Source organism: Trematomus bernacchii, unplaced genomic scaffold (genome assembly GCF_902827165.1).
Source record: "Trematomus bernacchii unplaced genomic scaffold, fTreBer1.1, whole genome shotgun sequence".
Classification (NCBI taxonomy): domain Eukaryota; kingdom Metazoa; phylum Chordata; class Actinopteri; order Perciformes; family Nototheniidae; genus Trematomus; species Trematomus bernacchii.
In genome coordinates, this window is record NW_022987828.1 from 768,297 (window position 1) to 900,467 (window position 132,171).

The 132,171-nt window shown below is 41.1% G+C and overlaps 7 protein-coding genes and 1 long non-coding RNA gene across 14 annotated transcripts in view; 3 read left to right on the forward strand and 5 right to left on the reverse strand.

Moving 5' to 3' along the window:
* Nucleotides 1-624, forward strand: part of LOC117499559 (cytochrome c oxidase subunit 5B, mitochondrial) — a 1,673-nt gene extending 1,049 nt beyond the window's left edge. The window contains exons 3-4 of the mRNA XM_034152012.1: nucleotides 21-120; nucleotides 392-624. Of these exons, the coding sequence (XP_034007903.1) occupies nucleotides 21-120; nucleotides 392-504 (213 nt within the window). The 3' untranslated portion in view covers nucleotides 505-624. The remainder of the gene's footprint in view (nucleotides 1-20; nucleotides 121-391) is intronic.
* Nucleotides 625-639: 15 nt separating this feature from the next.
* On the reverse strand, nucleotides 640-19,706 carry herc4 (HECT and RLD domain containing E3 ubiquitin protein ligase 4). Of its 2 annotated transcripts, none has more exons than XM_034152010.1 (24): nucleotides 19,530-19,706; nucleotides 18,336-18,606; nucleotides 18,086-18,245; nucleotides 17,098-17,174; nucleotides 16,778-16,999; nucleotides 16,599-16,690; nucleotides 14,951-15,081; nucleotides 14,629-14,783; nucleotides 14,316-14,392; nucleotides 13,755-13,870; nucleotides 13,541-13,600; nucleotides 13,158-13,269; nucleotides 12,355-12,544; nucleotides 12,087-12,259; nucleotides 11,422-11,541; nucleotides 11,223-11,321; nucleotides 10,976-11,143; nucleotides 10,739-10,882; nucleotides 6,133-6,299; nucleotides 5,904-5,970; nucleotides 5,124-5,206; nucleotides 3,359-3,542; nucleotides 2,712-2,814; nucleotides 640-1,766 (listed from the first exon to the last, which is right to left on the reverse strand). In XM_034152010.1, the coding sequence occupies exons 2-24, from the start codon at nucleotides 18,559-18,561 to the stop codon at nucleotides 1,558-1,560; spliced, it is 3,135 nt and encodes a 1,044-aa protein (XP_034007901.1). In that variant the 5' UTR covers nucleotides 18,562-18,606; nucleotides 19,530-19,706; the 3' UTR covers nucleotides 640-1,557. The 2 variants fall into 2 exon arrangements, with proteins under 2 accessions (XP_034007901.1, XP_034007902.1); XM_034152011.1 differs by having other exon boundaries at nucleotides 19,609-19,691.
* Nucleotides 19,707-21,960: 2,254 nt separating this feature from the next.
* LOC117499936 lies at nucleotides 21,961-24,708 on the forward strand. Its single transcript, XR_004557741.1, has 4 exons — nucleotides 21,961-22,090; nucleotides 22,202-22,255; nucleotides 23,498-23,551; nucleotides 23,627-24,708. It is a non-coding gene; the product is annotated as an uncharacterized LOC117499936 (long non-coding RNA).
* LOC117499935 (androgen-dependent TFPI-regulating protein) lies at nucleotides 23,679-28,180 on the reverse strand. Its single transcript, XM_034152631.1, has 6 exons — nucleotides 27,905-28,180; nucleotides 27,691-27,816; nucleotides 27,499-27,600; nucleotides 27,279-27,394; nucleotides 26,668-26,819; nucleotides 23,679-26,577 (listed from the first exon to the last, which is right to left on the reverse strand). The coding sequence occupies exons 1-6, from the start codon at nucleotides 28,055-28,057 to the stop codon at nucleotides 26,549-26,551; spliced, it is 678 nt and encodes a 225-aa protein (XP_034008522.1). The 5' UTR covers nucleotides 28,058-28,180; the 3' UTR covers nucleotides 23,679-26,548.
* A 687-nt stretch (nucleotides 28,181-28,867) lies between these two features.
* fam83ha (family with sequence similarity 83 member Ha) lies at nucleotides 28,868-42,407 on the reverse strand. Of its 3 annotated transcripts, none has more exons than XM_034152133.1 (6): nucleotides 42,069-42,407; nucleotides 36,540-36,991; nucleotides 36,270-36,434; nucleotides 35,145-35,269; nucleotides 30,613-34,963; nucleotides 28,868-30,470 (listed from the first exon to the last, which is right to left on the reverse strand). In XM_034152133.1, the coding sequence occupies exons 2-6, from the start codon at nucleotides 36,981-36,983 to the stop codon at nucleotides 30,459-30,461; spliced, it is 5,097 nt and encodes a 1,698-aa protein (XP_034008024.1). In that variant the 5' UTR covers nucleotides 36,984-36,991; nucleotides 42,069-42,407; the 3' UTR covers nucleotides 28,868-30,458. The 3 variants fall into 3 exon arrangements, with proteins under 3 accessions (XP_034008024.1, XP_034008022.1, XP_034008021.1); XM_034152131.1 differs by having other exon boundaries at nucleotides 28,868-30,482; nucleotides 42,069-42,406; XM_034152130.1 differs by having other exon boundaries at nucleotides 30,459-30,518.
* A 10,963-nt stretch (nucleotides 42,408-53,370) lies between these two features.
* Nucleotides 53,371-63,006, forward strand: mlh1 (mutL homolog 1, colon cancer, nonpolyposis type 2 (E. coli)). The gene is made up of 19 exons (XM_034152697.1): nucleotides 53,371-53,637; nucleotides 53,900-53,990; nucleotides 55,349-55,447; nucleotides 55,537-55,610; nucleotides 56,382-56,454; nucleotides 56,543-56,634; nucleotides 56,728-56,770; nucleotides 56,937-57,025; nucleotides 57,112-57,224; nucleotides 57,317-57,410; nucleotides 57,496-57,649; nucleotides 58,197-58,525; nucleotides 59,496-59,638; nucleotides 59,800-59,908; nucleotides 60,917-60,980; nucleotides 61,065-61,229; nucleotides 61,714-61,806; nucleotides 61,888-61,998; nucleotides 62,773-63,006. The coding sequence occupies exons 1-19, from the start codon at nucleotides 53,531-53,533 to the stop codon at nucleotides 62,926-62,928; spliced, it is 2,199 nt and encodes a 732-aa protein (XP_034008588.1). The 5' UTR covers nucleotides 53,371-53,530; the 3' UTR covers nucleotides 62,929-63,006.
* Nucleotides 63,007-64,294: 1,288 nt separating this feature from the next.
* On the reverse strand, nucleotides 64,295-86,385 carry lrrfip2 (leucine rich repeat (in FLII) interacting protein 2). 4 transcript variants are annotated; one of them, XM_034152281.1, is made up of 27 exons: nucleotides 86,123-86,385; nucleotides 84,681-84,839; nucleotides 79,197-79,283; nucleotides 78,746-78,808; nucleotides 78,056-78,115; nucleotides 77,872-77,910; nucleotides 77,590-77,658; nucleotides 76,779-76,826; nucleotides 76,598-76,666; nucleotides 76,257-76,352; nucleotides 75,706-75,762; nucleotides 75,285-75,338; nucleotides 75,130-75,186; nucleotides 74,090-74,161; nucleotides 73,708-73,821; nucleotides 73,286-73,327; nucleotides 72,391-72,522; nucleotides 71,909-71,980; nucleotides 70,942-71,112; nucleotides 70,766-70,858; nucleotides 69,483-69,575; nucleotides 68,745-68,846; nucleotides 66,273-66,405; nucleotides 65,563-65,733; nucleotides 65,400-65,479; nucleotides 65,196-65,300; nucleotides 64,295-65,115 (listed from the first exon to the last, which is right to left on the reverse strand). In XM_034152281.1, exons 2-27 carry the CDS (start codon nucleotides 84,768-84,770, stop codon nucleotides 65,005-65,007), a joined length of 2,280 nt encoding a protein of 759 aa, XP_034008172.1. In that variant the 5' UTR covers nucleotides 84,771-84,839; nucleotides 86,123-86,385; the 3' UTR covers nucleotides 64,295-65,004. The 4 variants fall into 4 exon arrangements, with proteins under 4 accessions (XP_034008172.1, XP_034008168.1, XP_034008169.1 ...); XM_034152277.1 differs by lacking the exons at nucleotides 68,745-68,846; nucleotides 69,483-69,575; nucleotides 73,708-73,821; ... (9 more) ...; nucleotides 78,056-78,115; nucleotides 78,746-78,808 and having other exon boundaries at nucleotides 86,123-86,384; XM_034152278.1 differs by lacking the exons at nucleotides 68,745-68,846; nucleotides 69,483-69,575; nucleotides 73,708-73,821; ... (10 more) ...; nucleotides 78,746-78,808; nucleotides 86,123-86,385 and adding an exon at nucleotides 85,851-86,024 and having other exon boundaries at nucleotides 64,752-65,115.
* Nucleotides 86,386-105,109: 18,724 nt separating this feature from the next.
* On the reverse strand, nucleotides 105,110-109,762 carry dact2 (dishevelled-binding antagonist of beta-catenin 2). The gene is made up of 4 exons (XM_034152696.1): nucleotides 109,366-109,762; nucleotides 107,917-108,049; nucleotides 107,478-107,759; nucleotides 105,110-107,250 (listed from the first exon to the last, which is right to left on the reverse strand). The coding sequence occupies exons 1-4, from the start codon at nucleotides 109,636-109,638 to the stop codon at nucleotides 105,377-105,379; spliced, it is 2,562 nt and encodes an 853-aa protein (XP_034008587.1). The 5' UTR covers nucleotides 109,639-109,762; the 3' UTR covers nucleotides 105,110-105,376.
* Nucleotides 109,763-132,171: the final 22,409 nt, after the last annotated feature.

Below are 132,171 nucleotides of genomic sequence, written 5' to 3' on the forward strand. Positions count from 1 at the left end.
GCATATGAATACACATACAGGATCCCTACAGTATGCTGAAGCCCAAGGAGTATGCTGGTACCAAAGCGGACCCTCACATTGTGCCAAGCATTGGAAACCAGAGGATGGTGGGCTGCGTTTGTAAGTGATGTATATTAAAGAAACACCCCCAACATTTTCATTTTTATATCAATTTAGTAATTAGTGAGAATGCGACTGGGTGGGCTAACTTGGATTATACTGCACAAGTTGTGTGAGTTTTTTCTTGTGATGAAGTTTTGCAGTTCTGACCAATTTTCTACATTTTTGGGATTCTTTGTTCAGTCATAGTTTGCCCTTTAAAGCAAAGTACAATGATCTGTATGAATGTGCACATTACAAACCAGGGTAATCCAAATATAATCCTCTGCAGGTGAGGAAGACAACACTGCTATCGTGTGGTTCTGGCTTCACAAGGGAGACGCCCAGCGCTGTCCTTCCTGTGGTTCCCACTACCAGCTGGTCCACCATGAACTGCCCCACTGAAACTAAAATTACAAGCTCTGTACAAACAGGACAACACAGATATCCATATTTGCCTCCTTTATGGCAATATATTGCAATGTGTGCGCATGAATTATCATTAAAATGTAAACCTGAACTCAATTTTCTTGATAGGAATCTTTTTTTAGTTTTTTTAATAAGGGAGCAAATCAACATCACTCATGCTGTGGCAAACAGCAAATTAGAGCCAAACTGTGCTAATTTGAGTGGTATTAAACTCATTAACATGTCATACAATGAATTGTGGAAAATGCATGAATTGATTCATTAACTTTCAGCAATAATACCAAAAGGCCAAAAATAAGTTGAAATTATCAAATGATCCAGATGATTAAAAAAGCCTTGAACAACAGGACAGCATTTTATCCCCAAAGTAACACACATTTATTTCAGTGGCTGTACTATTATGTGTGGATTGTTTAAGGCTGACAGCCAATCAAATCCACTCAGGATCTAAAGCAAAAGCCTCGTACTCTCAAACAATTGTCACATTAGAACTTAAGTCAAACATAAAGAGTTAGTGTACATTGTCCTACTGCACAGGGGGTGTACACAACATCAGCGTCTCCTGTAAAATACTATATGAATCACTGCAGTAGTCATGCAGCAACTACTACCACAGTGGAGCTTAAAATGTTACTTTCTTTTGCGACTACTGCATTTTATTATATTTTACAGGTTTTTTTGTTGCTGTATGCATTCCCTGTAGTCCATACCAGTAGTTTTCTTCATCCCACTTGCCATATCCAAACATGAATTAAATTATATCTAATAGATCAATATAAAATGTAAATCGACTTGTAATAAGAGCATAAAATACTGTAATGCAATGAGAAAAAGATAGCTGGAGAATCAAAGTCAAGATTACCTGTGAGAGTCTAGACATCCAACTCTTAATTACTCCTATTGCCATGTGGCCTCCTCCTCTTTCCACCCAGTGTTCAATTTCTTACAGCAGAAGTCAGACTGCGAAACAAAACATTTGGGAATGTGGTTGCAGTCTGGACATGGAGTTCGAGGCATTTCTGTGTGCCATCAGGCGAGATTAAAGCCTTGATTGTGATCTATAGCCTGGAGAAGTTTATCACGGAGGTTTTCCAGACTCCTGTACTTGGGTAGGTCCAGCAGGTTGAAGCAGGTGTGTGCCACAGGTAGGTACTGCTCTCCTCCACCTGTGGGCTGGATCACCAGCTTCAGACTCTTCATGCCCAGAATGGGTATGCGGTCACTTCCTGTGAGGAACACTGTTGGGGAAAGAGATACATATTTAATTTAAATCTGTCCAGGCACTACAGATGAAAAATAGCCTCTTGGCACATTTACAGGAATGTAAATTAATGTGCACTGTCCCTGTTAAATACAAAATAACTAATGGCGCTTTTCCACTGCAGGACCTAGCACGGCTTAGTACGGTATGGTTAGGCCTTGGTAGGCCAGGCTCACTTTATGCTGCGTTTCCATTACAGTTTAGGAACTGGGGTAGTAACTATAGTAACGCAGTGTAGGCGGGGCGATCGGCTGTTCGGCGGGCGGAGCGACGCTACGTAAAACTGCCGTGACGTCATCTTCAATGCGAACCACAAAACCAAAACATCAGCCGTTAGCTGTTAGCCCTCAGAGCTCACAGCTCCTCATATCTGTTCAGAAACTAGACAAAAGTTAAACAAGTACAAACCACAGACTGTCTGTGTCATGGCGAATACAGTCGCTGGTTTATTTATGTCTGTAGGCCGTTGTTGTGAGTGTGGACGGAGCATATACAACGTTAGCTTAGCCTGATCGATCCGATCTCCATTCAGAAAACACGCATTTTAAAAGGTTTTTCGCCTGCCGTCTTGTCTGCAGATATCAGTATGTTGTTACTTCGGCATCATTTTGAAACGTGTATTACAAATTACAAACGTGTAAAATATGTGCATTTTGTTGTAGTTATAGCCCCCTTGCCAGCGATTCTCTCTGACCATTCAGCAGTCGAGAGTGTTTACGTCACTAGTTTAGCATATTCAGCCCGGTTGTTGGCCCGGTAAGAACCTCGATTTTGGAGGGCCAGAAAAAAGGTGAAAAAGTAGCCCTGAGCCGGAACTACCCCTAGTGGAAAAGCAAAAAAAAGCGGACCTGGTTTGGCCCGGCCCGCTTAAACCGTGCTACGTGCTGCAGTGGAAAAGCGCCATTAGGTAGGTATCACTTACAAAGGAACTGCTTTTTCTTCTCTATAGGTAGACTGTGGAACACCTCCCAGAAGAGCCTGATGGTGGGGTGGTCCGCCCAGTACTCCCCTTTGTACTCAGTACTCTGAAGGGGGAAGACATAAGTTATTGGTAATATTTCAAATGGGATACTCAATATCAGTTTAGTTTGCATGTAAAACAATTTTTAAGTTTAAGGTTATCAAACATTTTGGGAAAATAACTTTACAACAGGTAAGAGGAAACATTCAATTGAGTTATAGAAACTTAATTTGTTCTTAAATGTTGGTGTCATACAACACCCATAAATATGCCCTCTTTTACAAGGGTAGTTTGGAATCCCTGAGGCAAGAAAAAAAAAAAAAAACTGGATCCATTTCTTAAGTCTGATTTTTATTTTTCAGGTCAGTTTACATTTGTTTCAGTTATGTATTAAGAGAATTAAGATATATTTAAAATACTCAAATCTATTTCAAGAGAAAAAAAGGTTAAATCTAGAGACCTGTTTTTTAGTCCCCCACAGAAGAGAAAGCAATTTAGATCAGACTTAGAATTGTGTTTTCCTCTCTTGCCCCTCTGAGCATCTGAAGTTTCACAAGTCCAAAAATAAAGAGCTGAAATATTTTCATTGATAATATATAAAAGAAGACCTTTTCGAGCTCCGTCCAGTCATAGTTGGTGTTCCCAATCACCATGGCTTGCAGTTCATTCGGCTGGAACAGCTCGAGAACTTTTCCACCGCACACCTTGTGGAAGCCCGCGTGGAAGCACTCAAACAGCGGGGCCACTGATGTGTTGAACACATAGTCTACGTACGCATTGACAAAGTCCTGCCTAGAAGAAGAAGAAAGGGATTTTTAAAAGTGAAATGCAATAGTTAAACATCAATATGAGCAGAGATGGGGTCGTTACTAAATAAAAGTAATATATTACATATTACTTTAAAAAAAAAAAAGTAATATATTACACTACTTCGTTACTCTCTACATAAAGTAACTCGTTACTTTACTCGTTACTTTACTCGCAGGGCCGGCCCGCCCCTCCCTACAGGCAGATCACGCAGACTGCGGCGCACCTACAGTGTAAGCGCGCCACAGTTTTGCCTCTGTGAGACTCCACTTGCACCCCCAATTACTATTGCAATAAGGAAGACATAACACAAGTCTTTCTTTTTATATGCTCTTTAATAAAATAGGCTACCAGCCTACCACAACAAGCTTGCAAGACAGCTTAGCATGTGTTCTTTGCAGGTGTTTGTTGAGGTTTGACGTGGTGTTTACAGCAGTGGATAACAGCTTCTGGCCTGGACACAGTTTGCACCTCACCGTCACATTCCTGTCTATTCTTCGGACGAACTCAAAATAATGGGCATACCTCCACCCCTCGAAAGTTATCGCTGACTCAGCCATGTTTATGCAGCACTGCACGTGGAGATGTGGACGCGCAAGTCGCGCAGATTACGTACATATAAACCTGCGGCGGAAACCCCTCTTGTCTGTCAGTGTGATTATGACTGATTTTAAGTAACGAAGTAACGCGTGTCGGGGCATTGTTAGTAACTGTAGTGTGATTACTGAATTATAAAAGTAACGCGTTACACTACTCCGTTACCGACAAAAGTAATATTATTACCCAACTCTGAATATGAGCAGATTCTTTTTTACAATTAAAATGATTAAGCTGATTCCACCAAGATAACACATATGTCTATATCTACGCCGGGATCCGGAGTCGAGGCTGATCCTCTTGCTGTGGTCCTGTGCCCTGTATCCTCTATCCTGAGTTCTGGATTAAGTCGTGGACTTCGGGTCATGGCTGGGCCTGTCTCTGCGGTCCTGCCTTGGTCTCGTCATGCTGCTTCCCTGATGGCTCCCACAGGATTGTTCTTGACATCTTCGTGGATTCATCTTCTTATTATAGACACATGCATTTCCAAACATTCGGTCTACCTACGCTGAAAAATGTATTATCTCTTACACACGGCATCTATTGCACGTCTGTCCGTCCTGGGAGAGGGATCCCTCCTCTGTTGCTCTCCCCGAGGTTTCTCCCATTTTCCCCTTTAAACTGTGGGTTTTTTCTCCGGAAGTTTTTCCTTGTACGATGTGAGGGTCTAAGGACAGAGGGTGTCGTTTTCTCATACTGATATTCTGCACAAACTGTGCTGTTATATTTGCTGTAAAGTGTTCTTACTGTAAGGTAATTATTATATGTACAGCACTTTGGCTCGACCAAAAATCGTTTTAAAAATGTGCTATATAAATAAAACTTGATTTGATTTGATTTGACATAAGGAGATTTACAAAACACATGGTATAATCGTTGTTTACTGCATCACCTACATATTGTGTATGATGTATGACCTGTGAGTGGTATTGTTCCTGTGATCTAAATATTACCGGGTCAACAATTTACCTGTTTGATTTATTGACATTGATGTCTTCGCCATTGGGTATTAATTCCAGGACCTCTGTAGCACCATAGTTCTCCTCTGTGATCTGTAAAAACAAAGGTAATGTGTTCAGAGTTTGCCAGAGGTGGGAAGTAGTGGAGTACAAATACTTTGTTACTGTACTTGAGTACATTTTTCTGGTACCAGTACTTTACTCCACTACTTATTTCTCTGACGACTTTTTTATTTTTACTTGCATTTTTAACACAAATACCTGTACTTTCTAATTCTTACATTTTCAAAACAGGCTCGTTATTTTAATTTTAATCTGCGTTTGGTGGCATGATCATTATTATTTAGAGTCATTGCATGCCTATTGATTTGAACACGATCCGTGTATCCATCATTTCCTGGTCTTCTCTAAAGAAGAGGGACCAATGAAAACTGTCTTTTTTTTATTCAGCTTCGAAACATTCATTAGCTAACAATGACATTATTGTTCTATTAATATAAAGGGAGGTCAGTTACTCTTTAAAACAGCTGGTAGTTATGGGTACTTTTTACTCAAGTACATTTCGAAGCCCATATTTCTTTACTTTTACTTGAGTAAAGAAGGTTAGTCAGTACTTCTACTTTTACCAGAGTATTTTTTAAACACGAGTATCTGTACTTCTACTTGAGTAAAGGATGTGTGTACTTTTGCCATCTCTGGAGTTTGCTGATATGGTATAGACCAACTATTTATTTTAAACTTCATCCACCAAAGAGAGTATTTTTTTCTTTTCTTTTTAAGGACACCTTACTGTAAAGTTCAAGCAGAAAGTGTCCTCAAGGTCGTCTTCTGTGTAGTCCAGTAAGTGCTGCAGACTCCTAGATAAAGAGACAGAAATGTTATACATTATTTTCTTCATTGGACATTTGGTGAGTCTTTTAATTAACACGCTCTGTGGTAATTAATTGCAGCATCTAAAGACTTTTAGACGCAGTTAGGAAAATACCATGGCACACTGACATTCATAAACATGATCTGACCTTCCCACATCTGGCATGAGCTCCTTCAGATCCTCCAGTGTTGGCTTCTTCTTCAGGAGCTTCTTGTAAAGGGCCACGGGGAAATTGAGCTCCACTATAGTGAGGTTGTAGATGGCCAGACCACAGATGATCCCGATGAGGTTGAACAGGTCGATGTCCTCAAAGGTCTGCAAGGGACGGTCAAAGGGTTAGTTAGAGCGCAGAGTCAAGGTGTTTACATTCATCTAAATACAGGCAAACAAAAAGGGAAATTGAGGAATGTATGCTGTGTGTGGTAATCATCATGTTTTATTGTTTTATTTACCTCAATTATTTTAACTTGGCTTTATTTTTTTCACTTTTTTATTACGGTTTATTTTCTTCCTTCATTTGAGGGGAGATATTTGGGGGATTTTTTGGATTGTATGCAGTCTTGTGAGTGTGCAAATATAATAAAATACTGGGTAGCTCCAAATATTTAATCAATCCTCCTGCAAATTCAGATTATACAGTATAAAACTAAAATACTGTAAAAAATGCAAACAGGATATGTCATTACCTATTTTCCATTACTTATACTTTGCGGAGGGATGTTTAAGAGTCCACTTAACTACAGCCAGAGATATTATAGCTGCATGAGCATGCTAAAGGTGAACTAGAAAATGCATTTCCTGCTGAAAATGCATGCGAATGCTGTAAACTGTGTACATTTGTTGCTGAATTTAGCTGACAATGCAGAAAAAGCTGAATATGTTATTAGTTGAATGGTCTCTGTAGCTGCTTTTAGCTACAAAAACCAAGTAAGTGTGTTGCTGAACTTAGCGGAGAAATGCAGAAAAGTGAAATGATTTGAATTAAAATTGTTACAGCTCAAATGCATTGCAATGACTTTGTTGAAAACTTGAAAGTGAAATGTTAAACTGGAAGAGTAGGAAAAATAGTGAAGAAGCTTAATATTTAAAAGAAAAGGTTTAAAAAAGGTATAAACAACAACATGTATAGCCTCAATGTCCTGAAGTAGCTGAATAATTGAATAGTTGAATGGTTTCTGTAGCTGAAAGTAGGCTGAAGGAGTTAGATATTAAATGTAAGTAGTAGTGAATGAATGTGTATTAAGAAGAGAAAAGAAAGTAAAAACGCTTTGAGAAGCATCAGAATATTTTAACTGCAAACTTTTGAACTAAAACCATACGTCACCAATAATGTATAAAATATGTGGAACGTGTTGAAGTCAGTATGAGGTCTCCATCAGACAGAAAAGAATAGGCTGAGACAGTCTGTTAAACTCCAGTCTGTGGGTGTTTCTCAATCGCGAGTACGCTTGCTTGGTAGCACATGTCTGCCGAGTCAAGAATACTTCCTGGCATTTGGAAAACAAAGAATGGAACAGGCTAGCAAGTGTGCAGGTGTGCGTCATATGAGAGGCCCCGCCTTACATCTTCCGCCACAGATTTTGGAAATTGGTCCGTGCGCAAAGCATTGTGGGGATTTTAAGACCGCGGAGTCTACTCATGTGCAGCCTCGATATTTCTCCAAACGGAGTACGCCGGGCTCGGTAGATTTCCAAGTATGCTGGAGATTGGAACAGTACTTCGGCGGCACTCGATGACGTAGTATGCTTGAAATAGTGGCTCTGCAGCAGCTTTACTCGCGATTGAGAAACACCCTGTGTGTTTGTGTTTGAGGTGACGACGTTATCAAACACCTGTGTGTGAGCCCAGAGATCAAAGGTTACCATGGTGATGTGCAGTGAAAGGAGAGCCTTTCCATTGTTCTGAATGAGAAATAAACCTCTTGTTTCACACATACACCCACCCTGCAAAAGAGTCCCCTAATACATTACACAATCAAATAAATAAATAAACAGATTTTCATGACTACCAAATAAATATCCACACGATCAAACGCCTTCTCCTGGTCAATAGAAATAATACCAACATTTATATTATACAGTTTGCAAACATCAAAAGTGTCTCTCATCAAAAACAAATTGTCCACAATTGATCTGCCAGGGATGCAATATGTCTGATCAGTACCAATAAGAAGTTCGATAAAACACTTCAGTCTGTTAGCTAAAACCTTTGACAGTATCTTATAGTCCGTACATAAGAGAGCCACAGGTCTCCAATTCTTCAACAGGGTTAAATCTCCTTTCTTAGGCAACAGTGAAATCACTGCACGCCTACAGGAAGCTGGAAGAGTCCCTTTCCCAAAGGACTCCATCAATACGTCTAGCAAGTCATTTCCTAAAATACTCCAGAAATGTTTAAAAAAGTCTGCAGGTAAACCGTCTATGCCCGGAGCCTTGCCGGAGGCCATCTGTGTCACCGCAGAGGTCAGTTCCTCCAGCGTAATGTCAGAGCCCAGGGTGTCACTTTCGGCTGGACTCAGCTGTGGAAGACCCTGAAGAAGTTCATCAGCAGCTTCCACGTCACAACCTTCGGCTCGTGTAGAAGGACACTGCTTGCCTCCTCATCTCAGCAGGTTCAGAGGTTACCTGTCCATCGGGGAGACGCAGACATACCATCTGCTTCCTTTGGCCCACAGACCTCTCCAGGTTGAAGAAAAAGGTGGTTGGCGCATCAATGTCTCTCATGGAAGTAAAACGGGCTCTGATCAGAGCTCCCTTGGCTTTCTCCTGAAGAAAACAGTTAAGCTGTTGTTGTTTTAGGAGGGACTGTTCTATATTTCGAGCAGACACACTCTCTAACTCTCTGATCTCCCTCTCTAAGTGCTCTATAGCTCTCCTAATGTTTGCAGTGGAGTAGGCTGTATACTGTTGGCAGAACACTCTAATCTGAGCCTTTCCTACCTCCCACCACTGACTCAGGGAGGGAAAAGACTCTTTCTTTGATTTCCAGTTGATCCAAAACAATTTAAAATTCTCACAGAAAATCAAATCTTGTAAAATGTGAACATTAAACTGCCAGAACGATCTAGGTTTCTCTGTGTTGGATAAAACCAAATCTAAAGAAACTAGCTGATGATCTGTAAAACCAACAGGTTGGATGTGACAGCTCACTGCACGGCGGAGCGGCGTGCCGTCTCTGTGGACATGCAACACGTTTATGACCCGACTCCCCACACTCAAAACACTTTACGTTCCCTGAGCTCGCATAAACCATAAAAACCCTCTTCGTGCCTCACCCGGAAGGACACATCTAGTGTCTGAGTGGGACAATTCAGAAACATGAAAACCTGTCTCCGCAGAGATTGGACATGTTTTCATCCTTAAGGCCCTGACACACCAGGCAGTCACCAGAGAACTCGCCGACATCCAACACCGACAGATCCATCGACGAGTTTACTACAGCCGAGCACGTACGAACTGCGCATGCGTGAGTGGCAATAACTCTCCTTACCAGCAGGCGGCGGTAGTGTGTATTCGTCATTCAAAATAGGCAACAACCGGAAGACAGAGAAGAAGAACAGACTGATATACAAACAAATAGCGGGTGCCGTTCGAAACATGTTTTAGAATATAAAAATACATGCATGATGAAATGAGCACATAAAGTGCAGACATACTATAAAATCACAGTTAATAGACCTGCATCTGATGATCGCAGTGTTCTGGCGGGTGTGTAGTTTATTGAGTCAGCAATGTAATAATGGCCACTTCTTGCTAAATTTACGATGAGATGAAAAACCGGACTTGACCAAACAAATCACGGAGCTCTCAGCAGAGGACAGCCGGGGACGCTCCCGCCGATATCAGAGATGTCCCTGCTATGTGTGGGAGGTAAGAGAGGACATTTAAATCGTTTGTTTACGTCCCTCACTTCCGTTTCGCTTCTCATTTGCTAGCTGAACAGCTGATCAGAGTGGTTTCTTGGCCCGATAGCTTGTGTCCGACACCCGGCCGATTCAACATGTTGAATCGGCCGGGTGTCGATCGTGAAAGGCCAAATAAGGCGTGTCACGGCCGAGGGTTCGGGACACACCAAATTAACTTTGGGCGACAAGGAACCCGTTTTCGCCCAACAACGCAAGACGGCCGATATCGGCCTGGTGTGTAGGGGCCTTTACAGCAACAGTGCGGAGATTACTGGCAAACTTACCGAAACGCTTCAGCTCCCGTTCCAGCGCCTCATTCGGGATGAACGGAGGAACGCCAGACACAGTGATCCGCGTGGACGGTGTCGCCAGCGGTGAAACTTGAATATATTCCTCGTTTAGCATTAATCCGCTCTCGATAAGTTCCGTCACATATTTCTGGTCTTTCAAAAAGACCACGACCGCTTTGTTCATGCGGGAAGCATAGGAGATGTTTACATGACCGACCTGATCCCCCACAGCCAGCAACACCTGCTCCACTGTGCTTGCGGCCTGAGCCACCAACCGCACTCCGTGTCTCAGAGACACCGGCGGCGCCCCGAAGGACGCCATCCCCGCCGCGAGGCACGGAAAAACACTAACGAAAAAGTATTAACAGTACTCGCAAAGAGTACAAATATCCCAACGAAAGATCATACAGTTAAAGAAACGATTTAAACAGAAACAAACGAAATAAAAGTGAAAATCCCTCTTCCCTCTTCAAACACACCACCACCACCGAAGAAGAAGAAGAAGAAGAAGAAGAGTGGAATGCTGTAAACAGCATTCGCCCTAATTACACAGTAAGTACCTTGTTTGAAAACCAGATGAGCCTGGACTCCTCATGGTAACGAAACATCCCATATTTTGGATCCAGCAGCTCTTTCATGATCAGGAGGAAGAACTCCTTTCTGACGCCTCCAGCATCGACGGCCTCTTCTCCCACGAAGATCACCTGCCGTGAACATCGCATACATTAGAGCATTGGCAGCACATTTGATGTTTCAATTGAAATGGCGACAACAATATCAATTATAACAGCTTTGACCTTGAGGGGTCTCTTGTAGTCGACATTCTTGGACTTCCTGAGGACCTCCATGGTGTCTCCAACAATATTCTCCCTCCGAACGATGAGGATGAGGCACGGGTTGACTGATTCCACCGCTGGCATGAACATGGAGCTGAAGTTTTGCATCTGTGCCTGGTCCACTGCCATCTATAAAGAAAGAAAGGGGGATGATGAATGATTGACACATTAATATGTTTCAACCATTCAGATACAGGCTCCTTATCACCTGCATCTGTATGACAGCGTCAGTCTGGAGCAGCGTGGTCTTTGCTTGGGCATCAAACACGAAGGGATACCTGCACAGAGTCACCACGCCATCTTGACCCTGAGGATACAGAGGCATAAATAAATGGTTCAAACTGGGGAATTAACCTAGACAAATGTAATTAAGTGAATTGTGGATCTGACATCAACAGTGGACTCACCAGTGGGTACATCTGCCTCTGAATCCATGTGACGTAGTCATTTCTGATGTCTATCAGGTCATCCAACTCATGGATGTAGAACTTATCGTACTCAATGATGTGTCCTGCTCTCTCACTCACCTGAAACAACAGAAGAACTAGAAGTTATCGACACTCTATTTTTTGGACCTTAGGTCAGAAAGTAGAAATTAGAATCTGCAGACTTATTCAATAATAATGTTCAAAAAGCTCTTTATTTTTCTCATACTGCCTGTGCTGCAGCACCTCTTTTCACCCTCTGTCTGAAACCAGAGCCCAGTCTGCTCTGATTGGTTAGCTGGCCGGCTCTGTTGTGACCACTTAGAAATGTCCCGCCCCTTAGCCTATCATGTATGATTGCGCTAGCCAATTGAAGTGGGGGTGTTACATAGTGATGTCATTATGTTGAAGATGTAGACAAAGGAGTCCAATGGAGGCGTGTCAGGCAGGGGGGGAGTATGTGGGAGAGAAACTCCCTCTGGAGGGAACTTGGGGATTTTAGCCTTTGCAGAACATTTACATGCACTAAAACCTATACAGTATAACACACTACAGGAAAGGGAAAACCCACAAAAGCATAATAGGGCCTCTTTAACATTGTACTGTCTGCAGAACACATGCTTGGATTAGTTTTTTTTATTCCTCACCGTGTGCAGGATCTCCAGGAGCCGGAGGGACGTGTCCAGGAAACAGGTGAAGATTCTCTGCTCCACCGAGGGAATGCCCATCTTGTGCATCTGGAGCAGATAAACCACCACCCCCTTGTACAACTCAACCATCCGCTGGAAGACAGGGGGCTCGAACGTAGACCACCAGTTTCCTGAAGCAAATACAAGACCAAACAGAGAGTGTGAAAAGCAGAAAGCGGCAGAGAAATGGTTGCACCGTGTGTGGGGTAAACAATCCTCATCCTACCTAGCACCTTCAGCGGAGTCTCTTTCAGACTGAGGAGTGATTTGGCAAATGGGATAGCGATGGTCACGTAATTGTTTCTGTCGCTGAAGAGAGGACATTCAGGGAGAGTGAGGTAGAGTCTCAGGGCTTCAATGTCTGGAGGAGAGTTGCTTAGTCTGGGAATTAGGTTCTTCTCCAGACTGGCAGCAATCTGAGGGGGCAGAGGAAAAGATAAAAGGTGTGTTATTATTGATTTCATAATTAGTAATAAATGTTTCTCTTGTGTTTGTTTGATAAACACTGTGTTGAGAAGGTGGTGGGGCAAAGCGCAATAATTACATACTCAGGCGGAGTTAAGAAAATAATAACCATGGGCCCCAACAAGGGAGGTACCCAAAAAAAGCCTTGGTATAAAAGTTAATTAAAGGCACAATAATCTATGTTTTGTATTAGGTGTATCACGATATAACAGTATTGATGATAACTGTGATATTTAAACGAAAAAATGAAATAAATATACCATGTTAATTATACACACAAGATAACTTTATGTACATGTATAAGAAGGGGAAATGGACCTACTGATGCTACTTATGTACAGGGCCTGACAGTTACACTATCCTCATCTCAACTAAATCCAACTATTTCCAGGCACAAAATAAAAATGATATGAGAATTTTAAAGTCGGGACAATCCCAGTTCAACAAATCTGAGAAATATTGTTACAGTCTTATATAAACGTACATGGACAATTATTATGTAATTGTTGCAATAAACTAGTGCATAAGGTGCCCCAACTACAGGATATGTTTGTGATCACTGACCTGCTGAGCGATCTCATGGTGATCTTGTTGGACCACTCTGTGCAACAGGAGGCGAGCCATGCTCAGATCCACCCCCGAACATTTACTGCTGGTGCTGTAGTGATCTGGATTACTGTGGGAAAGAAACAGTCAGTTAATATGAGACTGACTCAATCAAAAAAGTAAAATGAACCCCACTAATTAAAAAGGAAATGTAAATCTGACATGAATATAACCTTGAATAAAAACCACGAAGAGGGTCGAGATAAAACATCCATACAGCATAATCTCTGTAGTATGTCTAACACTTTCAGTTAACCACCGGTAATCCTCAATTAAGACATACTGTATATCAGACATTGAATTAAAAAGATAATAACTTTAGATGAGAATGGTTCTGTCACCTCGTTGAGAGAAATGATCCGTTGAGGCAGCTTGCTGAGGAGAACACGAGTTCAATCTCACTGAAGGAATCATGAAAGGCAAGTTATTAGTGTTAATGAGAAGATCTCCACAAGGTTCCTGAATCATGAAAAAGTGTCCAACTGTAAATGTCCACAATGAACTAAAAATAAGAATAACATGTTAGACGGGGTTTGAGGGAGGAGAGGACTTTACTTGGAGATTTCTATTGGGAGTCGTCCTGGGGAGTAGTTGCACCACTTGTGTATGATCTCCTGATTCAAGGTGCAGATTCTCCTGTGGGGGTCTGGTATCCTCACATCGTCTTTGTCCTGGAGTTTCAACAACATTAAGTCTGAGAAAATTAAATTAACTTGCAAAAGAGATTTTAATCAAATCAGAAATCATGTGCAAAATCGAAAAGGTTTTCAATTAAAACCAGGTTGCATCTTGAGAGATTTCGACTGTTTAAAACAATATAGAAGACGCTCTACTTGAACCCATCAACAGATAAGCTCATGCTCCTCTATAGGCCTTTATAAACATGGCTAAATTATTAAAAAACAAACATGTAATGCAATCCCAATTCATTTAAACAAATAATTATTTTGACATTACATTTTTTTTCATTATTTAAATAGTCCCATTCACCCTTTTTTCACCAAATCACAGGCTGCAAATTAATTGTATTGCATGTTAAAAGTAATGCAAATCTTGCAATTCTTTGGTGTGTAAGCAGCTCTTAGAATCCTCAAAATATAACTCCTGAACACTTACATTGGCCGTGCAATAGTGAGCAAAGCTCTGGTCTCCTCCTGCATAAATCCTCTTGACACAGTAGCCCGACTCCGATTCTGCAATGTTATGTAATGACAGCAAGAATAAACGTGTGAATAGATGAGGAGGTAGGGATGGATCTACACAGTACAAGTACAACGTGGCATCTTAGAGATCCACCAAATATTTATAATAACATTACATCAAATGTTTCCTTAAATTTAAGATTTGTGATCTGCGAGTTTGTTTTTTTAAATACTGCTGTTTTACTTCTTAGAAAATACTCCATGCAGCTTTATTTAAAGTGTCTCACCTGTATCCATTGAAGAATTGGAGGCTCCCCAGGGGCCTTTGACAGGGGCCGGGTTTTTTCTGTTGCAAGTGGAGCGGGTACCAAGCTGCCCGTTACCAGCAAGCCCGAAAGCATCCATCTTTCCACAGGAGGGCGTGAAGGCCATCGTGTGCTGCCTAATAATTGTACAATTGTTTTAAAAATTGTAAAAAAATCCATTATAGCCATCTACCTTTCACGCTGGTTATTTATATTACATTATGCGCATTGACATCAATACACAAATGTAGTAAGTACTCCATATTTGGAATAAAATGTGTTAAAAAATACACGGTCGATTTACCTTCCACATGAAATCTGCGTGACTACGTTTCCCATGAGCTCAAACACTTTCCTCGGGTTGATTTCATGGTTTGTAGAGTTGTGTCCGAGTTGTCCGTATCCTCCCGCTCCAAATGTAAACACACCTCCTTCCTGTAAAAGCAGAAACACCAGTTTTAACTGAACTTCCCGAGAACAAGACGACTGTCAGGGCAAAGTGTTTACAAACACCACAGCATACAGGGCTGGAACTGAGTGAGAAGCATACAGGATGTAATCATGTTAGTGACTTCATCTGGTTATTCATTAATAGGAAACAGCTAAAGAACGCTACATGGCGTCACAGGATATGTTATAATCTGCAAGTCTTAGATACAGAAATATTCAGCTGGTAAACATAATGGAGGTTAAGGTCTTTATAGCCAAATTCTAATTATTTTCTTCATTCATATTAATTATGATAGCATTTCTTACCTGTTTAATTGATAGAATACGGGGAGAGACTTTTTTAGCTCCATGTTAAAATGATTGCCCAATTGTAGACAATTACAATCTATTAGGTTTTAAAGGACTACTTCCTCATATTACTGTTTTACAGCTGTTCACTGTAGATGTATACTTATCATAATGCTACATTCCTTGTTTCATTCAGTTTTTTCATTTGCAATTACTTTCTAGTTTATAACAATGTATTTAATAATTTATTTACGGTATATTCTATCATACATTATTTGAACATGCACTGCTTTATTTTGACATTTTGTGTGCACTTGCATAGTATTCTTTTTATTTTTAATTGATATGAAATTGGCATTGTTGTTATGATTCTGAGACTTTAGATTTCTATTTCCTGCTTCTTTGTCATTTTTGTGCATTTAAGAAAACATACCTTGAACTTTGACCTACTGCACTTCGCCTAATTATGCCATTCAATGTTATAACTAATGAGACATTAGCCCTTACTTACTTGTTCAGGTTAACCTTCATTTCAAAATGAGTGGTTAACAATATGACTACAATTTTAATTGTTTAAAATATGTCAGATTGGCCTTACCCTATTGTAAAGCTATAGGCTACGCTAAGTGGAGTACCTGTGAACCCATATCTCAGCAATTAAAGGTAGGGTAGGTAATTCACTTCAGAAAAACGTTTTGTTATATTCCATGGAATGCTCCTGATAGCAATGAATATATTAAATGCTTTGACAATAAATACATTAAAAAATGTAATCTGTGGAAGCCGTAGCGCTGTAAAAAGCACGACCAATCATCTGAGCCGGCCTGGCAAAAATAACTGGATGGCCTACCTGCCTGTCAGCCTTCCATCTCGTGCACAAACTTATCTCGTGCCCTCATTGGTCATGTGCGCGTTCGTGTGTGTTGGAGGAGGGGCTCTGTAAGGAAGTCTGAAGGAAGGGGCAGATTTTTTTCGGCTGCGTACTTTCAAATTCTAGCGCACTCGAGCTGGTTTCTCCATTCTTACCTACCCTACCTTTAAGCTTTATAAGAAAGATCATCTTTACAATCGGGACTGATGGTTGGAAAAATAATAACACTTATTTGTTTTAAGTATATATTAAAAGAATAAGGCAAAGGCTGTGAAAAAATATGAACTCATTGACACACATAACACTTCAGGTTTATCAAATAATCAAAAACGATATAACTTAACTTGGTCAGTGCTGCGGTGTGATCTTCTCCACAGGAGACATAAATCACTCTCTGCGATCTGAGGGACTTCAGCAGGGTTGGGTAAGAGCGATCTGAAAAAGACAATCTGACAATGAGTCTGACTTTATGGCCTAAGTGCTCACAGGTAGAAGTTTTCATTTAGGGGTGTGACCACCCACCGTTGCAGTCATTGAGACCCAGCTGACCGAACTTGTTGCGCCCCCAACCGAACACGGCTCCTGAGAGAGTGAGGGCGAAGCTGTGAGCCCCGCCTGCTGATATCTGAGTAAAAGGAACGCCCTGCAGAGACTGAATGATTTGGGGCGTTGAGATGCTCTGTCCGTTTATGCCTAGCCCAAGTTGTCCATATCGATTGTGGCCCCAGGAGAAGACTTGGCCCCCTACGAGGAGAATTAGACATAAAGTAGAATGTCTTTACATGTGGGAAACATAATAAGCTGAATTAATTGTGCATTATGTTGGTACAAACCATCCTCACCTCTTGAAAGTGCATGGGAGTGCCAATACCCACAGGCTACCTGAGCTATTTGTATATCTGACAAACTCTTGATATTTCTGAAGAAGAAAGAAATAAGCATTGTTTGTTACAAACATTTTGTGATCTCATCATGTGTAGCACAATGGTATTAATAAAGTGAGTTTGATATCTAGATGAACATGTTGATACATTTCGGTAATCGCTTTGATCATGACCAAAATCCCTGGATAAGATATATTTTAAACAGTATAAACTATCTGCCAAAATGTGTCATTGAGTATTTTACACTGGAATTATAATTCATTTGTTATTCTAAATACATTTGCACAAGGTTGTACTTTAAATGTCCTTTTTTGAATGGTGAAAATTGCTTGTCAAAAAGGGAAAACGCCTAAATAAAAAGGAGACTTATAGCATTACCAAGTCATGTTGTGGATTTGTATTTTCTTTAGAGTAGAATAATTATTTGACGGTTTTCTTTAGCAAAGTGCCTCCATACAGATATATCATTAGAATATTCCTCGTAAGTGTAAACCTACCTGGTAATAGAGAACCTAAATCTATCGATCATAAATCTATCGATTTGATTTATGATTAGAAAATTATAAAAGTAGGGTAGACATGTGGAGATTATCCGGCTGAACAAAACGTGATCCGTCTCTTAAATGTGTGTCAACCACAGACCTTATTTCGAGCTATTTTCCAAAATCCTATGGAGAAATTGCATTGCATTTTTGTTGAAGGAACCGGAAGAAGTTTACTTCCGGGTTTTAGGACGCGTCACTGCGGTTCTCTATAAACCTGTTTCTGATTCTGATTCTGATATTATGTAAGGGGAAAATATTTAATCAACTAGTATTGATGTGGTCAGATAATAAAAGTTGGGGTATCAGTATCGGACATGAAAAAATGCTATGTAGCCATCACTAGTTTTAATTAAGTCTTAACGCAAAACAATCAAATCAGTAAATCTTAAAAATGAGCCCACCTAGGCACACGGACACATTCTTCAAAGTTATTTAGGCCCAGCTGCCCATCTGAGCCCTGGCCCCAAGAGAACACCTGCCCTTTGTCATTCAAGGCGAGTGTATGGGACTCTCCACAGGACACCGCCAGTATGATCTGTGCATCCAGGGCCACTACCTGTTCTAATAGGACACAAAGAGAAATGAGATTAATTATTTCCCCAAGTGGTATCATACAAAAATACAAATAATGATAAGATGTATATCACCAACCTGGTTTCTTCCTGCACTTCTCATGGCCCAGCTGCCCCAGGTCATTGCAGCCACAGGTGTACACTGTCCCATCCTCCAGCAGGAAGGCTGTGTGTCTGAGGCCACACCCCACATCGCACACTTTCTTCCCGTGGAAGAATTCACATTTTCGTGGCTCAACCACAATCTCTTCATCAATCCCACCCAAGCCTAGCTGTCCGTAGGAAGCATTTCCCCAGCACAGCATTGTAGTTTCCCCCTTTGGCTATGCAGGCCTGCAGGATCCCGGTCTCTGTGAAAACGAGAGAGACACCTCTGCTAATATAACGTTACAGAGCACATTCAGACACTTCAGGGTGCAGGGTGCACTTCATCTGGTTTCACCTAGCAAGGTAGCCACTTAACGTTATGGCTATTAACATTATGGTACGCGTACTTGTTAATAGCTTATTTGATACCTTCAGGATGTAATAATATAAATATTACAAATATAATGAACCCAGAGCAGGTAAGTCATATGTAAACAGATTAGCCAAGTAAGCTACAGTTGAATTAACGGTTAAATTAGTTAAGCTTAAATCACCGAACCACACAACTTCCGTCTGGGGCGTCTGGATTTCTAAATTAAAGCAAACGGCTAAACATGTCTTGAAAATGTACTGCTAAAATGTTGTACTTAAACAGATTAACAATAGATCCAGAAGAGTTCATATTTATGACGGCTGTCATAAAAAACAGTAACTGCCATGTTTCTCCTGAGAAATGTTTTTAATATTCTAACCGGAAGTAGTATTCTTGTTCTGACAGGCGCACCGCGGAGACAGACAGCTAGCATGCCTCTTGACGTTGGTTTACCCATGGTTTACCCTGATGATCAGTCATAATGACTGAGGCAACTTTACTTAGTATAATTAGCTTTAGTTAACAGTATAGTTTAACAGTTATGAATGGCAGTTACAAATAATTTCAATAAAAGCGTATAACACGTGGTAACATTGATAGAGTAGCTTTACTCCAACAGTGTTGTAATGTTAGCAAGCTAACGACAGTCACATCCCATCTAAATTAGCCTTATTAAGGTGGTTGCACAGCTATGTAAAATAACTTAAATATATGTTATTAATGTACGTCTTGTGAAGCAGTAACGTTGATCAAGTACATGGTGGTCCTTACGTTCAGTTTACTATGACATTAAAGGAAAATAGTAAATCTTACCAAACCCTCCAGATTTGACAATGTTATTGTCTTCCAGGGTTTGCTCACTAGTTGGTCCGACTTTTAAAAACGCACATACCTGCACACTTTGAGTAATTAATATTAAAAGCCAACTGCTAGCTTGTTGTAAGAAAATCCTCCCCAATCCCTCCACTCCGGTGTCTGTCAACAACTACTGTACAGGACTGGTGAAGACAGCTGTCAAGTTAGCTGCACTAAGACTTTGAATATCCGGTTTTTACCTTAGAAACAAAACTCACATTGTAGTAGCGTAGCGGTGAGGCGTACAGGACCGTGAAACGAATGTGTTTTCCAGTTTCACTAGCTACTGAGAGTACTCTCTGGGTAATATGAACCCTTTTTAAATAATAGTTCAAGAATAAGTGTGTTGACTTTTACTTTGAAAGTGCAGAAATGTAACCGGAGATGCTCCTGCTTTCACATACACTTGACTTTATTTTACTGAGAAATGTCGCGATGCAGCCACAATGTTCTAGATGGGCACACGCGCATGCGCCCCTCTGCAGCTGTGTGTACACACACTTTAATTTAAGCACACAAAATAGACATACACGCATATACACTGCAAAATAACTTACTACTTTGTATTATTTGAGTACTGAAAATAATGCTAAAGGTAACATAAGAATATTTTTCAAATATAAAAAGGTACAATGGAGTAGTGAAGTTAAACATCTACACTGTAAACACTATAGTTCTAGTGTTTAAACTGTACTATAATATACATATTTGTCTAACAATGTTTGTTGACCTTATGCCATTTTCTACTGAAAGGATTCATCTGCTGTATCTAATTTGCTTTTCAAAGACACGATTCAATCTTAAAAATGTCCAATAAGAATAAGGTAATGTGTTCTTTGAGACATTTGTCTCCCTCTAGTGGACGTTTAAAAAATATCACTCATATAATATATCCCTATACCCTGTATGTTTTCATTCAATACTAGCTGCTAGTAACCCAAAGAATATCAAAAGACCAAGTGTTTGATTTGACCATAGCACAACACTAAAATCATATTTGCTTCTAACTGGGGAGATTGGAACTATCTGTTATTGTAGTAATTAACAATTAATAAATACAATATTAAGTATAATATAAGTAAACATCTTCAAATACTTTCTTTAATAAAGGTACATGAATCACTGAAATATGGTGCGAGTATCCTCTATTAAGTATCCTCAATAGATTCTGGATTGTTTAGGCTGATGTATTTACATGTTAAGATATATATATTTTTGGATCAGGTCCAGGTGGAGCTTAATTGAAAGATCTCATACTGTTTGACACACCAACGTATTGTATTTTATATTTTCAATTGAAATTAAAGTAACTAGAACAGTAGGATAAATGCATTGTCAAAAGTAAAAACTACAATGTTCCATCTTAAATTTGGAGTAAATGTATAAAGTGAAATTAAATATAAGTAGGCCACTCAAATACATTACAAGTACTTTAAAACTGTCACATGACTAAATTGCTTTACTACACTTACAATTAAAATTAAGGTTGACTATTGTTGGTTAAACAGTGTTTTACAGAACATCTTATTATTATCTCATATTATTTAAATAACGGTCTATAGTACACTCATATTTATTCTGATGATAGTGTCTGAATTATAATGTATATTTTTATACTTGATCCATAGTGTATTTTCAAAAAAATGTTCTATACCGCTGTTAATAATGTTTATACCTCCTTATAATGTTCATTGTGTAAATACATCAGCATCTTTCTGTCACATGTATATATATTTATATTTATATAATACTTGAATAACTCACACTTTCTGCTTGTTTTGCACTTCTGGTTAGATGCAAACTGCATTTCGTTGTCTCAGTACTTGTACTCTGTGCAATGACAATAGAGTTAAATCTAATCCAATACATTTTTACTTTCAATCAATACACTTCTAAATAAGGTCAGGTATAAAGTGAAATTAAATACGTAGGCCACTCAAGTACAATACAAGTACCTCAAAACTGTACTCACAAGTAAATTGCTTAACTACACTTACTATTAAAAGTTAGGTAGACTATTTTAAGTTAAAGAGTGTGTTTACAGAACATCTTAACCCCAATACATTATTTCCTTTAATCAATACACTTCTAAAACAGGTCAGGTAGATGGAATTGAAATGGACGGGTGGTGATTCAACTCGTGTTTTTTCCAATGTTTCTCAATGCTGCATTGCAATCTGAGATCATAGATCATGCGCCAGTCGTAACTCTTTTCTTTTGTTGCTATTTTCAGGTGACAGACATCCCACGGCGTTAACACTGACAGGCAATGATAGCCCTCTATTCACAATAACATCCCATGTGCCTGATGATTAACATCTTTCAGGTGTAACAACAGGTGCTTGTTAAAATCCTGTGTTTCCTGTATTGCTGGTTTTTCATGGGTTTCTCCCTTTGGACCTACGCACTACGCAGTGTAATATCTCAGAGCAGGAGGAACTTTTTCACTCATATAAGATACAAATCAACGCAGAAGCAGGAAAGAACCAAGAGAAATAAAAATGTTGCAATTGCTGGGAGTAAGTAAAAACCTCTTTTACATGATCTTTATTCCTTTTATGTCAACTAATTGTCCAAAGAGGACTGTCATTTATGTAATATTGAAATATATTTTCTTTTAACATGTTCAGACGGTTGTTGGCCTCCTCTTCATCATAATGTGCTTTTCCAAAGGACTCAAAGAGGTGAGTAACATTAACAGAAGTACATTCTCCTTGTACATTGTTTTATGTTTTTTTAATTTTATTTAGAAAAATAATTAGACATACATAGACATTTAAAGACTGCACCCAGCTGCTAGCCGTATACGGCCCGCGAGACCATTTGATACGGCCCTCGAGGTCATTTATAAACACACGCAAAAAATTAAAGAAATCTAGACCGCAAAAGAATTAAACGAGTGCCTGTTTTTCCTGGCTAAGGACAGGGTCCTTGAACACAACACGAGCCTAACGTGTCATCACGTTGTATATGTCTCGTCTGACAGGGGTACAGTTCTGCCGGAAAGCACCGGAACGCCACTCCGGGACTTCAACAATTGCAGTACCCATAAGGAGCCGTACACATGCCGCAATTTTTGCGTGGCTGTGTCTTTAGTTGAAAGCCCAGTGGCGATCTGTTCATCTGTCATACTGATCATACAGTCAATAACTTTGTTGTTATTAGCATCTGGTTAGCTAGCTATGCTAACGAATATAAGAAGCTTTTTCTACAACCAGTGAGGTAAAGGCACATCTTTATATGATCATTATAGTTATACAAGAATAAGAGAATAAAGGAAAAACTGGTATAAAATACTATATGACAGTAAAAAAAAGTTGTTATTAATAAACAAGAATACAGTTTGAAAAGGGAGTGATTTGTAAAATATCCATAAAGAAAAATAAAATCTGCTTACAGTTCTGTTTCATATGGGTGTTGAGAGATGTATCCATAGATCTCTTAATGTTGCTCTCAAAGTGCACCAGATTGATGCTTTTAACTTCAACATTTAAAAAAAAATCTTCCCGGGGGAGCATGCCCCCGGAACGCCCTAGAGGAGGTTAGGTCCCCCCCCACTTAAATCATGTCCACATGGATAGGAAACGAAATACATTTGCACACATCTTGTGTCCATATCTTTCTGTTTTGGTGGTCATGCCACAAACGTGCACGTGCATGCATACGCGAGTCATGGTAAAATATCTGGATTAAGAGGTTGCTTTTTCTTTGCACAGCATGAAAGAAAGGCCAAATGAATGGGCTGTGATTTTAGTTTTTTTATGCAGAGGTCAATAATTTGTACGGCCCTCGGAGAATGTTGTAAAAATTGAAATGGCCCTTGAGAGGAAAAAGGTTCCCCACCCCTGTGCTAGACGATTGACAAGTTTAAGGAAGTAGGAAATAAGGTGTGTTGCTCAGAAATAAAACTTATTTTTCGTTGACAGGGAATTAAACCTCAAAGAATACAACTATCTGAATCCCTTCCCAACAACAAGAAAGTAAGTAACCAAACTAAGTTAAATGATTGTTGTTTACAATAACTGAGAGGACATATTTAACATTCCTTTCTTCAGCAGAAGGATCTGAGCGAAGAAGACTTGCAATTATTGGCAAGGATCCTTTCAGTTGGATTGGTCGATGCAGATCCAAACTATCTCCACCATCTTAAATGCTACAGAGACTTGCGTGGTCCCTGATCTTCTTTAAAATAAAAAAACAAGACCAAATACCGCAATATATTGACAGCATACTGCTATTCCTGGATTTATCCTTGGAGTTTTTACAGTGGCGTATCCACCATAGCGCCAGGGTGGGCCCAGGTCCACCCAGTTTACTCATTGGCCCACCCTGAGAAAGCTTCGGTGTCATTTTTAATTTTTTTATTATTATTATAAAAAAATGTATTCACCCATTGAGAATATCCAAGCATTCAAAGTGAAATTCAAGTGAACAAATATCGAGTTGAATTAATGTTGTATGTGTTTTATCCTCTGAACCGAACTCATTTATGTTAAAAACTGGTTGTTGGTTCCGGCGCGCGCCATAGTAACGTGAGAGAGGCAGAGAGCTGCCTGCAAATGATAGCTCAAAGTTCACTAATGAACTTTGGTTTTTAAAAAAAAAGCCAGACTCCAGGGCCAGGCTCTCCGACTAGTCCGGAGACTGTTACGGCCGCTTGCTCCACGGCGCTAGCAGTGCTCCCTCCCGCTCCCGGTCGTCAGCATGAAGCAGGTGTGGGCCTACCCGCTGGTCTGTCTGCAATTGATGAACCGCCTTCACAGCCACAATTCAAGAAGTTCCCTTACACTCTAAATCATGGGAAAGCAAGGTGCTTCTCATCAAGGTGGTATGGAGATTTTCCCTGGGTGGAATACAGCGCAAGTAGGGACGCGCTTTTCTGCAAAATGTGCAGACATTTCCCCAGCCCAGGAGCTGAAGGTGCATTTACGAGGGATGGATATTTAGACTGGAAGCACAGCGTAACTCGTTGGAGAGACATAAAAAAAGCGAGGACCACTGCAAGTCCATGAGCAGGTTTGAATGCCACAACCTATTGTTGCTGTTAGTGCAATACAAGAGTAAATAACCCAATTTGTGTTCTGTGAAACTGAAAAGGATATTACATTGTTTTTGTTACTTTCGTTGCAGTTGTAAATATGTCTTAAATGTAATTTAGGTTAACTTCCTGTGTTATTTAGATGCTTTTATTTTGAAGGCGAGTTTACGCTGTTGACAGGAAGTTGTTGTTGCTATGGAAACAATGTGACGGAGAAAAGGAGCGGAGATTAATCTACATATAAAGACGGAGAAAGTAAAGGACAAAGTTTATGTTTAAGTTTAGCACCCCCCAAAGAGGAACAAAGTTGGTATTAACTATAATATAAAAATGTAGGTTGTGTCCTAATTCGTTTGTATGCTGTTTTGAAGCTTTGCTGTCTGTTTACAGTTAACATTTGATTTGGAAGTATGCTAACGTGATTATAATACGAATGGAGCCTAAATGTATTTGTTATTTTATTTTGTGTCTTTATATCTCTTACGTTGATATTGAAGATTTCAATAAATTCATATCATCAGTCAAGTCTAAGACCATTATTCGGAGGGAAATGCTACAACGATGCTTGGCAATGGGCATCATTATATGTTATTATTATAGGCCAGGCCTACCTTTCCCCTTGGAAAAAGCTGGCCCACCCTATTTTATACAGGCCCGCCCTAAAGTACATTTTTGCCTACAATGGCACCAAATCAAGGCTACTCTGCATTTTGTTTTGGATACCACAAGTCAAGCAATTCCTGCCTCCAGATGTTCCATGATAATGGAAAACATGCACTTTTTTCAGGTCAAACGTGACATTGAAAAACGATTATGGAATGTCCTCCCCTTTGTGTGGAGGAGAACTGAATGGCGCCTATAATGTTTTTTTTTAAAATATATATCTGTTGTAATTTATTGTCTTTTATTGTGTTTGTAGTAATGTGTTTTTATTACATGTACAGCACTTTGGCTCGACCAAAAATCGCTTTTAAATGTGCTTTATAAATAAAACTTGATTTGATTTGATTATAATGGATGTGATGATGCTGATGGTGAATACTGACTGTTTCCTTTTGCCTCATTGTATACTTTGTGAAAAACAGCCACTGATATCATACATTCAACATTCATCTCTTTTCATATGATAATGAACATATAGAAAAAGGCATAACTTGTGAAGTTGCTTTTAAGTGGAACTTGCTTTACTATGCTTGCTTTAAATTGCTTTACTCAAGTGTACCATGCCGTTTGTTGAGCTGTAAAATGTAATTTGACCTTAAAACGTGATGTGTAATTTAGCTGTTGTACAGTTTCAGCCCATAATATTTTAAGTGAGACTGTAACTTTCCTAAACAGCAGCTGAGGCCACACTTGAATCAGATGGACAATTGCTAATTAGGTTTTAAGCTAAATGCTAAACAGTTGTTTACTGCTTGCTAGACAGTAGCACTAAGCTAAACGGTAGCATTTAGCTAGACAATGTAGCGTTTAGCTAAATGTTTTGAATAGAAAGTAAAGAACAAGCATCAAATAACACAAAGTACCATAAGTAAAAGCATTCATTTAGTATTAGTATATACTTTATTATTTAAATATCATTATTGATACATAGTACATACTGTGTTCATCACTTCGATGTTGCAGCTGGTAAAGAAGGGGCTTATTTTTGAAGTACTTATACTGCCTGGTAGCTTTTGCGAAGGGATCAATTATGTTATAGTAATATGATACATTTTAGTTTTGTCATTATATTTTGTATTCTTATTCTGGATCTTCAAAATAACTTAAGTTATCAGATATATGTCGTTGAGTAAAAAGTGCAATATTTTCAGCTGAGATGTATTTGAGCAGAAGTAGCAGGATATGGAAATACTCTAGCAAAGTACAAGTATGACAAAATTGAACTGAAGAACATAACTTGATATCATGTTGAGTAACTGTACATAGTAATGTAAAGTTAGTGTCCACCACTGGTCACCTCCTTACCTAGAGTAAAGGAGACAAAAGGGAGAGATTAAACACAAATGAACTTGTAGACCTATGTTTTTGTCCATTTATAAACTTAATGTGTCTTACTCCAGAAGTGGCTGTTGAGCTTGTTTCCTAGCAGGTAGAGCAACACCACCACAGACATGTTGAAAAAGAAGAGGCCCACCAGACCAGGTGTGCTGAAGTGTGCAAGAAGGGGATACACCCAAATCCCCACTGACAAGTATACCCATATAATCCTGCAGAACATGTTAAGAGACAGAAAAAAATGAAACTGCATTACTGTATCTGTCAGAACAACTTGTACAGTCTTGTCTCTTGAACTATTTTTCTTGTGGAAACATTTAGTCACATAGCTTCCCACCCACTAAAACTGACAACACTGATTGTAAGATTGTAACGGCACAAAAAATTACATTAAAAAGGTAGCATTAAGGTATGTGAGCCAACTGAAGGTTCAAAGTTACCCCTCAAGGTTCTGCATTGGACTAGTCCAGACAAGTAAGAGTAAGAAATTAGACACATTTAGACACTGATTTACTTTTAGCTGCATTAAAACAATAATAAGACTGCGTCATGTTTAAAATGAAAGATGTTAAATCAAGAAGGATTCCGCTATGATATATGTGTGTTCACTATATGCCTAATAAAAGTTTTTTTTGTCATGATTGTGCAGAATGTGCTGACTCAACACTTACCAAAATAAGTAGGCCGCACCCACACCTCCTAATGCTTGCAGTGCATGCTTTGTCTGTGGGTAGATGTGAGGCTGCACCACCACTTCTCCGAGTAAAAAAGGAAGGACAAGTGTGTGCTGAGAAAACAATGTGGGGATAATTCATTAGTAAGAGTGATGGATTATGACAAGAGAATGAGGATTTTTTTACATAAGTTTGTTAAAAATACAGTTTAACGCACCATAGCGTGGTTCATCCAGGGAGGAAAGAAAGTGTCAATGGTTGCTGGGTAGACTAATTCTCTGTCATAGGCAAAGATCGTCCAGAAAAATATAACAACAAACTAAAGGAAAAACACAGAACAGGGAGTTAATGTGTAGCACAATTCTTTTTTTATGGTTAACAATGTATGGAAGTGTTTTGTGTTTCTCACCGTGCCAACAGGGAATGCAAAGACAGAGAAGAGAAGGTCTTTACATCTGTTCAGAGTACTCTCTGCCTTGTTACCAGCTTGTAGATCACTCAGTGCCGCCAGTCCAAAGAATAACATTTGTAATAACTGGAATATTGAAAGCAAACTTATCGTTTACCATTAACTTAATGTTGAAAATGTCTAACAAATGTGCTTTAGATGTTATTGTACTCACCAAATTCAAAAAAGTAAGGTACTTCCAAGGTCCCCCATACACAAAGATTCCTGGTGGTAACTGCTCTCCATCCTTAGCAGCGAGATTCTTCACAACAAAAGCATACCAGCTGAATATTGCGATGTGGTAAACTCTCCTCATGGTTAAAGTCATTCTAATATAAACGTATACTGAGCCCTGACAAGCAACAAGAATAAATTAAACACTGACAGAATAACTAGTCTTTAAAGCATCCCTTCAAACTGTTGTTTCTTTGGGCAGAGAATGTTCTTTAAAGATTAGTGTAATGCAGCACAAGCTTATCAAGACGTTTGTAAGCAGCGGAGACAAGAGGACCACTGTTTCAAATGAAGCATAGGAGTCCTTCTTTCATAACCAATGCCATAGCATGTGACCGTGCACAATTTCTATTACAGAAAGAGCTTAAAGGGTTACTTACAGTGTTTTGCGAGAAAAGCCCCCACCCAGCACCAAGAGTGTTGTTTAGTAGTTGAATTGTGACTTCATGGAGGGGTACACATTTTGTTGTCAATTGAACTGAAATAAAAAAGATATACACTGCCTCATTAAGTTCTTTGTAAATAAGATCACAAGGCATGATACATCTCAAGTGATGTTTGGCAGATTTAAAATAGACACACGTTTGCTCTCTTAGGTTGAATAAAGGCAACATTGTTAAGCATTTTTTAATGAAGTGTTCTCGCGAGTATTAACGTGTTCAGAGATTTGCATGCTGCTAGTTATGGATAATCTTGTCCTGAGGGTGGTGGTAGAGGAAAGGTCATTTGGTTGAAAGATTCATGAGATTAAGGGATGCCTTGTGTAGGCGAGGAAATCAAAGTAAGTCATGCTTCGATAACCTCATAACATGTTATCTAAATTGTTCTAGTACAGATGATTGTTTGCAGTTCCATGGATCCTCTCATTAAGCCGAAGAAGAGAAAAGATACGCTATTTAATCCATATTTGACAACTGACCTTTTAATCATGTCTTAAACCAATAAGATCTTTTAAAATTTCATTAGTTTCTAAGATTACATTACATTTAGCTGACGCTTTTATCCAAAGCGACTTACAATAAGTGCATTCGACCAAGAAGATACAAACTTGAAGAAAACAGAATCATATAAGTACATCAGGTTTCATAGAGCCAAAACATTTCAAGATTAATACTTGATACTCACACACTGTCAACACAGGTTATAACAACTTATTCATTCTTTAGAGACAAGTAAAAAAAGAGTAGGTATTTTTGACAGAACCCATTTTGATCTATCCCATTAGAAAAATTACAGGAGTAAATAATGAATGATGTTTAAGTTCCATATACGTTTCAGGGTGTTATTGTTTATTCTGGCTAAATGGGACATTTTACTATAATGGAGTCATAGTTAATGTTATAATTAAGACCTGTGATTTCCCTATTATGTAAGATCTGAAAAAGATCTATACAGCACATGATAAATGTGAATTACTCCATTTAGCCACATTTTATCAACAAAACCAGCGCTGCTTCTCATAGTACCTTCTTTTGGCAATTTCATGACAGGATAACACCACCATTTGATTTACAAAGGGCAAGTGCTGCTGAAGACAGACTCAATAAATCTAGTATTTCAAGGCACAATTTTACATACTGTCGTGTAGTCTTTGCAGCCTCAGATTTTCTTGTTTCAGTGTACAGTACAGGTATGACATGTTTTCATTGAAAAAAAGCACATTTCCAGAGACAAAATAGGGTTATTACATAAGATAACACCATATATAGTCACTTACCCCAGTGGAATCTAGCCATGCATGTAGCTTTGGTTTTAAACATAAAAAATGACATAAAAAAAAAACGAGACATATTTTTTACTTTTTGTTTGTTTGATAAACAATTCATCAAAATACCACAATATGGTTGACACTGTTGCTTATATTAAAATTAAGCGCCAACGTACTTTCACTGAAACAAGAGTCCTGCGTGGATATGAATGTATTTATTTACTAGTTTCACAAACCCTCGTAATAATCAGCATCTTTGTTTAACATGCTTGTGAAAAACTACAATATCAAATACAGTATATTACAGACTCTGACTATAAAGATTATCTATTACACTTTTAAAACCAACATACTTTAATGTAATGGCTGTCAGTGCCGTTAAAAAAATAAAGGACAGACGTCATCACAGAGATCCTGTTGCAAACATTGCACTTCACCCATGCAGTCAGTAAAAACACATCATTCATCATCATCAGATCACACACACGTAGTCTATGTTCATATCTTGGTAAACCCTTTGTTGGTCATTGTAATACAATTGGAAAATCAGGTTTCTATTAATTTTTTGAACTGCTAGTTTTACCATTTAAAGCCAGCTCGAGGTCCCCTTCCTGTTTGCATAATATCCTTTTTTTGTTGTTGCAGAAAACAAACTAAAGGTCTTTGGTCAGAAAATGTCATTGGTCAGAAACATTTCTTGGTCATCATTTCATCTTTAAATTGAATCTTTTTCTTTCTAGACACACTTTATGCTCAGTTCATTCTTACACATTTCTTACGATTCCATTTAAGATTCCATTTAAGATTCCATTTAAGATTCCATTTAAGATTCCATTTAAGGTGCCATCTGTGGAAGTAATAGAGAAACAAAATGAGTAACAACTTAGGCAACACAACTTACATTTAAACAGGTGTTAGTAAAAATTGTGTTGTGTTTATACCTCAAATCGGCTGTAAACTTTCCTCTCCTTCCTCATATGTGTAATCTTCTCCAACAGCTTGTCACGCTCCTCAATTGACTTAGGCTGCCCTCTGCTAAGGGACCTGATACCTATTTCTTTCTCCCTTTTGGCATTTTTGTCAGCTTTGTCTTCTTTCTCATCATCAGTGACAGGAGCCTCTTTGGCAGCCTCGTTCCTGCTTTGGCTATTGGCAGAGATCTGCCCTAGAAGCAGCTTTGTATCGTCTCTGAGGTTGCTGCTTGAGATCACGTTGGCTGTTGATGATTGGAAGCGAGACTGGCTAGATTTTGGCTGCTTGGACTGTGGTGACGAAGGAACATCTGGTGTGATCTCTGGTGTGATCTCTGGTGTGATCTCTGGTGTGATCTCTGGTGTGATCTCTGGTGTGATCTCTGGTGTGATCTCTGGTGTGATCTCTGGTGTGATCTCTGGCGTTCCGGAGCAGTTGTTCTGGCTTACTCGTTCATTCGTTTTTTCATTACCAACCGACTCCCGTGTACTAGTCTTATTGACCTTATTTGTTGCCTTGGTATCACCAGTTTTCTTCGCAACAGGGTCAGTCTTTTCAGTCTCTTTCCTTGCTTCATTCTGACTGTCCATATTCATATTTTTAGCAGGTACAGGTGGCTCTGAAGGATTGCTTTTTAGATCTGATACATGACATGTTTCAGGCAATGAAGGGCTAGGGCTAGCAAGCTTGCCATCAGCTTTGACATCCTCTGATGATCCAAGAACCTTAGATTCCTTTCCAACACCCTTTGTTGTTTCAGTCTCAGGTGACAGAGAAGAAGGAGTTGAAGATGATTCTGTTTCAGGAGGAGTGGGAGTGACAGAACTTGTCACGTTGAGTTTGGAGGGAGGGGTCGCTTGTCTTTCTGATTGGGAAGCATTAGTAGTAGAGTCTGGGTTGACAGGAGAGCTGGTTTCTACTGGATAATGGTTGGGTAGAGCGACTGCTTGGGTGGGGGAAGCAGTATTAGTCACATTTTGAACAGATTTGGATTTACTCTCTAGGTCAGATACATTAGGTAGACATGTTTCAGGCAATGAAGGGCTAAGGCTAGCAAGTTTGTTATCAGCTCTGACATTGTTTGATGATCCAAGAACCTTAGATTCCTTTTCAACACCCTTTGTTTGTTCAGCCTTAGGTGAAAGAGAAGAAGGAGTTGAAGAGGATTCTGTTTCAGGAGGAGTGACAGAACATTTCAGGTTAAGTTTTGAGGGAGGGGTTGCTTGTCTTTCTGACTTCGAAGCGTTGGTAGTAGAGTCTGTTTTGACACGAGAGCTTGGTTCTGCTGGACAATGTTTGGGTGGAGGGTCTGCTGGGGAAGGGGAAGGAGTATTTGTCTCATTTGTAGCAGATTTGGATTTGCTTTCTAGGTTAGATACATTAGGTAAACAAGATTTCGGCAATGAGGGGCTAAGGCTAGGAGGTGTGCTATCGGCTTTGACATTCTCGGATGATTCAAGAACCTCAGATTTCTTTCCAACACCCTTAGGAACAGAGTTGTTTTCTGATTCCGGGACATCTTTTTCGGAAGGTGTAGGAGCACTTGATTCTTCAGAGTCTGTCTTTGTATGGGACTGTAGTGAAGGTTTGTTTGGCTCTGAACCAGCAGCACATGTGTCAGGAGAAATGTCAGATTCCACATGTGCAGAGTCAGTTGCTGAAATGGTATCAGGTGACGTCAGTTGGGAGTGTGCTGGCAGGGAGGGGCTGACAGATTCCTGTGCATTAGGGGACAATATGCTGGGAGTTACTGTTGAGCTTGAGTCTTTCTGGGTAACACTAGACGATATGGATTCTGATGAAGTGGAAGAAATAGCACGGGTAGACGAAGAAGGACTTGGACTGATCTGTGAACCAGTGACTGGCAGAATTTGTTCAGAGGATGAGCTTTGGCCTGATGGGTCAGAAGAAATGCTGGTTTCTAACTGAAGGGATTCATGGTTTGGAGTGTTTGAATCCAATACAGCTAATTCAGAAGATGGTGGGACCTTCTCTGAACTGGGAGTGAGTGAACTAGACCCTTTTGAGGTAGAATCAAGGCATGGGCTTTTACTTTTATCTGTACCTTGTGCAAGGGATTGCACGCTAGCTGGAGTGGCATTTGTTGGTGTAGGGGGATGGCTGGAGCTACTTGTTTTTACAGCAGGATTTGACAGCTTTGGCTCTTCTGGTGATTGGCTCTGAGGTTTCGATGTTTCTGCAGAAACAGGCAGAGTTGCTTTTGTTTGGTTGTTACTAAGCTCTATCCTCTCCGAATCAGTCGCAACTCTGGTTTGTTCTTGTTTACAGCTTTTGGAGGCATCCAAAGATAGACTGGCTGCTTTGCATGCTTCTGTAGATACTGGTTTCCCTGCATCCTTGGCATTAGCATTTTTATCTAACGAACCCTTAGATATAGAAGCATCAGCCGTCTTTTCTGATGTTTCTTTTGGTACAGGCTTCCCCTTTTCAACAGCTGTGTTGCTTTTCAGCTCCATTGGTGTTTTCATTGGAGCCTTCTCTTTGCTCTTTTCAGCCTCTGCAGAATTAGCAGCTTTGCGTTTTGCTGCCAGTTCTTTGAAAAACATGAGCCTATTATCAGGATCAGACATGTCTACATACAATGGAGCGGTGAGCAAAGGTTTGGGTGGCTCTACTGGTTGATCAGCTTTGGATTGGGGCACTGATGGTGAAGAATCTGCTTGCTCTACACTTGGCTGTTTGAATGTTTTTTGTGCCTCTGAAAGATCCTCTGAATTTGTATCCTTTGGTGAATCTTTATTATCTGGCTTACTGTTACCATCATCTGGTTTGGATTGGTCTGTGGCAGAGTTTTCTAAGGTGGCTGACTTCATGTAACGACTCCACTCAAAAGGTTCTCTTGCAGTCCTCCTTTGTCCCATAACTTGAGAAACAAAAGGCAGTTTTGTCTGTTCTGCCTCATCTTTGTCTCCTTCCTCATCCTGTTGGTCACCTGGAGCAGTATTCTTCTGGTCCAGAGAGCTGAATATCATAGAGGATCTTAGCCTAGAGCTCCTCGGTAGAGCTGCATTGTATTTTCGACGGAACGACTCCTCCCTTCGAAGGCCAGACATTTTTGGTTCCTTTTGTTCCACGTCCTCTAGTTTCTCCACTTCAGTTGTGGATGATGAGGATTCTGAAGGGGTTGGTGTTGTTTCCGCTGCTACTGCAGTGTTTTCATCAGGCAATTTCCTTGGCTGTCTTGTGGTGACAAAACTTGGCATCTGACTTGCCCTTGATATTGCAGGAACCCTAAATTCTCTGAACTTAGGCATTTTTGGGAGTGCTAAATCTATGCCTGCTGTTTGCTGTATGGGGTTAGAGGGCACTTCAAATGGATCCTGTGCATTTAGTGGTGCTGATGGCAGGCCTTCCTCTTCTGGATTATCATGTGCACTTAGAAATGAGCTAATCCTCCAGTTTCTTAGCCCCCGTTTCACCAAAGGATCCTTGCGGTCATTGATAGGCTCCTGGAAAGACTGCTTCTGATCAGTTGGATTTGATGGGGTGGGAGACGCTTGAAAGGCTTGTTGGTTGCCTAGACTCGATCTTCTAGGGTGAGATGAACCAAACGGAAAATCTGCTACGTGTTGCAATTCCTCTGAGCCTTTGTCAAATTCGGCAATCCTGGTAGATGTTAAATAGTTGAGCACAGGGTCAAAGTTATCACCTGGTTCGACGTCTGGTGGTAAACCAGGCTCAATATTAGGATCTGCCGAATAAAAGTCTTGGTTCCAGAACTTCTCATTGGCACCGGTATCTGCCTCTCTTCCTGGGGCTGGTCCAGGCTGCTGCCCCCTGTAGAACTGCCTTCCCAGGTTCTCAGATTCTGGCATTCCCTGTTGCTGCAGGAATGGCAAAGAGTATCTACCATGACCGCCTTCAGCATAACTGTGACGTTTGAAGGCAGGATTTTCCATCATGGGCATCCTGGAAGGGCCCTGATCAAAAGATGGATCCATGCGAGGATGCTGGGGTGTAAATCTACTGTGCATGTCTGCAGGGCCTTGCAAGGATTCCTGCTTTTTAAGGGCCATCATTCTCAAATCCATGCGTTCACCGTAAGGATGCCTTAGCCCCTCATCTGGATGACCGGTGTCCAGTGACTGAAATTTCTTTGTCTCCCTGTACATTGTTCTTTCACTTGGATATTGCCTCTTTTGTGAAAGGCTTAACTCTTCCATTGGAGCAAGGTTTTCAATGATCAGTGGTTGGGACTGAGCAAAAAGAATCCTAAACTCTTCATCAAAGGTCGTAACGAGCTGTCCAAGAAAAAGGTGTGCCATACAGCGGTGGAGCTTCTCAAAAGACCACATGAAGCTAGACAGAGACATGACAATAAGTATGAATTAACAGAAGCACTTCATTCATGACATACACATTTTATACAAAAAGAAACTAACTAAATGTATTCATAAAAACATATATCAATCACTCAAATTCTTGTGTGGTATGCAAGTGTAGAGGCGTGGCTTTCTGTGGCAGTTTTAAATGTGTTCACCTGTAGTTTCCACTCAGCACAGCCCTGCAGTCTGTCAACAAGAAGCGGTCCATCATCTGACCTGTGAAGGTGCTCCCTGAGCGGCAGTGGTACTTGATGCCTGACACTGTTCTCACGCGTAAAAGCTGCCAGACACACATAACCCAAAAATAAATATCAAGACACATGTTTACATATAGTGGTGTTAATGTTTAATTGCAGTCCAAGCTAGGTGGCAGCATTGTTTTAGCTAAACGAAAGGGCTCCATCTCAAGTTGCTTTACATAGTAGTATGCTGTTACTGTGATTTCTATCAATAAAAAAAACTGTCTATTCTTAAGTATATTTTTGTTTGCTCAATTTCTTTTGGAAAGAGTACAATTCAGTTTGAATAAGAGTAATCTCAATTCAGTTAAAAGGGCACTAGCCACATAATGTTGGCAAAGGAAAGGCTGATAAGTTGTCTTTGTTTGTATGAGGGAGTCACCTCTAGCAACAGCTGTGGTGTACCCACTGTACTTCTGCTTTTTTCAACAAGTTCCGTTAAATGGGCAGAGAATGACTATTTAAGGATATGTCTATTCTATATTTTTGCCAACTTATCCTGTGACTCATTACTATGTGACTTTCCTACTCTGTCTGTGGCTCTCAGCCTCAAGACCATTTTTTTTTTTTTTAAATTGAGGATTAGTCTTTGAAAATGAATGACATATATAAGCACAGATATAGCATGTCACTGTTGTTTTGAGCAAATTACTCTCAATCAGAAGTAAATAGTAAACTTGATGGGGACTTTATTTCAGCTCTGTTTGGTGCTCAAGTGGGTTAGTAACTGCAGCAACACAGTGACTCAAAGTCAACTACAGATCATCGGACAAAGGCCAGTGCAGCATTGTGCAACAATAATGTGTTTTCATAATTAGTTTGTTAGTCAGTCTAAACTAATTAAGTTTTGAAAACACATTATTGTTGCCCAATGCAGTCAGTAAGTTAGTTAGTGAGTTAGTTTCAGTTAAATTAGTTATTTACTTCTACTTTCCAGGTTCGCACATTTGAAGAAAAGGGAAACATGAATAGAATTTAAATGTGTAATCAACCTTTTCTGTTTGTTATTTTAACAGATTTTTTGAAGGAAAATGTGCTCACTTGAATGCTTTGTAGATCAACTCTACAGTTAGAAACCATGTTGACGAAGTGATGTGCGTTCTGCTTGTCTAAAAGGACGTAGACAGCAACATTTCTCATAGCAGCATTGAGAATATCCGCAAGTATGTCAACATCAGTAAACATGTCCATCACTATGGCAATCACCTGAGGAGATAGAAGCAAACAAACACATTGTAAAACACACTGTCAGGAGAATGACACTGTACTGGCAACTTAAGCAGGAAGTCTCATAGAAAGTGAAAGATCTACCTGCCGAGCATTCTTGATAAGTCGTCGGGCCTGCTCCTTGATACTCGGCATGTCAGGCTCAGGGGGGTTGACCAGAGTGGTGACCTCTGTGGGCCCGATGAAGTGGTGCATCTGAGGCCAGCCGAGGTCCAAGCCTGGGACGTCCAGGTCAGAGTGAATCGGCCAGTAAGTGTCTGAGGAGCCATCTCCTTCATCCTCTTGATAATATTGTTCAGGGTTGTTGCTCTGCTGAGGCACCTGAACAGAGCTCGAGATATACTCAATCTCAGATGAGGCCAAGAAGTCCACCACATCTGCTTTTTGGAGAAACTGGTAGTATCCCTCCAATTCTTCCTCAATGAGAGCGTCAATAGCCAAGCGATACTCTTCCCGATAGTGAGGGGGGAGGTAGTTGGGGTCCAGGGGGTTATCCCCGGCAGAGGAACACTGAGAACGATGTGCCATACTGAAGTCTAAAGAGAAGGTTAGAGCAAAAAGAGTCATGTGATAAATTCATTGTATTAATCATTTTAAAACCACAAATATGTTTCAGTTTCTCTAGATATCACAACAAGAACACCAGCAATATAGTTCTGAATGATACCTTAACTAGATCTAAAACAATTTTGATAATTTGACTGTTAAAAAACACTTTTTAAACAAAAATGGCCACATTTCTCTGGTTCCTGTGTCTCAGAAGAACAGGTATAACATAATACCCCACCCACCCTCTCCACCTGCAGCTGGACAGACATCGGAGCTCCTTCTCCAACAGACTGCTGCAGCTCCGCTGTCACAAGGACCGATACAGGAAAACATTCCTTCCCACTGCAATAACTGTACAACAAATCACCTCTGGCTGGCAGAGAACTCTCTGATCCATAGCTTCTCTTAATAACTGGACTTAAAATCCCAAATCACCCTGTACATTTTACTTTTATATTCAATTTAATATTTAATATTCCATTCCTTACACACTTATGGCGCATTTCCACTACAGCGCGGAGCTCGCTTTAAGCGTGCCGTGTCGTGCCGTGCCCGTTTTTGGTTGCGCTTCCACTAGGCCTAGTCACGGCCCGGCCCGGGGCCACTTTTTCACCTCTTTTCTGGCCCGACAAAATTGTGGTTCTATCGGGGCCAACAAACAGGGCTGAGTCGGGCTGAGTATGCTAAACTAGTGAGAGAATTGCTGGCAACTACAACAAAATGAACATATTTGACCGTGATTTAATTGTAATACACGTTTCAAAATGATGCCGAAGTAACAACATACTGATACCGGTTAGTAAAAACCATGAATTAATGCTTTGTCAAGTCTGCAGACAGACGGCAGGCGAAAAACCTTTTAAAATGCGTGTTTTTCGAGATGGAGATTGGCTAAGCTAACGCAGTATATGCTCCGACCGTCCACACTCACAACAACGGCCTATACAGACATAAATAAAGCGGCGACTGTATTCACCATGACACAGGCAGTCTGTGGTGTGTACTTGTTTAACTTTTGTCGAGTTTCTGAACATATATAAGGAGCTGTGAGTTCTGAGTGCTAACAGCTAACGGCTGTGTTGTTTTTCTGGAGTTCTCATTGAAGATGACGTCACGGCTCCGCCTACACTGCGTTACTATAGTAACTACCCCAGTTCCTAAACTGTAATGGAAGCGCAGCATGAAGTGAGTCGGCCCTGTTAAGGCCCAACGCGGCCAAGCCGTACCGAGCGTGGCCGAGGCCGACCGTGTAGTGGAAATGCGCCATTAAAGGGCCCATGTCATGGCCATTTCCACTGATCATAATTCCATTGTTGAGGTCTACTAGAATAGATTCATATTGTGCAATTTTCCAAACTCACATTGGTTTCTCATACAGCATCTCTGTAAACTACGTGTATTCACTGAATTTCACTCTCTGCCTTTAACGGCTCGTTGTAGCTCCAATAGCTCCAGCCCCCACCCTCCCTGTGAGCACAGTGTGCTCTGATTGGTCGGGACGTTGTGAATCGCGCTGAGCTCCGTGGAGGTGTGGTTTCCTTGTTTAGGATACATAGCGAAACACAGCCAAACTCATCCTGAGTACACACGAACTCACAGCCGAAGTAAAAACAATAAGTGTGGCTTGATATTGAGTAAGAAAAAGGTTGATAAACGCTGTGAGAATGGGTCTGCAGAGAGAATTTCGCCGCGATCCCAACTGTCTGTTATCAGCCTGCAGCCAGGGAGGAGAAATCAGCAGAGCTGCCTGCACTGAGTGTGTGTGTGAGGAAGTCCGTGGATTGGTCAATTTGGACCAATCAGCGGGGGCTTAACGTAACGGCTCCGCGGACGTAACGTAACGGCTCCACGGATTGGTCCATTTGGTTCCGGGTACCGCATGACCGTATCGCGTCATAGCTCTGGGCGTGGCTACTGGGTGTCCAGACGTCACGATGCCCAGGAAGAACATGAGAAATCTCCAACGAGGCGTTTTGGGGAGGTCTTTTCTGTGTTAGAGTTTTACTCCCTACAGGGTGTACTTTGAGGGTTTTTGACTCTGCAGACCGTTTACATGCATAAAAACCTTCATAACACACAAGGGGACGGGTAATAACCGGAAAAGCATGACATGGGCCCTTTAAAGGACACCTATCATGCTATATTTAAATGATATATTGTAGGGCCATACCTATATAAGGTATATTTATTAGGGCTGTCAAGTTAACGCGTTAATAATGCGTAAAAGCAAAAAAAAATTAACGCCACTAATTATTTTAACGCGATTAACGCATGTGTATTTTTTGTCCTCGGCCGCCGTAGTTTCAGAGCGCATCGAGTGTAAAATACCATCTACAAGCTGATGCTGACAGCCCTGCTCCTGCCGCCCGCTTGTGGCAGACCACACTTCCACGCTCACTGGCAGGCCCGGACTGGCCATCGGGAGGACCGGGAGGGAGTGTGTATGTGTGGCGCGACTCGCGCGAGCGAGGCACACCTTACGTGTTGTTGTTGTTGTTAGCATCTGGTGCTAGCTAGCTGCGCTAACGGATATAAGGAGATGTTTCAATGACATTTCGCCGACAACTGCGCCGAGCACTTGACTTTATGCAGGTAGCCAGACAGTGGGACATTGTACAAAAAGTCAGCACACTCAGCACGGACAGCAACATGATTGCAGCGTCCAGGCAGCTCCCATTCGAGCATATATGCCTTGAGCTGCACATAGCTCCAACGATCCATCACAGTGTCCACACACACACACACACACACACACACACACACACACACACACACACACACACACACACACACACACACACACACACACACACACACACTTATTGTATGAGGTTCCAGGTTGAATTGAGGCGAATATTTGTAATGTTCAGAGGTTGTTGTGTTTAATATTCATGAGAATATTTGTCATTGTTCAAATGATAAAACAAACATATAAAGCATATTTGTCCACTCTGTCCATATGTTGATAAGAGTATTAAAAACGTGAAAGATATCCCTCTAAGGTACATTTAGAACAGATCAAAAATGTGCGATTAATTTGCGATTAATCGCGATTAACTATGGACTATCATGCGATTAATCGCGATTAAATATTTTAATCGACTGACAGCCCTAATATTTATACGTTTCTGTTTTCAAAATACTAAACAGATCATGCATTTTAGCCATGCCTCATTTCGCTCTATGTGCCGTTTGCTGTCTACGGGGCTGATTCTGTGAGCTGCAGCTGACCACGCCCCCCTGCAGGAGAGGGGAGCCGTGCTCTGATCAAGTCAAGAGGGGGAGAAAAAAAGATCTCCGTCGTCCGTGTTTTATTATATTATTATAGGCCTATAGAGTCGTTATTCATTTGTTTTAAAGCTCAATAAATAACAAAGAAGACCTTTGACCGGCACTTTTCTAATTTTGTCCGGAAGATTTCAACTTTAACGGACATCTTGACCGGCGAAACAAACTGAAACTGAAACTCTGCCGCACGGTCCCCTCGTTCCTTGGAAGAGGCGGAGAGGTGGGTGTTTGTCATCTGCTGGTGGACTAACCGGAGAGAATTACAGTGCTTGCCTCGACGGGGAGGGATTGCATTGAATTAAAGCAGCGGGAGCAAACGCTTGCCTCGAGGCGGGAGAAAAAAAGCCACAGCGGAGAATAAACAGAAGCGTAACCATGGTAACTATGGGCGGGAAGTCTTCTTCGCTGCTTTTGTGGCAGACTACAGCGCCACTTACAGGCCTGGCATATGTACTACAGCGTCTCCAGCGCTTTCGAGCGGCAATGGCCGGCCGTGGCCCAACCCCACATTCCCCTGATAGGTGGAGAGTTGGCCCAATAGCCGTAGCGCCACTTTACTGACGTCAGTGAAGTGTTCAAATCTGGATCAGTTTTTATCAGATCCGTTGCAGCCCCTTTTTTAGAGACACTTGGTGAGTTCCCTGGAACACCGGGGACACATATTAATGTATAAAAGACGTACAAAAGTGCATTTTGCATGATAGGTCCCCTTTAATGTATATATAATATCCTGCTTTATATTTTGTTACTGTAAGTTTGTATTGCAACATGTATATGTTCTACTTTTTAATGCTATTTTATTTTTATTTGAGATGTTAACATTTTGGATTGTTAATTTCTAGTCTTTTCGTTTCTCTAATGTACAATGCCTTGTCTTTTTATGCTGCTGCAACGCAAACATTTCCCAAATTGGAATCAATAAAGTACTTCTAATCTTATCATATACAAGTGAAAAATCTCCATATGAAAGACATAAATCATAAGATTGACATCTCAAGGGAACATTGACCAACTTATTGGATCGAGAAAGAATGATCAGCTGCACCCCATCAATTCCTTTTAATCGTGTTTTTTCTAGGAATCAAGTTATGACATGATCACATCCTGTCATTTTACATAATTCTGTTGTCCATAAAACTGGAAACTGTAGTTTTGTGTTAACTTGTGTAAAATGTCAGATGTAACACAAGTGTTTTATTTGATTAAGCATCATGTTATGTTTGCATTAATTTGCCATACTGTGATGTATATTAAGAACAGATATTGATCTTATTTATATTATGACATGCATTTCTACCATACCACACAGACCTATAGCTAAATAATGCTCATTATTTTTCAGATCTGTATCTTCCATACAATAGATGCAGCCTAGAGGATTCCTATCAGTTAAAATAACTAAAGTAGTTTCAGCACAATGAATAAGCAGGAATCTAACCACAGGATTGATGGGTTTTTGGGTGTGGCTCCTCCCTCTGGCCAAAAGCACAAGTCTCCATTTGCAAGTTCATGTAAAGCCACTAATATGAGAAGTGCCGAGAGGAAACGTAACAACCCGAACAAAAAAACCCAAACAAACACGAATGACATAACTTTAAAATAGAACAAATGAGGCGACACACTTAGCCAACGGAAGGTTTGAAAGTCCAATGTTTTATCGACAAACACTTTTTCCACTGAGCAAGATGACAAATCGGAATTCAAATAAACGTAACACATATAAAACTTTCTATCCTAAACCGCGTAAATAATATGGTAGTTATTTAGTGAACTTACCACACTGTTATTGGCTCTTTACGCTTCTCCTTGGTTAAACGTTAAGTCCGTCATCTTGCCTTCTTCACCATGTTTTGCTCTGCCGCTGCGCCGTGCTTCTGGTCCAGGTGGGACTCGTCGAAAGTTTTCTGTTACATTACTTTTCCCCCGTCACCCAGCGAAACCCGTTTATTGTCATGCTTGAGGCATGTTGGCGAGAATGTTGGAGATAGCAAACAGAGAGTGAGAAAGACTTGCCGTCGATAAATGTCGCCCCGCCTCGACTTTAGCTCCACACAGACAGTTGACTCCTGCTCTTCACAGCTCTGTGTTCATGCCTGTCTCAGGCAGCTGAGCAGGCTGCACTCTGCTCATGTGTAATCTGTCCACTGGATCTCCAGCTGGCTGCTGCTACATCTGCGATACTGCTAAGTGGATCATTAAGGTGATATGAGGCCTATACTACTGTATACCTGCTCATATTCATTAATGTGTAAAACCTTTGTCATAACTCCTTATTAAACCATCCCTAATTGTACCACACATTCTTCACATTCATTTAAATATGAAACCAAATATGAAACCAAATGTTTATTTTTGTAATATCTGGAAAACAGATGTAATTTATAAATTGAAAATATATATAGAGAGAGCTATAACATAGAGCTGACATACCAAAGGACTAAAAGGAGATTACTTGCTTTTAAAATAATTAATAAGGTGTTATTATTAAGCAGATGTGGAAGAAGTACTCAGATCTTGTACTTGAGTAAAAGTAAAAAGACCAGAGTGTAGAAATATTCTGTTACAAGTAAAAGTCCCGTATTCAAAAGGTTAAAAGGTAAATGTAGTGGAGTAAAAGTACATAGCATAATGGAAATACTCAAGTAAAGTACAAGTTTCTCATAATTGTACTTAACTACTTGAGTATAATGTACTTAGTTACTTAGTTATTAAGTAAGACTTGCGTTGCAAGGTTATGGAAAAACATTAACATATCCATTACTGGATTACAAGGGATTATAACAGGCATTGTCCCGGGTCCCCAGACCCTTGGGGGGCCAAAGGCTCAAAGTTGGGGTTGTGCATCATTCTTTTAAGTTAATTTAGTAAGAAAGAGCAGCTTGCAGTACATAACCCGCTTATTACATTGCTCCTTACTAAATATACCTACTAAACCTTACTCAACCAACATATTGATCACTTATTGAAAAATTATGATTTTTTGCTTATTTATTTCTCATCCAATGATTCATGACACCAAAGAGCCCAGGGACCCTGCCCAATTGACCTAAACAAGGATATATATAATTGCACTCAGGCATGGCTAGCCAAAAATGATCAGACCTTTCAAAAGCAAAACCTTATCAGATGCCCAGAAGTGGCAAGGGAACAGAACCACATTTAAAGTTGTAAATCAAACAACCAATCTCTCAAGTAAAGAGTGAAGTTAGGCATTTTGTGTGGCAACAACGTTAACTTCTGAATGTGAACAACTCGCACCCCTTTCTGCAGGAAAACAATCTTCAGCCATGCGTGCCTAGCCTTGAAGTTGGAGGAAGGCCGTCAGTATATCCAAGATAGGAGCTTGAGCCACACATTTTGTTAAAACCTGAAAGGAGAGAGAAAATGAATGACCAAATAAAGTAATTTTCCTTAACTTGTTGCACCACACTAAGACCTCAAATAGCCTCGGCAGGATAAAATCTGATGACTAAAGAAAAGGAAGTGATGCAATGTTGCTGCTCGAGTGAAGACTTGAAGACAATCCCTCATTGTTGCCTTCAGGCACCACCCAAGGCACACATAGGAGCAGTAAGAATATAAACATGACAATAAAGTGTAACTGAGTTCATAGATATTTGCTAAACTACATACTGAGTGCAGCAATTACAACTGTCTTTAGTCTTTTAACTATGTGGCTCTGAAAAATGGCAAAAAATAAAATGTATTAGCATTAGTGCCCTTCCTTCTAGTGTTTTGACTGACAGGTTTGATTATGAAACATGATCTTGGCCAACTATGATTCATAGCTGGATCCCTTCCCGTTCAAAAAACATCTCCATATCAATCAAACGCATAAAGGGTAACTGATATGATTTGTGTGATAACATAATCTCCATCGAAATGAACTGTTATTGTTGAAGGTGAACAAAGATACAAAGTATTGCTTGGAATAAATAGTAGATTATACTGTATCATATATAACTGTGTACACATTGAGGCCTTGTGGATTAGGTCTAGTTTATTCAAAGGATTAATATATAACATTTCTACTGTGTCGGACACTCTCTAAGGTCAACAGATTGTTCGCCAGTTTATCACCAGTTCACCTCCTGGGCACTGTGTGGTTGATGTGACAATTAAAAGAGGATTTTATTCAAATCCTCCATTTTCACATCTACCTCATCAAACTGAGGGCTGTGCTTTTACATGTAATGTGGAAAAAAGGAGAAACTGTTGACATCTTTCACATGCAGATGTGACAGAAGCCAACCTGAGAGGTTTGGGCTTCTATGACCATCCACTGTATAAACTCAAAGCAAAACAACACTTGATTACCTCTCCCCTTCCCAAGGAAATGCCTTTTCTCGCACTGTTAACAAAAGTAAAAATTATTTGGCCATCTGCCATGTGATGGATCCACTCCAAAATGTGTTATTTTTTGGCCTATGCTACTCTGAAAAACTAACCTTATGGGTGGAGGTATATATGAAACTCCCATGTATTAATGCTAAAGAGGACATTAGAAATCCCACTTTTAGTAAAACAATAAAACTGCTTGATTGTAGGTTAATTTAATCTTTAGACTTTTGGTTCAGGGGAACTAATGGTAATGGGTATTAAACTCATAGCAGGAGAAGAAATAAGGATAACTGCATCAAAGCGAAAACTTACCACACACTGTTTTTTATTTGGAAAATTAAAAGCCTCATTAAAAGGGTGAGGTTTGACACGTGTCGGCAGGTTGCCTTTTAATGTGGGCACCCGCATGTCTGCACAGGTGTCAAAAGGGATAGTTTTTAGCCATGGGAGCCGCAAGGGGTGGAAATATCAATCAACAGGTTTTTGATGCTGAAAGATATCTCAACTTTATTGGATAGATTTCGATGACATTTTGCACAGAACACTTCCAGGATAAAAAAAATGTAAGCGACTTTGGGGATCCATTTACCTAACATTTGGTATTTCAAATGTAATGTCTCAACAACAACTGGATGGATTGCAAATACATTTGGTTCACATATTCATGTCTCCCTAATGTAGGGTTGATCCCCTGACCTTTCACCCTGGGCCATCATCAGGTTGTCCAAAACTTTGGATGATGACTAAATACATGCCAAGCTGATCATTTCCCCATCAACCTCAGTTAGAGTTAGCATGCTAACAGGCTAAAACTAAGATGATCAACATGGTACGTTATAACTGCTATCTACATATAAGCACTGCCTTTGTGAACATATTAACATATTGATGTTAGCATTTAGGACAGCCTACCATAGAGCTGACTCCCTCTACAAATGATTAATGAGCACGTTTTGATAAGTTGTATCTTTGGTCAGTAGAAGTATCTTAACAGCCGTTGTTCAAGTACTTTTACTTTGGTGGCCAACCACCGCTTCTTTTTTCAACTGGGAAACTGTGTGCTCATCTTTTATAATGTCTTAAGACTCTAATGATTAGGAGAGCAGGAGGAGGAAGATTGTCATGGGAGAAGGAAGAGGATGAGAAAGCAATGGGAAAAGGAAGAGCAGCAGCTGCAGAATCGCTTTTGTCGATGCATCATTCTATGGAGCAAACAGGAAGTCTTGGAAGTTTGCAAAGAGGTGAGATAATACTTAGAAGGCCCTCATAGAGATGAGGATGATGAATGAACACCAATAAGCACAAGTGGAAACACTTGGACTAGACTATTACTTGTAGTGTGGGGACGATTAGCCATGATACAAAGTCCATAAATACACACCTACCAAACCTGTCTTACAGTGATTCAGCTGAGATCACAACATTATTTTACGTGATTTAAAAAGAGGCCAAAGGAGAATTTGGTTTGAGATTAGTCAATGTGTGAGGATCCACCCTTATCATTAGAGGAAAGACAGGCTCTATATTTGTCCCTTAGAGAGGCCATGACAAATTCCAAAGATGTTTCCCCATCTTGTGTCGCTAAGAGATATTGTACACCTTTCAGTTCCTCTGTCATTGAGGCCACTGGCAGTGACTTCTCTACAGCTTTGACAGAGGAGAGTGGGGGTGTTCGACTAGACATAAACACACATGTGATACAAAACCAAAGCAGTGGAAACAACAGGCTCTTGTCAGTGCGGTATGTATAGACACACATCAGCATGGAGGTGTGGAATGGTTCCTGCCTGGTTGTGTTTAAGCTAAGATGCATTTGGGTTAGTACAGAGTCAGAGTCACTCACCCAAATGCACTTTACTCGAGTCACTTAAACAACTCCCTTATGTGAGTGACTCATACAAACTCACAAAGTTAGTCAACCAAAGCTGAGTTATTAACATGATCCATTTCCACACATATTGTTTATAAAAGAGTTGCACAATAGTGTGAGTGACACGTGGTATCGCCTTTATCGACAGTTTGCACAAGCTACTGAATTTTGAAACAAATCCAGTAGCTTTTTATATTTATCTGTTTATAAAAATTATTATATATATATTTTATATTATAATAAAATATTATTAAATTATTTCTATTTTCAAATAATATAATGATTAAATTATATTATTTACTGTTATTCATTTTGAGTTATTATAATTATGTCTACTATACCATTTTAATTTAATTTATTTCAATTAATTTATTATAAAAATATAATATGTTTTTTGATGATTTAAAATGATTAACCCAACCCAGTTAATAATTTTAAGGCCTACATTGTCCAGGTACTGACATACACATACACATACACATACACATACACATACACATACACCATACACGCACACAAGCGCACTCACACACACACAATTGTTGTATTACATTCATGCAAGTATTGATGAGGATTTGTGATTTCAGTCATTAACACCATTTGTTCATTTCAAACACTACCCCACACAATGGGCGTAGTACTGAGCAGCATGTTTGCATTTGTATCTGATTTGCATGTCATTTTGCATGTTGGCAGTGTTTGTGTATTATGGAGTGCATTCTCCTCTGTGTGTCTGTGGGTTATAAAAGGGTGTGATGAAAGATTTATACTCTCATTTTAAGAATCCTCTTCGGTCACATTAAGGATTTTCTTTTCTGCTTATTGTGCATGCATGTACCTGTGCATGCTTGTGCGCACCTGCACGTTTGAGTGTAATTACATTAGTGTGTCTGTGTGTGTGTGTGTCATTGCGTGTGGCAGGTCGATACAGGCTGCTTTAGTTGCCATTTGAGTTTCAGTGGAAGGCGACACAAAAAGGCTAAGAGTAGAGTATAGGAGCCAAAAAGGAGGCCTTTACTGACCTATGAGATACACAATCAGTTTTGACCCCACCCAGGCACTCTGTTGAAGACATTGTTTACAGTTTCATCCTATCAAAGAGTACATTTACACAGGGCCGCCCCTCCCTACAGGCAGATCATGCAGACTGCGTGGGGCCTCACCTCGCGGAGGGGGCCTCATCTCGCACTTATGCGGCTCCACTAGCACCCCCCCCGTCATCGTCGACGCTCGCGACAGAGAGGGCCTCATCATATAACTTTGCGTGGGGCCACAAGTTGGCCAGGGGCGGCCCTGCATTTACACAAGAGAATAGCTGCCTATAAATTGACGTCATAATTGCTGCCTGACAACACAGTAAATGAAGAACCTGGAACAGCAACTGTGCTTTACATTTACAGTGTATCCTTCCTTCCAATACTTTGTTTGCTTCCAGTTCTATTGTACTGTATCCTGTGTCACATCCTGCAGCTACAGCACAAACTGGAATGTCCCACATAGAGTCAGGGACACGTCTCAGGATGAAATTATATCCCTGCAATATGTAAGCAAAGATAACACAATGGCCGATAATTTCCCTCGGCCTAGAGGAGAGGTGGAGGAACTTAAACCAGAACAGCGTCGATGCACACATCTGGATTGAATTAAAGTCCATGAACTGAAATATGCGTGACATCATAGTGATGTCACTCGTATCTCTGTGGGTGCACCTCCGTTACATGAAGAGGCTGCACAGAGCAGAATGAGCAGATCATCTGATGCAACAAAGTAGGACATGGATTGATCAGAGTCCCATTTCTGTCATTGTAGACCAGTTCCAAAGTGATTTTTTTCTTACATACTCCAGTGACATTTCAGGCTGCGTTCTTTGCTGTTATCGCGTCTCATCTGTCTGAGTCTGACTGTGGTTAGCTGGTTTATGGTACGGAATTCATGTTGGCAAAGGCCCAAGGAGCAGCATAACAAGCAGCTGAGCTACTTAACTGTGCCAAATTAGCTCTCAAGGCTGGTTGCTACAAGCCTATGCTTTTATACAAAATGTGGAATAGGTTACACAGAAACACCCAGATTTATAGCTGAGTTTCCTTTGTTCAGATGCTCTCCTGGGACACCGTGGGATTAGCAAAATCCAAAAATAATAACAGGTCAGAAGTATGATGTTACTGTATGAGATGGTAAGGTTAGTTGGTTTCTCACCTTGAGTTTCACAAAACTAAATAAGCTTTCCTAACTTTAAATTGAAATGGTTCTTACTATGGACATGGAGTCTTAAATAATTATTTCTAAGGGGCTATCGGGTTGGAGAGTATTATCACAGCACCATTTCCCCCTAACAATCTCTGTCCCTTCACATCTTAAAAAAGGGTTGTAAAATCAACTTAAACAAAATGTCCAAGTTTTTTCATATAGATACATGTGCATATTTCTTTCTGTGTCATTTTTTTAATCCAACACATACATTACATTTATTTTCTTTTAAGATTCAGTTAGACTGGTAGAAGCTTAACCCAGATGTGTTACTCACTTCCTTCCTCATTTGATATGTTCTGCATGCAGGTATTTGAGGATAGTGCGTTCAGGTTGGACTGCATTGAGACACTCTCCCCAGTCATGACATCTAAACAGCGCCACACCCCGGACGGCTTACTCACAGAATGTTATCCTGCTGAGGTCATCCTGCCTGAGGCCGAAGTTTTGCAGCCTAGCAACATAATTTCGAAAGCTTCTGTAACATTCACAGAGACTAAGTGGAGCATAGATTAGTGTTCATTTTAAGAAATATTCTCAGAAAGATACCTCTGTGACCACTTGTATTTTTGTGGATTTTGGACCACCGTTCTGCTGATCAAAAAGACATTTGGCTCTGTGAGGAATGCAGACATACTTGGTCAGGCCAACTACGTGCACAGTGGAAGATTACAGTGAATCCCTTTGAAGTATATGTGCAATGCAGTAAAGTGTAAACCATTTTTCGCTTTTGATATTTTGTTCTTGCACATACTTAAAGGTGGGGTAGGTAAGTTTGAGAAACCGGCTCGAGATACACTTTGTGTTATATTCCATGGAATGCTCTTAACATCCCGATAGCAATGAATATCTTAAGTACTTTGACAAAAAATCCATACAAAAATGTCATCTGTGGAAGCCGTAATACTGTAAAAAGTACGACCAATCATTTTAGCCGGCCCGGCTAAAATAACTGGATGGCCTACCTGCCTGTCAGCCTTCCATCTGTGCACAAATGTATCTCGTGCCCTCATTCTAGCTCGAGTGCGCTAGAATTTGAAAATACACAACCGGAAAAAATCTCCCACTTCCTTACAGAGCCCCTCCTCCAACACACACGAACGCGCACATGACCAATGAGGGCACGAGCTAAGTTTGTGCACAGATGGAAGGCTGACAGGCAGGTAGGCCATCCAGTTATTTTAGCCGGGCCGGCTAAAATGATTGGTCGTGCTTTTTACAGATCTACGGCTTCCACAGATGACATTTTTTTATGGATTTTTTGTCAAAGCACTTAAGATATTCATTGCTATCGGGATGTTAAGAGCATTCCATGGAATATAACAAAAAGTGTATCTCGAGCCGGTTTCTCAAACTTACCTACCCCACCTTTAAGATAATAAATAAAAATGGCTTTGCCTAAACAGGTTATAGTAACTGGTGGGTTGGAAACCAAGGGATTTGGAAGAAGAGTTTTACATACAGATTTACGGACATGGAACTTGAACTTTTCATTGTGTTATTGCTATACACCAACATCTTCAGTAGTTAACAATTGAAAGATAAAGTCAGTCATTGGTGATAAGTTGAAAAATATCCATTTTGTGATGAACTGCTCACTACATTTGGCAAGCATACTTGTTATGACAGGTATTGATCTTTGATTGATTCCAAACTCAGACCTTTATTGTGACAAGCTAAAGATATCTTCCCCAGGGACAATTGACTTGATCTTATTATTGATTTGAAAGCGCTTTTAATAATTTACAAGGCTTTACATGACCTTAGATATACCAGTGACTGTGTTTAATTTTACAAACCAGCACATTCAGATCATCCAATGTCTTTCTTTTAGAGGTACCTAGAGTATTTTACTCTGGGGAGGCTGCTTTCTGTTTGTATGGCCCCAAACTGTGGAACTGCCTCCCATTGGATCTTAAAACAGCAAACTCCATTGGAATTTTGAATAGTAAATTAGGGACCTATCCCTTTGTCTTTAGATTTTGGGGTAATTATAGTGGTATCACTGTTGATGTTTTATTGTTTTATGGGTCTGTGATATGACTCTTTCTGTTTGTTTATAACTTGTTTTTAATTATGTTCCTTACTCTTTATAGAGAGGCGAAGTCCCGCCCATCTACTTCCGACCCATGGGACCTTATTTCGGAAAAATTATGCATTGAAGTCAATGGGGAGAGAAAGATTATCTTTCGATCCCGTTTGAATTGTGCCACGAATTACACATATGATGTTTGTCAATCTTAACAAATTATTTCCATGTCAAAAAAGTCACAGTTTGTCGTAAAACTGTTGAAATATAAGACTATGAAAAATACGCAACTAGAAAGACTACAAATCCCAGAATCCCGGTCCCGCATGCTGGCTCTTACGAACCGACTAACTCCCCTTGTGTGTATGTACAGCTCTCAACATGCCCAGACTTGTAGTGATTTTCACCTCTTTTAATATTTTTCGCCTCATTCTGAAAGAAAGAAGTTAAATGTGCCAACGTGACGGCCGTCTTGGTGTGTGGTGCGAGACGGGAGATGTAGTTCATTGAGCGGTTTCACACAAAAAAAAGTGTTACTTCACAGTTTTACGACACATTTTAATTTTTTTGACTTGCAAAATTATCTTTTAAATTGACAAACATCATATGTATAATTCGTGGCACAATTCAAACGGGATCGAAAGATAATCTTTCTCTCTCCATTGACTTCAATGCATAACTTTTCCGAAATAAGGTCCCATGGAGGTCCCCCGGAAAGGGAGGGACTTCGCCTCTCTATACTCTATCTTGTCTTACTCTGTAAAGCACTTTGGGCTGCATCTTGCATGAAAGGTGCTATATAAATAAAGTGTATTATTATTATTATTTATTTTTGTATTTAGCCTTTATTTATACAAGTGAAAAACTCATTGAGACACAGGGTCTCATTCTCAAGAGAGACCTGTTCAGTGGTAACACTACCACACAAAGTTACAGACAGACAGACAGGACACTAAACACAGAGGCAACAATAAAATAAAACATCGTAAAAAGTAGTCATTGAAAATTCATATAGTCAGATATTGCAGGTGCAAACACCCACAGATGATTTATCCAGCTTTTTTTAAATTAGTTTAAAATCTCTGATGGGTATCAAACTGGTCAGCTTAAGTTCCTGCTGAAGTGTGTTCCAGGTTGAGGGGGCAGAGTATGATATGGCTTTTTTCCCAAACTCTGTGCGTACTGAGGGGACGGACAGAGTGATGTCATTTTGAGATCGTAGTCTGTACTGTTTGTGTGATATGTAAGTAGATATGTAGAGGGGCAGCAGTCCAAGCATAGAGGTATAGATGAATTTGTACCAGTGCAGAGATCTGCGCATTGATAGTGATGTCCAGTTAACTAAAGAGTACAGCGTGCAATGGTGTGTGAGGGGTTTACAGTTGGTTATGAACCTCAGAGCCCCATGGTAAACAGTGTCCAGCAGATGAAGGGAGTGAGCTGAGGCGTTCATGTACACAACATCCCCGTAGTCCAAGAGCGGCAAAAATGTGGCAGCTACAAGCCGTTTCTTAGCACTTGTGGAGAAGCAGGCATTGTTTCTAAAAAAAGAATCCCAGTTTTTATTTCAGTTTCCTTAAAAGATTGTCAATATGAGGTTTAAAGCAGAGGTTTTCATCTATAGTGATGCCTAAGTGGCCCCTTGGCCCCCCTGCTTCCGGTGCCCCTGCTAAGTATCTGTAGGTAACAGCTTCAATTGGGTTATGCTGTGCAGGCATGATGCAGGGAAGAACAGTTGGTAACTTTTTCTTATTGGAAAACAACATGACTTTTGTCTTGTCTGAATTTAACACCAACCTGAGGTGGAACAGGTGACTGAAAAGTGTCAAAAGCAGACTGCAGACGTTCAAATGCAAGGGCAACAGTGCTAGCACAACAGTATCATCTGCATATAGATGTATTAATAGTAGCCACTTCATTCCAGAGTTGGACATGCCAGAGACACAAACACATATCTGTGTGATCAGTGTTTTATCAGTTTAAAGAGATCAATAAGAAAAGAAAACTACGTGGTAAACAAACCAGAAACAAAACAAAAAAACGTAATTTGTGATACTACAGCAGAAATGACAAGCTTATGCTTGAAATGTAATGTATTGTATATTAAATTGTGTACACAGAAATATTTTTAAAGAGACTATATTGAGGAAAATCTAATCTTTTTTTCTGTAGGCAAACGACTTACTTTAGATGTGTCTAAGAAGACAAAAAACATTATTGTTATTAACCATCATCCGGCGCTGTGAAAATGTCAAAGCTTAAAAGTTCCAAAAATATCTACCAGAGAAGAAGACTTTTAACCGGCCCCGCCCACATGCTGCCTCCCCGCGCAGAATCATCAAAGATCATATATAATTAAGAAGATAACTCACTTGAACACCAAAGAGTGGTAGCTGAAACATCTTTGTTAATCAACAGCCACGCATTACATAAATGAATACACTTAGTTTTATTTCACCTTTTTTTAAGGGTAAATTACTCAATTTAACCTTTTCCATAACGCTACAATTTGTGTTATAATTCGGAAAGTTAAGCGTTTACATGATGACTTTCACTGTTTCACTGATGTTTGGAGCAGAGTAAGACCTCCTCCTATTTTCACCTCTCTGATCTCATGCATGCTATTTTTCTTACAGAGATGAAATTCTACATTTAAGCCTAAATATATACATTTGTATGCACATGTAAAGTTATTCCCAGCGTTTACCTGTTGTTTAACTCACCCTGAAGTTAGTCGGCAGCACTGTGAACATGGCAGGTGTTATCCGGAGGCTCGACGAGGCTGTTGTCAACCGGATAGCAGCCGGAGAAGTTATCCAGCGTCCTGCCAACGCCGTCAAAGAACTGATTGAGAACTGGTAACTGACTATCTAACAGTTAACCTAAATTATACAATTATTTTTGATAAAGTGCCTAATGTTAGCCTTTTGACTTGTGGGGAAAAGAAAGGGACAAAATATGGCAGAAGCCACCATTGTTTACATCACGTTTTTAGCAAATCTGCTTATCAACACACCTGTAACATAGCGACAGCCACGTGAACCTGCTGACTAGATAATTCCACGGAACATGTTAGATATCTGTTTATTTAATAACACTCTTTTATTTTGCATGTTAAAGTTTGGATGCCAAGTCCACCAACATTCAGGTGACAGTGAAAGACGGCGGCATGAAGCTCCTTCAGATTCAGGACAACGGAACTGGCATCAGGGTGGGTGAAGAAGAAACACCTCTGCTTGTGTGGTGGCAAAAAATGTTTTGCAAATTGAAAGTACAAGTGGTAGATTTTTATGAAAAGTGTGATCTTTTAAGATGAGAGCAGACAACTGGCTCAGTATTAAACAGAGATGGAAAACCATGAAGTTAACACTGCGCAAATATCAACCTATGAAATAAAACCACTTAAAAAAAAAGGATCCTCTTAGTTATATCAAAGGCAGTGAATAGTATGAAATATGCTATTTAAAATTTCTTTTTTTTTGAAAATGTAAAGAATAATAGCACTTCCTCGTTTCAAAGAATTCCCCAAATTTGTTTCACACACACCTTAAATATCTTTAAGTCTTTTAACTTCGGAAGATTATTTAGCAATGTCTGTGGCACTCGATTATTAATGCATTTCCGATTTTTTTTTTGATAGCTTTACTTATTATGCCACATATTATAAATGTAGTTGTAAGAAAGAGAAAAAAAAACTAGTGTAAATAATATTTTTTAATTGAAAAATTACTTTTTAATGTAAAGAAAATATGTTTTATTAATTTAAAGGTGGGGTAGGTAAGTTTGAGAAACCGGTTCGAGATACACTTTTTGTTATATTCCATAGAATGCTCTTAACATCCCGATAGCAATGAATATCTTAAGTGCTTTGACAAAAAATCCATAAAAAAATGTCATCTGTGGAAGCCGTAATACTGTAAAAAGCACGACCAATCATTTTAGCCGGCCCGGCTAAAGTAACTGGATGGCCTACCTGCCTGTCAGCCTTCCATCTGTGCACAAACTTATCTCGTGCCCTCATTGGTCATGTGCGCGTTTGTGTGTGTTGGAGGAGGGGCTCTGTAAGGAAGTGGCAGATTTTTTCCGGTTGTGTATTTTCAAATTCTAGCGCTCTCGAGCTGGTTTCTCCAAAATTACCTACCCCACCTTTAAGTACTGTCAATACTCAGCAACACATATTTACATGAACACCTGTTTCAGATTATCCCTAGGGTTTCATGGATGTTCCGTACAACTAATCAAATCGGGTGAAAAATAAGAAATTGGTGAGGCTTGGAATACAAAAACCTCCAAAACTTCACAACTAAAAAGTGTATGGAGTGCAGCTTTATGATTTTGCAAGGTCCCATGAATTTAATAGAAATATTTCACACACATTATTTTTGAGAAAATCCACCACATGACCTGTGAGGTCTTGGTGAGTCAGTGTTGAATGACCCCCGTCAGTTTGGATTTGGATTCAGTGTCTTGTTTTCCCTCGCCCACTGTGTGAGTTCTGTAAAACTGTGCCCCTGACTTTTTATCCTGTAGTTTCCTCTTACCGAGCTGTTTTTTTTATTTCCGATGCAGAGAGAAGATATGGAAATCGTTTGTGAGAGGTTTACCACCAGCAAGCTGCAGACATTTGAGGACCTCTCAGCTATAGCCACCTATGGATTCAGAGGAGAGGTAAAGCTGCAGCAGAACCCCCCTTAAGGCTGTAAGATATTTATAAATTCAGTATGTATCAATGTTTTGTTGTCTGTTTTGTTTTGCAGGCCCTTGCTAGTGTGAGCCATGTTGCCCATGTGACCATAACAACGAAGACAGCTGATGCCAAGTGTGCCTACAGGTATGCTTATTTTAAATGGTTCATAACAGACATAAACAGTGGTGTAGTGGGGATTTTTTTACTGGGTGGACGCTATTTGAATTAGGTCATCCCAAACAATGCCACAAGTGCGCACACGCGCAGTGCACTCACAAAACGGGACAGTTCTACAGAAACTACCGGTATGCTTAGTCCTACTTTAGTTACTGTACTGCAAAAAGCAGACGGCGCTGCGCTCAACACACACACAGACTCAAAACCATGGACACACTGGCACATAAGTTACATAAACAATTTATAGGCCTAAGTTGCAGTAGGCGGCTCTTGATGATGTATTACTAGTAGCAGCTTCACTTGTAGCTTCGGTGCTGCTAGCCTCTTTCTTCTCGTGAATGATATTCTTTTTAGAAAAGAAGTCAAGTAATGTTTTTTTGCCTGCCATTATAGAGCTGTTTCGTTTGCGTTCTTGAGGGAAAGAGCTGCTGCAAAATCGGCGGGCGGCGAGCTGGTGGTGTCACCCTGGGGTCACGAGCGTGATGACGAATCATAATTTTTTAAGGAAATTTTCATTTCATTTAATCGTTTATTTGAAGAGGGACAATGCACATTGATGAACATTTAAAACAAATAATGCTTTAAAACGCAAACATGCCGGATTTTAGCTTTGAGCTCATTTCCATCCGTAGTCCCTCACATACAACATGTGAACGGCGATCCCCCGCGTCCAACGACCACTACACCACTGGACATAAAGGATTTCAGACTTCTCTTGATGTATGGATTTCTTTGCAGAGCCAACTACAGCGATGGCAAACTGAAAGGCCCTCCCAAACCATGTGCTGGAAACCAGGGCACACAGATTCTTGTGAGTCCATGGAGCTCTTAAACTAACAGAATGTAGTATGTGGATGTTTCATGACCTTCAATAATGTGCCCCCCCCCCCTGCCTGCAGTTGGAGGACCTCTTCTATAACGTGTCCACCCGGAGGAAAGCTTTAAAAAGCCCCGGAGATGAGTACTCACGGATTGTGGAGGTGGTCAGCAGGTCTGCCATCTAACTCTTTGTTTCTTGTGATTCATGCTGTTTTTATGTTTTTCGTTGTGCTTTGATCATTCTCATATCAAATCTTTTGTACAGGTACGCCATACACAATTCAGGGAAGAGTTTTTCCGTCAAAAAGGTGAGATTTCTTTATTTTTGTAACAATTCCTGAGCAAAAAACTCAAAATAAATTCTGTATTAGTATATTCCTGTGGATGCTGCACTTGTGTTTTTATGTCTGTAAATACACTGACTAATTAGACAAAAAATAAATATTCAATAATTGTTATGTTATGTTTTTCCAGCAAGGAGAGACGGTGGCGGATGTGAGGACCCTACCCAACGCCTCTGTAGTGGATAATATTCGAGGAGTTTTTGGCAATGCAGTCAGCAGGTATTTATTTGAAAATGCTTCGATGCTCTCTGTAGTTACATGACGTTCTTATTCGCCTTAACGCTGGCTGTGTGGCATGTTCCCAGGGAGCTGATCGAAGTCGGCTGCGAGGATCAGAAGCTCGCCTATGAGATGAAAGGACACATCTCTAACGCAAATTACTCCATGAAGAAATGCATCCTGGTCCTGTTCATCAACCGTACGTATCCCTGGAAAAGTGTCTCGCCTGCAAAGATGATTTAAACTTATGACGAATGTGTTGAATGGAGATTGTGATCTGTGACGTAACAGATCGCCTGGTGGAGTCCGCTGCTTTGAAGAAGGCCATCGAGACAGTTTATGCTGCTTACCTTCCCAAGAACACACACCCCTTCCTTTACCTCAGGTGACCTCAGGTGTTTGCTTTCTGCAATGCTTTTGATCGTGGTTGAATGAAATTGACATTCAATAGTGCGTTCTGATCCCTGCAGCTTGGAGATCGCTCCGCACAACGTAGACGTGAATGTCCATCCCACAAAACACGAGGTGCACTTCCTGCACGAAGACAGCATCATAGAGAGCGTCCAGAAGCACATCGAGAGCAAACTCCTTGGCTCCAACTCCTCTCGCACATATTTCACTCAGGTATGATAATGACTCTGTCAACACACTGACAGATCTGACCTGCTTTTATTACCTTAACCTTTTTATAACTCCACCCAGAGATCAGCTGTCACTTTACATGTTGCCATTTGATCTTGGAGGTGCAAGAAATAAGAAGCCTGAGCTCGGTGAACAGGATGCCATTGGCAACCATTTTGAATAATTGCCAACAAACTCATGTTCTTAAGTTGCCATCACTCTTACTGACTTTTAAAGCGGCCCTGTTATGCTTTTTTGGGTTGTCCCTTTCCTGTAGTGTGTGTCGAATTCTGTAAATTATCATATAAAACACAGACTACCAAGAATATAGTTTGTTGCAGTTTGAAGCTTCCGTTGTTTTAACGCTGATTATTATCAATAAGCCAACCTATAAAAACATAGTATCTTAATCACCCAGAATAAAAGGTGAAAAATGGCAACCATATTTTCAGTTTCCGCAACCAAAACCTCATGCCTGGTCTTGTTTGGCTTTTAAAGTTAGTGTTGAGCTGTGGTGAGGATACACTCTGACATATCTCTGTTTGTGCAGACGTTGCTGCCGGGTCTCTCAGCCGCAGGCGGCAGCGAGGGGAAGTCCTCCAGCGGCGCGGCAGAGTCCAGTGATCGAGTCTACGCACATCAGATGGTGAGGACCGACTGCCGCGCTCAGAAGCTGGACGCCTTCCTGCAGCCCAAAGAGAAGCCGGCCCCTGACCCTGGATCAGCCGGACCCAGCAGCAGGGAGGCTGCGAGCAGAAGTGCCCAGCCTGACAGGACAGAGATGGAGGAGACAGACGATGCAGACATGCTGCAGGCCCTGACTCAGCAGGAAGCAGAAGAGCCAAGAGGAGGAGAAGACCAGGCAGACTATGTTCAAAGGTAAAACAAAAAATCAATCAGTTATATAAAAAGGAGTTTGTTAAAGTGGTGAAACCCACACGGGTTCATTGCCACCTCCAGCTCTGAAGCCTTTTTAGCGTCTTTTAGCTTCTTGTTTCAGTTTAGACAAACACATTACATTTATAAGTCTCACTAATGTCATTAAACCAGTTTCCTACAAAATGGTTTTGATAAATGCAGTGTACAGTAAACTAGCTGCTCAGGTGAACCATGACAGAAATTGAGCAGCTAAAGACTAAGATGTTTCTCTCAGTAGTTGGTAAACACAAACAAACTAGTTAAAGAGTGGTCAATGGTGGTCCAGTCATCAGATGGTTAGAAAACACGACTGAATGCTAATGTTGCTCCCTGTTTGATGTTGCAATTCTTTGTTAACTTACTGTAGTCCCTAAAACTGTAACAAATGATCATATGGCAAGTTTAAATTCATCAAATTGTGGATATCCTCTGCCCCCATGTGGCTGAAAAAGGAATTGATGCAGACTTAACTTGTACTTTTATTGTGGCGGGACAATACAAATATGTGACGCCCATTAAACAATTTCACAGCCTGTGAAGTCTTATAGTGTGTCCACTGCAAACCCATGGGAGTTATTGTGTGGAGAGTACAAGGGTGCAGAGTGTGCTGTAAGTATGCTGGAGGTTTAACAGCATGGTGTAATTTACACACGGCATCTATTGCACGTCTGTCCGTCTTGGGAGAGGGATCCCTCCTCTGTTGCTCTCCCTGAGGTTTCTCCCATGTTCCCCTTTAAACTGTGGGGTTTCTCTGGAAGTTTTTCCTTGTACGATGTGAGGGTCTAAGGACAGAGGGTGTCGTATTGTCATACTGATATTCTGTACAAACTGTGAAGTGCACTGAGACAAATGTAACATTTGTGATATTGGGCTATATAAATAAACATTGATTGATTGGTGTGTGTGTGTGTGTGTGTGTGTGTGTGGCCAGGAAGCGACCCAGGAAAGAGCAGCAGCAGCAGGAGGTGGAGGAAGTGGAGGACCTGATGGCTGCAGCTACACCCAAGAGACGAGCCATTAAACTGTCCAGCATCAAAGAGCTCAGAACTGAGATCACTGAGAACACACACAAAGGTAAACACAACATCTGTTACCGATAAACTGTAGAATTTTAGGAGTGACTCCTTGCTGTCTAGCTCACTCCCATCTCCAAATCTCACAGTGATTTTACTATCTGCTCATTCACCCATCAACACATTTTTCCTCTTTTAAGTATGCACTTTTTTTTCCTCCAGGCCTTCAAGAAATGTTGCAGAACCACTCGTTTGTGGGCTGCGTCAACCCTCAGTGGACTCTGATCCAACATCACACCAAACTGTACCTGCTGAACACCACCAAACTCAGGTCAGAGCCACAGCAGCTCACTGTTCTGTTAGTAGTTGGAATAGTTTAAAACTGTTAATCAGTGTATACTGTACTGTAAACCAGTGGTTCCCAACCGGGAGTACTGGGACCCCCAGGGGTACTTGAGGGGATTGTAAGGGGGTATGTAGAAAGATTAGGGATTGCAATATATTTCCACACAAAAAACATTTTAAAATGAATTTGCATAAGCCTGGTGTCCTGCACAAGTGTCTCATTAAAAGCTCTTAATATAAGCAGTTGAAACTGCTAAAAGTGAGTTTGGTTAAATATGATTACAAAGGGTTTAACACAAGAAAACATGTAGGCGAATCATGAGTGAGGGGGTACTTATAGAATGGAGACCAGCTCAAGGGGTACACGCAAAAAAGGTTGGGAACCACTGCTGTAAACGGTTGATGGGGGCAGCAGAACAATTTATTTTAGCCCCCTAAAGAAAGTCCAACCAAATATAATGAATATCAGTTTAAGTGTACAGTCAGTTTGGAATATTCCCCCTCCTTCATCTCGCCTTCAGACAGTCTGGGAAACCACATCCTGTATGTTTTACAGCCACCAGACTCCATCTACAAAAACTGTAATATTAACACTAGAGTACGGGAGTTGCTGGTGTATCGCTGCCTCGACCACTTTGTTTTTGTGTGTTTTACCAAACCGGATTTACCACATCACACAATAACACAGACTAACTTATTGATCGAGGCAGCATTAGACCAGCAACTCCAGTATTCTACAAGGTAATATTAGCGTTTTTGTTAATGGAGTCTGGCGTCTTTGAAGCATAACAGCTTCAGTTCTGTCTGAAAGGGCTGTCTGATGGCAAGGTAAAGCGGGGAAAATATTCTAAATATAGCACACACTTAAACTGATATTGATTATTTTTATCTAGACTCATAAGTACAGCATGCAACCCCGTTAAAAAAAACATGTGAAGTTATTTCAGTCAGCTACTTTATTTCCCATATGATTCATTTTTTTATTCTTCTGCAGCCAGGAGCTTTTCTACCAAATACTCATCTACGACTTTGGGAACTTTGGTGTATTAAGACTATCTGTAAGTATTACTGTTTTTTGAGAATCATTAGTATATAGTATATTGTGCAGTTTCTGATTGATATGCCTGATAATGTGCACTCAGACCCCAGCTCCACTCTACGACCTGGCCATGCTGGCTCTGGACTCTGAGGAGAGCGGCTGGACAGAAGACGACGGCCCTAAAGAAGGCCTGGCTCAGTACATAGTGGACTTCTTGAAGAAGAAAACTGAGATGCTGGGGGACTACTTCTCTGTGGAGATAGACCAGGTCTGTGGTATTAGGACAGTGATTGTCCTCTAAAAACACACAAAGTCTCCAAATACATTTTCCATGCAAATGTCTTTCTATGGAATACCGGAGGGAAGTTTCTAAGTATGATACTTTATTTTTTGAGTTAAGAATAGGGTAAAAAAATAAGTTTGGGTTGGTGAAGTGAGTTTAACCATTCTCAATGTCCTCTAAACACAACGTACACATTTAGTTATTAGAATGTAACATCAAATTAAAAAATGTTGTCCTATTTTTAAAACATGCAGTCGTTGCATTTCAGCCTTTTGTGACCAGAATAAGAATAATTACTGATGAAAATGATCCTGACAACTTTTCCACCCGTTTCCTACATGAGAAAAAGTAAAGGTGCTTAATGAACTATAGAGCATTTCTTAGATAAGAATGTATTCTTTGTCAGCAAAACATGACATTATCAATCTACTTTTACACATGCTTTAAATCTGATCTTTGTACATTTTAGGAAGGGAATCTGACTGGGCTGCCGTTACTGCTCGACAAGTACACCCCGGTGATGGAGGGTCTCCCCATGTTCATCCTGCGCCTGGCCACTGAGGTGAGTATCTTTCTGCGCCGTTATGGTGAGATTCTGGAGATGAACTGTATCTGAAGGTTTGTGCTTGGTGGTGTTGTGCAGGTGAACTGGGACAATGAGAGAGAGTGCTTCAGAGACTTCGGTAAGGAGTGCAGCATGTTCTACTCCATCAGGAAGCGCTACATCCTGGAGGCCGAGCCCGGAGAGGAGCAGGTGGGGACTCCGCATTTTTGAGGAATAGTTTGAAGTAGGGTTGTATGAGGTACTTATTCCTAGTCAGTGCTTTCCCCACAATGGATGGTGGCTTGCACGCCTTATATTTGGAGAAACAGACAGGAATACTGGGAATGCTAAGAAATGTTCTTCTATTGACTGTGCCAATAACATAGTGTGATATAGCCACCTTTTAAAAAACATATTCAGTATTAATTTAGTGTGTCTTTATTTAGAAAAGTATGCCGTGTCCCCAGACGGCTTCTCTTTTCAATGCAACTTCAAGTTCAAGCAACTTACAAACAAAAGCTTCGTTCTTTAAATCCCCCCCGACTCCATTGACAAACAGACTAACTTAAAGTTGCAGAAGACAGGAGTTTTTGGTGTACTGCTTCTTCCATCAGTTATTTTGTTTATGTTATAGCTTGATAACACAAATGCACTAACCAAACAAGGTGTCACTCAGTAGACCAGCGGCGTCTGTGTTCTGCAGGATAAAATGACTGTTTTTGTCAATGGAGTCTGGTGGCTTTGAAGAGAGCAATGCAACTGCCTAAGTTATCTTATCAGTAAAGGCTGTCTAACGCGAAGTAGAGTGCTGTGAGTATTCTAAATTTAGCGTACACTTAAACATACATTTTTCCCCTGCCCCTGTACCCATACTCCTGCCTGCTTCTCTATTGATAACTACCTCATACTCCCAACAGTCCTGTTCACTTCCTTTGATTCAATAGAATATGAATGCTAAAGAACTGACATGTGATGTTTTTTCAGGAGGCTGAGGTGAACTCATGGCGATGGAAAGTCGAGCACGTCATATTCAAATATTTCCGAACCCTCTTCAGTCCTCCGAAGAACTTCAGCGAGGACGGCACTGTGCTGCAGATCGCCAACTTACCCGACCTCTATAAAGTGTTTGAGAGGTGCTAACGGATACTCAGTCCAACCAAACATGCTGCTCCTTTATGTAACATTTGTGCTGTAAATAAATACTTTGTGTAAAACAAGGCTCCAGATGTGTCTTTGGAGAGAGACACCATATTCCATGATGTCATAGTTAATCCTAAAAAGCCCATTCAAATGTGCCAAGGCTACACATGGTTTCCTAAAAGTAAGACCTGGGAGAGGCAGCCAGGAAAAAGTGAATCAGGGTCACACATCCCATAAGGTTACCGGCACAGTGCCAGCACATTAGCTGGGCTTTTACTGCAGCTACATTTCAGTCTAAGACACAGGAAGTGTGGAGGATTAGCGCTCGGTGGGGAGGAAATAAACACCGCAGCTAATTGTTCCACTTTATGGACTTTAATGTAATCATACGTTTGTAACACATTTAAGCCTGGAAAATTGAAGGAACCTGTATTACAGTAGGCTTTTTGGGGTTTTCCATTTCCTGTAGTGTGTTATAGGTTATTGTGCATTTCAATGTTCTGCAAAGACTAAAATCCCAAAGTTCCCTCCAGAGGGAGTTTCTCTCCCACACACTCCCAGTGCCTGAAACGCCTCCATTGGACTCCTTTGTTTACTTCCGTAACTTAGTGACATCACTATGTAAGGTGCGGGACATCTCTAAAGGGGTTGACCAATCACAACAGAGCAGGCCAGCTAACCAATCAGAGCAGACTGGGCTCTGGTTTCAGACAGAGGGTGAAAAGAGGTGCTGCAGCACAGGCAGTATGAGGAAAATAAAGAGCTTTTTGAACATTAAAGCATGGAGACATGTCACAGAGGCACAACATACAAATATGAACCTGAAAATGAGCATCATAGGGCCCCTTCAAAGTAATGCCAATTAATGCAATTAGGACCATAAGTCAAAAACAGCGCTAAGTGAAACAAGACAACCTCGGCTTTGTTAAAACAACTTGCAGAACTGCAAAATAAATACCTAATTTCACCCCTTTTAATGTCAATGAACAATGCTGTTCCCTAAAGCAAGAGGTAGTCACTTCGAGATGGCTGACCAACACATGTCCCTAGCAGGAGTGAGGCATGGGGGTGTGATAAGCGTGTTAATAGAAAGGCACCAGCGTGTGGTGTTTGTTGAAACCATGCAGGAGGGCGGTGGTTTTTAGGTGCTCACCGCAGGGCTGCTGCGGGTGGAGCTAGCTACAGCATAATATGCCCGCTTTAAATGAAGAACCTGCAAAAGTATTTTCCTGTCTTATGAAATAGCAACTGAGGGTTCATTTTCCGGAAACCAATGCAAAATGAACAATACAGAGTATAATGATACTACAACGGTAAAAAGCAAAACTGCACACTGAACAAAATAAAGGATTCAGATTGTATACACAGTTCTGTAAATTACACATTTATTCTCAAGAAATCTTTTAAATATTTGAAAATGTTCAATGAAACCGCAGCAGACACAGTTGGTTCTACATACATTTCAAATAATGACTGCACCTTTTTTTAAATACATCATTCTGTACCTGTTAAAACGATTATTGTTTTTATTCGTGGAGCCGTGCGGACCCCCGATCTCCGAGTGTGAAAAGGCACTTCACTGTGAGGGGAAGCCGGGAAGGTGCGGCGGGGCGGAGCAGCCGTGAGAGTTGAAAAGTTTAAAAAGCATCATAATATTCATTCATGCAACTTATCAAAAACAAACAAAGAGTACAGCCAAGCACCCAGCCAGAGAGTGAAGATCTGTGGATAACAAGATGCAGTACAAAGCTCTGAACATTAAGTAGTGATTAGAGATTCCCTCGGATGTATCTCCCAGCAACTTAATAGTTTTATTAGTTTGTTTCTGAGTCATTCCTCCCAAAGCAGCGGCGGCTTGCCAGGCAAAACCAACGCTTCCGTTAAAAAAAAAAAAAAGAGAAGACAGTTCCGTTTGTCGCCTGTGCTACACCTTGTTTTTCGTTTTTAAAGTGTTTTTGGTTAGCTACAAATCTCAAAAGTGTTACAGCTAAAAATGGAAATGTGCTCCAGACACAATATGGCAGTCAGAGGTCTGAGGTGCGAGTTTAAGGGCTTCTGTGGTGACGCTGCCTTGCCTCACTGCTGCGACAGGAGGGCGTTCCTGTTGGCCTTCATCTTCTCCAGACGCTTCACTAGGTGGTTGTTGGTCATCTCCATCTCCTCGTTCTTATCCAGAGCCATGCGCAGCTGCGGGGGAACAGAGGGGGGGATGTTACACTCTAAACTTCTTCTTTTACCGTTTCATTTGACAAAGTCCAAGTCTTTACCTCTCGTTGAAGTCGCCGTTTTTCTGTTTTTAGTTCGTCTTCTACTTTCTCTGAACTATCTGCTGATGCCTTGTACCTGGACACTTGCCCTTCAAGTCTGTTTATCTGGAAAACGGACACATAAAAGAAAGACTTGATGAATTAGAGCCCAGAAATGTACTACTTTTAGAAATCTGTTTGAAAAGACCTTTTCTTTTCACTTACATTTTGTTCCATTGTTCCTAATTCCTGTTCTGCTTTAGAAAGCTTGAATTTGTATTCACTCATCTGTCTGTTGGAATCTCCTGCAGACAGAAACACCAACCGGTGAGTTTAAAAAAATACAAAAAGAAGTGTTCAAATGTGTTGTTGTGCTGGACCAACTTACTCTGCATCTCGATGATGTGCAGGTCTGTACCGTTCTCCATCCTCTCTCCGTCTGTGTATGCGCTGTCCATCTTTGAGTGTTTCTGCCTCTCCTCCTCCAGCTGGTTCTTCAGCTTCCTGATCTGAGCCAACAGTTCATCTTTCTCCTCCGCCAACTTACGTAGCCTGACATCTACGGACAAGATGGAAAACACATTAAGCTCAGGCAATTTAAGAAGTCAAGCTGAGTGAACTGGAGTGTGTCCAGCGTGCTAAAACACAGTCACTTGTTTATAAATGTCTTGCGTCTAAATGAAGTGTTGCAGGGATGACTATATATTCGGCCAACCTGGAAGTTAGCTCGCAAGGGCTAACAAAGATTGTATTTGTGTATATCAGAAAATAAGATTAGTGGCAAACACATTTTTATGACTTGTTTGACTTGATGTGTAATCTCCACACATTAAGATTTTAACACACACTCAAATGTTAAAGTGTAAATGCAACAGCTGAGAGAAAAAGGCTACCATTAGGCTACAAACTAACTACATCACGGTCATATGACTTCACATCACCACCGCCAAGCTAAAGGTGGCTAATGTTAGCTGTGTTGGTATTTAAAAGTCTCTGTTAGCCACCTGCTAGCATTTCCCAGGTGTAAGGACTCGTTCTTGCTTTACACACCTCTTAGATTTAGGAACGTGTGTAAACAGAATGCTTTCCGTGACTCACCCAAAGGACCCTCCCCGGCAGACTCCAGCACCTGCGCGGCCTCCTGGGAGACCACCGTGATCCCCGAGGACAGAGGCTCGTGGTTCACATCTCCATTGGGTGTTCCGTCGGGGATGATGACCAGCCCGTGTTTCTGTGGCGAGAGAACACGCGTTACTGAGGACCGGCTCACTTCTTGTATAACACAAACCCCCCCCACCAAACATAGCCGACTTTGTGGAGAAAATCCAAAAGAAACCACCTATTTATTACCTTACATGCTTTGTAATGTTGTCCTATAAGTATTGTTAAACTGCAAAGATAATATAAGCATAAAGTCATCTGTGTGTCAGAGGTTGAAGAGTGTCCATGTGAAAATCTGTTAACAGGTATGTTAAAAAAAGGTACCCAACGTGAGGAATAGATGTTATTCTGTTAAAAGGGTATTTGTAGTTCACTTAAGACATTTACATTTCTTATTGAATTTTTGTTTTTGTGAAGCCTTTACCTACAGTAGTAGTAAGATGGTTGCATACCGGAATATCCTTTTTAAAATGTATACTAACATTTTAAATGAATATGTTTTTGTTTTCCCTTTAATTGACTGCCTTATTTTTATTCATTTAATTTTATGTGCAATCTTTTGGAATATTGAATTGAATTTGATTTGATTAGGTAAACCCTTGCAAAAGTACAGCCTAAAATAAATAACAAGGGTCTGCACAAAGTACTGAAAAGTCATTGGTCTATGTTTGGTCAAATGTAGGGATGCACAATATATAGATGGCCAATATATGACTGGCTGATAATGAAGTTATCAATTGGCGTTATAATTATTTAATTTCAGCATATTATCGACGTCTAATAATAATGTGGAGCATGGCTGAGTTGTGATTTCTCTGCTCTCTAGGTCACAGTTGATATGAGGATGAGCTCCATACACACACAGTGGACTTTGGATCAGAGAGGCCACAGAGCAGTGAGGGTATATTTTACTAGAGTCCTGTAAAATACTGGAGAATCTGCCAGAGAGGGAGCGCAGAACATGATCTCACTGAGATGTGACTTCTTCGACCGCGCTGCTCCCAGCCAACTTCCTGCCCTATCCCAACTCCCTGCCCTATCCTAACTCCCTGCCCTATCCCAACTCCCTGCCCTATCCCAACTCCCTGCCCTATCCCAACTCCCTGCCCTATCCCAACTCCCTGCCCTATCCTAACTCCCTGCCCTATCCCAACTCCCTGCCCTATCCCAACTCCCTGCCCTATCCTAACTCCCTGCCCTATCCTAACTCCCTGCCCTATCCCAACTCCCTGCCCTATCCCAACTCCCTGCCCTATCCCAACTCCCTGCCCTATCCCAACTCCCTGCCCTATCCCAACTCCCTGCCCTATCCCAACTCCCTGCCCTATCCCAACTCCCTGCCCTATCCTAACTCCCTGCCCTATCCTAACTCCCTGCCCTATCCCAACTCCCTGCCCTATCCCAACTCCCTGCCCTATCCCAACTCCCTGCCCTATCCCAACTCCCTGCCCTATCCTAACTCCCTGCCCTATCCTAACTCCCTGCCCTATCCTAACTCCCTGCCCTATCCTAACTCCCTGCCCTATCCTAACTCCCTGCCCTATCCTAACTCCCTGCCCTACCCTAACTCACAGACAGTCTGCTCTGTACAGCTATATGTTGTTAGTTATGCTTAAGAAATATTATTATGAGTGAGTTAAAGAATACTTTGTTTTTGCAGGTAACGGCTCAATTAGCTATGCATCTTAAAATTAGCTGAACTTTTGTGGACTTTGAGGCAGAGATCAAGCAGCCTTTCATCTCTACCAGCAGCATGATGCCACAGGAGCTATCTATGATGACACAGATAACATTTAAGTAGTAATAAGATGTAATTCTCATGATTTTTGTAGCATATACACACTTATAAAAGTAGCAGTGGTTATTGTATCTGCTACAACATATACCAGTTAATTATCGGTTGCTGCTATATAGTATATTGTAGTATATTGAAATGTCGACAACATTTTTTTTAAATGTACACTCCTGGAGGTGCATTAACCAAACCCTAAAGGTCCAACATAAAAACACTTTGTATTATTTGAAAGCAGCATGCGTCAGGACTTTCCTAATCAATACATTTTTTGTCAGAATACTTTCACTATATGTCGAGTCTCCGTTTTAGAAAAGCATTCTATATCTGTTGTACAGTCATATGCAAAACGACACCATTTGAATTGACAATACACTTAATAAATAACACATCCAGCCTTAATGTCACATAGTACACTGCAGACAGGGTCAGGTGGCTTAGGGAAAACCAGCAAGTATTGAAACATAAAATGAAATGAAAACAAAGAAGCAGAAGTGCAACACAATAGAAGGTCTGACGGCATTAACTTGTTTAGTTCCAACAGAAAAATACATACAAAGTTGATTTTGGCCAGCAACTCATTTTATAATCTTTTGTTTTCCTTAAGGAAGACGTACCTCTCCTGCTTTGGCCTTCCCCTTGATGTCAGAAAGCTCATCTCTGAGCTCGTCTCTCTCACTCCTAATGCAATCAAAGTACTCTTTCTGCCTCTCTAGGGCCTGGCCACACACACGGAGAGGAAGAGGAGAAAGAGGCAGAGGAGAAGTTGGAAGGACTCTGGAGGACAGACATGCAACACCACGTGCTACAGGAGGACATCACCGTGCACACACATGCACATCGAGGATGTAGAAACAAACACACAGATGACAAAGTTCAAAGGTGTGGAGGAGGAAAGAGAAGGAAGATGTTGGGAGGTAGATCGGTTTGACTTTCTCAAATTAACCATATAATCATTATGCTTTATTTACTTAGACCTCTATCACCTAACTAATGAACAGATCCACAAGTGTAACATGCATATCGTGCCTGAATATGTGGATAATACTTCTTTACATTTGTAATTCACTTGATTATCCTACATGTGTTATGTCACAGTAAGCTTCTACATGGTGCTGGTGCGCTTGCATTGTTAGCCGGGGTCACAGGATCCAAACCAAAACCTGTTATTTGGACATGCACAATTCCAAACTGTGAGAGTAAATATGTCCAGGTAAAGCCTAAAGGGTCTCCATCATGCAGAGACAGCATGAGAGGCAAAAGAGGTGGGTAAAACCATGTCTAAAAGGTCGGGGAAAAGCCCAACCCTCTTTTGCCCCCCGTGCTCTGTCAGAGCACCCGAGGGGACCTCCTACCCCGATCTTTTTGTCCTTCCAGTTTATGGTTTCCTGCAGGTCAAACACCTCTCTGGTGAGGGCGTCTAACTTAGTCTGCATTCGCTGGCTCTCCTGGAGCGGCGTGGAGAGACGACACAATACAGGATAAGAAGAGAATAGGAAATATTGAATGGAACAAAGACAAAAGAAGGGAATATGTACATAAACACAGACACATCAGGGTCTCCGTTGTCCTGGGATTACTGCTTTTCTTAACCGGGAAAATCTCCCTTCAGTTATTAAAGACGTAACAAAGAGGGTCTTTAGCAGAATGTTTTAACTGGCTGTTTTTGGACCGAGTTCTGTGAAATGTGCTTTATTTACTTAGTTTGGTAATGTGGGTAAGTTAACAACTAGAAACTACAGTATGCTTGGGATTGAGTCACTTAAGCTCAGCAACATACTAAATAAATGTAGAGAAAGAAACTGTCAGTATTCTCATTGCCATGAAGTCTGTTAGAGTTCTGTATATTGGCAACTTCTGTTTAAAGGACCCTCATGTGAAAAATGTAAATAAGAGAGAGAGAGACTGGCAAATATTAACGTTTGCTCTGCAAAGGGTCCACATCCTCCATGTAGCCTGCCTCGATTTGGAATTTAATGTATAAGCAAAAGCAACCTGCTTTTCAACAGAAATATCACATAAAGTGTGATATCATTCTTTATTTAGCCTGCTGATCAAATGTTTACATTTTTATAAGGATCATTTTGGGGGCTTTTAATTCTATTTGAACTGCAGATAGACAGAAATGGAGAAGAGCGAGTGGGCGATATGCAGCAAAGGGGCCCAGGTCAGATTTGAACCTTGGCCGCTGCAGTAAGGACCAAACATGGGTCAACGGCTCAACCTGAGGCAGCAGTAGTTACAAAAACACAGATCATATTTGACCAGAAATCCTCCCATTTGCCCAGGACAATCGGGCCGGCTGACTTATCTTGGAAACGGAAACCCTGATATGAGATACACAAATGAGAGATAGGAGCAGGTGAAACAGGGTAAGAAGAGACTCGATTGAGGAGAAACTGCTGAGAAAGCAATGAATGATAGTGTTCAGCGTCAGATAGGAAACGGAGCTAAATGTCAGAAGGGAAAAGGGAGGACCCTCAGAGGCAGGCCGGTGCCAATCAATCCTTATCAAGTTCCTGCAGAACAGAGGCTCCTCTGCAGCCTGCTCAGAGGCAGCGACACCTTTCACAGTGCTGAGGGAGAGCAGTGTGATGTGGTCACGCTGGCAGAAACAGCTGTACTTCTAGTGTCTTACCTCTATAAGCTCATCTCTCTGGCGGATTCCCTCTTTCAGCTCGTCCTGTTTATGCTGCAGGACCGTACACGTGTGCTTTTGTCTTTCTAGGTCCTGGAAACATGGACATATGATCATTTGTACGTGTACCTTAATGAAATTGATTTAGAATAAGCTTTCTTTGACAGATGCATTACCTTTGACTTGTCTTCCAGCTCCCTCTTCATCTCGGACATTTGTTCCTCCATCTCCTCGATGACGTCCTTTAGTGTGTCCACCTGGTAGATGAAGTTGCCTTTGTCGTTGTCCAGCTGTGCGTTCGATACCATGGCTTTCTTATACTTCTCCTCCACCTCTGCAAGTGACTCCTGATAAAAGGTTGGAGCATGTTAATAAGCAGAGTAAACGGGTTCAAAGCACAGCTCACCTACAGAACATGCACCAGGTGGGGTTTCTGGTTTAATAATGACAAATGTAACACACACTAAACACGTATCTTTGTGTTTCCCAATGTAAGACATCATTCTAGCCCATTTGTGGTATCATTCTATTTTAAATGGAGGACTAATAATGTGGTGCGAGTTAATCCTGCAGTTATAAGAATGCCTTGAGTCAATTTCTTTAGTGAAACAAGGCGATGGTGTGAAAAAGGGATCTGAAAGAGAGAACTAAAAGTGGACAATAAGATCTAATGTCAAACTCTACCAAGAACAAGCCAGGACTAATTGGTTAGTAAACTACTTGTATCTATAAGATACACACTTTCTAAGAGAATGAGAAAGTGAAAGGGACAGCCAGAAGGCCATCCAACACTGTGGCCTGGGTGGAGAGAACTTTAGATTGTAAAGCATGACTGTTATCTGTCAGCAGGTGGAGCATTTTAACTCTTCTTCGGACAACTTTGAACCCAGTGGAATTGTGGGAGTGTCTTCGTGTCAGGCCACAAGCAGTGAGTTGGATCAAAACAGGAAGTGGAGGGAAGATCATGCAAAAAGAAGGACCATTACGCAATTCAGACTGGGAGCACGCAAAGACAGGGCTGTGGTGTTAGGAGCTACAGGAGGGGGGGTATGAGTGGGGTTCTGGAGGGGGGGGGGGGGTTAGTGGTGCCATACTGCTCCCAGAGAAAAAGAGAAGGCATGCTGCGAGCTCAAGCCCCTCTACCTTCAGCTCTTTAAGCCCTTGCATGTACCGCCCTTCTACATCCTGAATCTGGTCCTTAAGTTCATAGATATCCTGTAGAGCAGATGGGAGGAATGGTTGGGGTGAACCGGGGTATCAGAGAGTCAGGGGGGGGGGGGGGGGGTATCAAGGAGAGATAACAAAGCACCCGTGCTGCAAAAACAATCCAGCTGGCAGACACATGACCAGCGCACCCAGAAATAAGGAACATCTCAGGAAACATGTCACATCCGTAAAGAAAGAAGCAGAAACAGCAGGGAGGACACAACAGAAGAAACGCTGTGGGAGCTTCATATGAAGAAGGGACAGATGTATACAGAACATGTGAATTAGCATTTTAGCTTGATGATAATGTGATTGATGGCAACTACAGCAAGTCAAATTGAATCCACATGCTATTTTTTTTCAGTTTATTCAGCTGCAGTAATAGAAGGGTGACAGTGTGTGTGTGTGGTACACCTTACCCTAAGTTCACTCAGACTGGTGTCGGCGTCATAGATGCTCCCTGTGTCCGTGCTGCCCCGCCGTGACGACGAGCCGCCCAGCGACGCCAACGTGGCCACTGAGAGGCCTGGGGTGGCGCATCGGGAAGATGGCTGAGAAGACAGAGAACCACAGAACATTAGTCAGGAAAGAAAACACAATGCAACACATTCACAACTTGGACATCATGTGATGCCGCCGGGCTCTCAAAGTGATAGCCACTGATCGCTTGAAGCGGTACTGTGAGGTACTTTCGTGTTTTACGTGGTTGGTTTGAGATGAATCAAAGTCACACAATTAAACTAACTAACCGATCGAGGCGGTGGTTAACCAGCAACCTGATGATGCATCTTTTATGGAAGCCTCTGTGTTTGAATGCTGACTTGTGTATGTAAAAGCTCTTCCAGTTGTTAATAGACAAGAAGAAGAAGGTTGACCTTTTAATCTCTGTGATCTGCGCAGTAAAAAAATGTTGTCAAAGGATTCTGGTGCTTTTAATAACAGAGATACAGGCTTCTGTTATTCTTCTGAAAATGCTTTCAGGTTTAAGAGGTGGAAATGTGCTAAATTAAGCATAGAAAATAAACTGATATCCAGGTTTGAAGACGGCCATCTTCTGTAGTACACTGACTAAGTACCAACAAACCCCTACTTTTAATTGATCCCGCCAAATTGAAATCCTCCTGTCATGTGTTCAAGTGTTTTGCTACTAAACTTTGTGTATAAAACCCAGATAATACTTTTGTGTTGTGGTTACTTGGTAGCTGCCTAATGTGGCATACAAATCTATTTATAGTTCAGTATGAGATTAAACCCACTGACTGCTTCATTGCCTGTTTGAGTAAAAGTAAAAAGCATAAATGATGGTGCACTCACCCGACTAAAATCTGAATACTGCTTGTCACATTTTTCATCCAGCTGAAAGAAAGAGAAGAAATATTCAAACATAGATAAAAGATTATTTTGAGATCACGCGTCATGCCTGGAGCCGTTTCTTCGTCTGTAAATCAGGGAGTTAGTCCAAGAGTTAATACACGGCTGTGATAAGTGCTGCATGTTCACAGACCATAAAGAGTTGACAACCAAACAAGCAATGTAACACTGAGTGATTCACACTCCATTAAAGAAGATTTTCCACATCCATGCAACACGGCAGCCAAACCAGCTGTGCTTACACCACTTATGTAGAGTCAATCAAAACACACTGTGGTATGAGTTTTGAAAACCAAGTGTTATTTTTAATCATGCATCTCTGGGGTTGCACACGGCACTCTCCAAACCGCTGTCGTAAAACTTACACTGTCAAGATCTGGAATGCTCAAATCATCGAGGTCAGACACAATACTGCCTCTTCGGTTGGTGCGGCTGAAATAATCAGCAGCCGACTCACTAATGTCGGAGAAGTCAGACGACTGCTCGGAACACACGCAGGATGAAGAAGAGAGGGATAGGGGCACAGAAATAAAGAATAACAGAGAGCCAAAGATGAAGAATCGTAGGAGGAAAAAAACAGGATAGAATGAAAGATTAGGCATTAAGGGAACTCAAAACGCATGATTGTGTTGTGACAAATGATGAGGTATTAATCTGAGGCTGTTATGCAGCTTATTATAATAAAATAAAAAAGGTTTGATTATTAGATTATCAACTAGTAGTACAGCATCAGTCCCTACAGCTCACCACACTGTCCCTGCGGCCTCGGTTGACGCGCTCCTGGGACACGCTGCTGACAGTGTCATCATCTGAAGAAGACTGAGAGGAACACGCACACGTACATATAAAAAACACACACACACACACACACACACAAGATGAGGAGTTGAAGTAATGTAAGATGGCTGCATGCCAAAGGCGTTCTCAGACACACACACACACACATTTCTTGTTCAAACAGCAATCTATAGAGAATAGGTAGCACTGTGCTAAACTGAATATTGGATTGCTCCCGAGACGGTGCAACTCTTACATGGGCCCTATTATGCTTTTTGGGGCTTTCCCTTTCCTGTAATGTGTTATATAGGTTTTTGTGAATGTAAATAGTCTTCTAGGCTAAAAATCATCAGTTCATGCCAGAAGGAGTTTCTCTCCAACAACCCCCCCCCCCCCCCCTGCCTGAAACACCTTAGTTGGACTCCTTTGTTTACTTCCGGAACATAGCGTCATCTCTATTGGCTAGTGCTCCAATACATTGTAAGTGATAGGCTAAGGGGCAGGACATCTCTAAGCGGTTGATCAATCACAACAGAGTCGGCCAGCTGACCAATCAGAGCAGACTGGGCTCTGGTTTCAGACAGAGGGTGAAAAGAGGTGCTGCAGTACAGGCAGTCTGAGAAAAATAAAGCGCTTTTTGAACATTACAGCATGGAGACACGTCCCAGTAGAGACACAAATTACAATATGATCCTGAAAATGAGCATAATAGGGCCCCTTTAAAGTAATGCCAATTCATGCAATTAGGACCATATGCCAAAAGCAGCGCTAAGGGAGACAAGACAACATCTCCCTCGCTACAATAGCTAAAACTAAAAATCGTCAATTCACACACTTTTATTTCAATTTCAAAATGCTAATCCCTAAAGCAAGTTGGTCGGGATGGCTGACCAACAAATGTCCCTAGCAGGAGTGAGGCATGGGGGTGTGATAAGCGTGTTAATAGAAAGGCACCAGCGTGTGGTGTTTGTTGAAACCATGCAGGAGGGCGGTGGTTTTTAGGTGCTCACCGCAGGGCTGCTGCGGGTGGAGCCGGCTCCAGAGGAGTACCAGCTCAATTCAGAGGGCTGTGGTAGCGGGAGGAGGACAGGACAGGCAAAACACGCTAGTTAGCTGCAGTGGTGGTGACTAAAACGCTGTTTAACAAACACCCAGAACAACTTACGGCTCTTGAACTTTGCCCCGAGCCGTAAAGGCCGGCGTCGTCGCCAATAGAGGCCTGAGGTCACACGTGGGAGACAATGAAGCAGATCACAAGAGGGCACATGAGTCTTTGACGTAGTAGCTAAGTTTATTTAGTATACTGACTTTTATCTGGGCCACTCAATAAACAGAAACACTGTGTATTTCCAACTTCAAGTAGGCCATTTGTTTCAGTGCTCTACAACAAAAGCCCTGGCTTCATGCAAACTTCTGCCTTATCTCAGTGAAGCACAAATGTCTGGACACCAACAAGTGTTCTTTGTCCAGGAGCTAAATATATAAAGTCCCCGCCAACCTGGGCATCCTATCAGATGTATGTGGCCACAAGAGAGGAAGAATGTGAAATTCTGAAGGTAACCAGAGGCATGCAGAGAGAAACTGACCATGCTGTAGCTACGAGGCAGCGCCGTGCCAGTGGTGGAGGAGGAGGAAGTGGCGGCCTGTCAGGGAGGATGGGATCAGGGAAATGTCAGATTAGAGGACAGAGGAAAGCTGTAGTGGGAATGTGAAGTGAGAGAGACTAAAGAGCTGCGGAAAGTGGAAACAGGATAAATGTTTGCTGACCGTTACATTTACGGTGGAAAGTGTTGAGAAGTGAGGTCATGTGACGATGTCCCTATCGACTGTTTTAATACAGATGGAGGATAACCACCTAAAGCAAGTCCTTTACATAAAGTCAAATGATCACAAGATCTGTATAATAGAGAGCTACACTAGCTGCAAACAATGACCCTCTTTTATTTGATTATTTTATAACACAAACAATATCTCTTATCGCAGTTATATAACAAGCTGTAACGCATATAAATGTCCAATAAACTAGACCATGCAGGTACGAATATACTGCCTGAACCGACTCTGGTTTCACTGAGTGTCTTTAACCACATTAGCTTGTTTGTGTAAAATGTTGGACAGGACTTTCAGGGGGACCGACCCGAGGAGTATAGGTGGAAGTGGAGGTGGAGGAAGGAGGCGTTGGTTTGGTCTTCGTGAGGCTGGTGTAGTTCCTTTGATCGTGGTAAAGTCCAGCCTGGAAGGGTAGTGACATAATATGACCTCAACCAAACAATGACATATTTATCCTCAAGTGTCAGACTAAGAACTTATTCAGACACATTCAACACGGATCGGTCAACATCTGCTTCACAACAAATAGTCAATATTTATCAGGGGTAAAGTCGATCAACAGTAAATCACCACCGCAAGCCACTATTATTAGTCTCTCCACTGCCTCCATGCTTAAGGCAGCAGAAAACAGTACGGGGGTAAACTGACCAGGAGGTCCTTCCTCGAGGAGCTGGATGAAGACCTTTTATGGTCGTGCAGGTCATTGTACACAGAACTCTAATCAGCCCAGAGAAAAATGATTAAAAAAAGGAAAAGAAACAAGTATACAAAATGACTTGAAGAAGCGTATAAGCAGTGATAAACAGATGACCGTCACACAGGTACATACAGTGGAGCGGGAAGTCTTGAGGGCGGAGCTAGTGGAGAGGGCATCAGACTGAAGAGAGGACAGGAGTCACAATAGTTATAATCAGAAGATCAAATACCTGAGAGGCTGTTGGGTTGCTGTTAGCTGTTTACTGGCAACACACGTGTTCCTCACTAACAATAGGTTAGTTGTTCAACAGGCAACAAGTCATCCAACACATCTACAGATCAAACCATTTGTTTTGTACACCCTACCAAGGCCACAGTAAAAGGTACAAAAGCTTTTGTTAGAGGCACTGTGCCCATTATAAGGTTTGTATAACGTTCTTACAGAATGCAACATCACATTTCTGTATCAACTATTGTAGACATTCCCTAAGTAATAGTGCTGAAAACAGCTCTGGCTTTCTGCTTTGGTATGTTTTGACAACATATAGGTGAAAAATGCACTAAATGACAATTCTAAATCAAATGTAGTGTCCTACAGAAAGACTGCATTTCCCTTTAGAAAGATAAGGAGAGATTCAATGTGGAAAAACAGATGATTGTTTTGTGATCTCCTTTTAGGTATAACTTCATCTATAATCAATGAATGTCTGATATGAAAGGGGACCAAGGTAACTTGCGTAGAAATCGATGAGTGGAAAACACGAAAGAAATATGAAATCAACACATGTTTTTGCTTCTAAGCACATCCTAGGTCATCCATCCAAGTGAATTCTGCTTAGCACCATAAAGTTAGCCAGACCTGAACTACATGCTGAGACTCCAGGTATTCAGTCAGTTTCCAAAATCCACACATTATCTCACACACATGCATACACATAACGCACCAACGGATCTCTTCTAAGGGAACTGGATCGACTCTTTGACCCAACGTCCCGTACTGATGATGAGGTTGACTTTAAATAAAAAAACAGAAGCAAAGGTAAGGGGAAATCTTAACTTGGCCAACTATTTTAGACTCTGACGCAAATGAACACTACCAATAAAAGTATTTCACCCAAATGTACTTTAATAAGTGCATTCCTAAGAAGAACAATGGCTTTCTCACATCACATCTAGGAGAGAGCAGTCTTAATAAAACTGGCAGGGGTTTATTATGCATTACGCACCCTGTAGCTGCGGACCGACATGACATCATCATCCAGCCCCTGCCCATGTGGAAACATGGAGTCACAGCAGAAAGGCAGACAGAGAGAGGAACATGTGTGATGAGTTACTAACTGCAGAATTAAAGAGGAAAGAAGAAAGGAAATGCAGACAGACAAAGAGGAAGTGTGTTGGGGAGATACAGACCCGGCGATGACTGCTGCTGGATATACTACTACTACTGCCTCTGGCTTTGTCTGAGTCAGCCTGGAGGGAGGAAGGACAAGTTTGAAAAGATTATAGAGAGAAAGTAGAGAGGCTCAGGGGTGAGTAAGGTCGCTGCAAAACTCAGCAGTTGCTATTCAAAAGCCCAAACCATGCAAAACAACTTCTGTCATCATGTTTATAACCAAATGGTTGTTATAAACATTTGAAAATGTTATCCTGCAGTGAGATTAATGATATACAACAACAGCTTATATATTGCACATTTTGGTCGTCTCTGTTTTTTTCCAAAAGGCAACATAACGGCACAAAATGAACATCTCTGCTTCTTGTAAAAACACCAACACGCATAAAGATTCATCCCATGCAAAAGTTGTTCACAAACATTCAAAAGCATCCATCCTTTCCAAGTAGCCTGGAGTTAGAGGAGTAACACAAACCACCTTCTTGCATGCAGACTCACCCAACCTAAATAAAGTCAAAGGCCAATGGTGGCGCTACGAATACACACACAGCCACACACTACAGTGTCTCCAAAGCAAACACACTGCTGCGGCACATTTCCACAGTGAGGTTCAGTGTTGTCTGTGAGTCAAGTGTAGCTCTATGGTCAGGCTTGACTGGGACTCAATCCCACACAACAGGCTGTGTTAGTGCAATACTCTCGCCTACCATCCACTGGTGGATCTGACCCCATTTTTTGTTGCTACTGCTGGATGACGTGTGGTAAGAACGCTGGACAGAGGGAGGAAGTGCCAGGAAAAACATCATACTTCACTTAAAGAAATGCTGAAACGTTAAAAAACTTGGTGACATTCACTTCAAGAATAGAACGTTTGGTTTCATCTGTGGACATGCAGCACTTTTTCTGTGGATATCTGTACAGTCAGATATATCTAAAAGTGTTTCTCAAGGCATAAAGCCAAATAGCTTCTCTGCACCGGTGACTATCAAGGCAGAAGAGCAGCTCAACAAATACAAAAATAGGAGAAATGAAGTTCCATCTCCATGTAGAATCTGCAGCTGACAGCAGCAGTTGTGAGGCTTTACACAAACTGGCTCGATGAGTTGAATAATGGTGACAGTGCATCTCAGCGAATCACGTCCGCTTCATGTTGTATACCTCTTTTTGCTGCCGTTCAAGCTCCCTCATTCGAATATCCCTGGCCTCGGCCCGAGCCGCCCGCTTCGCTGCAAGCCTCGCCTCCGCCTGTGAAACAAAACATGAACACACTTGTTAGCCATGAAAGAAATATGATAAACAAGCCTTTCCCTGAGTCACGCCCCAACAAGCGCAAGGGATAAACACAAAGGGCTTCATTAAAAAAAACTGGAGAATTCACAGGATCACATTGAAGTACTCAAGTCATTGGTTTCCTGTTAGAAAACGTGGAAAAGGCCGACGTTGAATTCCTTGTGTGCTTAAGTGTGGTTGTCTAGACCTAAAAGAACCAAGCTTCCTGGACTAGTTCGTTATCAACAAACCTTTTCATGATAACATTGACTTTATAGATAAGAACAGGGCTACGCCACTGCACGGCAACATTATGGCCCCGCCCACTTTCCGGTGAAAACAAAGAATCGGTCTGTCAATAGATACCATGTCTGGGAAACACCTCATCACAGCCAAATTATTATGCTAATGAGGTCAATCCTCGAAGTAAACTGTAAAATATGAAAAGTCGAGGTAATGAATGTAGAAGCTGCATTAAAATATAAACTGACAAATCCCAGTTTAAGGGTGTGCCACTCATCCACCGTTAGATTGAAAAAAAAATCTATTGCTTTTAATTCTGGCATATAGACGCCAATCACCGATGTACAATGACATGTGTAATTGTTTGCCTGATGGACCATTACATCAGGGCTCCGTGTAGATATAAAATGTAAGTCTTTTCATAATTTTTTTTTATGGGATTGGCAAAGACCTCAGAATTTGTATTTACCACCAGTTAAAGGACATTATAACGACGTAGAGGGAAAGTACCTGGATGGGTTGCTCTCATCTATGGTATGGATGCACAGTTTATTGTTTGAATAATTTATTGTTGACTGCTTTGTTTTCTTGGATATGAAATCTTGTTTGAAAGGGCAGTCATGTGAAGCATCAGTATAATGATTCAAGTCTATAATACCTGTTCTACTGACACAAAATGTATTTACTGTAATAGAAAATAGTTTCCTTTGAGAAAAACTAGGAAACTAGCAAAAATGTTGGCCAATATATATATACATACATCACCGGTATCACCATATATTTAGTCCATCACGAAACTGCAGTTAAGAAAAGCCAAAGATACATTTGAGGTAACTCAAAGACAGTGACTCATCCACATATTGTATCCACCTGAGAGCACTGAGAAGTTTTATTTTTCCTCTGTAAAATGTTCCACTCAGCACATCCCTGTCCAGCACAACAGAGTTCATTCTGTCCTGTGTGCCCTTGTAGACCAGTTTCGTGTGTGAGTCACGGCTCTGTAAGTCCTGTCCACAGTGAATGCTTGGGATGCCTCATCACCAACAACATGTGCTAACCATCAGTTTCAGGAGGGCTGATTTAAAGGCCTCACAGGGGAGATGCCAGTAGTGCACAAACAAACTGACAGAGAAACAGGATCAAGAGAAAACAAAGCGACACAATAGTGTAGTTATGCTGGGTCGGTAAACATGGAGGCGATTTTGCAACAACAGTAACTTAACATTAGGAAGTACAAACAAGCCAAAGTGAACTCAATCCTCTCTCCTGTGAGAATAGTGACTGCATATTTTGACTGCGACTAGTCAGAATATAACAAGAGCTAATTTTACAGAGTTCCTCAGCAGAAGGCTAATTTAGGCGAGCTCCCACACAGCCCTGAGGAGTCACACAGGTGACTGCAGACAATCCTTCCATTAAGTCCGTAATACCATTTACATTCCTTACATATTCTGAACATCCCACCAACAAAGAATGGCCCACTTGCTCATGAAGCCTAGCCCTTTATCTCTTACTAAAAGACAGTCCATAAATACAGCGTGTGGTGTGTACAGTATCTCGCTGCAGACAAACACTGTCAGCATTCCAGCAATTTCTGCTCTGCCAGAATAGAAGGCCTGTGGGTTATAGACTATTCCTCTTTCAATACTAGCCTGCAATACTGTTTTATATAACGCGGAACAACCACACAAATTCATGTTATTTTTTGCCTGAACACCTAGTGTTGTGTAAAAGGGAGTTTTAAACCTCGTTAATGTTAAAAACATTTTAGTAACAGACAAACATGTTACTGAAGCTAAGTTAGATATCAACATGAGGAGGAAGTGATCAGTATGCACTAAGACAGAATATAGTTTTAGTTATCTATAGTATCCATCTTGTTTTATAATGAGACTTTGATCTTACTTAACTTTCCTTCCAAAATGTGAAACCATGACTTTCAAATGACAGAATAAAACCCATATTTTAAATTTCATTTTCTTCACTGAGAAAGAATGAAAAAATAAATAGTGTATCATAAAATAATTGTGATTCTTTTTGTGTGTGAATAAGATAAGAAAACAAACTGCATGAAAACCAAACCGAAACCCCAAAACACAGACATTTAAATGGCGCTTTGCAAACTTACATGCAATTTGGGAAATTCCTATTGGCCGCTATGTGTGATTTTGGAGTATAACTTATGGTCATACAATGAAACTTTATACAATGTGAAAAGGGAAGTAAAGCTGTCTGAAGAAGAGGGAGCACATGAGGAAGAGCGACGGCTGTCCCTGTGCTCTGCACCTGTCGAGCTGTCTGACAGTGTGACCCGCTCTCACAGCAGCACAGCTGAGCTCTCTGTCTCCGTCCTATCTATAGCCCGGACCGTCCGGCCCCCAGCCGTATCATGGGGCTAGGAGGGGTAACATGAGCACCAGAAGTTCACCATCACACACACCTCCAGCACTCTGAGCAATAAAAGTCCAGAAACCCAACATGAGATCACCTGGAACCCTCCCAACACTGAATTGTGTATGCACTGAAAGTACGATCAATTCATAATTATACCCTTGTTAGGGTAGCTCCAATGAAATGTATGGATTCATCCATTTTGGTGTTTAATATATGCAAGTAAAAGAATGTTGGTTAAAAAAGTAAGACCTCAGGATAAAGGTAATCAACAGAAAAAGGAACTATTCAAATATTTTAACAGTATACTGCAATTTTAAAACTGAAACAAAAAGTGCAGTGTTCAACAAATATTACAAACCAATAAAAGGACAAATTGTAAGTAAGAAAAAGCATGACCAGTTTCATTATTTTGGTCACTATTGCTGTATGTATGAGCTCATTACTCTACAAATGAAAAAAGGAAACTAGCTTACAATAGATATATCAATGGAAAGTGTTTGAATGGGATACTTTCACATCCTCAATAATACATAAACTCCCCAATAATCCCTGGCAGTTCAAACAACAAAGACACTGCTTATTGCCAATTCAACTCAACTTTCCCTACATACTGATCACCAAAAAGGCACCGCAGCATTAAAGTTGGTAAAAGCGGCTCCTAATAATTTGATTACATTTGTTTTAAGCACATAGATAGCTTTAAATAAAGGCCAGTGCAGTCACTCTAGGTTCACTCCCCTGCTCTACGCTGTGTAAATGACTAACCTTTGAGTGCCTTGTCCAACATAAAAAATACATTAGACTGTCCTTGATTGCTTGCTTTTAGTACAACTAAAAAATACACTTTAAATGTATAAAAAAAAAACTAAAACCAAATACCGTTAGAAAGCTTGCATTATCAAGGAAGGAAGTCAGAACAATGTGATAGTCCTTGTCCATCATTTGCAGAAGGAAGCTTAAATAGCTGCTTTGTTTTCTGAAGTCTGAACAGTGTCCTAACCGTACACGGAAATGAAAGTGTTTCACTCTCCATTGCAATAATGACCTGTTGATATCACAAATAGGAGACTATGAACTATAGCTTCCACACACACCCTCAATGATTGCTTCAATGATTGGCGACAGGTATGAGATGTTCATCTAGTTCTAACACTGTAATATTTCTTAGCAAGCTGCTGGTATTCAAAGGGTTTGACTCCCAGTAATGTAAGAGGCCTCAGAACTGAGAGAGCTGGTGACGGTGCAGGCTCAAATTCACAGTCATTCTCAGCAGTGATCCGTGCCAAGCACAGGCAGGCTTGAACCTTGTTTCTTAAACAGCAACGGACAACACAAGGCTGCTGTGATTTGAATATTTGTTTTGGAGTGTGTTGATTGGCAACACGTTAGACACTGACCCAATGAACTCCCTGAACAGTTGATCTAATCTTTCTTCGCTCCACAAAGAGATTCACATTTAGGACCTGACTGGGAGGGTCAGATGACTCATGTTTCTATGATCGGCCTGCATGACTATAAAGAGAGCAAATGGAGCCTTGTGCTTAGTGCAGGCACTGTATGGATCAAGCATTCTTAGTGCAAATATTAATGAATTTGAAGTTTTAACCAGTGTTTTATTTCTACATGTAAAATCAAAAGTTTTCAAACAAGGTGGCTTTTTCACCTCACTAGCATAAAGGTCATTAAACTCTGAAAACTGAGCTTTCCATTTCATGATGTTAGTTAACTCACTCTGAAAGAAAGGCAAAGGAATGGCAGCCCTGCGGTTTGACAAAATGGAATAATCCCAGGGCATGTCGTTACAGGCTAGGCTGCTTCTCTGCTCTGCCAGTGTTTTTCCCCCCCAAACCAAAACACTACAAGTTAAGTCAGTCTCTCTCTGGTCCAAACCAGCTGTCTCTACTCACTTTGGCTAAAACTCAAATTATCCAGCAGGACCTGAATATCCACATTTAAGCAGCTTTCCAAAACCCACTGACCCAACTTTGACCACGTTACAAATCAACATAATTGATAGCGTAATAATTACCTGTTTCTGTCTCACTTAACATGGGTGTTGACATATTATCTACTAGGTTATACTTTGTATGTAATTCCTAACCTGCTCCCAGTTTTCAAGAAATAATCCAGGTGTGCTCAAAAGCAACAAGTCTGAAAGAAAAATCCTAATAAACTGTAAAGTATTCTAAGTTAAATGCTCAAAATCTATTTGGATAGTTTAGTTTTCCCTATCTACGAATATGACAATTTCATACATTTCAAGAAAAACGTGACACAATTAAACAGTATAACACTCATCAAAGCACTCTTTTGGTTAAGGTAATGATACAACATGGACTATAGATGCACCCGGAAACAGCCTACATATACACATCTATCTTTGGAAATACATTCCACATAGATTTTATCTTAAAAGGTTTATCTTCCATCCACAGTGCAGTGTCAGCCAACCCTGAGTGCACATAATGGTTCCAATAATCTAGTAGCCATGTTCCCTTTTGTTGAAAATATGATGATGCTGCTGAACAAATTAAGGCCATCTGAGACTGACAAATCATTCCTCTACATATGCCTAAACCCATTATCTAAATGAATATAATCAAGACAATTTGAGTTAGAAAATCATATTAGCATGGATTAAGCAATGCATGAATATAGCAATGATGAAGAATATGGCCTAGATCCAGTGTACTTTGTTCCAAAATGGAAAAGACATGTGATGGAGTTTGTTCTTACCTCCCGGGCTATGCTACTCAAGGCTTCATCTTCTGCTGAGAAGCGGTCTTTCAGTGGAGCACGCTTTCTACCAGAGCCTTGTGTCCCCATGTTGCCTGCAACTGTAGCTCCAGCGATGATGTGTAAGTCCAGAAGATACACAGAACTGTGTGTTTTCACCTATGAGGATAAACAAGAAACACAAAGAACACTTATGAATGGTACTTAAACAAAGCCATGTGTGAATGAACATAATAGCACAGGTCCATTCTCCAGTTTCAACATTTTATTGTGTACGGTTTTATGCACTCTAATCTCTCTAACAACCAAAACACTACTCATCTCTTGTTTCCATTCATGCAAACACACGTATGAATGGCTCTTACATAGCTTTGGATCAGTTATGGCTGACATGAACCAGCCTTTAAATGGCATGCAGAACAACTGCAGCTTTATAGCAAAGATAACATTACATTAAACAACAGGTAATGAGGTCTAAGGATCGTATAAGAACATTAAGCTATACATTTTTAACTGATCTGAAACATGATTATCATTAGATGGTATTACAGTATTCTGCATCATCCAGATGATATGTATTTGATAGACGTTCAGGAAATATCAAAGTTTGCAGATCACCCAGACAAAAGAGCACCGTGGCTGGCTGGTAAAGACAGGGGGAAAACGCCTAGTTTGAGACCCAGCTGAGTCAGAGGACCCAAGCGAAGCATGAGCACTCCTTGAAGACGTTTGATGATCTGAAACCCTTGGATCCATAGCTCAAAATAACCAGTGTGACCCCCTCAGAAACGCTGGCTAACAAACAAATGAATACGGATAATCCTTTGTCAATTCAAAACAGGTTGATGCGTTACTATTAGTTTATGTTAATCATCCAACTTCAGCTATGGTTAACTTTATGAGTCATTGGCGCTTACGCGGTCGGTTTTCCAAACATTCCCAAAGCTTCCATTACAGTCCCATGTCCATTAGGGTAAACGGATAGTAATATACTCACCTTAGCTAGCAAAGTTGCGCCAAAGTAAGGTTTATGCCCCGTTAGCCTTAGCTAACAATAGCTAATTATACTGACGTTAACGTTGACTAGAATTAGCCAGTTCAATGGTAAGCTAACTAAGAGTGCTAACTAGCATTTCATCTTAACAAAACCCTTATTTAAAAGTTAGCTACCCTTCTAGGTTCTTCCTCCACTACCGCTGAAGCTAGCGCTTAGCAAAAACGAGACATATCCACACCATGGATCCACACATGTCCTTTCTACAGCAATGACCCCCAGCACCGAACACAATCTCTGGGAGTCAAGGCTAGGCTAGCTGACCACTTTAGCTTGGGAGTTAGCTTGGATAGCCAGTGGGGCTAACCTCGACTCTCCTGAGAGGCAGACAGGGCAAACTGGCACTGATCCTCCCGTCTTATTCCCTATCCCAAAAATATAACGTTACCTTCGCGACACCTTTAAATAACCCGCGATACTGCCAAGGAGTTGTCCCTTTTCTCCTGGAGGTTTAGGGGCGAGCCATTCGGCTTCTCGTCAGAGATTAGTAGTGTTTTTGTCCACACTGACAGCTGTCATCAGTCCGCCTTTCCACCGCTCTCCACTGCCCTCCTCACCCAGTTTCCACACACACTAGCGGCTTCAAAGGTCCCGGATGTTGGGAAAAATTAGGGTGTGATGCTGCATTCACGGGCCGTCAGACACACTGAAATATCATAGCCTACTGGGAGAGAGTGGGTTTCCATTGAGTGGTCAGGTATAACAGCTAGGTGACTCAGTATAAGGATTTAGAGGCGCGCATGATGGAAATTGTTTAGACAAGCAATGAGATTAATTTCTGGTAACCGTTATAATATAATATAATAAACGTACTTTAAAGCACAATGTATTGCTTCTGTATATCTGTTGAAGTTCAGTAGAAGCTTAAACAATTCATGGAAGAAAGAAAGAAATAGAGTCGGTTATTTTAAGCCCTAATAACTTCAATAACATAACAAATTAAGTAAACGTGCGAATTTAGCAACCTTTGTATTGGACCAATTATAAGCCTGTAGGCCTATACATGACTGAACATTGGGTTCACAATATTTTAAGGTTCTGTCCTTATTGTGTTTTTTTTTACCAGTTTGTTTTCAAAATAAGTGCTTTTAAGAAAGCCTAATGTAATACTGTATTTAAAATTAGGCACATTCTTTACCTTGACATTTTTATCTCATAAATTGCCTATGTATATAGCATATAATGAAAAATAAACTATATTTTTGTACTGCTTCCCCCAATAGAGCTCACATAATTATTGCATACATTTGAATTAATGCATTTACAAACTGCTACACATTTTATTTGTTAGTTGCCTACAGGTCACAAAACAGCCCTTATTAATATACAATGTATCAGATGTAATAAAATACAAAGTCTGAGTATTAAATATTGTTATACCAATATAAAATATCCATACTCATTTGACCCTAGAGCACTAGGGGAGGGCAAAATGACTGTGGTATTTTTAGGGTTTGTCCACAAGAGGGCAGTAGCTGATAATGGATTCTTCTTGCTTGTGTTACATTTTATACTAAATTTGAAGCATGCAGCCCTACACCACATGTACATGGATATGTTCAAATATAGGATTGCGTTTCAATGACCAGTTACCTTGGAATGTGTTTGCAAATAGATCAATCAACTATTTATTCCGATGAAGTATAACAAATGTAAATACATATTTTAAGGTTTTTCAAACAAAGTTAAAAAAATACACTCATAGATGTATATATTGAAAGGATAACATATTAATCTGAACCTTCTTGGTGTTTATTTGTACACATACACCAATGTGTATGAGTGCAGAACAGCAGAATAACGTATTTTATTGCCAACAATATGCAAGCAGTATAACTGCTTTGTGTGCCTTGTCTCTTAATGGGGACTTTAATTTGGAAGACCTACACTACAGCCTAAAGAGCCTGCATGGGAATCCCCCCCCCCCCCCCCCAATTGACACTCATAACCCAGGTGTTATTCAGTCGAATACACACACACACACACACACACACACACACACACACACACACACACACACACACACACACACACACACACACACACACACACACACACACACACACACACACACACACACACACACACACACACACTTGCTGTATTATTCTCCATCATTACAGGAAGCTAATGACTGTTTTGTCTCTGATCTGCCCTCTCTCTCTCTCTCTGTGCTCCCGTGCAGACAGGGTTTACTGGAGTCTTAACCCAAAGACACCAGCAGCCACACTGTCTCCATGCTACCACTCCTCTTGGTGAACTTTCCATGTAGTCATCACTTTAAACACTAATTAACCTTAATTTCACAGTCATAATGATAATAAGGGATCACATCTAAATAGACAACAGATGCATTACACTGGATTCAGTTGATCAAACTGTAATCACATTAATTACAACTCTATTGCCTTTTCAGTTGCAGTGCTGACAGTTACGAAACTGGAAAAACAAACTGACTATATCAACATTAAAACCATTATGAGGTCTGCTGTTTGGAGAACTGGTTTTGCTTGCTTCATTCAGTCCTGAGATAATATGATATACAATAACAAGCAAAACAATCATGTGATTTAGTATTCCAATCTAAGCAAGTGAAGACTTTATTGAGGAAAGAAATGTGCGAGCATTTTTGGACAAGCCAAAGGTGGAAGTAGTGGAGAGAAACAGGAGGCCTAAAGGCATCCAGACAGACAGTGCTTAATTGTGTTTGTCTAGTTTTATGGCCCTTTTAACTCATAAACACTCAGCTTGTTTTCCTGGCACAGGCAGACAGGCATGTACTCAGCTGCACCAACCCTGAAGATGTAATTTCCCCTTAGTTTTTGTCTTTTTCAGTGTTCACCTCATTTGTTAATCTCATATTAAGCAGTGTGCTACAGCATGTGTTTTTGTGTGAGCATGAGGGGGGATTTGTATAATTTTGGATGGCATGCCCCACCAGTCGGTGATCTTTGGTTGAAAGCGCCTCCCACTGCGCTAACAGGACTGGGTGAATTGTTAACTGGTCTGTCTTTAAGCCTGACTCTCCACAGAAAAAGGAGCAGAAACTATGGAGCCCCAACTTGTAATTACCCCATGGAGGGCAATGCTCCCTCTCTCCCTCTCCTCTGGAGCCCTTTGAAGATGCCCCATAGGGAGTTGGTTGTAATCAGGACACATGACTCATTGATTACTCCTCCGCGGTCTTCCAGGAACACTGGACAAGGAGTGGACGCAGCAGGGGGGAGGGTAGTCCCCTCAGACATAGGCCCGAGGTGCAGATGCAGGATGAACAGCACGGCCTAGGCCTTGGACACAAATGAGATGCTGTAAACAATCGGATGTGCATTGTTTTTCTGCTGGTTAGCGCAGTTGGTGTGTTAAACTGGCTATTCATTACTGTCTGGAGCAAAGATGAGCAGCCATATGCCAAGGAAGTCTTAAAGTGTGCAGGTCTTCTTACCAGCCAAACTCATTAGTACACCTATTAGTATTGTCAGCCGGGGAGAGGAGGAACTAAACTGTGAATGCACCAGCACACAAATAAAAAACGACATATTATCAAATACAAAGTAAACCCACAGTGTAGAGAACATCCAATCTATAAGCACTACATTAATATACAATGTTTGTGTATTTTGTCTAATGACCCGGCGTGATGTACATTTAATACAATACTTGCAATATGTTTTGAGTATGCCACTTTAATACCACATCATTATACTGTAAACATGTTGAAGGCAGTTTTGCAAACAATCTGTTGAAAGTGGCCATATTACACCAAATGAGTTCTCATGGCTCTTCATGGGAAAATGTTTGCCTGTCCCTGAAACATGTAATTAGTCTCATAACCTGTACTTTTACCTCCCTCTCTTTACCACATTTCTTTTCTTTTTTTCTTGCAATGCACTCAGTTGAGTGTCCTTAAATTGAGTGTCCTTAAACTGACTCAATATGTCACGCAGAGTACAGCAGAAAGAGTTATGAAATACCAACAACAACACAACTGTGTCTTATTGTGTGAAACCAAAGGCCTGTGCAGGTTGTTTTTTTAGCCAGCTGGACTTGCAGTACATTGTTAGAAGATGCTTCGTTTAGCATTGAGAAAGACGTCTCTGGTAAACAGAATAGGCAAATCTAGTAGAGCATAAGAAATATCATAAAAGATGTCTTTTGATGTTTCTAGGCTTGTACTCTGGACACCTGTGGGGCTGAACCCAGTGACTGGCTGTCCTATGTGAACATGTTGAGTAGAGGTAATTGGGTCATTACTTGCCAAGAAGCTGAATTAAAGCCTGCGGCAAAGTTTGAGGTGGTGAACATGTGAATTAATTGCAGAAATATAGACATAAAAAAGCATTACACAACCACCTGTTTTTGTTCTCCCTCAGCTCTCAAAATTAAACTGTATTTTGTTCGTTAGCGGTCATGCATTACTTAAATGACAGCTTCTATTTGGATTGAATTGTCGTTTGCCAGTGGAGCATTGTGGATGTCTTGGTTTCTCACACAGGTCTCTGTGGGAGAGCAATACTGACGTGGGGTGCGTCGTTCAGGCCTGTTCACATGGCGAAACAAGAATCAGAGGAGCGTGGAGCTGCAGACAAGCTACACACACACCCAGGTCATTGTTGATGACCACACTGGAACAATAGTAGTCTTGAAGTCGCAGAAACAGCCTGCAGCAGAGAAAGTTCAAAAGCCAATGAAGGAATGCTGTCCACTTACCAGAGTCTCATTGGTCACATTGTGTGTTTATCTTGTCAGAGATGAGGATCTTTTGTGCTGCAGATGATATGTTTGCGTGTATATCCTTTACTTGCTTGTCTCCATTCATATTGTGATTGCTAGATGATAACATGTCAAGCATTCAAAGTCTGCGTGTTTGTGTTAAAAACAAACCATAAATAAGATAACTGTCATGCAGATAGTGCGTGTGTGTGTCTTCCTTTGCATCTGTGTGTTTGCAGGATTTCAAATGATGAGTATTGTTCAATGCTGCAACCATTTAAAGGTCTTTAATTCTTTATTTACCTTCATTTAGCATCTTCTTGCCTCCTGCGCTATATAAAGAGAAGGGTCAGCCTAATCAGGGTCTTCTTTTGGGGGGTGTGCTGGGCTTATTTGCCAGTTGACATTTGGTGAAAGGGTGTTAGCTGAAAAAAGCACCTCACACCATGAGGTAGGAGCCTCACGCCAAAACTCATCACAGTTTTGTTAGTGTGTAAAGAGGAACTCGTTTCACTGCTCTGGACTCAAAGCCCAACACACTCTTCTCTGAGCTGTGTGAAGTGTGTTGCCCCGTGCCCATGCCCATAACCTTCACTTTAAAACAAATATTATTGGTGTTATTTAGAAATTCTATACCATGGTAACACAGGAGTTACAGAGTATTTAAGGAATACAAATAATAATCATATAACGTATTATAGGTATTATCTAAGTATTGGTTCTTATATATATTAATGTTTAGTTTAATGTTTGCTCACCACAGGGATGTGATGTTTATCTAGGAGGCCTTTTTCTAAGGATAAAACACTGTTTTAGTGCTGTCTCTCTTTGTTTTTCAGTCTTTCACACTTTTATCTTTAAAGAGGAAATATTAAACAAATGTTCAGGTTTCATAATTGTATTTTGTGCCTCTACTGTGACATGTTTACATGCTTTAATGTTCAAAAAGGTATTTTCTGCAGCACCTCTTTTCACCCTCTGTCTAACACCAGAGCCCAGTCTGCTCAGTCAGCTGGCCGGCTCTGTTGTGATTTGTCAAGCACTTAGAGATGTCCTGCCCCTTAGCCTATCAAGTATCAGGCAGGGGGGAGTGGAATATGGGATTTTGGTCTTTGTAGACCATTTCAATGCACAACAAACCTGTATAGACACTAAAGGAAAGGTAAAAAAAAAAAAGAAGCATAATAGGGCCCCCTGATTGCTAATTGTTGGAACGATAAGGAATTGGGCTGTCTTTGGTTTTCTGTTCGCTATAATTTGTTAAATGTTTGAAAAATCTGAAAAAAGCCATTCAACTCAGAAATAGACAAAAGAAAACAGATTGGATAAATTTGCCGATATGCTTTCTCTTCATTGCTTTGACAGCATAATGTATGTAATTACATGCTGATAACCTGCATGGAACCTGTTATCTTAGTATGATCATTAGAACAGCACAGGCTTATCACATTGCTTTCCCTGTAATCACTTTAGTGGGACAACTATGGGTGCAATTGTGCAATATTGATAAGTACAGGTCGGGTAGCTTTAGCAGTGGAAATGCATAATGTCCATTATAGAGTGAAATCAAATCATTTTTAAGAACAAAATTGGCTGATTAAATGCATCCTTGTTAATATTAATTTCCTGATAATCTACAGTCTGATTGAAAATATCAGTTTCATAGTTCATTTTGAGGATAATACATCGAAACAAGGTCTTCCCATTTGTACATATTCATTCTGACAGCAAATCGTGTTAAATCAAAAATGCAACTAGTTCTGTATTATAATACAGTGGCCTGAGGCTGATAAAGTTCAAACCCCTCTTGTGTCACGCTATATGTAGACTCAACAATACTCGTACAATTTATAATGACTAGGCACTTCTGAGAAAAAAAAAAAAAAACTGCATTTAAGTGCTTGCTTGTCAGTCTAATTTGAACAGTAGAGTAGAAAGAAGCAAAAGCAGAGCGGCTGAACAGCGTGATGGGAATGGCAGTGGTGAAGTAATGGCTCTGAATCTAAGCCCCTCATTAGACAGCAGACTCATCCAGGGATGAAGGATGGGACTCTGCAGGGGGCTCCATGTCAGATTTGCTATGAGGAAATGGCAGAGCACCAGGAATGTGTAGTGAAGTAAAAGTCAGCTGACTCTTTGATCTGATTTTATTTTTCCTCACTTCAACTCTTTATTGTCCTCCTCTGCCTTATCTTTTCTACAACCCCTCTTATTAATGTTGGTTTTGACGTATATATTCTTATTATTATACACCCTTAGGAAAAGTCGTGCTTTGTTGAACTCCTACACTTCTCTCACTGTTTCTCAGGTTCCTGATTTCTGTGGGTTGGAAAATATTCTTCATTTTCATCATGTGCATTCAATCTGATGCAGCTTTAAGGTTTCTGTGTCCAAAGACTGTACATAATAATGCCACTGATATATGTTCACTTATTTGTGATTTAAATGCCATTAATTGTGGCTTACAAACCAAATAATTGGTTATTTTAGGATACAAAATGAAAGCCTTTTCAAAACTAGACTAAAGCCCTATTCGCAAAGGACTGGTATACAGAGATCTCATGTGATTTAGAAATGACTCACCCATGTCTTTTTTAATGTGGCACATTTGCAAAGGATAAGGGAAGTTTGTGTTTCACTGTGGAAAAAACTACCCCAAACACTGTTGCAATCTATCTAACAGTAATAGAGCCAACAGATGAGACATGATTTAAAATACAAATCATGTTCACAATTATAAGATAAGATAAGAACTACTTTGCAATAATATGATGCTAAACAGACCTGAGCTAAGAGTTTTTTTTTTACTGATATGGTATAAGATTTATCTGCCATTGGTAATTTATTGGTGTTTTAATCAAACATGGTAAGAATTTCTTCTCCAGTGGGAGCTATCAAGCCACCATATGGACGTGTGTGTTAAGAAACAGCCTCCCAGTAAAGATCTTTTCATCAACAGGGGAGCGGGCTTGTCCTTTCATTATGCTAAACACCAGCACGCATCCCTTCTTAATTGATCTGATGTTAACAATAGGGTGATTGATGACAATTATTCCCCTGCCGCCACTCCAGTCAGCCCAATGGTACACTAAGGATTTACAGTAGTCCATTACTGGTGCGTATACTTGCTTGGTGAAAAGGAACAATGTTTGGGAAATTGATGTAACACCTGGAAAAAAGCCCCTTTACACTTCCAGCCCAGATTGCAGTTGGGTTTTATTAGCTAATGTGAGTTTAAAACAGGTCAGATTACTGTCCTCTGGCAGATCCGGCTATAAATACAAGCCCGGTATTCTGGTTTACAAATCCATTTATGGCACCAAGATGTTCTAACCTCTGCGTAAGAATGTCCCGAATTGAGTCCTTCCTATGGATGTGATGTGAGAGGTAAGAAGCGATGAAGGGAAGGATAAGAGCGGCATTAGCATTCTAGCCAGTACGATGTAGAAGTGACATAACAGCTCAGTCCTTGCACACTATTGTCATCTAAGATTAGCTTCCCTTCTCTGCCTGTGTGTGCTGCTCCACCAACAGAGAATCCAAAGACTCCAGCATCCTGTGCCTCACTGCAGGATTGCCCAAGACGCTTGGTAAACACAGGAAATACAAAGCCCCTAAATACATCCCTACTGTGTTTGGAGGACTGCCATGACAACACACAGTGGATCTCCTGGAGAGCCTGGGTGTTTGTTAGGTGGATTCACACTGAGATATGCCCAAGCAGTGCCCTTCGGTGTGAGGTCGTGGAGTTTTAGCTTATGCACTGTCTGTCCCACCGCTGACATAAGAAGCCTCTCGCTGCAGGGACATTTGTGTGAGACAGGAATCCACTCTTGGCTCGCAGCGTGCCTAATTCTGAAGGAATGTCAGGATAAAAATCTCCACTAAATGTAAATACTCTAATCTGCTCCATGGCCTTCTACATTGGATTCTTGAGATAAGGCTCGGAGGGCTGCTCTGTGGGTTTTTGACACATGCGTACCTGCTCTGGCCTGTTGCATGGCTGAGGATCTCCAGACAGCTTTAGATTACCCCCCGCCTCCTACCCCCGTCCTCTCTCCAGAAACAACTGTCAAAGTAATCTGCTCTGCAAGCACAGGTCATCTGGACGCCAGATACACGCAGAGCCAGTATCAAAGCTCTCCCATACTGTCTCATCCTTCCCCTTCTTTTCATCCCAATCTCTTTTGGCTTTAACAACTTCAAGGACCAGAGAGGAGGATATCCACCTCCATATGCCCATCCTGTGCAGGATGTCTTGCTGTCATCGATCTCATTTAGGGAGGATATACTTTTGGCACAGATTGCAAAGAGGATGGGCATTGATCCAAGTAGAGCACACCCACACTGATCAATAGAATAGATCCGCTGTGGAGCCATGAGCGTGATGATGTCAAACTGTACTGAATGAGTGCTGGAGAGCAGCCTGACGGGAGCCTCTGAGGCCTGTGTCACCCTGTCTGTCATCTTTTGTCTTATTTATTTAATGATTATGGCATTTCTAATGTGGCGCCATATAGCGCGACTACATAATCCTAACTGAGACCATATTGTGTAGTGTTCCCACGGAAACTACTATAATTGTTGGTTTGAACTATAAAACCTCACAACTTTAGAAAAGAACAACCACAAATGTATGTTGTTTGAAATTAGCACTTGGAAAAACAGAGCTGCTTTTGATCTCAGTTTGAGTAAGGGGATAACAAACAGGTAATAGGGGGACAACATTAAACCGAAAGATATCTCTACGGCGCTTCCCTAGTTTCTAACATTTCTAACATTCAGGCAATTTTTTTGTATTACAAGTTTTCTGAAATGTTATGTTTAAATATGCAATGATGTATTATGTAATGATACATTTTGGCGGATTTAGGACAAATAGAAAACACAAATAGCCCAACTCTCAAAATTAACCAATGCAATAAAAAAGAAAAATCTTATCAAATGTTTTGACACCGACGACTCACTTACAGTACTTTGAACTAACAAAGTGTTAACAAGATTTTATGGCTCTTTTACAGCCTTTTATCAATCCCATATCATGTATATTTTCTATGCATGAACCTGTCATGAACCTGAATCTATTAATTATCATTTTTCTGTGAACTGTATAGATAACCAAGGCCTATCACTGCCAACTAAGCATATGGTTAACTGAAGTTAGATAGTGGTTAAGCAATGCTTTGATGTTAAAACTTGACCTCCTCAGGGTACGAGTAAAACCACACTTAACAACACATCATTTTTTCCAAGGAAAAGTGTTTTCATTTATGTGAACCTCATCTGTTTCTATTTTAATGTAAGACGCATGTCAAAAAAGATGGGGGGATCTCAGTTGCAGTCCTCCTCTGAGATCTTCTGCCCTTCATGTGCAAATCTCCCACCAAACTGACCAAGAGTGACACCCTGGGTTGTCCTGTTCAAAGGAGCGCCGGGGTCAAACCTGCCAGGTCAACCTCTCTCAAAGGGACAGGGTATACCCCCAAACTATCCCCCTTCTCTCTAAAAACACACGGGGCCCCGGATACTGTCATCCTTCCTCACACTGCCTGTGGTGATTTACTGCCTCGGTACACACCCCATATAAACATATCATCCACATGTCATCGTCCAGGCCTCTGGGGGGGACCTCTCACGGAGCTGTGGTCCAGATTTGTAAGATTTATCCACTTCTTTGCTTTTAATGTGATGAAACAGCCATCAACCTCCATTGAGAAGCCCCTTCATCTTTGCTATCATAGCAAAAAAACGAATCTTTGGTTTATCTAGGGGAACATTCACTGTCAGGTGTTAATGTTTATCTTGAGAGCCATAAAGGGAAGTTCACTTGCCACCCTTTTAACATATTTATGCCAGGAAGCTGTGGTGCTAACAGCCGGGAGCAGATAAAGGAAGGCTTGCCATATGTTGCCTTTAGGAACCACTGTGAAAAAACACTGTTTACCCTTTCAAAATCAACACAAAGAATAAAGAAAATAACATTTTCCATTGCCTTCCACTGAAAAATAGTTTATTTTGTATTGCAAAATCAACCAAACACAGACAATAAGATTTTCTGATTACATTTTTGATTGTTGAACCTAGCCACCACTCCTGCCTTAATACCTCTTACCCCTGCTCACAACAAGATCCATTTCTTCTCTGTAAGCCTTCCCCTTCAACTGTCCCTAATACCACAGTACAAAGGGTTAAGGCCATCCATCCCCCATGAGTTGCTTTTGTGTCATGTTTCAAAGACCCATTCATCAGTATAACATACACAACTGACAATACCATGCAACATCTCAAACTTTTGCCCTCATTTAGCTTGTGATTATCAAGTTTCACATGACAGGTAAGTCAAAATATTTTGGTGTAAACTTTCCCTCCCTAATAATGACTCGGTTGTCATGCATATCAGTATACATAAGTCGAGTTTAAAAGCATATTATAATCCATGTATTTATACCAATTATGTTGAGCTAAACTGGTTCTGGTTAGTCTGATGGTGACAGCTGTTTGAACCTGTCTTTCTTTATCGTGATAGATAAACAGATTTAATACTGCCCGGAGGATCAGTCTGTTCCCTACATGACCCCTGACCCCTGCGGAGAGATAGGACCTCAGGGTGTCCTGCAGGGTGCTGGTGGAGTAAAATTACATTTGCTTATTTTGCAGTTTCATGTTTGTTTGCTTATTGCCTCGAAAAATCAAACCATAAATTAAATATAGTCAAATGCAATAAAAGAGTATAGAAAGGAGACACAATTCTAATTCAGGTTGTACTGAGCCTTATTATCTTCCACAGTTTCTCTATGGATAATTTCCACTACACCTGCGAGCTGGGACCTGTCCCTCATGGGGGAGCACAAGCTAACCACTAACTATACATGGGAGACAAAGGCAAACAAACCAGACAGCAAACCACTGACCCCAAGGAAATGCTGCAGTTTTCCCCACAACAAACAATTTCCCCCAGCTGACTACATTTAATTGGACGGCCTACGATGCTTTGGAAAAAAGCTTTGCAAAAAGCTTTTTTTTATTTCCACAGTGATTATATTTTTTTCTCCCTCCTACGTCCCAAAAGAAGCAATTAAAAACACAGTTTGAAAAGGAAAACCACGGAAGTGAAAGAAGAGGACGAAGGTGCCATAAAACTGTGAGCTTAACAAACAGAGTCGTACTCATAAAATTAATAGAATATTGACCCTTTCAGACATGCCAGCTGAGCCTGTCTTTTAACTGGAGCACATGCAATAGAGAGAGACGAGTGGGAGTCTTTGCTAAAACATGTTTTATAGGTGTTAAGGCTAGAGTCCATTAGGCTGGGAGCTGGAGGAAGCCCCAGCTTTCAAGTGGTCATTGTGAGCACACTCCCAACGGCTTTATGGCTGCTGGGAGAAGCAGAGCAGTCAAACACGAAGGGCAGACAAACAGTGTGGAAGTGATAAGTAGAAATAGCTCCAACAAAAAGATACAAATCAGCATTTAACTATATGTGAGAAGAAAATAAATACATGTGACACCTTGTTGTGTGTATTTTTAAGACATATTTTATTTATTCATGTTTTTTAAATAAATGAATTGTTCCCACTAAAAACTCAATAAATACATGTGAAACAGAAAACAAGATAACAATACAAATTAAATAATTAAGTAATAATATTGATAGTATAAACACATAATTCTCACTTTACAACACATTTGTCACCGGCATGTTTTCAATGTAAATAAATGCTCAAGAATCTGACCTTCACATTTTAGGAAGCAATAAAAACGGCTGAGGAGTCAAGAGGGAATTGACGTGTTTGTTGAAGAGGGACTTGTTAGGGGCCATATGGGAGCAGCAAAGCGGGTGCTGGGGTGGGAGGGAGGTACCTGTTGGGTCCCATGTTCTCCTGTCGCTCTGATCTTATCAGGGGGCCCGACCAAGAGGAGGACCAGCTGTCACTCTCCCCACTCTTTTGATGTCCTACTTCAGAGCTCACACACACCACTTCAGAAGAGTCGAGGCTTGTTTTTGTTCATAATGAGGTTTGGTGGCTTTGTTGGTGAGCCAGTGGACAAGCCCCGCAGTAGAAAGAAAAATCAAGATAAAGCGAGATAGTTACAGCTCTCTGAGGATATGTGGGGCAGGGGCAGTTCAATAAGAGCCAGAGGCTTGACAAAAGAGAGGCACTCCTCTGAGCTGACACAGGACATCCTGCTCATAAAACAGCCAGGACATCCTCACAGAGACACTGGGACTGATACAAGGGGAAACACTGTATTCATCTCAATCACAAATGCACTTGCCACTGTCCTTCCGGAGCTCATGCCTTCCTTTGAAAATTGCACACTTTGTGTAGACTCCAGTCATCTGCAGGGAGACTGTGTAGTGATTATTTTGGCCTACCCAAGCACGAAAGCTTGTTATAAGAGACAGCTATACTGATTAAAAAATAAATAATAAAGTTTGAGTTCAAAGCAGCAACAACATGTTTCAGACAATTACCAGTACATTCACACATTTGAAAGATGTCTGTTATTTCTTTTTAGATCCTATTGATTTGTATAATGTTGTTGCCCAACCATTTTTTGTTTTGTTTATTAGGGAGCATGACTGCCTTCTGCTTTCTGCTCTCCCTACTTTCGTATCCATTGGGCACTACTAACCACACACCAGTGAGAAGTAGTAAGTAATGCCTTAGGTATGGCCACATCTGTGTGTGGCATGCTTGGTCTCCTTTGTCTTGAAATATCTTAACATTGGACGGATTAAGAAGTTGTTTTTTTTAAAATAGAAATTCCTATTTTACTACAAATGGGACCATAATTTACAAAAATGCACACCATGCTATATAGGAGAAGTCTAAACACTAGTGATTTAGACAAAAAAGTCATAAGGAAAATGTTCACTGATGTAATAAATCAGGAGATAAATCAGATCATTTTCAATATAGACTCCTATAGAATCTGACTTATTTCTGCAACCAGTGGAGGTTCCCACTGATTGATATTGAATTTGTACAAACAATTATTCATGTTGTAAATGTGAGGATTCTCTCTGACCAATCAGTGGTCTGCAGGGTTTTATCTGCGGCTCCTAGTATCGGCTTAGCTCACCTCAAACCAAGACAGACATGGTACAGAAAACAGGACCATGTTCTATCCGCAGCTTTTGCTCATGAAAGACAAAAAAAGAGTGAGACGAGAAGAGCCATGCAATGGAAAAATGTATTAGTCTTGTCATTTTAAAGTCATCATTAATAAAGCAAAACATTTAACAACTCAACCCTAGCTTGTTTGTTAAATGCCCTGGCAAAGAACTACAGTTGAAAGCATACTGGCTTTATTAAATGATTACATCATGATTAAGGTGATGGCTAGATACGAAGAAAAACATAAAACACATATATTTTAATTAAACTCGCTGGTAATACAGGGCATGTCAGTGCACTGTGGTTCAATTATCTGTCCCTAAATATTGGTTTGTTCTTGTCAACGAAGGTTTCTGATGTTGGCCTCAAAAGCTATAGGGCCCAGAGACTCCTTCACTTGCGTGCACAGGGATTTCCCTCTGTTTCAGACAATTGCTTGGCAGGAGCGAAGAAATCCACAATGGCCTCTGTTACTGCGAGTGCGTGCTCCCCATACACTGCGAACTCTTGAACCACCTCTTGACCACAGCTTGAAGAGAGTTGAGACAATGGTTAGTAAACACACTGGAGTGAATGAAGGGATTAGGTATTAAATGACAGGATGTGCTTAAAGAGGGGCAGGTGGTGGTTGAGGAAGGGCCTGCTAAGCCTCTGCAGGGATGGCACATCATGCATCTCCCTAATTTCTCAATTCCTCTCATCTTCATGCTCCGTCTCAATTGCTCTCGATCTTCCGCACTTGTCCTCAGTTAGCTCATCTCTTCCTGTTCAGTTCCCTCGCTTTCTATCTCTTCTCCCCGCTCTCTATCTCCATTGTCCTCTTGGACACAACCAGAGAAGCCGACTCTTTAACTCTGGCCTCAGACGATTGACATTCATGAGGGTGGACATTCCGGTCCAACCTCATTCATATGTACAGTAAGCAAAGGGACAAAAGCCACCTCACACACTATAGAGCCCATCCCCCGTGTAAAGGGAGGCAGAGGAGCTGGGTGAATCTCAGTTGTATCACTACTTTATTGCAATGTAAATGTAATACACTTTGTAATTTTGCAGTTAAAAAAATAGCATGTCATTTTAAGCCCTGTTTGAAGTCACGAACAACTTCATATGTTTCTTTGAGTAAATGTGGATATTTAACATGCCAAACCGAGAGAAGCATGGCCACCTCTGTGTTTCCAGTGCATTGTGGGTAGGAGTGGAAAGCTCCTCTCATCGGGGTGGTAGAGTTCCTGAGCTCCCACTTGTCAACATAATATATCCTCATTTTATATATGAGGCCCGGGCAGCACCCTCTCTCCAGTTTTCACATCAGGGAAGCAACACAGCTTCAAGAAGTCATGTAGACATTTTTCTTTACTACAGGGTGAAGATACACAGACAATGAACTGAAGGCCATTATAAGATAGGCAGTGTTATTCTTAATGTAAATACAAGAAAAACTGAGTAATACATAGACTGAGGAAAAGAGAAAACACAGACAGCTTGATGGGGTATTATGTGTTTTGCGCATGGAGGCAGACTGGGAAGGGTGTGTGTGTTTTGGGATTACCTCATGCACACGTAAAATGAGAACCCCTCCCCCAACTGTGACCTAAAGTGAACCAAGTAAAAGTTTAATCAACACCTGTCTGCGGCACACCCTTTGTTATTTGAACTCCTTTTTCTGCTTTCACTTTCTCACATGTTCTTCTTTATTATAGATGTGGAATTTACACAAAATTGGTAAATCTACTGACAATTACTGGATTTAATATTTTTTTAATTACCTTAGAGATGTGAATAAAATGTTGGTCAATCAATTAAGATGCGTGTTAGCAGAGAAAGAGTAGAGTAAGGTGAACTTAATTAGATCAATGTCCAAAGCAGCTCAGAGGCATGTGTTCTCTGCATTAACTCACTGTTTACCTGTCCAAGTACTTAAATTAGTTTGGTACGACACTTCCACCTATTTATATCTCACTGGATCGTGTGAGGAAAGCTGTGTGAACTATCAGAACCATGACTGCTTAGACACCCTATTTTTACATTTCACTTTCAGTATCCAGACTGTTGTGTAATCAATAAAAATACAACTCTCTTCATGGATCTCTAGCCATGTCAAAAGGTCACCACGGCTCAGTCTTTGTTAAGGTTAAAACGCCTCAATTACAGCCTTTTATCTGCGGTTGTGGTGTCAGCTGAAATTGTGGGATCCTGATTAGATGCGAGTCGTTGGCCCATGTGTTCTCCTTTATTTGATGCCAAAGTCAGAGCACTTCTGTGTAATCAGATCCCACACGACATCTGTAGTCCTCCAGTAAGACTTGACAGACATCCATAGGGAGTATGTTCATGAACGCCCCACACTGTAGTCAATTTTACACCCTATAAAATATCATAACCGAATGCTTTTCGCAGGTGTGCACCTGTTCACCTGCTGCTTCAAATTCGCCCCCCAAGAGGTTCCAGTCCCTAGCTGAATTAGCTTTATCCATCATCCAATTACTTTATGTAGGCGTTAGGGACCTTATTCTGCAAAATAAAAATATAATAAACAATGCATTTGATTTTTCTTAAATAAAATATGTATTCATAATTATGTACATTGGATTTATACATGGCTGTCTTTGTCAGAAGAAAATGTAAATATCCGAGTTCAGCAACAATTGTGAGAACATTTGTATTGCATCTATAAAGAGAGGAGTCTAATAATAATAATACCTTTAAAAGGAGCAGAGGACTTGGCCAAATTCCCTATTAAACCATTACAGCAACTTATCACAGTGGCAATCTAAAATTATGAATAAAGTAGCCTATCAGTTATAAAACATGTGTTACATTTATAGTTTCATTGTCATTGTGTGTGTTGTACTCTTACCTATCCTCTTAATTGTTTCATTGTCACTGATGTTGCTACAATGACACCTACATTTCCCTACATGGTGTTAATAAAGCTTTATTTTATCTAATCTAATCTTATCGTTAATTAACCCGTCTGCCCTTGATCTAGGGTGGGTGGCAATGGTAGGAGCCAAGATATGCAGCAATTAAGCCTTTCCTATAATATACTGGATCAATGTATTGATTTTGAAAGATATAAACTGTATCAGAAAGTGTTGCTGGACAGGTGGACTCACTTTCTTACAACAAGCTCAAACAACCAGTCAAAGGGAAGCAAATAGCAGAAATGTTGAACACAAAAAAGACAAAACCAGAGACAGCGCGGGTACAAAAAAGGCCCCTGACCCCTCTATTGTGGGGAGAGGTGCCCTCAGAGATGAGCCAGCCCTACAGCTGCAAAGGTCACCCAGCGCCCAAGGTCAAGCCGACAGGGTCCAGCTATACTCAACATCAAAGACAAGTCCAGCGCCTGTCATGATCACTCTGAGCCGGGTCGAAAACAGCAGCACTAATCCCACCAACCACTCTTTCTCAAAGGACAGGGGTCAGCTGGTTGTACAAATCCTAATAGGTTGATTCAATTGTAACTCTCTAAACCCAAAATGCTATCTTTGATGTGTGTGCCCTCGAGACCTGTCTCGTGTTTTGATGAGAATAGAAAAGAGTGCTGTTGAATGAACATATGCCCTTTTAGTGAGAAATTGAATTCAAAGAATTACGCCCTTTCTTTAACTGAACATGTCTAGAGAGAAAATTAAATGAAGTATCCAAGAGACTTAAAAGTGATTAAATCTGCAAGGAACAAAACTTCAAAGTAAGAATTTGGTGAAATGCTGAAAATGTTTGTCAGCTCTATAAGCTTCTTAGTTGGGGAACTTTAAGGTCAGAGCTTTCTGATGGGAGAGAACATTATTATGTTTGACCAGGGGAGAGCGTGCTGATGTGTGGAAGGCCAGGCAGGGACTGCTTACCTTCACGAGTGTCCTTTTGCTCACCCCGTCTTTGAAAGAATTTTAATGGAAAGATACCAAGACAGATTTTTTAAATGAGATTATTGGGCAACTCTGTGCAACTGCCCGCTTTTTAATCTCTTCATGACAGCTCAGAAATGAGAAGTCTCTTATCATCTGTCATTCCTTCTAAATCCCATGTGCCCCTTGACATACACACCAACTGTTTTTCCTCAGAAACCTGAGCTTCTGCTGCCATCGTCTTAATGTCTGTGTAATTGAAGGAGTGTGACTGTGTGCTTTAGTACTTTGGTGTAAGTGTTTACTTACATTTAAATGACTGAGGCTGATAAGTTTCACCCTCTAATTAAACAAGACTGTCTGGGTTTGGTTGTTGAAGACGCAACTTATTAAACCAACAGCTGGGCAGGAAACCAGATAAGGAGCCGTTAGCGCTATCAGTGCTAAATTGGTCCCTCTCAGTGGGACGTTTGAGGATTAAATGGAGATTGTTTTTAACATGTCTGCCTAATAGTCAACAAAATAGGGGTTGGACGATGAGATTTCATTTGACATTGCCTACTCACTGAATAAGAAAAATGTAATGCTATAAATACCAAAGCTAGTACCTAGCTCAATCAGCTAATAGAAAAGCCTTATATATACAGTCTATGAGAAAAGCATATGATTTAGTAACATATTAAAGAAAAGTGACTAATACATACAAACTCAAACTAACCCAGCATATATGAAATACATTTAATATAGTTAATAAGAAAAATGAACAGATTAACTGAAAATGAACACGTATTTGAGATATTTAAAGAAATTATTTTTATTTTTCAGGTAAATACAATGATATGACATAAATGTCCATGGAATTGTCAAATGCAGCCACATGCTATGGGAAACTTTAATTACAAGATACATATTTACAAATTAAGTAATAATTGTTAAAGGAGAGGTGTCATGGCCATTTCCACTGATCATAATTCCATTGTTGAGGTCTACTAAAATAGATTTATATTGTGCATTTTTCCAAACTCACATTGGTTTCGCATACAGCATCTCTGTAAACTACGTGTATTCACTGAATTTCACTCTCTGCCTTTAACGGCTCGTTGTAGCTCCAATAGCTCCAGCCCCCACCCTCCCTGTGAGCACAGTGTGCTCTGATTGGTCGGGACGTTGTGAATCGAGCTGAGCTCCGTGGAGGTGTTGTTTCCTTGTTTAGGATACACAGCGAAACACAGCCAAACTCATCCTGAGCACACACAAACTCACATCCGAAGTAAAAACAATAAGTGTGGCTTGATATTGAGTAAGAAAAAGGTTGATAAACGCTGTGAGAATGGGTCTGCAGAGAGAATTTTGCCGCGATCCCAACTGTCTGTTATCAGCCTGCAGCCAGGGAGGAGAAATCAGCAGAGCTGCCTGCTCCCTGCACACAGATGTGTGTGTGAGGAAGTCCGTGGATTGGTCAATTTGGACCAATCAGCGGGGGCTTAACGTAACGGCTCCGCGGACGTAACGTAACGGCTCCACGGATTGGTCCATTTCGTTCCGGGTACATCTTGACATCATGCGGTACCCGGAAGAATCAAATGGACAATGACGTATCTCCAACGAGGCGTTTTGGGGAGGTATTTTCTGTGTTAGAGTTTTACTCGCTATAGGGTGTACTTTGAGGGTTTTGACTCTGCACACCGTTTACATGCATAAAAACCTTCATAACACACAAAGGGACGGGTAATAACCGGAAAAGCATGACACCTCTCCTTTAAAACATGCTTTTACACGATTTACCATTTTGTACAGTTTCAGTTTCAACCATAACATAACTTATCTTTTTAGTTTGAACAAAACAATCAGTGCACATATGCTGAGCCCTAAGACCAGGCCTGCAAACAGTTTTGAAAGCATTTTCCTTAATTTCTGTTTTCCCAACAGTTCTCCCTCTGCCCAGGGGGAACACTTCTACACCAGGGTCATGACCTTCATGGAGGCCGGCTGGAACCGACGGATCTTCTTCTTCAGGGCTCGGGAAGCTTTGATGCGGCAGGCTGATGGTTCGGGGCGTGGGAGCTGCTGGAGGGGCTGTCCAGCTGCGGTGGGCCCCAGAGCAGCCTCAGCCCACACCAGGCCCTTTTCCTCCTGGCTTCCCACCTGGTCCTCCTCATCCAGGGACAAGCTGCTGTCAGAGTCCGAGAAAGACTGGGAGCTCTGGCTGGACTCGCTATCACCAAAGCGGTTGGTGGTGTTATCGCTCATCTCCCCCTCGCTGCTTTCTGCAATGGTGGAGTGAAACAGTGAGGCGCATTCGGCTGAGTACTCAGACTCACATCTGGGTGGGTAGTGGCAAGACATGACGAAGGCTGCTGGAGGGTATCTGGCATTGAGATTTTGGAGGAAAGAGTTAGAGGAAATGGATGATTGGAAGGGGCGAGGAGGTCCAACCCACTGGCCGGTTCTGGCACTCATACTGCGGACCATCTTCATGCTTCCATGTGCCTGAACCTGGGACTCTTTGGACCTCTGACGCTGAACATACGAGGCCTGGAGCATTTCCACTTCCGACTGCCATTTGGCCGCCCCCTGCCTCCTCTTCCTCTGCTCCACAGGCTGATCATACTCTGGGCACTGCATTTTGCGGCTTCTGCTGGACTTTGTGACAGCAGGGATTGGATGTGGCTTTGCATGGACCTTGTAGGTGTTCATGAGTCCAGGACTACAGTGGCTGGAGTCAGAGCCTGAGCCCTGTATGCGCTCCTCTGTGTAAGAAAGGCTTGTTTTCTGGGTCACTTTTCCTTTCCCTGATCTTCTCTGTTCCCCCTTTGCTGCACCGCTGCCCTCTCTGGTCTTTTCACCAGAGGAGTAGCCATGTTGCTGCTTGATTGCTCGAGGCTTCTCTGTGTTTTTCCTTTTCAGTTTCAGGGCTTTGGTTTTACGGTCCGCCTGTCTCACCTTGACCCTCTGTGACCCAGCAGGGACAAATTCAGCGTGGACAAACTCAGGGGAAGCTGTGGGGGCAGTGTGAACCTGAAAGGTTTGACTCTCCTCCGCGCTCGAGCTGTGGGCCATCGTAGATCTTTGCCTATAGCCGTTCCTCTCTTGTGGCATTGACCCTAGATGATCCCCAAATCTATTCTCTGAATTGCTTCTTGCTCCACTAGCATATTCTCCTCTGGGTTTACCATTCTTCCTCAGAGATAAAGTGGTGACCTCATCAGAGCTGTACTCCCTACTGGCAACAGGATAGGAGTATCGGTATGAAAGCTCAGGGGCTTTCGCTGACTGATTGTGGTGAGTGTTATCAGCTGGCTCTTGGCTGGGGAATGTCTTGCAGTGTCTCTTCTGGTTGCTATCATGTGGGGTAATGTTTGTGGTCTGTGCTGGAGGAGGCTTCACCACAGGCACCTCTTTCTGAGACACTTCAGGGAATGCAGTTAAAACCTCAGTGGGCCTCCTGTGATAGTCACTGTGTCTCTGCAGAGTCTCTGAGTCACTTTGGATTTTGCTTGAGCTGCGCAGGAGGAGCTTGTCAATGTAACCCAGGGTCTTGGTGTCATAAAACATTTGCGCCCTCTGGAGGGTTTCAGAACCATTTGCTTGGCCCTCAAGAAGTCTAGGTGTGGCTGCGTCACCCCCTTGGGAAAAGATTGGGCTCTGAAGAGCCACAGCGTGCAGGGGGCTGGGGTAGTGGTACACTTCCGTCCCACTGCGGGACACCAGGTTGCTGTGGAACTTGGGGTCCACTGTGGAGGTCTTTAGGTTTGAGCACATTGGGGGTTTCTTTGCATCGCCAGGTCGGTAGTGGCTCAGTCCTTGGGCCATCATCCTATCGAGATCACCTAATAAACACAAACACAAAAATTTGATTAGCCTTTCAAATCGAAACTCTTGCGAGATGCTAGCGGTTGGACAATTGACCTTGAATGGACAAGGCAACAAGTCTCACAAGAGTTTGCGCATCTCAGGCTACCAGCTAGACACAACCCTAAAAAATGACATGTGCACGTTGAGTAACAACAGTAGTGTGATTCCCATTATTACATGAGAGATTGAGAGCTTTTGTTACCTGTTGACACAGGCCTTGGGCGAGCCTTTTCGGTGCTTGCTCTGATCCTGCTGCTGCCTAGATGAAGGCCGGTGGCCCGCGGAGGGTTGGGCTGGGAAGTGCTCTCATCAGCAGAACGCCGCCGGCATACGTCTACTTGTAAGGGTTGGCCGATGTGGGAATTAGCAGGGCTTGTGGGAAGGAGGAGAAGGCTCGTCTGGGAGGAAGACAGACACTCGCTGTACACAGAGGTGCAGGAGTTGGACAATGAGCAAGAGCCACCATCGCTTAGCTCATAGAAACCTGGAGAAAGAGCAGGAAAAAAATGTGTATTATTAGTAAAATGTGTATATATAAAGAGTATTTTTCTCAGCATCGTGTGATAGAATCTTGGGTGGATGCTTTATGGCTCGTTATAAAGCAACCGTAGGGCTTTTAGTGCCAGTGTTTGCTTACACACCTGAACTTGGCCTGCTGTCACTCTCCAGCTGGTCTGTGGAAGCCTTGTTCACATCCAGCTTCAGCTCACTGATCTGTTGATCCAGCTGCTGCAAGTGAGATTTAAGGCCTACGTCCTGTTTACGAAGACGAGACTATAAAACAAACAACACACAACATTTTAGCCAACTTCCCAAAAGTGTGTGATACAACCTGAAACAAATGGCAAGCCTGCTTTGATTTGGAAGGGAGTTCACGAATGATTATGGTTATGCAATAGAGTTACTCATGCACAAAAATACAGGTGATTGCACAGAATTTCTTTGAATAAGTGAAACTTCCTGGTAAATGCACGTTAGCAACTCTATAATTACATTAAGAAGGGGCCTGTTGTTCGGATAAAGATGCTCTAATGTACAGCTATCAGAAAAACAAAGGAGCCTCAGCTGTGGCTGATGATTAACCCCAGCAGGACATGGGGGAGCATGGAAGAAGCAGTGGTGGGTAACTCATTTCTCCCCCACAGCGAGGGCCTGGCCATTGTGTAAACTAATAGAGGAGGAAAGCTTGGGGGTTGGGATGAAGGACTGTTTGCTTTGCAGCTCGGGCTGGGCATTTACTGTTACAGTGGCTCTTAAAATAAGGGCTCGGGGTCATTGCCTGCAAAATGCACTATTTACTTTTTATTCTCTTATAAAATAGAGTTAGTTTGGTTGACTTCGTTCAGACTGTGGCAAAAAATAAGCTATTGGAAAGTGTTTTTGGGCCATTAAGGCTATTTCTAGCTGGTGGTGTTTTCTTAAACATGGGGTGTTGTGAGTGTGCACCATTTTGCACGCATGTAAAACAAAACCATATGTTGTCATATACTTTACAGTGTATCTTATTCCCAGTTTTACTTAAATTCAAGCCGAGCACCTTAATCCCTGCACTTCCTGTGGTTATAACAGCAGCCTTCATGGAAAAAGCTTGTCACGGAAAACTCAGCCAGTTGTTTCAAACACTCAGGGGCCTCTCATGACTGACTGTCATTCATAGCAAATGAACCACCTTAAAAAACGCACCAGGTTTTTTTTGTTAGATTCCCTGGCATTAGTGGTTAATGATTGAGGTTTGCCCCCCTGCAGTCTGCACATGCACTGTGTGCGCGCACATACACAACTCAAAGTCCTCTTGGTCCTGCAGTGAACCTTGATTTATGACACCTATCTTACTTCCTACCCCCAGCTGAGATCATGAAAGTGTGACTGCTAATAATTGAAGACGGAATGCACATGAGCATCAGCTGACTGACGACTTTATTCCAAGGATAATTAACAATTAAAAAAAGTTAATGAGAATGTGTGCAATCATTTTAAAAATATATAATAAAGGCACAATTATGGTGACACCAACCAACTGCCTGCAGATTAGTATCTCTTGAGAGGCATTTTAATGATTTTGTTTTATGGCTTTATAAATGGCTTCCTACCAGCTGTTGCTTCAGGGTTGTTAGGGTTGCCTCCAGCCGCTGTTCCTCGGCCCCCATCACCATGAGACTCTCCGGGCCGGTGTGGGCAGCAGTGATCGGCTCCTCTCGGTCCATCCTCAGAGCCCAGCTCACCATGTCGCTCTGTCTGTCCTTCAGCAGATGAAGCTCCTGCAGCCCGGCCAGAGCAGCCTGCAGCCTCTCCCCGACCCTGCTGCGGTCCACTCCGGCTGCAGCGCTCATCATCCCCGCACAAGACCCCTTCCTGCTCAGCATGCTGAAGAGCGGTGTAAGGGCATATCCAGAAATAAGATGCTGTTAAAGAAACCGTCCTCCGCTCAGACTTCGTTAGTCACTGTCTTGCTAGTGTTGCTGCTGCTGCTGCTGCTGCTGCTGCTGTTGGCCAGTTTGGTTTATAAACTACCTGTTAGAATAAATGTTGAGCTCAGAGGAGAGCCGGAGCCCCTCCCACAGACCAAACGGCCCTCCTCCTGATTGGCTGGCTGCTGAGACCCAACATCTGGTACTAATCTCCCCCATTCAAGTCCTCACTGAAGCTGCCCAGGCATGTACTAAATTAATCTGCATAATACCACATGGCATGATGGGCATATTATTATGCTATTTACACTATTCTTTTGTTGTTGTTATTCTAGTATTAGCCTAGGCTACCCAGAGATATGTGATCAACTTTGAGTATGTAGGAGATTCCAGGGCAATAATATAGCATGGCCTCTTATAATCATGAAAACACTCACCACATAAAAACAAACAATTCAATTACTTGAACAGCAAGAAATCCATATTGTTTTGTACAAGGGTTGTGTTTGAGGCTATAATTCCAGTTCTGTACACACTCAACTTTTAAATCACATTTCCAATAAGCGTAGCCTACATCAATCACTTTTTGTATTTGTCAATATAACATAGTCCTTGATTTAAAGTTACTCCTTAACAAACTGTTTTAGTAGAAGTTTATCTATTTTGTCTTGGAAATAGAGATTAGAGAGATGTTAGGGACAGTATAGACCAGTAATAGATGAATGACGCCCCCTGGTGGTTGTAAAGAATACCACATTTTGTTGACCTGCACATGGGTTTGAGCAACATTAAAGGTCCCATGTCATGGCCATTTATACTGATCATAATTCCATTGTTGAGGTATACTAAAATAAATGTATATTGTGCAATTTTCCAAACTCACATTGGTTTCTCATACAGCATCTCTGTATAGTATGTGTATTCACTCTCTGTCCTAAATGGCTTGTTGGAGCTCCTGCCCCCCCCTCCCTATGAGCCCAGTGGCCGTCTGCGAGACAGCGAGACACAGCGAAACCCAGCCCGAAACCAGCCCGAACACACACACACACACACACACCCGCAGCCTGGCTGGGAGTTTGTGTGTGTGCTCACACACCGACTCACAGCCTCGCCGCGTCCCGCCGTCTCAGGGAGGAGAAATCGGCGGAGCTGCAGCTGAGAAAAGATTGAGTGTGTGTGTGTGAGGAAGTAACGGCTCCGCGAACGTAACGTAACGGTTCCAGGGATTGGTCCATTTGGACCAATGGGTCCATTTGGGTATGGGCACGTCACTGTACCCAGGAAGAAAAAGAGAAATCTCCAACGAGGCGTTCTGGGTCAGCATAGACAGGTATTTTCTGTGTTAGAGTTTTACTCGCTACAGGGTGTACTTTGAGGGTTTGTGACTTTGCAGACCGTTTACATGCATAAAAACCTTCATAACACACAAGGGGACGGGTAATAACCGGAAAAGTATGACATGGGACCTTTAAGGTTTTGCTGAGGTGTCACATTTAAATGCAAGACAACACAAAGAGTGAGTAGGGAAATGGCCAGTGTAATCTGAATTTGAGTGACACTAAAAACAGAAACAAAATTACTTTATAATGTTTCTTAATTATTAAAATGTGATAACAGAACCGTATTTCAGTGGTTGAATGTAAGAGAAACATTAAGAATTATAGCGATATATAATTGTTATGGACCAGATGAGGAAAGATCTACCAATAAAGACACCTATAGTCATGCATTGAAAGATGTGTTTGAATTATCTGATTGGACGCTGAACATCAGGTCAATGGTATCCGCATTTAGTGTCAGTGTCCAGTGAATTTACCCTTTGTGATCAATACAATATTATGATCTAATATGACAAATCATCATTATCTGCCGACTATGTTTTTTTAATTATTATTCTTAATCTGCAAAAAAGGTGTCAGGGATCAAGCAGAAAGGCAACAGGACAGAGGAATTGTTTGAAGAAACAGTTTTCTTTATTAACCCACACATTGAAAAAACAAGTCTTCAATATAGGCCTATGAAGTGGTCAACAGAAAATAACTGTATTAAATATGACAGCAACTAAACAGGTGTTAAGTGAACAAACCAACCTGCCAACATTACAAAATTGAACATATATAGTGGCATGGCCAAACCAAATAGAAAAACAAAGGGTAATTAAAATGAAGAAAATACAAAAAGGCCCAATCCCAAACCGCCCCCAACACCCTACCCCTACACACTACCCCTCCGTTTGCGCATTCGCGCCCTATGGTTCGCGCGGAGGGTCCGCCAGATTAAGTGCTGTTCCAAACCAACGAGTGTGGAGCGGTGTGGAGGGGGAGTGGGCTATCAAGCCCTCAAACAGCGAGTCTGCAGTGTATTCTGTACGTAGTCTGTATAGAGTGGCGAAGTCCCTCCCCTTCCGGTTGAGCCCCATGGGACCTTATTTCGGAAAAGTTATGCATTGAAGTCAATGGAGAGAGAAAGATTATCTTTCAATCCCGTTTGAATTGTGCCACGAATTACACATATGATGTTTGTCAATTTAAAAGATAATTTTGCAAGTCAAAAAAAAAAAAATGTGTCGTAAAACTGTGAAGTAACACATTTGTTTGTGTGAAACGCTCAATGAACTACATCTCTGGTCAACAACACACGTCACCAAGATGGCCGTCACTACTGTCTTGTCAACAAAACGATTGACTTCCCTCACTATCACCACAATGAAACACGTCCTGAAGAATGTCATGCAAAGCTGCCTGCCTGCCTTCGATTCTCTCTGAACTGCCTGGTCGTTTTAATGTTTAATGTCAACCATTTGTGCAGATAGCATGAAGTAGAGAAGATCGCCGATGCTAACGTTAGCGTTAGCATTTCTCCCCCGGGCTTAAATGGTGTATTATAGAATGATCACACCGGTGACAGTACTATTCAAAGGGTTCACGAAATATGACTACTACTCTTACTGTTTAACATTTTGGGTTACTTAAAGTTACTTCATGTTAAGGCTAATAAAAATGACAAGGCTGTAATGCGAACTAACGTGCTAGCTACTAGCTAGGTAGCTAACTTGATCAAGCCACTCCTGGTCCTTTCATCAGACGGGAAGCAAAAGAACGAGCAAGACCCATTGCTGGTATAATAACAACCTGGTACTAAGCACACAGGCATCTTGTTAAAGTTATCTTATCTTAGCCAGCGCCATATAGATAGATTATATCTATATTGCGCTGATCTTAGGTATCTGAATGGTGGAGGAAAACAATTGTGACATCACTTACGCGACTCTGGGATTTGTAGTCTTTCTAGTTACGTATTTTTCATAGTCTTATATTTCAACAGTTTTACGACAAACTGTGACTTTTTTTACATGGAAATTATTTTTTAAGATTGACAAACATCATATGTGTAACTCATGGCACAATTCAAACGGGATCGAAAGATACGTTTTCTCTCCCATTGACTTCAATGCATAATTTTTCCGAAATAAGGTCCCATTACCCGGAAGTAAGTGGGCGTGACTTCGCCACTCTATAGAGAGGCGAAGTTCCGCCCATCTACTTCCGACCCATGGGACCTTATTTCGGAAAAAATATGTATTGAAGTCAATGGGGAGAGAAAGATTATCTTTTGATCCCGTTTGAATTGTGCCACGAATTACACATATGATGTTTGTCAATCTTAACAAATAATTTCCATGTCAAAAAAGTCACAGTTTGTCGTAAAACTGTTGAAATATAAGACTATGAAAAATACGCAACTAGAAAGACTACAAATCCCAGAATCCCGGTCCCGCATGCTGGCTCTTACGAACCGACTAACTCCCCTTGTGTGTATGTACAGCTCTCAACATGCCCAGACTTGTAGTGATTTTCACCTCTTTTAATACTCTCCGCCTCATTCTGAAAGAAAGAGGTGAAATGTGCCAACGTGACAGCTGTCTTGGTGTGTGGTGCGAGACGGGAGATGTAGTTCATTGAGCGATTTCACACAAAAAAAGTGTTACTTCACAGTTTTACGACACATTTTTATTTTTTTGACTTGCAAAATTATCTTTTAAATTGACAAACATCATATGTGTAATTCGTGGCACAATTCAAACGGGATCAAAAGATAATCTTTCTCTCTCCATTGACTTCAATGCATAACTTTTCCGAAATAAGGTCCCATGGAGCTCAACCGGAAGGGGAGGGACTTCGCCTCTATTTATATAGAGTACATGAAATAATGTCAGGTGTAAGGCAAATAAACAGTTTACTATTTAAATCGAAAGGGTCAAAAGGTGTTAATTGTTGATGTGGTTGACTGCAACTGAAATGAGGTAACACTGTTGGAGGTGAGGGTGCAGTGTTATTGCTTTACCCTGCGAGGCTATGGACATCACAGTAAGTATCAAAAAATGAATACTGGAGTAAAGTACAATATCTGCCTGATCCTTATTTTAAAGTGGAGTGTAAGGTTGCAGAGAATGGAAATACTTAAGAAAATAATTTACTCAAAATTGCTCTTAAGTACAGTCCCTCAGTACTTCATTTAGTTGAGTACTTTCCACCACTGCTTTGTTGTACTCAATGGCTGAAACAAGTCCACAAAGTGAAATGTATGACAGTACAATTGCAAATTACTTAAGATTTTTCTACAAAAATGAACTTCAGTGTCTAAGTTATAAGGTTATAAGTGCCAAAATAAAAAGATACCGACCATGGTTTGTTTAAAAGCTCCTACAAACTGTATTTAATGTCAAGAATCAACAGATGTATCTTAACTATAAAATGTTTTTTAAAGTTAACATTTATTTATTTACTTTGACTAAATATTGTTATCAGTGTAAAATCAGTGCAACTACTTTGCAATATGCCTATTTCAGCCATTTAGATCCTATGCCTCATAAAATCATGCCACTGATCTCATTTGTTCATTCTTTTAATCTCTTCCTCACAACAATATGACTCATTATTTTTACTTTCCACCTCAGCTGTGATTCATCTAGATGCGACCAGGAAGCATTTGCTCTCGTTGTCAATAATCTGATAACAAATGAAAATGAGAATGATTGAGCCCTCATCATAGAATCAACATGAGGTAGGCTGCAGACTATTCACCTATACTGCTGCTGTTCGCACTGCATCACAGGTGGGGAGATTATTTCATGCTGATATCTGCAGCTATCTTGAAGCCAGAGTTCAAAGGAAATACCAAAATGCCAGGAGGGGTGTACACCTGTGTGAGTATGTCTCTTTGTCACACACACACACACACACACACACACACACACACACACACACACACACACACACACACACACACACACACACACACACACACACACACACACACACACACACACACACACACACACACACACACACACACACACACACACACACACACACACACACACACACACACTCACTCACTCACATACAAATGGCTGTTTGAAGATACAGCTGTTAAAGAATTATAAATAAAAGCTAAATCATATAATTGTCTGCTAAAAAACGTGTGGTTTGCATGCTGTATAAATGTAATTAAGGCGCATTATTTGCAGATAACATACAATTAATTTCAAACTATTAACCTTAGACACTAGAGGGCAGTGTCACACTACTTCATTATTGTGACATTCATTTAATATTTTGATATATTGTTGGTAGATAGGCTGTACAATTGATAGAAATGTAGAATTAATTAAATTGGGTGCAAGCTGAAGCTGCTGTATTCATTTTGCAGCTTATCGTGCTATTTGCTGATTCTTTACGGAGATATGGAGCTAAATCACTTGTTTACCTAACCCTGATTGCAAAAGCACATCCCCATCATTTTGATGGTAGGCCCCCCACATCAAGATGCTCACATTATATATAGTGCATTGTGAAGCCCACTCCTCACAGGGATAGCGTCATGTCCTTGTGATGCTGCTGGCATACAACGCTGCATTGTGATGTCCCTCTGCCCCCATCCCCTTCAAAGCACTTCCTTCAGGGTGACATCAGCTGTTACAATAGGTGTACTCTATTGAGCAAGCAAGAGTGGGTTTTTCACTCAAATCAGCATGGCCTTCCTAACCTCATCAAACCAGGCTTTTTAAAAATAACCAAATACACTCTTTTACCTTGCATGCTAACTCCACATCTTGCTCTCACAGGATATTTCTCTTTGTGTGGCTTCTTCTTTGTGTTCTGCATTTATCAGTAGTCTTTCCATCTTCCCTCCTCTTTTTCCGCCCACTTAAAGAAAGATAAAGCGGCCAAATGTTGATAACAAAACAAAAGCAATGGGCACGGATCACTTCAATTCTACTTCTTCTGAACAGCAGCAATGGAAAGAGCGTGCTAGAGGTTTTGAACCTGCTCAGGTACACACATACGGGAACAATAGAAGATGCTGCCACAAACAGGATGCGTGGGATGAAAGTCAGACGGGTAAACAAGGGGTGTTGTCATATGTGGGACTGTGTGTGTATGTGTGAGAGGAAGAGCCAGGGAGTGAATCTGTTGTCAGCTCTGTGATGCATGGAAAAAAACCGAGCCTTTTCCCATTTAGGTATTATGAGCTTACGACTTCAAAGGAGCTAAATCTGATATCATACAGAAGACACTCCGATGCCTGCTTGAAAAGAAGCAGGATTCCCATTATGGGTTTTGTTGATTTTCCGCAATTTCCGAGGGGGGTTAGGGGGTGTTTATTGTTACATATTTCTGTGTGTTCCTCTTGCTGCGTGTCAGGGGATTCCCATGCAGGTCCTCTGATTGAAACTCCTTTGCCCAGGTATTCTGTCATCAACAAAAGACGGAGTAAAGAGAGTTCAAAGTGGCCTTTTGTGTCTGACAACAGCACCTCTATCACTATGCCACACTGCAGTACTAACACATGTATCCAGACTTAAATCTCTTAAATCACAAATTTGATGACTTTATACTCGACTTGAAGATACTTCATAGTTTATCCCAGGCCAAAAAATGTAAAACATTATATTTTTTTAACACAAATCAATGAATGTCTCTTCATTGGGACTTGACTTGGTTCTTGAATTGGGACTTGACTTGGGACTTGAATTGGGACTTGACTTGGGACTTGAATTGGGACTTGACTTGGGACTTGAATTGAGACTTGACTTGGGACATGAATTGGGACTTGACTTGGGACTTGAATTGGGACTTGACTTGGGACATGAATTGGGACTTGACTTGGGACATGAATTGGGACTTGACTTGGGACATGAATTGGGACTTGACTTGGGACTTGAATTGGGACTTGACTTGGGACTTGAATTGGGACTTGACTTGGGACATGACTTGGTTTTTGACTTAGAATTGGACAGTCTGGACTTGGGACTTGACTTGGGACTTGACTTGGGACTTGACTTGGGACTTGACTTGGGACTTGAATTGGGACTTGACTTGGGACTTAACTTGGGACTTAACTTGGGACTTGACTTGGTTTTTGACTTAGAATTGGACAGTCTGGACTTGGGACTTGACTTGGGACTTGACTTGGGACTTGACTTGGGACTTGACTTGTTCTGGACTTAGAATTGGACAGTCTGGACTTGGGACTTGACTTTGGACTTGACTTGGGACTTGACTTGTTCTGGCTTAGAATTGGACAGTCTGGACTTGGGACTTGACTTGGGACTTGTCAGTCTTGACTTGACTTTGGGAAAAAAAGATGTTCACATGTGAGCTCTCACAAGTTGATCACTTAGATCTGTGCTCCTGAGTATCTGAGGGATATTATGGAATTACATTTTATTTCCAAGAGACTTTTACTGGCAGTAAAATGCATCTGTTCTTTATCTGCAGCTTCTATTCCTATGTCCTTTGAAAAGAAAGGCTTGCAATGGGTTTAGGTGTTTTGAAACCGTAGACTTGTTTTTAATGCCCCAAGTGATTTTTTATCTAAAACACTTCAACTTTATCTCACCCATGGTTCAAATCTGAGCTTGGTCTGATGGGAAGTCATTGTTCCTGAGACAGAAAGCAGTTGTTGTTCTAAATTTATTAAAAATGTCCAGCGAAACCCATAGTCAAAGCTGCATCCAAGAAATATAACGCGTCACTGCTTTCGACACTGACTAATAACTAGTTTCCGTTGGCAGGTATAGGGTTTAATTTAGGGTTTTTCAGATATGTTATCTTTCATAACTGGTAGTGTCTACAGATACTGTCAAACCTAGTGGAGAGCAAAAGCTCAGACTGTACAATCCACCATGTCAGTTTCCAATTCATTGTCAGTGGAGCAGCTCCAGGATTTATCTCCTGATGAAATCCCCGATTAGAGGCTTGTTTCTGTGGGTTTTCGCTTTGATTCAGAATTGTTCATGCCAACAAAAGGTTGAATGAACTGTCTGATGTTGTTGGAATTTTCTTTACGGTTACTTAACTTATCCAATGTTGACATTTGATTAAATAATACACGGGGCAATTCATTTTAAAGCACTCATAAAATGTGGCTTCTTTAGAAAGACCAGACCCATTGTGAGAAGCGTATAGTGTCCTCAGCAGGGTATGAAAGTTTTGACTGGCACACTCAGAAGAGACCTTGTCTCCTGCATTCCATCCCCATTTGTTGAACATTAGACCTGAGCTGAAAAGCTTAGTTAGATCTGATCTGATTCAAGTTCTTCATTTTACTGGACTGCATGTAAAAAACAATAGGGATTAGTTGTGAAGCAATTGTGACATAGCACCATTTCCTGTACGTCAATATAATGTCTCAAGAGTTGACGGAAATGTATGCAATCTCCTTTTATTGTATGTGTTTAGTGTTACTAAGAAACTAAAACTCAAATGACAATACATTCATTTGTATGTTATTTGTATTGATTCTTAAACCAGGCAAGAATGTTTTAGTCAAGTTTTTCCTAAAGGATATTGTTTTTATTTCAGTTTCAGTTCATAATATTCACGACTACTCATTTTCGTTTATAATAATAATGTAATAATAATATTTTGATAGCAGACGGTATGTGGACCAGTGTAGGCCTTTCCCTATTGGTGGACTGGATCAGCCATATCTCTCTCTATCATCTTGTCCCCTGTGTGCTGAACTACCTCTCCAGACTTTCGGTTGATTTGCCCTCAGAGTGTAGCACCTCATGCTGCATATGAGAGAGACCTTTATACTACAGGCTCGCAAAATTATCTCCTCATCAAATTTTATTTGAGCTGAACAAATTTCTGTTTATCCAGCAAGTGAGGGAGACTGGCTTCCATGCTGTACTCCTACAAATCATAAAGACATCAGTCTAAATTACCTGATTTAACATTGCCTTACCTATGAATGCAGTGTGATGCATTCAGCCAAGTTCCCATGGAGAATTTAAAGCAATAGATGGTCTATGTGTCTTGTGTGACAAGCTGGGGGAGCTGTTTGGAAAAAGCCCCCCCCACCCCCCCCCTGTGTAACCCCAAGAGGATTTTTCAAGGGGCACAGTTGGCGTGAATGTGATGTGAAGTTTTTATCATATTTATATATTTACACCTGCTTCACCCTCAAGTATTTTATAGCAGTTTGAGATAACTTATGTGTGTCTGTTTGGGCTTCAGATGGAGAAAAACAGAATTAACTAGACACAAGTCTGAAAGACATCATTTACCACCTATAGGCTGCATTTCATGTGTAGATGTAAAAGTGTCAAAGTCCATATAAGAGAGACTTATTATGGGGAGTCTCAAATGGCCCATATCTTTTCATAGGAGACGCACGTCTGAGCTGTGTATGACTTGGACATCGTACTTAACTGACCCTGTCTGCAGAGAACTGGACACCCACGCTACCCAGCAGCCTCTGCTGAGTATGGACTAAACTGAATTCTACATCTGTTAATAAAAGGAAGACTGTTTCTCAATCAGATTTAAATGATGACACAATATCATCTCCTCTTGCGGTTTGCTGGTCTCTGCCCTGTTTTTGTCCAAACAGCAGAATAGAGCATTCATCTTAAACAGTTTATTGTTACAACCCTTAAGGTGGCCCTTTACTATTGGCAACACAGTTGAGCAACAGTCTCACAAAGAATGTACTGAAGGGCACTGACATTTCTTCTTTTGGTCAAAGATGTTCATTGTGCAACGATAGTTGAGTCAGCAAATTTCGGGTAGCACAAATGTGGCTCAGTGGAGCTTCCCAAAGACATTCTTGTGAAAAGTTGTGTGAGGAACTGAAGGATTGTTTCGGTTTTTAGTCACTCAAACTACAATATTCTGGGGATGGAAATGTTGGTCTGTCAGTCCATTGCTTTGATCCAGGCTGAAAACGGCTTAGATTCTCATGAAATGTGGCTATTCGTGGTGCTAAGGGATGAACCCTAATGAGTTTGAATATCCTCTGACTTTCCTTTTGCACTAACATGAGTTAAACATTTGGGATGTTCTGTTTGTTATGTTACATATATGTTTTAGAATGGTTAATGTAGGCAACTTTGGAGAAACCAACAAGGGCAAGCTAGATTTAGTATACCAAACTGAAAAAAAAATGTAAACTGAAAAAATCCATCTTAACCCTTTAGGGCCTTCCTCCATAGCAACTGAATGCTACTGTAGTGTGTCCACAAGGGAGTGTTGGGGAGCTCATATTGTTGTCATCTCTATCCTAACAACGGGTTATTTATAAATACATTGTTGAAAATTGTCTTGTAAGAAATATAGACTGTATTGTTTGTGCCCCTAATACATGAAAGGAGGCCATGCACACAACATGGAATTGCCAAACTGCTAGTCAAAATGTGCCAATCGTGGCAATCATATTGGTTGGGAGGGGGAGGGGGGTGGTTGGATGTTTTAAAATAAACAGTCCCTTATCTACCCTCTCACGTACAACTGATGCACACAGAGAGGAAGTCTGTTGTCCGACCCTGCATCTGAGAGCACCATCCAGTGAAGGGAAGCTCTGTTGTCATGGAGCACCAACATACTATGTCAGTTGTTGTGTCCTTTGTCCAGTGTGCACTGTTTATGTACGTTTATCAAGATGGTGGCATAGACATGAAAGGCTGGTTTGGCTGTAACAACTAAATCTCCTTTCCTCCTTTAGAAGGGAAGCTTTTTTGTCAGTGCAAGTTTTTTCTTGCACACAGGAACACCAGTAGACGTGGCTTTAGAGATCCAATAAAGCTATCACAATGCAGTTGCAACACAGACTCAGGAAAAGCAAACTCTCTTGTCTAAACGTCCCTCATGTCTGATCAGCATCTGATCCTGGCATCAAATCTTCCTGAGATGAGTTTGTGCTGAGATATTTAGCCTTGAGGTTTGGGTTCATAGGAGTATGACCACAGGCTATGCAGGTTAAGCTCTGAAGCTCTGCTGCAGTCTCCACGCAGGTGTGCAACTTTAAGAGGCTTCTTTATTTGCAGAATCAACTTTTCACCTGTGGAATTATGGCCGTGCCCTTAGGGTGGCATTACAATCCATCTGTCCACACATAATTGTGATCAAATGTGCACACAACTGCCCAAGTTTCCTTATTTAGGAAAGGCATGGGCACACTCTTGATTCCATGGTTGGGTAATAACCGCTTATATGTAACCTGGATTACATAAATATTAAAAAAGTAACTATAATTAGCACAGATTACATTAAAAACATGTGTAATTAGATTTGAGTTACATTGTCAAGGAATTCTTAACTACTTAACATAATGTTGTAGAATACACACAGTATACTGTCGTTTTTGTAGGGATAGTACATTTCGACAACATGTACATTCTAATATACAAAATACATTTTATTTGCATTACATTATTTTTTGGAAAAATTATATTTCTTGAATATCTTGAATTTTGTGGAGCTCGCATTTATATTTTGGCTACGTCTATAGTTCTTTTAGGTATAAATTTGAGTGTAAGTGTTTTAACAGTTATCCAAAAGTATTCAGATTAGAGTCCTTTTTTTTAATCGAATATGTTACAATTCTAATTAGAAAAATGTCCAATACATTTGTATGCTGCAGATACACGCTTTACAACATCAGGAGGATACGTCCCCATCTGACCCAGAAAGCGACGCAGATTCTGGCCCAGGCTCTCGTCATCTCACGCCTAGACTACTGCAACTCCCTCCTGGCCGGTCTACCTGCATGTGCCATCCGACCTCTGCAGCTCATCCAGAATGCAGCGGCTCGTCTGGTCTTCAACCTTCCTACATTTTCCCACACCACACCGCTCCTCCGCTCACTTCACTGGCTTCCAGTTATTGCTAGAATCCACTTCAAGACAATGGTACTTGCGTACCATGCTGTGAATGGAACTGGCCCTTCCTACATCCAGGACATGGTTAAACTGTACACCCCAGCACGTGCACTCCGCTCTGCATCAGCCAAATGGCTCGCTGCACCAGCACTGCGAGGGGGACCCAAGTTCCAATCAGCAAAAACACGTCGGTTTGCTATCCTGGCTCCAAAATGGTGGAATGAGCTCCCCATTGAAATCAGGACAGCAGAAAGCTTACACATCTTGAAAACTCATCTCTTTCGACTCCGCTTCGAGCGATAGAAGCACTAACAAATAATTGCTAACAAAGCACTTATATACTAATAAAGGACTGGCTTATCTAAAGCCAGTTGAGTAGCACTTGAAATGTTTTAGCTCTATGAAACCTGATGTACTTATATGATTCTGTTTTCTTCAAGTTTGTATCTTGTTGGTCGAATGCACTTATTGTAAGTGGATAAAAGCATCAGCTAAATGCAATGTAATGTAATGTAATGTATTAAGTAATTGACTACGTTTCAACGTAACCCAACGTAGACCCAACCAGAGGCAAACCAATGTATTGTGCGGGTTTTGACCACCAAACCAAACCCCCATCCGTCAACCCAAACCAAAACAACCTGAAGCTCTCTCTTCAGTTGCACTGGACAGGAAAACTCCAGACTCAGGTGATGTTGTGCCCCTCAGACAAACAGAATCCCCACTGTGAGCCTTTGTGTGAACAAATGACACTTGATAGGTTGAAGAACTGAGGCTCATATCAGCGTAAGCCGGTCAAATCAAAATAATACATCAGAGCACATTAATTTGTACTCGAGGGGAGATCAAATGTAAAACTGCAGGCTGACCCCTGAACACTTGCTCCTGAACCCTTCATCCCCTCCTCTGGTGTGCTAATCCTCCTGAAGCCCTCCGTGGGAGCTCATGTGGCCCAGAGGAGATGGACCGGAGGAGGATGAGGCTGACAGCACCAACACAGCTGGCCTGTGGAGCCGAGAGCTGGGACTGGAAGCCTCCCATGGCACCCACGTCCACAGATGTGATGGTCCCCGAAGCGGAGGGAAACCCACTTGTTATGCCCCAAGCCCGCCATGTGCTCGCCTTTTCAGAAACCACACAACCCGATGAACACTGTGCTGGCCAGTGATCTGATGGCTACAGGAGGCGTACGTGATTCATTAGACAAAGGACCACACAAGACTGTTGTTGGGTATTTCCATAAACATTTGAAATAAAAGGCTACATCTATCAAAAGCTCCAGATTAAAGTTTGATTTTGCACAAACAAAGACTCAGGGCTGCTTTCCCAGAGCCATCATAGAGCGAAAGTCCACTGAAAAATGTACCTTTTGTTCCTGAGGCGTTTCACCCGCAACCTTTGCAACTTTGCGTGTCATTGAAATTATAAGCAGACAGGATCTCTCTGGAGCATTTTCTTTCCCAAGACTGTTATTTCATTGTATTCTCATCTCAGAAGCCAACGAACAAACATTAAATCAACCAGTTTATCTAAGGTACAATGAATCTGGCAAACAGGACCTGACACAATAAGAGAAACAATTGCTATGAATCTCTCCCCGAGGAGGAGCAATTATCTTTCCCCTCTATCAGGGAGAGAGTGAGGATTAGGAGTGTTTGTAACAAGATAATGTGCAGCAAATGTTTGCAAATTCCTCTGAGTGAAGCACTCCTCACATACTTGAACAATGAGCGCTCTGAACTGTACTTGGAGACTGTTAAAGTCTTGCTTTATACTGAATGATATCTTCCTTTGACCAGGACATGACACCTTAAATAGAAGGAGTCAAAGGTCAAGCTGCGGAGCACATGGAGCCATTTAAGAAATGCTAGAGTGGCTGTGGGAAAGTTCTATCGTTGGATATCTTAAATCCTCTATCACTGCTTGTCCTTTCTACTTTGAAGGTACGGCTCGCATTATGTTTAGGAAAGTTAGAAAAACAAACAAATTCAGGGCCATTCCAGTGCAGTACGAGGCCTGAGAGATGTCATGAGGAAAGGTTGTAAGAGGACTCTGATGTCTTTATTGGGCATATCTTTTTCTTGTCAAGGCCTACAAAGCACTTATGTAAATCCTCACAGTATCACATATCAGCACAGGTATTTAAAAGGCTGCAGCCAGACGACTATTTAAATCAGTGTCCCAGCACAGAATTTATTTATCGCTGTGTTTGGATGGCAAATAGTTTTTGATGGAGTGGCTGATAGCACAGACGTGTTTCTGGACACGACAGGGTGGTGAGTTTCCCTGCTGCTCGAGCCAGGGGTTGAGACGCGTGATTAGAAAGGGACATTTTTAGGGTGAAATAAAAAACTCCATCCCTGACATTTTCTTGTAGTGAAAAAGTTGTGAACTACAGGGGAGAGGAAGGGGCCAAGGCCCCATAATATAGCCCTTCTCTCCAAGGCCAGTTCTGACGCAGGGAGCCCGACGCTCCGTGGGCTTGGACAGAGCAGGTCTGTGTGGTGAGCCAACCATAGAAACTCTGTCACCTCTCTGCGCTGCGTGGAAACCCCTATACACTGTCGCTAACAACGTCCCACAACAGCCACATGTGGACTTTTTTAATTTGTGAAGCTTTACCTGCATTTTGTTTCACACATGTTTACATATAATTGCTGCTACTGATCAAAAAACTGTTAGTTTGCCAAAAATCTATCTTTTGCTTCTGTAAATACTATTATTGTCATGGTTAACCTCAAAGGAAGAAAACGAATTTGCTCTTTTACAGAAAGTAAGATGAGATGGTCAATATACGCTTAATAGGAAACCTGCGCTAACACTTAGCTTAGCTTACAGATTGGTGGGATACTATGCTGTCTGAAAGTAACAAAATCCGCCTACTGACACTTCCAAATGTTAGCTCATATGTTATATCGTATGATTTGTGGGCAAAACTGTAAGAAAGGCTAGTAGGCAGTGCTCTATGACACATTCACGATCAATGCCAAAATAACCCATTTTGGTCCAGATGGAACACAAATCTTATGATGTGTCAATTAGTGACGCATTTAGAGGTGCTGTTAAGAATATCTTTAGATGGATAGGCTTGCTGTTTTACACATGTTTTCAGTCTTTATGCTAGGCTACATCCACTAGCTGTTGGCTTTAGTTTTATATTTATTGTACAGACATGAAAGTGGTATTGATCGAGCTTAGACTCGGAAAACTTTGAAACCAAATGTTAATGGTTAATGTCAGAACAATTCAGTAAAGCAATAATCAATCAAATAATATTTAAAAGTTGTAAAGTTCAAGGCATGATCTTCCAGAAGCTTATGCATCGTAAAATGTCTGAGAGAAATTGTTTGGAAAGCTTTGTTTTTTTCTACCTCAGTTCAACTATACAAGGCCTGGTAACCAGCTGTTTGAGCAACACACGTTTTGTATTAGAATAGAATATTTGTATAGTGATTTCCTCAACTAATAAAGCTCATTAGAGTTGACATCTCTTAATCTCAAAATCCATGTGTCGAGATCTGTTTTGGAATTTTTGGAGCTCTATTTGTTTGCCACTTTTATCTTGGGTCCCCATCTTGCAACACTGTCAAGGTTCTTTTTTTTAATCAAATAGAATAAAAATGTTGCTCAAAACAATTGACATTCCTATTAGCCTCAGCAGTTCTTTCTGTTTGGGGCTGACGAACAAATGTTAGCATGCTGAGAAATGAAAGCCTTGTAAAAGTGCTAACAAACTCATACAATTAGGGTATTGTTACTGTGCTAATATGCTGATGTTTAAAGCTGAGCACTGTCATTGCGATGATGTTAGCATTCTGAAACTAGCATTTAGCTCAAAGTAACGCTGTACATAAGTTAAGCCTCTCAGAGCTGCTACTGTGGCTGTTATTTTGCTAAGAAGTAGACAAAAGCAATGAGGCCTTATTTAACAAGAGTAACATTTGAGCTTACATTGATGTTTATTTATGTAAAACTGATAAAAAGTGATTGTTAAAAGCAGCCCACACAGTGGAAGGAAGCAGGTTTTGTTTTGATAGAATCTGTTCCACCTTCAGACAACATGGTGGAGCTTCTGTGAGGTCCAGTTCACGTCAGATCCCCCTGCCAGTTAAAACCGCCATTTACTGATTAGTTCCTATCAGTTCTCCATGTGACGGCGATGTGCACAGGGTGAGGCCTTGGTATCTCTTTGGGTATCTGAGCTATGTAAACTCACCGCTGTGGGTCATGGCGTAACAACTTGCCTTCTGCTCCGCACAAGAAGATGGCAAAGGTAGAGAATAACAGATTACTCTCACAGCTTTATCATGACTGTTTATTTCTTAGTCAACCTTAAGACGATGCAATAAAAGTTTGGGAGTAATCAAAACATAAGTATTGATCACATCTCAGAAAACCAGTCATTAAAGGCAACATCGAAGAATGCCAGTACCATAAACTTCATGATCTTGTTATAACTCGACAAAAATAATTTACCATCGTGTTGTGCCAGTTGAGTACAAACTACAGCCAACAGATAGATTTCCTGCTTTTCATAACAGGTTGTATTGTTTTAACCCGGAATAATTACCTCATGTCCATCCCCACCAAACTTGCGCCACAATTTAAACTCTAGTTAAGTGTTTTAAGAGAGGGCTTGTTGATTGTGTTCCATTGGTCCTGCTCCAAGTTAAAGACCCTGTGGCACTGCATGGTTACATCACTCACTAACTTGGCTCTATTACAGCCAGACGACAGAGGATTTTTTTTTTTTTGTGAGTTTATTTGCATGGAAGAGTTATCCAACAACAATCGAGAGCGTGGAATAGGGGCTTTGCATAGGGGAATAAGGGCTTGTGCTGCCTAGAGAATGAATAGACTTCATAAGGTAGGTCTCAGTAAGGTAAATTGGATGTTCTCGACACATTTAAAAGTATTAATGATATGCAAAGACAAATATCAGAATTGGAAGCGGATTGGGAAGCCACACATAACTAAATCACATATAAAAAGCCAATATAAACTTAGCAAAATGAGGCATGAATGCTTTCTTGTGCCACCAAATATTAGATTATGCAAGTAATCCTTTCAGTCAGCGATGGCCTGGAATTCGAGGAGGCACCGAAGGCCAAGTCATGTCAAGCCGTCAACTCCTTTCGCCAGCTCGTCGCTACGCAGTCCCTGCTGTTTGTGATTGATGACCATGGCTTGTACATGACCTAGCCCAGTGAGAAGCCTTCCAAGCACTGACCAACACTAAACACTACACGGTTTTACTCAGTTTACATCATTGGTAAACAGAGCCATAATCTAGCCCCATATTTCTTGAATGTTGATATTTTCTTGAGGGCAAAACAAGTACGCACCTTGAGACGGTGGGCTTTGACCCAGCATACTGTCGGCAAGGACTCGTAAAACATACATCTTGAACCGGATGGATTAAGTGGGGAGTTTGAACTTGAGCATGGAAAAATAAACCTGGGTCGAAGTCTCTTTCATGGTGTTGATTTCAGCTGGTGTAAGCCAGACATTCATCAGAGTTGCAACATAAATGATGGTGTTTTCATAAAGATAAGCCTTGGTTCTGCTGGGTTCAATCCCAACATGGCAACCTCGAAACTCCATCGTCAGGCGCCAACTGTGAGCGTCACACCTGATTTCATTGACAACTATAATGATTGCATTTCTTATACTGCAATTACTACAGTCAACATATTGTCTCTAACCCTGAGAAACCTTAAGGTTCAGGGTGTAAACAAAATACGTACACAAGGAAAGGTTTGTGGGTAAAAATCCTGTTTGCTTACACTGTAAATGTTGTCTTTAATAATTGTGTTAAAAGCGGTGTCATGAAGTGTTTGGGCCTGGAATTCTTTCCGTGGAATCATTTAAAGATGACAAATCACTGGTGAAGCATAGAGACAGAGACAGTGAGATAACAGAGAGTAACTGGGAGTGTGTGGGAAGCAAGGCATATTATCTGAGTGCACTGAACCTTTTGTACAGTGGGGGGGGGGGGGGGAAGTTTTAGCTCTGAATTATCTACATTGTTTAAAATCCCTATCCCTCTTGTGTCTTGGCAGACGAGGTACAGGCCGGGGTGTCCATGTGGGCGACTGTAAATGAAACATTCCATGCTGAGTTCAGGACGAGGTTCTTCTTGACTCATCGTCCGTCACCGCATAAAGCCCGCTCTCGGCTCGTGAAGTAACCCATTCTTCTGTCCATGGTGAGCCGGGCAGTAAATTCTCTGGGCCCTCACCGTTGAAAGCTCCATCACCTCCCTAGATGCCTCTATCTCCCTTAATCCACCTCTTATGAACATCTGCAGCGGCGATGACCCACAGTGCACGCATGACTGGCGCTGAAGCATCTGTGTTCACCTCTCTCCAGACAAACTCGTAAATTATCATATAAAAGGAATCGAAAGCAAACACCTGTATTGTGTTTGCCGCTGAATCAGAACAACTCTCTTTGTGCCAAGCTGAAACTGAAACCAAACTCGGACAAAATCAACCAAAAGAAGTTTGAACTCAGACAAGCAAGTCCTTTTTTTAACATGTATTTATCTAAGGAGTTGTTGTACTGAGTCTGCAAGCTCAGCAGCATTTGGTGAAACTACACCTGGGAGCTTCACAGTAAAAACACGGATTGCTGAGCAGCTGTACGGGAAGGTGACTTGCTCAAGGGCACTTGGAAAGAGGAAAGTGAAAATCATTGAGGGATATATTCAACTCTACTCTGAATCCAGTGATCCTCTGGGCATTTGGGTGAAAGATAAACTTCTTCTGGAGGTAACTAGCCTTTGGTGAGTGTTGTCGTCTGGCTCTTAATGTGCAGGTGTTTATGTGGCTAATTCTTCATAATGCATTTTGGAGAGGAGTGAAAAGCTCTCCCCGGGGAGTGAAGGGCCCCGGTAGCCCTCACATCTGAAGAGCGGCCTAATGGGAAAGCAAACACAGTGATTACCAAGGCCCCTTTACAAGGAGCAGCTTGCAGTGAGAGTGGACTGCTGCACCTGAACAAGCATGTGTGTGTGTGTGGTGTGTGTGTGTGTGTGTGTGTGTGTGTGTGTGTGTGTGTGTGTGTGTGTGTGTGTGTGTGTGTGTGTGTGTGTGTGTGTGTGTGTGTGCATTCATGTTCAAGTAGTGCGTGTAGTTGGAGTTGATTGCATCTTAACGAGTTCACGCATAATGTTCTTTAATTTTGAGTATGACCTTCACTATATGAGTACATGAGCAGAGTTTTGCCTCGTATCAATTATAGTCTACAGAACTGTTACATTCTTTACACATTTCCTAGTATTAATCCGTATATTGGAGTCATTTCCACATTTCTAACACATTTCTTTACACTTAAGTGTATGTAAATATGAATAAAAAAGAAATGTATTATGATAGTGTCTTTTTATTTGTTAAAATTATGAACATTTGTAAAACATTGTTGAGACAAGGGTCCCTCTGTTTTATTTGAAAAGATCCAATCCAGATTTATTTACTTTATAACTTAACATGAACCTGGTGTGAAATATTGTTTCAGGAACATTGCATTAGATTTATGTGATAATGGTCAAGCCTATTCCCTAATGACTTTATGTCATGACCATTAGTTAGTAATATAATACTGCATAACCACATGGTCCTGTAGGTACCGGACAGGGGCCCTTTAATGCATTTCACCCTACTGACCTCTTTTACTCGAACTTGAAATATCTCATAACTCTTCTCTCATTTCCCAGAAGAATACAAATCAAAATGATCAACTTCAAAGTTAATTATGTGCACAATAAATAGCCTTGAAGTGCTAAAAGAGCAGAAATGAGTTATTGCATTAAATGTTTGATAAACTGTCCATTGTGTGGATTAGTAAACATTTCAAACATATAAATTACATATTTTCATTATCTATTTACTTTGCATTTACATACATATTTTATATTAGTCCTTTCAGTCTTTTTTAAATGATTCCCAGCATGGCAGCCTTGTGCTGTGGTGTGCCATGTCTCCTCAGGGACCGCGGCGGTTGCATAGAGGGTCTTTCTCTGCAGCACACGGGCCCTCTTCACTCTGTGTTGACTTAGTAAATTACTTGGGATGTCAGGGCCCAACCACAGCTTATCCTCGGATGGGGAGGTGGAGGGGGGGGGGGGGGGAGGGGGGGGGGGGGGGGGGGGGGGCGCGGGCAGTGGCGGGGAGAAAAAGAAGGAGTGTGAGAGAAAAGAGGGAGAGAGAAATCATCATAGAGGGCTGGAGCGCAAAAAAGTCTGAGACTGAAAGCTTCAGGTGAAGTGTAGGTTTTAGGAACTGGAGACGTGAGTCAAGGATGAAATATTGGCAGGACAGGAAAATACTATTTGTATGGTCTCTTTGACAATAAATACAGCAGTTCAGTCTATTTTCCTATTAGGGTAAAACAAATAAGGAAAACACAACTTTTCACTACATTTGAATAATTACATACACATATTTGTAAAATATTACAATAATATAGTAATAATTTGAATACATTTTCTGTAATCCTGCTCATGGAAAATAACAGGATAGTTAAGTAATTCAATAATAATAAAGAATTGTATTTATATATATCACTCTTTAACATACAGCGTTATCTAGAGGCGCTAAAAATAAAGGGTAAAATTCTATGTATTTGTATACTTTTAAATGTATATTCGGTAAGAAAAAAACCCTGCTAGAAAAAGAATTCTCCCTGAAAACGTAACTTTGTAACTTTTGGGAAAAGCCAAAAAAGCTGTAATCTGTTTCCAAGTAAGGGAGTAAATAATACAAAACATTCGTACCGGTAATCTTTAATCCCCTCATTATATACGAGACACAAACATCTCAATGTTAATGGAAAAAGGCCCCTCACATTTTTTCTCTGTGTTGTAATGTGTCATTTTGAACCTCACAACAAAGGTTTGTTGGCTGTTTCCCCCTCCTCTGCTGGTTGTGCAGCCCGTCCAGGTGGATGGAGGGGGCCGGGCAGTCCTACGGGGCCCCCGGCTGTGTGGTATGCACGCTGGGCGCTTAGGGCTGTCTGTGCCGCAGCCTGTCTGCAGTCAGGCGAGCACACTGCACACCTGTGGCCCCTGTGCTTAGTCCTGTTTGCTTTGACACCTTGGATGCTGTCTCCTTCAACAACACATCCCTCATCCTCGCCATCATCCTCATCATCCCCCACCCCCACACTTTTTTGTTTGTCCTTCTTAACTCCTTTAAAAAGGTTTTTTTTCTATCATTGCTTTGTATTTATGTCCGTTTTGGCACATAAATATATAAAGAAGGGTCAAAAGTGACCTCAAGCTGTGCATCATTTTCTTTGACAGTAGTTTTTCTAGTTTCTCAGCCTAGTACATTCAGAAATGTGTTGAATTATGGTCAACCAGCCTTTTTGTTTGATTCATAATCGCCCAGTTCCATCAACACTTGCACTCACTTCTATTCTCAGACCCCTTTCTACAAATCACATTTTCCCTTCATCTGTCCTTCAGATCAGGCTAAGCCTTTGATAGGGATGGTGGTGGGGGGCATGGGAGCGGTGGGGGTGGAGGGTGATGTGTGATGGTGGGTCGGGGTGTCAGTGGCTCCCCAGGACCTGCTCTGAAAGGATGTGAATGAATCCCTTGCCAAGTTAAGAAGAAAAAAAATGTTTCTCAAAGAAGCGCTTTGTGTGCAATAATCAAGCCATGAGAGTGCCACAATCGCCTCGTCTATTTTGTCATAACATGCTTTGCCATTCGCTGACATCCCCTGTCTACCTTTAAGGGAGGATTCACCATGCCTCTGTAGCTCTTCAGTCAGACTGGAGGTGGTGGGTAGAAAACAGATTTGAGAAGTAAAAGATATTATGATCAACTCTTTCGATTTTAATCTGACATCTTCTATATTTTTCATATGTTGTATACATCACATTCCTAAATGCTAATTTTCTTGACTTTTTCTCTTATCTTTGTCTTTTACTACGAACAGTACATTTTAATATTATTTTGTAATAATTAAAAAAATCTGTATCCAAAGTCCCTTTCCATTGACGAAAAGCCGGCTAACACCTGCTAACTTCTGGCTGTTGTCTTAATTGGCAAGGTCAAAATGTTACATTCATTCCCAGATCAAATGCAGTGATCTCAAAACTAAATGTATCCATGTTCAATGTTGCATTTAGGGACTACCACTTCTACTTAATTTCCCAGATGATCTAAATGGTTTAGGTGGTTCATAACAGAGCGAAGAGAGAGAGAGAACAGGAAAGTGAGTTGGCTCTAAACCATTAAGTGGACCTATCATGCTATATTTGAATAATATATTGTAGGGCCATACCTATATAAAACATGTCTGTGA

Coding starts and splice junctions, on each gene's coding strand:
- dact2 (XM_034152696.1), bottom strand. CDS start 109,638: ATGCTGAGCAGGAAGGGGTCTTGTGCGGGGATGATGAGCGCTGCAGCC. Junction 108,050..109,365: donor CAACCCTGAAGCAACAGCTG/GTAGGAAGCCAT, acceptor TTTGTTTTATAG/TCTCGTCTTCGTAAACAGGA. Junction 107,760..107,916: donor TGACAGCAGGCCAAGTTCAG/GTGTGTAAGCAA, acceptor CTCTTTCTCCAG/GTTTCTATGAGCTAAGCGAT.
- LOC117499935 (XM_034152631.1), bottom strand. CDS start 28,057: ATGACTTTAACCATGAGGAGAGTTTACCACATCGCAATATTCAGCTGG. Junction 27,601..27,690: donor TTGCATTCCCTGTTGGCACG/GTGAGAAACACA, acceptor TTTTTCCTTTAG/TTTGTTGTTATATTTTTCTG. Junction 26,578..26,667: donor GCTCAACAGCCACTTCTGGA/GTAAGACACATT, acceptor CCTTTACTCTAG/GTAAGGAGGTGACCAGTGGT.
- herc4 (XM_034152010.1), bottom strand. CDS start 18,561: ATGCTGTGCTGGGGAAATGCTTCCTACGGACAGCTAGGCTTGGGTGGG. Junction 12,545..13,157: donor ACCATGAGATCGCTCAGCAG/GTCAGTGATCAC, acceptor CTGCCCCCTCAG/ATTGCTGCCAGTCTGGAGAA. Junction 6,300..10,738: donor TCATCTGGTTTTCAAACAAG/GTACTTACTGTG, acceptor CGTCCCTTGCAG/ACCTTTGAGGACATCGACCT.
- fam83ha (XM_034152133.1), bottom strand. CDS start 36,983: ATGGCACATCGTTCTCAGTGTTCCTCTGCCGGGGATAACCCCCTGGAC. Junction 36,435..36,539: donor TTATCAAGAATGCTCGGCAG/GTAGATCTTTCA, acceptor CTATCTCCTCAG/GTGATTGCCATAGTGATGGA. Junction 34,964..35,144: donor GTGCTGAGTGGAAACTACAG/GTGAACACATTT, acceptor GTCTCTGTCTAG/CTTCATGTGGTCTTTTGAGA.
- lrrfip2 (XM_034152281.1), bottom strand. CDS start 84,770: ATGGGGACACAAGGCTCTGGTAGAAAGCGTGCTCCACTGAAAGACCGC. Junction 79,284..84,680: donor TGAGTAGCATAGCCCGGGAG/GTAAGAACAAAC, acceptor TTTGTTTCACAG/GCGGAGGCGAGGCTTGCAGC. Junction 74,162..75,129: donor CCACCCGCAGCAGCCCTGCG/GTGAGCACCTAA, acceptor TGTTCCTCTCAG/TCTTCTTCAGATGATGACAC.
- mlh1 (XM_034152697.1), top strand. CDS start 53,531: ATGGCAGGTGTTATCCGGAGGCTCGACGAGGCTGTTGTCAACCGGATA. Junction 56,455..56,542: donor ACCAGGGCACACAGATTCTT/GTGAGTCCATGG, acceptor CCCTGCCTGCAG/TTGGAGGACCTCTTCTATAA. Junction 61,999..62,772: donor CCGAGCCCGGAGAGGAGCAG/GTGGGGACTCCG, acceptor ATGTTTTTTCAG/GAGGCTGAGGTGAACTCATG.